The sequence below is a fragment of the Leptosomus discolor genome, chromosome 5 (assembly GCF_034619465.1).
Source record: "Leptosomus discolor isolate bLepDis1 chromosome 5, bLepDis1.hap2, whole genome shotgun sequence".
Classification (NCBI taxonomy): Eukaryota; Metazoa; Chordata; class Aves; order Leptosomiformes; family Leptosomidae; genus Leptosomus; species Leptosomus discolor.
Window position 1 is genome coordinate 7,959,454 of NC_141395.1, and position 115,682 is coordinate 8,075,135.

Below are 115,682 nucleotides of genomic sequence, written 5' to 3' on the forward strand. Positions count from 1 at the left end.
AAACGCAGAGTATATCACTTCTCATATGAGGACATGTTTGAAAGCACTGAAGAGAGTCATTTAAGAGAAACTACAATACCCTTTGCAACCCTCATATTCTTTGCTATAGCCTGAACACTATTGCATTTATACAAATAGAGACAGCTGCAGCCGCTGCCAGACAGTTTTATGTAAGAACTGCAATTGAGAGCAACTAAAAAAAAAAAAAAAAGAAAAAGGAACATATTAAAGTTTAAAACTTGGGGCTTGGTGTTCCTATTTCCTATTTTCCTCCAAATCATTTGGAAACCTACCCCTTTCACCTCCTTTTAGAGAAACGGAATTAAGAATCTCCAGGCACTTTCCTCTTGGGTTGGTTTCTGGAAGTTAGAAGAATATCAAAGTAGCTTAGAGAGACTTACAGAGAGGAGGTAGTGTTCAATGAGAGTCAAATTTTCATTTATGCAAGGAATAAGAAAGTTCCTACTGGAATGGATCAGATATGGACTTATCTCCCTAGAAGAGGAAGGATCCTGCAATAATTTCATTAGGGAGGGTTATATCCGTTGCAGCAATTTCAACGGACCCTTCATGGCTTGTACTGGATGCACTCTGCATGGAAGAGTGTCTCCCCAAACTCACTCACCAAAGGTTTCTATATCCCTTTCGCCCAAATGATTTCGCCCCAGTCCCTTGTCTCTGATCACATTACATAAAAGGTTCTACTCATGTAAGGATTCCTACTTTACAAACACATTTTAAGTGATAGAGAGACAACCTATTATTTATGGCAAGTAACAAAAGGTAAGTCTTTCCTACTTTTCATTATCTCTCACATGCCTACACATACAGATTTTCTCTTGCAGGTTCAAGGTCACCAGAGCTTAATCAACAGCCCATAAAGAAAAAAACCACAGTTACCACTTTACTAGTTTCTAACCCCTCCCAACTCAGCCCAACCCCAAAAAACAACACTTCCCTCAAAAGAGCTCACTTGTGTTAGCTTATGCACATGAGAACCTCTTCTGACATTAACATCAAATAGTCACTTTGTAATTTAGTGTCCATTACATTAGGTAAAAGAAAATAATTTTGACATTGCTTGTATTCATATTAATGCCGATCCAACCAGAAGAGCAAGAGCTCTGGGATCACAAAGCAAGGTACAACAGCTAAGGGTGAAGATGGAATTTAGGCGAGAGGCATGAAGACTTCAAAAAAATTTCATATGGCAAGTACAGTAGACTACACACAAAGAAATCATAAGATGAGGTAAAAAGAAAATACCAGTCCCCCATACCACAATAGCCATCTCCATTCCACAAGGTTGCCCGAATGTCAATCAGTTTCTAAATATTTTATATCACTTACCTTAACATTTATGTACATTTACTTTTTCAAATAACGTTTTAAAATCCAGCAGAAAAGATTTTGAAGAGTAGCATACAGCATTAAGAGGCATTTTGGTAGTAATGTTTTACTAACCATTCCCAAATACAGGTATTACTAAACTACTGCAAAACTTTTTTAAAGGCTGACATCAGCAAGATTCTGACAGCTTATAAAATCATGTCCCTATACTGGTGTAAATATTAATTGCCTGCTGTGCTTTCTATACTCCCCAAATCTGATAATTTCTCAAAAGAGAAGGGCAACCCGATCTTCATATAACTTCGGTGGCTATTATATTGATACATATTAGCTGAAGACCTGGGCTGCATCGTCTAATTGTCTTCTGATATTTTCCTAGACTCAAGTCAAAACACGATGTAGTTTCAAAATTTATCTGCATGCTGGTAAGCATGCAACTGGGAGACTGTGCTAGCACAGAAAATGCTTGTTTATTTGCACTTCTCTCTAGTCATTAGAAACCAGCAGAGAAGAAGGAAACAGTTCTGGCACAGATGTATTAGCAAAAATTTCATTTTTTTTTACATTTCCATTCTCCTAAGGTTTTAGTTTTTTCCTGCATTCTTCTGCAGCCCTAGGGATGGCAGGTGAGGACCCGAGAATGGCCCTGAATGCCAGCCAGTCTCCAGGTCTAACCCCATGCTTCAGCATGAGACTGCTGTATGTTCTAGGGCAGTTTTTAGGCTAATACTGGTAAAACCAATGATCAGTGTAACAAGACGTCAACGCTGGGGGGTCTGAGAGGTGCTTATGTGTGCTGATTTCGGCTCTGAACCTGAAAAAGGGCTACGGCGGATGGGGAACGAGCAAAACCCCCGGCAAAGGGGAGCGCCGAGTGTCACCAGTGTGAGGGGAGGGGAAGCGGACGGGGCCTCGCACCACAGGGCCCGGGCCCGCACCCGCAGCCCTCGGCGGCGGCGTCAGGCGTTACCTCCCAGCCTGCTGCGCCAAGGCTCCGGGTTCGGACAGGCACTGGACAACTCTTGCCCTGAGAGAGTCGGTAGCTGGAGGAGGACGGCAGAGCCCGCCATGGCGAGGGGGAGCTGACAGGACTCCGGCCTCCTCAGCCAGCCCCGGGGACGTACCTTAAGCCTGAGGCCCTGCCGCACCTCTCGCAGGTGCCTGCGGGCTCTCGAGGGCGAGGAGTCCCTCAGGGCGACTCACCAGAGCCCTTCCCGCCACCTCTCTTACCCCCGCAATCCCCTCACACGCCGCTCCGCACGGGGGCGAGCGGCCGCCTGGCCCCGGTCCCGGCTCCGGCCCCGGCTCCCGCCCCCGCCCCGCCGCGGAGCCGGGCGCCGCTCCCGCCGCCGGAGGTGCTCCCCGGGGCGGGGAGGGGAAGGGCAGCGCGGGGAGGCGGCACCGCTCTCCCACCTGCCCCCCCCCCCCCCCCCCCCCCCTTTCCGCCGCCGGCGAGGTTAGTGATGAGGCGGCCGCGGGGAGCGGCTGGCGGGGAGCAGCCGGAGGAGTTTGTTTGCTGCCTGTCCCCATCTCCCTGATGCTCTGAGCCGGAGTCTCCTCCTCTCCCCGGGCTCGCACCCGGGCTGGATGCTCCGCTCGCTCCTCGCTTCCCTGCCACAGTCGCTAGCCGCTTCCCGCCGCCCCGCAAGAAATGGAGCCGTCCGCCGCTCCCCTGGACACCACTCCGGACCCCGCCATCGTACAGCCCCCCGGGGCGAGCCCGCCGGTGCCCCCCCGGGAGCAGCAGCAGGAGCAGCTGCGGATCGGGGAGAGCGGGCAGTTCAGCGAAGGGCTGGAGGACAGAGGTGAGCACCCGCCCGTCCCTCACCCCGCACCCGCCTTCCTGCACGCTGCCCTTCTCTGTGGCATGCCCCATCACCTCCCTTCCGTCCCGAGACGCCTAACACCCACTCCCGACAGCTTCTCCTACACCCTCCCTGCAGCACCCTCACGCCTCGCCCTCCTGGACCCCACGCTCTCCTCCTCATCCTGCCACAGCAGCCCTTCCCGCCCCCTCTTCTTCAGCCCTGGCAGCCCCACACCGGCTCCTGCCCTCTCAACTGCCCCCACCAGCCGCGCTCTGCTCGCAGCTTCCCGCCGTGCTTCTCAGCGACCCGGTTTCCTCCGGACCCCCCTGCTCTTCCCTCCTGACCCTGCGCCTCGCCGCAGCCCCGGCCGCCCGCGGTGTGAGGGCCTGCGGGCCCTACTCCCGCTCTGCCCCTGCACCCGCCTCAGCGCCCCCGGCCGCCTCCCCTCAGCCCGCCGCTGGCACTCGCTTAACACCCCCTCCCGCCCGCGCCGCCCTCAGAGCTTTTCCCCTTTTTAGTTCTCGTGCGAGCACCCCGCGACAGCTTTAACGTATTTTTATAAACTCTATTCGCGGCTGTTCCCACCTCGCCCGAAAACTTGCCTGCCTGGCGGGGGAGCGGGTGCCGGCGGGCGGCGGCACATGGCGCCTCTCCCGCTCCACGGGCGAGGGGGAGAGCCGGGGCCGAGGGGCTCAGGTGGCGGCGGGGCCCAGGGGGCTCCCGGGAGGGGCAGGCAGTGCCAGGCAGCGCCGGGGGTTTTCTCGCCTCGGAGGAGAGGGAGGCCGCTAAGGTTACCTGCCGGCGGGGCTTGTGGCAGCCGCCTTCCGAGCAGGGGCACAACGGGGCATTTCTGTGGTGGTCCGCTACAGCCCCGGCTGGGTGGCGAAGTCAAGGCGCTTACCTTACTCCTTGTCTCCCTTCCCCTACCATATCATGCGCTTCCACATAACCCGTTTTTTATTATTCGCCTACGTATCTGACCAGGGATGGAAAGCTGCCTGCTTCCAAACCGTGCTAGTGTTTAATGTGAAGCACGCCTGTTCTGGACATCTGTTAACGGTGTGTGAGGCACTCGCTTACCTGCTGCCCATAAAGGCAGCTGCCATTTTAACCACCCCTCTTGCCCTATCCTCCACAACGCCTCCAGGCTCCTTTTCTACGCAATTTGTCTCCGTTTTTGATTTCAAGTATAGGCTTTCCTTAGCCTCTCTGTTGCCTTTTCTTCCTTTCTCTTTTTGCTTTCAGCATCCTGCAGTCCCTTTTGTGTTCTTGGTCTTCATCCCATCCTACATGTAACCTCTGTATCTCCCGTTCCTTCCCCAGCTTTCCAAATGCCCATGCCTGCTCACAAATGCTAGACATGAAGTAGAGAAGTAAGGGGGAAGAGCAGTCACCATCTTCCCTGTCCGATTTCTGTCCTGTCGGGGCTGAGGACAGCCCTTTTTCCAGGGCTACCCTCACTGTCACCGCCTGTGGCAGAGGACACACGTTGTGACTGAGGGCAATTGGAGGCTTCAGTTCCATTTTAAATAATGGGAATCAGGAATTTTGATTATGGTTCAAACATGGAAGTTTGATTACAGAAATTTTTAATTTGTGCCTGGTGTGATAGAGGGGGAGTGTCTGTTGTACCTAACCTTATTTCTTTGTAAGAAGGAGGTGAGACCAAAGCTACTAATTTTATTTCCTTCTCTGCCTTCATGCTCTTTCTATGGCCCTTGCAGTAGCTTGCTTTCAGCCTTTCCTGTAGTCACTGATTCCATCTACCAGGATAGTTCCCAGTCATTGCAGAGGAAAATCTGGTATGCTTTTTCAGGTTGTCCCTGTTGAAATTGTTACAGTCTGTCCTTTTAGATTGTACTTTTTCTTATGATCCTTTCCAATGAATCATAGCAGATCCAGTTATAGAGATGATACTTCCATGTTTGCTAAAAATAAAAACTAATCCTAAATTTTCGAACAAGATATCTGCTCTTTAAAAGCCAGATCCAAAATCAGTGATAATTTTGTGGATGGGGTCCTTGAATTAACATCTTAGGTGAACAATTTTTCTATTAGCCTTATCTCTTCCACAAATTCTAACTTGACATTTTAAAATGATCCCTTAGCCAAATAGAAAAGTACTTCTGGTAAGTCAGCATATGGCAAAGAATATCCTAGAATCACTTCACAAATATGCCAAGCTTGTGTTCTGCAACTGTTAGGCAGGTTTTTTCTCCTTCTGATTTTTTTATGGAAGAAAATCTGTTAATATATGAAGGTACTGAAAGATAAAGTAAAAATCCAGTAGATTTAACCAGCTTGTCATCTTTTGTTTACTTCAAGGTTATCTATGTGTTAAATCAATTAATAGTAATAAAATTACTCTGTGTTAATTTCAGGGTGGAGGAATTTTATCAATAGATACTAGCTTTTTGTTTTTGTAGCAATGCAGGTCATACTGAAAGATTATCTTTCAGCCTCCTGTGGATGCTTAAGACTTGTTTTGTTATGGTCAGCGGAAAAAATATGGAGGTTTACCTTGTGAATTGTGTTGTTGCGTGTAAATTGGTGAGCTGTTGTTGCTTCTAAATGATTTTCACACCATGGTCTTGGCAGTCATGTGAATGAGTTTGTATTTTTGTATGCCATCCCCTAGGACCCTCGTAAGAATAATATGATCGTTCTCAGGGGTGAAAATTGTAAATACAGAAAATTTATTTGAATTATTTTGGGAAGGAAGGAATCACATCTCTGTCAGAATACGCCAGCCATTTTGAGAGAGAGAGAGGGAGAGAGAGAGAGACACACACACACGGCAGAAGTGCTTCAGTTTTATAAGGATTGCAGTTTCTGTCATACTGGACACGTGCTTGACATGTGAATAGTAATCAGCAGCGCTGCACTAGCTGTGGGGCTTATTATTAATTTCTCAATTTAATTAGAATATTATTTGATTCCTAAGTATCAACCGTGTATGTTGGACTTCGCAGGTGCTAGTGAACTGTAGCCATGAATTATAGGATGTCTTTAAAGAAAGATACAGGTGAGGATGTCTGTCATTCTGATCTGTGTTTATTTGAGGTTTGAAATATTGAGAATCAAAATTGGCTAAGAAAACCTACTTTGCTTTCATTCCAACAATATTTGAACCATCATTTAAAATCTTTAATTTGAGGAGGGTGCAGGAGGGACAAACACAGAAAACATGAGAAGATGTGTTTTCTCTCTGGTTGTATTTCAGATGTATTGTTAAATTACCTCATATCAGACAGGAATTAAATTGTGTATCATTATATGTAGTGGCAGAAGATAGGCTGAACATTGGGAAAAAAATTAAAATATTTCTTCACACAAATGAAAGCGGTCTATGTGAGAAATAGCTGTGCAGGACTATCAGTGAGAGACTCAAATCTTTCAGAGTTGTCATCTGGTAGTTTTCATGTATTAAACAGACAAAGAAAGCACATAATAAGAAACAGACATCATTTCGATATAGGGCCTAGTAATTCCTCCTGCACGCGAGTTTGCAAATTCTTTTCCATTCATAAAGAGGAGAGTGTGTAGTACGAAAGTGAGGTAATATTTTAAATTTTGTAAAAACACAGAACAAGCATGAAATTCTCACAATGGCTTTCTGAACTACCATAAAGAAACTCTCTCTGCTTTATTGTAATTGAGGTGAAAAAAGCAAAAAGAATTTTTCCAAGGCAGCATGAATCCCACCAATTACGCTGGGATTAGAACCAGTAATTTTGACAGACTTCGAGTGGCAGAATAAAATCTGGTGGCTTGAATTGTTACCACCCCTGGATGCCTGCCCCTCTGCTGACACATTGCTGCCCCTGAGGCAGAGATGTCTGATTCGCTTCTGAATTGATTCCAAAAGCATTGCAGTTTTCAGCCAGTTTATTACAGCCAGTTGACATTAATATCTGTTAATGTTAATAAACTTGGTTAAACACAGTGTGATTCAGGAGTACACTGATAACCAGATCAGGTGTCCCTGCCTTTGCAAGTGGCAATAGCCATCAGAGAGAAAACTGGGGAAGGTGAGGACAGCAACAGCTTCAGCTGTTAAATCTGCTGCTGAGTCTGCCAGGGCCCCTGTTCTCAGCCCTTTGTCTAAGACATTAGACAAGCTACTGAAAGGTTGTGCTGTTAAACCAGTGCCCCAGTTCAATGCATTCTGTGCAGGCAAGTCCCTCTGAAAAGTGATCATCATCTAAGAGGAACCACCCACATTTTCTGAAGTAATTAATTAAGAAAGTTAAAAGCTATCAGGCATTCTCTCCAGTGAAGCAGATTTGAGCTGGAACTTGCTGGTGAAAAAGTATGTATGTTTCAAATTAGATGAATATATTGAGCACAAAAGAACCTGGATGGGATATACAGAAGGCAAAGATGTTAAATTCTGAATGCATTTTAGAAGTGGCTTAAGACTCAGACTGAGAGAATAAAACCCCCAAAATGTTGTTATTTTCTTTATTTTTAACTTGAATTCTTCTCTGTAATTTGAGTGGATGAAAGACTTCCATAGATTGAAAGCACCAAAAAAGAGAGAAAGCAATCCCATTCCCTTGTGTTCAAAGACTTCCATGCTGATTGCAATAAGGAAAGAATTGGTTCTTCAGTTAGTTCTAGATGGGAATGTATTCTTATCTCACATGAAGGACATTATCCTTCAAGAGGTTTTTTCAACTGCTGTTAGCTTTGATTCTAAAGTCTGCCTCCTCCTCCTTCTACGCTCAATATGTGCAGTATATTCCTGTGCATCGGTAGGTTATTTCTCAGAGACTGGTGAGCACCAGTTTTTCTCCTATGTTAATTACGTTTAGGATCCTGAAGTTCTGAAACAATTTTTCATGTGAGTATAGGACCGAGCCCTTTCTTGTGTAGATGTACAAGTGGAAAACATAAGTGATGTGATTTCTGTTCCTGCCCTACAGTTGCAGTGCTCTTTTTAAATGACTGATGTGTGGGTCTTTCTATGTGAAATCAACTTGTGTGCGCTCTCCTTGCTTACTCATATGTTTCTGGTGGCTTTATTCACTTCACCTTAATAATGTGAGCAGGATTTGATTCTGTATTGATTCTATACGTAATGTAGTATGCAAATATGTGATCTAGGTCTGAACTAACACAGCTGTGTTTTTAAAAGGAACAATGTATTGTTCACACCCTCTTTGCTTATTGCTTATCAGGTTTACTAGAAAGCAGTACAAGGCTAAAACCTCATGAAGCTCAAAGCTACAGAAAGAAGGCATTGTGGGTTTCCTGGGTCTCCATTATTGTCACACTGGCTCTTGCAGTGGCTGCTTTCAGTGAGTATTGGGAATATTTTAAATCTTCACACCGCTTCCTTTCTATTATCTTTTTGGCTCTCTGAATATCTCTCTTTGTGGAATCTTTCTCATGTTTTTTCTTCACAACTGCTAAAGAGGTTTCTCTCTAGACTGCCTGTGTCTGCATGGTGCTTATAAATTAGTAAAACTGTTGGTTTTTTTCTGCAGAGGATAGGGTTGTTGAAGGTCGGAGAAAGAAACAGGAGATGTTGATTCCTGCTAGCATTTGTGCATGTGAAACTGTTCATTTTACAGAATAGTGTAAAAATCATTATGCAGTGAATTGCCTTTAACCAAAGAGGTCAAATATGACAAGCCTTAATCCTTCTGGGATTTGTGGTGGGAACACTATAATAAAGAATAGTGAGTTGTAAGGGAGAAATATATAATTTATCTGTATTACACTGACAGATATCCTAACACAACACTAATCTGGAGGAGAAGTACCAGTTTCTTTTTAAGCCACTGTTTTTCTTTAAGTTTCAAGACATTTCTCTAGTTTACCTTTACAAAAAGAATTTGAAAAAAAAACCCAAACCCAAACCAAAGCACATTTATACAGAAGAAATTAAATATATTTCTTTTATTTCAAAACAGGAAAAAATGCTACATTGTGTGAATAAAGATATATTTTAGTTCAATGCAGATTTGTAAAATACCAGTTTTCTGTCTTGGCCAAATAAGTAACACTGCGTTACTGTAAGAATAAAAAAAAAAGAAACGGAATCTGGAACAAAATCCTTGCAATGGCACATTCTCTGTTTAAAAGAAGGAAGAAGCATAAGTGACTGGATTTACATGTTTATATAAACAAAAGGAAAGCTCTGTCTAGAAGACATCTAAGATGTCTCGAACATCATTCTTCAGCTTGATAAAGACAGACTTGCGTTATTTTTCTTTTTTTTTTTGGGAAGCCACGGCAGCATGTGTTTTATTATTCTAATCTGCAGTGTACGACCGGCTGCTGGAAGTTGGTGTCAGCTCCCAGGAGAGATTATTAGAATCTGACCAAATGATCTCTGAAAACTCAACATACGTTACTCAGAGCGATTTCTATAGAAACACAGGTACAAGAACTTGATTCAAAAAGAAGAGAAAAGAGAAGGAACACTTAAAAGCAGAATCTAACACTGTAAAGAATGTGAATGTTAACAAGTATCCGAGTTTCCATTTTGTTCTGCATCATGAAAATAGAATAGTCTGTCTTTGCTACTGAAGTAGTAAGTAACAAAGTAAATACTGTGTTACAAAATAATTTTGTTACCCATTAACAACACAATTTTAGGGAATATTGAGAAATGGCTTAATCCTATTTTACATCTTTGTTTGTCAGAGTTGCAAGACATAAACATAACATGGATAACTAAACCACTCCATTTCTTTTAAAAGCATCTTTTAAAACATTTTATAAGATTAGTTAGGCTATCTGGAAGCTTTTATTTTCAGTTTTCCTTATTTGTGGCATTCTGGTAGTGTTTAGAAGCCCTACCAAAATAAACAGCAAAGAAGGTAGTCCCTGCCTGGCTATACTGTGACTGCATACTCAGCTGGAGTGGATAGGCACTGAAAGACTGAAATCAGCTGTTAGTCGTTGATTAGTTACATGTTTTTGGAATGTATCTTTCCTCATGGTTTGAAGAGGCTAAATTTATGAAGAATAAAAGAGGATGCAGCACACAAATACATATTAAATCCCTATAGGCAGACTCTTAATAGACAGTTCACAGTTAAATTACATGCCACAAAAGCATTGCCAGGGCTTTTGATATGCTTAGTGTTAAAACTTCTAAATCTTTGAGGAAAATATAGTGATTCTTCTGGAATCCCTTTGCTCCCCCATGTAATTTCAGCAGTTCTGCTTAGTTTATCATCTCACTTTGGCTTCTCTCTTCCTCTGTGCTGTCCTTTTAGCAGGTTCTGCTAGCCAATCCACGAGTTGGGAGACATGCCAGGTGACCAGAGTTTGCTGCCTGTTTGATATAAATGACTAGTTGTCACTTTGGGGTTTCTGACACTGCCAGTTCTTTGCAAACACCTGCTATTTAAAGCATCCTGTTTCCATTTTACCTCTTGTCTGTAATGGTAAAGTGTTAGCAATACAGCCCTGATGTTCCATTTCAGTGAAAAATGGAAACCTGCTGTGCTAATTGTCGGGCTATGCTGACTGTATTCTCACTACTCTTTCTGATTCCTGTGTAAATTCTTCCTGTAAATTTCTGGTTTATCCTCTCAAAGGCTTCAAAATACTCGCTTGCAAATGTATCTTATGGTGCTGCTTTTGCAGCAGCGCATGGGATAGTAAAGATACTAGGCCAGGGAACTGACATTACTTGATAACTGTAGTTGAAGAAACGGAGGATGTGGAAGGTAAGAAAAATACTAAGGGGAGCAATACCTGTGTGCATGGTCTGTGTGGAGAGTGGGGAAGTGATTCAGGAGACTCCTTTTCCAACCAAGTGTTGTAACTAGACTTCTTTTCCTTTCTTATGGTTTGCCCTCTCCCTTGAGTGCTGCAGCTTGCTCACCATCCTTCCTTTCAAGACTAGTCTAGTTGCTTCCAATGCTATATTTTTCCAGCATTGGAGTAAGTTGGAATGGTTTGTCTTGACTGGTATGAAATGCTTTCTTTTGGTGGGATTATGATGATGCCCCAGCTGAACTCTGATCTTCTTTCACTTGGTAATTTTGAAAGAGCTTTATCAATACATAGTTTCCTTATTAGGTAATGATCTGTGGCACGTGAGGCATGACATCCATTAATCTGAACTCTGTGTGTTATACTTAATAGTTCACAGGTTATTTGTAGTAGTATTATAGAGGTGTATAAATTCAAATTATGATATACCTATATACATGTCATATATTTGCTACATAACAGGTATGTGGTATGTATTCTCTCTGGGATGGGCTGTTTTGTGGCCTGAAATACTGGAACACAGAAGATGAAATGCTGACACGTGTCAAAATGTGTTTGGTCTCTAGGTCTGGGAATCTAAACTAGGCTAGGCTGGATATGGAGCAGAATGGCTGCTTAAGAGAAAATGAAATTGTCATATTTCATTCACTAATATTGAGAAGTAGGACTTACACAGACCATAAAATTGCCTTTTTCCTTTAGCTGTAAGATCAGATCTCTTACTGTTGGGTACTTAATATACTTAGTTTTACTACAGAAATGCTGTACTAGTAAAAGACCACATGGATGTTTCAGCTGCTATCTCTAAATACAGCTCCTGCACTGTGTGGTAATCATCGTGGTCTCATTGGCTTTGAGTGCTGTTGAGGGTGGTGCTCTCCAGCATGTAGTCGCACAAAGCATCAGTAAAATCTTTATAGACTTATATTTGTAAGATCCCTGAGGTCAGTGGAGCCCTATGGTATCAACTTTAGTGGCTGAAAGTTAGGCTGTCTTAGAATCAGTTATGTGTATTCTGACATTTGTGGTTTTGTGCAATACTTTTATGGTCAGATACTGAGCAATGCCTGATGAATAAGTTCATTTCACTTTGCGTTTTGATGCTGCCTGAAATATGCATTGCTTGTAGAATTCTCATCAAGACTGGATTTACATTTTTATAAATATATAGTCATAAGCTGAGCCTGGGCATGATAAAAATTACTAAAATGAACATTAATTTACTCCTCAGCACCCCAAGTAAGTACTGGAATAATAATTAATATAATTGTTTCTGGTTTACAATAATATAAGAAAAGAATGATAACATAATATGAACTTTTTTTTTTTTTTGGCAATACATGTATGTGTAGTATAAGGCTGCGGTGTAAATAATTTTATAATAACAACTATAACTTCTTTCTGTAGCTGCAGCACTGTAGGTTCATACTAAGCCTAGTTTCAGAATCATAATAGAGAATGAGGGACTATTACAGGTAGAATGGAACTTTGGTGATTTGAAACTCATTAGTCTTAATTTCTTGACATTTATGTTACTAAAACACAATTTTGAAAAATATACAAATATAGCTTTTGCTGTTGTAGTTTAATTTCTGTTCAAGCAGCTAATCTCTGATAATATCGTCAAAGCAGAAAACAGACTTTCATTCTATCTGGTATTTCTTCTTCAGTGTAGACTTGTGATTCACAGAAAGTAGCCTGTTCATTCATCTTTCTGATTTGATTAGCTAAACTTGTTTCAAAGTGAATGGAGTAGTCATATCAATATATCAAAACAATGTATAGGCCAAATTCTGCACTAAAAGCTCTCTTTGTAGTCAGAGACTGAGTAAAGATTTAGCATGTATGCCTTTGTAAATGTAAGCTTTGTTAAGGGCTTTCATGAGGCAGCCGTCGAGATGGAACTTGCAGACAGCCTGTCCCAGTGTGGTCAGAGCACGCCTGAATAGGCTCTGCATGCTAATGCATCATGGGAAGAATGGATCACGCTGGGCTATTTGCAAAATGCTGGGGAAATAGCAGGCAGGTTGTGAAATCGCTCCTCATGGTTGCTTTAGAGATCACTCCTTTTAGATCACCACAGACATATTTAGGGGTTTAGTTTTATGGAAATAACTGAAAACCTGAGTGCATCCAATAAGTCCATGATTTGAGGTCTTATCCTGCTAAGTGTTTAGTTTGGTGTAGTAAATATGCACTGTTATTTTGAGAAGTTGAATTTTCTTCACTACAAGAAAGATACTGAGTTGCTGGAGTGTGTCCAGAGAAGGGCAACGAAGCTGGTGGAGGGTCTGCAGAACAGGTCTTGTGAGGAGTGGCTGAGGGAACTGGGGTTGTTTAGTCTGGAGAAGAGGAGGCTGAGGGGAGACTGTATCACTCTTTGCAACTACCTGAAAGGAGGTTTTAGTGAGATGGGGGTCGGACTCTTCTCCCCAGTAACAAGCGATAGGATGAGAGGAAATGGCCTCAAGTTGCGCCAGGGGAGGTTTAGATTGGATATTGGGAAAAAATTTCTTCACGGAAAGGGTTGTCAAGCACTGGAACAGGCTGCCCAGGGAATGGGTTGAGTCCGCATCCCTGGAGGTGTTGAAAAGACATGTAGATGTGGTGCTTGGGGACATGGTTTAGTGGTGGACTTGACAGTGCTGGGTTAACAGTTGGACTTGATGATCTTGAAGGTCTTTTCCAACCTAAATGGTGCTCTAATACTATTAATCTGTATAGTATCTCAGATGGAAACTTGGTAGATAGAATTCCATAAGTGAGAGTGTTTTATAGGATTAGCTATTGGCCCACGAATAAGATACTACAAGTAAAGTCAAAGAAACCACCGTTCTGATTTTGTGTACAAAATCATCTGTGTTTCAAAATAAATTACTGAAAAATGGTTAAAGTTAGCTTCCACATACTGGGATTAGAGAGGTGTTTTTTGAAATGCATGGTCCATACGCTTAGGAATTTCAGGGTAGAGTTTGCTTTTAGATTAAAGCTTCATCCCAGTTCAGACTGTAACAGACAGATTCAAATGCCAACAAGCCTTAGAAAGTATGGATCCAGGTCCACTTTCTGCAATGGAATGACTGAGTTGAGCCATAAAATCTCATTTTGGTTAGCTGTAGGACATAACTGTTGATTCTTCTCCCGTATTAGCTACTCTGGTGCACTGCAAATGGAGCGATATGGGACAAACATTGAGCAATTGAAGGTGTCCTCTGGATGCTTGGATGTGGACGTATTGATGTAATCTGTCACTCCTCATCTCAGGCAAACTATTCGGGTAACTGAGTTGGAGAATGACTATATTAATTTATTGATGAATATATCATTTCCCCAGTGACCCATTCCTGTTCTTGCTTGAAAAATTAAATGTATGTGGGCTTTCCCTTATGTTTCCCTAGTATACCCTGGGCGCAGCTGTGAATAATAATACTACTACTGCTGCTAAAGAATATAGGTGAAGGGTCATGGTTCAGAAGCTCTTTAGTTTGGATACCCAATTGAACATCCTTTAAAGGTCATTGAATTTCAGACAAATGATGGCCATTCAGAACTCAGGCCTGGTTTAGAGTGTCTCAGCTGGGTACCTAAACAGAATTCTCCAGGATTACTGTCCAGATGAAAAGTCTTGGTCTTTGTGTTTTCTATTGCAGGAGCTATACAGAATTGCATTTCTCAATCTAAAGACCTGAGAGGTTTTGCCTTTTCTTTTTTTTTTTTTTTTTTTCCAATAGAGAACATTACATTTATTTGAAAGTTCCATTCCAAGTCACAACATCCAGACCCTTAAAACCAAGTAATGGCTAAATACAGAACAGAACTGCTGTGTGATGGTATGCAGATCCGTCATTTTGCATATTTCTCAGGGCATTTAATTATATTGGTTACAAAGAGACAGATGCTTCAAGGCTGTAGTCTCACAGAACTGTTAATGAAATATAGAACTTAAATTCCCAAGGTAGAGTTCTGATATTGATGACACTTGTGCAACCCTATCGTCCTCGTTATAGCTGCACCACTACAGTCAAAACCAGAGTTTGGCCCTAAACGGGTTGTACATAAGAGATAAAGGACAAAAAAAATGCATTGTCTGTGCAGCATTGGCAAAAGATAGCCTTTTGTAAGGTCAGTTTGTACTTAGGAACAGCAAAATGCAATTTTCATTCACTGAAAATGAAATGAGAGGCCAGTAAGGGCCTTTCTTTTTTTAGGCATATGAAACTAAGTGACTTTCCTAGGAGGAGAAAATAGCATATGGATGTCAAGTTCAAGACTGATAGCTGTTGAACAGAAGTATAGGTCTAAAATCTGCAATGCTTCACACATCATGAAATCTTTTCCTTAGTTGGCAGGCAAGATGATGACAGAAGTCTGTGAAATCTAGAACAGGCTATATAATGATCTCTGTCTACGTATTTGAACAGTAAACAATTTAAAAAATTTTTGGTGTGGTGGAAGTTTATTAAAACAACTGAGTTTGTGTTTAAATGGTAACCTTTAAATCATATGAGCCTGTTGTATTTTTGCATTAGAAAATTGCAATTTAATCATTCCTTGTGAATGTGTCCGGTACTGATTCCTTTCTCATGTGAGAAGATCACCCCAAAGAATTTTGAAATTAAAACAGGATACTGATATTGAGGGAAATCTAGAACTATAACATCATTTCATGAAGAATGAGGAATATGCAGGTATGTTAAGTCTAGGCCATTTAGTGTGAAGACCATAATCATAATTCTTTCCTCTGTTGTTTTATTTTTCCTTTCTGAGATTGTGGGTTTTTTTTGTGAAAAAGTCTGAGATAAGACTGTGCCATATCTAGTCCAATAAGAACAGTAATGTCCTTTAAATGAATTAACATCTGTATTATATAGTGTAATTTATACCATGTAAAATATATATCATATAGATATTCTAATATATATTCTATTTATTTTATAGCAGGATTTTTTTAGACACTCAAAATTTGGTATTCAGTTTTGCCATCAGATCTCTACCAGGATTCCATTAAAGGCAACTTTGGGTTTGATGATTCAGAGGTTCCAACTGTGAGAATACAGTTGTGTAGCAAGGGAAGTATACAGATAAGTAAGGTAATTAACTAGGCAGTGCTAAGTAATTGGGCTGGCGTCATGGAGGCTACTCATGTCCCTGAGAGAGTTGTACTGTGCCATTGGAGATAGATGTAGGTAGAGGGTGAATTTTGCACGTGGGAAAAGAAGAACTGAACACTTAATGAGGAGAGGTTTAGGCACACCGCTCGGTGATAACTGGATGGTGTGGGAATGATGTGCCCTACAGTCTGTAGTGGATGAAAGGTGTATCTTGGCTAAAAGTAAACAAAAATAGTTAGAAAATGAAGGAATATTAGGTTTATTGTGTGTGATTGTTATTAATAACTGTTGTCCGTAAGAAACTGCTGGACTTTTTCTGTATAAAGTCGAATTTAAATGATCCTCTAGTACAAATCCCGGTTGCTGCTCTTGCTTTATTTGATATGTCACGTAGCTAAGTGGTTGTACATCTCTCCTTTGAATGAACATCACTGCAGTCTTAAAAGTGAAATGTATTTTCAAACAGTCGCTGTAGTATCAGTTCCACAAAGTAGTACCTCGTCTGCTGCAGGCTTACCTCTTGTGCAAAGGCATGAATATGTTAACAGATTTCATTATGCATGCCTGATATAGTAGTAGAATTTGATTTTCATAGATCATGAGATATTTTCCCTGCTCTCCCAATTTAAAAATGCACTTCTTTGCTTATTGGTAAAGATGAACTTGTAATTCTTTGTATTTGGAGCTGAAAAACAAGATTAATGAGAGAAAATGGACGTTTAATATTTGTTGTACATCATCACTTCATTGTTCCAAGTTTGTGAAATTGTAAAGCACTACGGAATTAAAACAAACTTCTCGGGCAGCAGTGAAAGTGATGAAAATCAGACCACAATTTTCTTTTCCTTAGGTTTTCTTTACTTCTGCCAGAAATTTTAAATTATTCATGTGTTTTAACTTAGACAACAAGTGTAAACTTGGACCTAACTTAAATTTTTTGATAGTATTTATAACTTTTGCTTTACTGTGGAGGTTGATGGTGCTTGGTGTTTACTTGGTGTGCTTGGTGTGCATTTCTGGCGCATCGTAACATGATGCGCGTATGTGGTTTGATCAGTCTGTTACTGTGCCTTACTGAAAATAATACACAAATATTAGTCTAAAATAAAAATAGGTTAAAATACAGTGTGGTTGGGTTGTTTAGTGGTTTTGATTTTTTTTTTTTTTTTTTTTTCATTGAGGGGATGGTACTTGAATGATAAGGGTCTACACTTGTTCTGATCTGTATTTTGCATTCATAGATTTTAATAGCCTGTCAAGCAACTGTAGTGTCAGTTGGTCAAGTCTTTCAGGTTGAGAGACTGTAAAACTTTGATACAGCATATTAAAAAGGTGGTACAACCTGGTCAAATTAGTTTCATTCAAATAAGGATTAGCATAAGTCTTTGGTAAAGACTAAAACCAAAAGTCTGGAGACTGGGGAAGGCAAGATAACTTTTAATAGATGCTAACCTGCATCTGCAAACAAGTCTTCTCCAGAAAACCCATGAAGAGCACTAAGTATCTCTTCTGACTTTTGTGTGTGACCCATTACTGTTCTTTTTTCTCTGCATGTGCAGAGAAAGGGACAGATAAGCTTAGCTTCGGTTAGAAGCAGCAATTAGTCAGTGCTTAGTCAAAGGACAGTGACCAGAAATAACCAGCTGGTATTTTTGCTAGACAGAAAAACTGCAGAGGAAGGGGGATAGTCTGACAAATACCATAAAAATAGCTAGACAAGAGGCATCTGCCTTCCAAGAACTGCTGCAGAATAAGTGGTACTTGCACCAGAAACTCTGCCTTTCTGGAGGCATCTCTGGGCCATTTTCATGCTAGGTGTGATGCTGAGAACATAAGTAAGATCTGCTGCAGAATAGAATCCTCAGCTGAATCCTAAATGAAGATTTCTCACCAGATATGAAGACTATTTATCTTCTGCTATTAAAGATTATGCGTCAAGGAACTGTTAAGTGTAATGTATCTTTTCAATATGTCAAGGTGAAGAAAATATACCTCTAAGTGCATTGTCCTTAGATCACATTTTTTAATGAAACATTTCAATGGCCAAACACTGACAGGATTTACCCAGGCTCTGAAAAGAAAAATCTCAAATTCTAGAGGAAAGATTTATTATTGTTCAGTGGGGGATTTAATAGAATGGAAATGCAGCCTGCAGTGTCAGCTAGGATGTGTAGCTGGGGAAAATAAAAGTAGCTCCATGCATTCCCTTTCTGGTAGGGCCGCTAGACAACTGAGAGACAGGTTAAGGTATACCTGAAGTGCTGAAGCCCAACTTAGAAAGAAGTTCCTTAGAAATAGTATTTTGTGGAGACAACATAACTTATTTTACCTTGACTGAAAGAATGATTTGTGAGCCCTCCATGATAAGAATGCTCTTTCAAAGCAACATATGGCTTCAGATACTGAATAACAGATTTGTGATGTTTGGAACAGTTAAATTCACATTTAGTGTGAATTCAGTTAATCCCAGAAAAATGTGTCTAACAGTTCCATGGAAAGCATAGGGCAGAGCCAAGTAACCAACGTCAGACCTGGCTAGCGTTGTGGAAGCTAGTGACAAAACTGCTAGTGATTGCGGTGGTGGTGGGTCACTTCCTAACTACATGGCTAAGGAGTTACCAGAAAACTGCTAAACAGCACAAGAAAAAGTAAGACAGCCCTTACTAGCATTGCTTTATATTGATCAGTTTGTATGTGTCGTAGCTTGTTGTTTTGTAAGAGAACGAACGAGGGCTCTATGTATGCCTGGAGGGTTATTGTCAACCTCCCGCCTTGATAGACGTGGTTGTTCTCAGACTTGCTGCTGCAGCTAACATATATCAGGCTATAATGTCTAACTATGTGGAACTAATCGTGCCCGAAAGAGCTAATTCGTTTGCTCATCTTTGTGGCACATTAGAAAGTAGTAATAAACTCTGTCTCCTTTTCATTTATCATGACATGATATTTCTGTGTGTAATTAACTGCAACAAGAAAAGGAGAGATTGTTTAACAATTCTCTCCAGCCACGAAAAAACAGGTCAGCAGATTAATTTGTACAGATCGTTAGTTAAGGGAGTAAGATTCATAGTTATGTACCTTTTACCATGTGAGCTCTGATTGTGGGGAAACCCGCAGTTAATGCTTGTGCATGTGTTTAAAAAAGGAAAAAAAAGAAAGGCAAAACCAAACCAAACCAAAAAAAAAACAACCCCTTGAACATCTCATATTGAGATGTGGGCAGCAAAATGATCCGATTTTGTTATTTTGAATCCTGGTGAACACTGGAGCACACCCTGCTCAAAGGGAGATTTCCTGCTAGTCTCCCACTAAGAGATACTCATTGGGTTGTCTGTGTACATTTCCCTGCTGAGAGGCATCTGGTGGATGAAAACAAGACTTGAATTTAAGGGACTAATGTTGCAAGTAATGTTTAATGGATTATGGAATCTTTAGTCTTGACATCTCCTAAATATACTTAAAGTAATTTATAAGGACAGATCTTCATCTGGAGTACATGCATTTGTTGACTTCCATGAGTTTATTTCAATTTGAAACAGGTAAACATCTGGCCCTAAAGCTTATGGCAAATGATAGGATGAACTTACATGAAGTGTCTGGAAACACCTCGTGTAGTGTATCTCCTTTTGGCGTTTTCTTGGTTTTTTTGACAATAACTCTTGTTTTGTCTCTCCTTTTTGTGAAATAATATTTGCTTAAGGCAGCCTGTTTAAACTTTCACAAGCATTTTTAAATGCCGAGGAAAAAAGGTGAATTAATGCTAACTCAGATCCTGCTAGGTTTACAGAGACTGGGCCAAGAATTTACTCCAGGGACTAGTCTAATCCTGGATATAGCCCAAGCTTTCTTTGTAGCCTTGGGAAAATGATTTTACTGCCATAAGCTTGTTCTCCATCTGCACACATCAGGTTTTGATACATCAAAAAGCAACTGAATTTTCTGCCAAAAATTGGAGTGTTTTGCTATATAGTAGTTGACATGTTTATGTGTCCTGTGTCTTCCATAGTGACAACATCCTCTGAATTTTGTATGTACAGTTCTAGGCAGGTATTGCAGGCTGCTAAGTCTCAGCACTAGACCGCCTGATTTGTGGGATAATTTCCATCATTTGTTGTGGTTTGCCTTGTGAAAACTATTTCAAAGTTACAGAATTTTTAACGCTGTAACACTTGTGAATGTGTTTAGATTTATTTGACTTCTTGTTGCCTGGGCAGTAGTAATTTTACACTTGAGTGATGTGTTTTGGGTTGGTGGGTTTTAAGGAACGTGGTGGTATTCTTGTTTGTATTTTGGTGAAGTTGTTAGCCCACTTGTTGCTGAACTGGAACAGAATAAAGGCCTTGGTAGACAATTAAGGGGACAGGATTGTGCAGTTGTATATGGCAGTGGCTGTTGGTGGAATAGCTTCACATTGTGCAGTGCCTCTCTAGATTCATGAAGCTAAGTACGTGGGGACATGGACCTTTTTCTTCTCTTTTTACTTTTCGTTTCTCCCTTTGGTAGATTGTCAATAAAGGTAAATACTGTTAACAACTGTTTTTCAGTGCTGGGAAACCTGTGTCTCTTCTTTTCTTTGAGTAACCATTTTCATTGGTCAGATAGATTTTGGAAAGAACTTTTTACAGTGTAAAACTGCTGTAAAATGAGTAGCATTGAGAAATAAAAGGAGAGGAGAACGCTAGGAAATAACCTGTCTTGAATTCTAAATGCATGAAGTTTTTGAGATCAAGGAAGAGATCCTTATGGAGGTTGGCAGTATAAAAAAATCTTAGTCTCTTTGAGCAGCAAGTAAGTTGGTTTTAACCATTGACAGTTGTCAGGAACATATTAGTGAGGCCTTGACTTACAAGAAAGAACCTATTTTTTTAGCTGTACGTTTGACCTGATGTTCAGAGTAACTTTTCATGTCAGCACAAGTCTGATGTTATTTTTTGCAGGGCTGTGCTAGGTTTGTTGCATGTACTTTTACTGAGGTTTTGAGAATAGGAGGTTTTTGTGACAAAGCTCAGCACTCCACAGTTCAAAAGTAAGGTTTTAAAGCTGCATCAAAAACGCAGTTGGATTTCATGAGGTTACCAAATGTTTTTTTCCTATATTCTTTTCTTCTTCATTTTTTTGCCAGGAGTTGAACAGGCATTTGGGGTTTGGCTGGCTCAGGTGTGGCCTTCTAAAGCTAGGTAAGTTACAACTTTCGCAGAATATATAGACAGATTGATCACTGCATTTACTACTCTGTAAGAATCTGCTGACAATTTGTAACTGAGCTGTGAATATCTTTTGGGGCATGACACAGGGAAGTGAAATGGTAGCCTAATGGGTCAGAGTAGCAAAAAGTGTATGTCCCTGAAGATTGTTACGGTGTTGGAGGATGTCCTCCTAATCCTTGTAGCTGAAAAACTAAGCAAGAATCCATTTATGAAGGCTAAGGAAGTCTACCAACGTGAACATTGCTACTGTGAACCAGAATGGTGTGCCTGATGGTGGCTGAAAGTTTGTGTCCACGTATTTTAGAATGGAGAAGACAGTCTTACCACATTGTCTTAGAATCATAATAAACAACCTCCTGCATATAAAATTTCACTTTATATCTCCTCGTGGTATGCCTAGAGTTCACTGTGAAATAAATGCTCTTTTGTAGCAACTGTTAGGCACACTGGAATTTAGTGATTTGTTGCTGTTGCTATGTACTATATGCATTTTCTGCATAGGCTTTGTGCTGCAATGCAGTTTGCTGAGCAGAAAAAAACCTTGCTAAATTTTGCTCTTACGACAAGCAAGCCAAAATAATATGCAAAATTCTGTAGTATGTGAAAAAAGGTTTGCCAAATATGGTATTGATTTAAAACAAAATAAAAAAAGCACCCTGAATACTGTGTTAAGTTCATTTAAAAATTAAGACAGACAGTGCTTATCACTGGATGACATCCATTTTTCATGACCAAATGCACATAGTTTATTGAGGGTACAAGCTACATGTGTCTGTGATGATGTGGGTTTTTTTGAGCCTGTTACGCTTGTCATTTCAATGCCTGGCATGGAGAGGAACTTCAGGTAGATGATTTGAGGAAGAGCTACAAAAGAATTGTTGTCTTGCCCAAACTTTACAGCTATTGCAACCTCGTGTGGCATAGTCAGCATTTGAGGATGTAGATGGGAATTAGGGAAGATTACGTGCTAGCAGTGAATCTGCTGGGTCTACAGGTCAGTCCTGAGAAGGTTTTGAGTCTTGTGTGTCACAAGTTGTGGTTGTCAAGTCTTTGAAACAGACTTTATTTACAGAGCTGCTTTCAGTCCCAGTGTCTTCACTGTTCTCGTGCACACTGGCAATGCTCGGTGTCCCTGGAATGAGGAAAAGCCAAAGGCTTGTCTGATCATTATATGGGCAGATGACTTGAGTACTTTTAAAGATGGGAGTTTTTTGATTTTTGCTTTCCCCTTGGGTATTCCTGGTTTTACTGTGGTATTGTATAGAGGTCAGCACACTCAGCCTTTCTTTTAATGACAGTCTTAAAAATGTAGGTGGACCTCAGGATTTCCATGACTTTCACATAATTCAAGAAAGCAGACGTGTTTCCAGTTGGAAAGGAGGGATGAAATCCTGTGATGTCAATGCTAAACATCTATAGAAACGCACTCTTAAGTGGATCATCCAGGGTAAAACCCACCAAACTTGGCAGCACACTACTTTATAAACAAGGAGGTGATATTCAGTCATCCTGTCCTACGTAATAGAGGGCACATGGGAAAACAAATTGCACAACTGGGTTGCAAAGAAGCTGCAGGACTAATAAATTGGTTTGGAAATCTAACGTGAACGTATAAACCTAAGTGTGCAGATAGTGTTATTTAAAGGAAGAGCACAAACTATGTGGTATCTTGCTAAGTACTGTGTGATAAGGAATTACATTGCGTGGATGCAGTGTTTCTAAAAATACATTCTGTTTCAGATGAAGTAAGCTCTCAAGAGACTTGAGGCAGCTAAGGGACAAGGGTTATAAAACCAGGCTTGTGCTCTTGTGCACTACAGTCAGTTCCCTTGCTGCTTGGCACAGTGGGCAAGGTTGCTCGTGGCAGATAATGATACAAAACTGATTTAACTCAGAAGAAGAGTGTCCCAGACTGTCAGTTTTTGAAATACTCAGAAATCTTTGGAGAAAAGGCACTTGTGAAGGTAAAGAATTGTGTTTGCTGATGCTCATGGTGTTCAGCTATATCTTAGTTTTGTTGGTTTTTTTCCCCACCAGAATTTCTCATGCAAGTATAAATAGGTTATTCATCAAAAGTAGAGGACACATGAGGACCTGACCTTTACTTGTAATGAATCTATTTAACTATCATCCAAGTGATGCATTTCACAGTTAACTGTAGTTTAAGCAGTGATATTGCTACCTGTGGGTTACAGGCAGTTTCACAGTTATACAGCACTGTTCTGAAAAGCAGGAGATTTGATCCTCAGTTTGAATGTGTCCGTCTCTGGAGTCCAATTAGGAATGAATGCAAATGGTGTGCTTTTCCTTTCCTGCTAGCCTGGGCTTCACATTTGCAGTGAGCTGGAACTGCAAAAAGTATTAGTTACTACATGGTGCAAGAACACCTTTTAGACCTAAACATTTACAATCTGTTTTCTACGTTCTGATTTTTTGCATGTGTATACAATGATCTCACTAGGAGGTTAGGTAAGATGCAGGGAAATTAATAAAATGTATCCCATTGATGATGATACATAGCTCTCCTACTCACAGTAATGTATCTGCCTTGATTTCACTCACATAACTTTAATCAGAGTTAATTTTTACATTCATGTGCTATGGTACGTGTCTTGTGATACTGAAAAAAATAAGATAAGAAAAGTCAACCTCTTGGGTCAGCAGAAGATGTTGATAAAGGGATTCTGTTTAGGAGATACTTTGTATTCATTATCTTCACTGCTATCAATAGAAATCCTTTGATGTAAGGTGAGATCAGTAGCTGGGAAGATTTGACTGCAAAAAAGTGCATGAAACGCAAAGAATAAAATTATATAAAAGAGCTAGTTAGGTTATGTTTTCCAGATCACTCTTGCATAGATGCCACAAAATAAAATGAAACCAATAAGCATGCAGGGTAAACCAAGCACTATGCCTGCAGCACTGGAGCTGTTTGGAAACAGCAGACTAATGAATCTAAGAATCAGTCTACTTCAAAGACAGACGTTCCCGTTATGAAGGTACTTCCAGTGAGCACTTGCTCATGCTGTAGAGGTGGGATTTTCGCTGAAGCAATCAAGCTCTGTAAATCTTGCTACTGTGGTTTAAGAAGTTATCTGTAAACTGTCCTCAAATGTCTCCTCTGTCCCTTTGTCTTTAGATACTGTCCCTAGAATGGAGCTGGCAGGACGGAGTGTATTTGTTTACTATCTGTGCTTCGTTTGTTATGTTGTAAAGTCTGGATTTTTTTCTTCATGTAAGTTAATTGTTTTAGCTTAGGCAAATGATAGGTTCTAGAAAATCTGAATTCACTTTCCGTTCTGGTAGGTTGCTTAATTTTTGTGTCACCATGTTGCACTTGGATTTTGAGGGCAGTACTCAGTACTCAGTTCTAGTCATTCTAATTTAGGATGAAGAATTAGAAATTAAACAGAAATTAGAACCTTAAATGACTGATGTAATTGTTTGTTTTGTTTTCATTGAGATTGTTTGCATTGTATTCACAAGTCTTAGTAAGATCATGGTGTTAAGCTTTGAGATTTTCGGGAAAGAGTGTCTTTTTCTAAGTGTTGGTATAGATAGTGTAAGTGCTAGTATAGAATTCTAACAGTTTTAGGTAAAAATGGCAGTGCTAGGACAGTTACAGAAATCACAGAAAAACAGAAGGTACTTAGGTCTTTGAAGGAGGCTTTAAGGTAGTGCATATGGTTTTGTTGAATTCCTTTCTCTTGGCTCAATCTGTTAAAAAAAGAAATTAAGATAGTTCAGAATTCTAATATTGTCTTTTTAGATCATCTTCAGTCCCTCTACTGAGGTTGGGTGGGATGGGATCAAAACTTCGTGCTCCCATGTCACCCATAGGTATAACACTGTAAAATTTGAAGTGGGGATGAGAACCCTGCCCTCAGTGGAGCTTTTGTAGGATTTTTCCTTTCTTCAACAGGTCCGGAATGTCATTTGCCAACAGTATTAAGAATTCTAAGCAGTATTTGTTTTTCCCCATTAAAAACATTCCACTTGGCTTGTAAGGCCTTTTGGAATGTTTTCAGCCTTTGGTTGCTATGATGAAATCTATAACTTGAATATAATTTTCTGTTCATGAATAATTTGTTAATCTTGCTGTGTTCAGATTCAGTGGTGGTGTTCAACTCACAGTGGAAGAATAAAACCTAACCCTTTGTGTCCCACAGTTATATTTAACAGTGCTTTATGTCTCTGTTGCCTCATCTATTCCTGTTCTTATTTTAGGAGAAATCTAATGGCTACGTAGAAAAAACATCGCTCTTTTTGCTCTCTGGAAGGACGAAAGTTTAGAGCAAAGAAGGATCGTACGTTAGTAGGAGCAATTCTATTGTGTCATAGTCTCTGGAAAAAAGGGTTTTAAAAAAGTGAAAAAAAACAAATTCAGACTCCAAAATTGGAGTGAATTCCTGTGGTTTATAATGGGCTGTGATTTTATGGAATGTCTTAAAAATTAAATTTATATAATTTTTTCGAGGACGTGCTAATGATACAGAGTGGAACGCTGCCTATGAGGTAGTGGGGGCTGATCAGAAATTGATGAGAAAAATGCCTTTTGACTTTAGGTTCTAGGATTTTTAAGTGCAATTTTAGGTCCCTTTTGAAAGGCTTATAATCTTTAAGATATAACGGTGCTCATTGAGAACCAGAGAAGACAGAGTAGCCACTGTTGAAAACGTAGCTCTTCAGTTTTAAATTTTTTTTACATAGAGAGTAATAAAAGCATACCCTTTTATTTTTTGTACATAGTAAGACTGACTTTCTTACCTATAGCAAGAAGCATCATGTTTCAATTCTGTGTCGTGCGCTGGCATGCTTGCTTTCTAGGCCAAGGTTTTATACCCTCTGTTGCCTTTTTGCAGTAGTAGATGGAAATAATAACATTTTATTTCTGTTTCAGAAAGATTAACTTACTAAACCCAATTAGCACTGCCCAGTAAGGAAAGGGCTTCAGATCACAGGCCAAGGGAGAAGGCTACGTTGCTGTACAGCTCATTTTGTCTTTGCTCCTGCCCCCAACACTACAGCCATTCAGGCATATCGGCGATAAAATACCATAAGGTGGTGTGGATCGGTGCAAGTAAAATGCTGGAAGAAGAGACTAGCCCAACCCAGACTGCAGTTACTGTTCAGGTGACATCTCTGACATGTTAGCTTTCTCTGAGGACTGCTTGTTCTGGGGGGCCGTGCTGAGAATGAAGCAGGTGGTCTGTTTTGCTATGTGTGCCCTGTGCGTGGTACAAAACTTTCCCTGAAAAATTAAATTTAAGGTTAATGTTTTCAAAGGTGTATTCATCCTGGAAAAAGTATGCCATTCTGGAATTTAACTTCTTTTTAGGAAACTAATCGTATTATTCTGATTAACAAACATGAGCTCTGTTTGTCTTCAGTATTTTTTAATAACTTTCAAAGCTTTAGTTATTGTTTTGTGGTAGTAGAAAATCTGACACGATATAGGCATTTTTATGTTAGTATTATTTATTCTATTTCCCATATGAAAATAGTTACTTCGGAGTACAATATCTTTATATGAATTTAAATACGCACATGAAGGAAATTGCAATGCTTTGGTTATAGCATTTACTAGTACACGAGTATTTAGGGGTATACTGGACGTATCCTTTACGCTCCCCAGATCTGTTTACATGGGCTGTTTGAAAATCTAAGCCTAAAAACACTGCCGGATGCTGTTTTCAGTGGCTAACAGGAATACAGGGGTGTGGCAATCCTGATTTCCTCCTTACTCCATACAGAGACAAACTTCTGTCTACTTGGCAGATGGAAAGATGGCAAAGTTTGGTCGCTGACAGTTATTAATCGTCTCAATTTTTCATTCACTTTGGCAGAGGCTACTGTACTCTGTATTTTATTTCATGTAGGCTGTGATCCTGAATCACACTTAAAAGCTCATACATGGTGTCTGCCTCTAGTGCCATGCCCACTTCCACAGATATCGGTGAAAGATCCAGAACGTCATGTTACTTTTCTGTTTTGTGAAATGATGATTAAATCTGAGCTGGTTTAGAAAATTATACAGTGATTCATAACGCTGCACATAGCGCATGTTGAATTCTGAGATTAGTAAAAATAGCAGGAGTAGCTGCTTTGAACAACTGTCAAGTTTGGAAGTCCAAAATTAATCGACAATTTCTTTTCTTTCTCCGCTGATTTGTTTGGGTTATAGTAAGGCAGAATTTGGCTTTAAGGGGTGATTTGAAAGCAGCAGGACCTAGAGATGTGAATTCTTTATGCATTTCCACTCTTTATCTATGAGATGAAACCCTTTTTCAAATCAGAAAAGTTTCTTAGCATTTTTTTAAATGGAAAGATAGATGATGTATCTAACAGATTAAGAATATTAAGCAACCTCCTGTCTTCTGTGCTCACCGTATGAGTAATAGTGTGGTCTTTCTGATATTTCATGATACAAGTCTGTTTTGCTGACGTATTTCATGTGGTTAATTGCCTTTAGCTGGAGTTAGGTCAGCCTTGTATGTAGTGAACTTCAAAGCAGTTGACATTTGTTTGAATAGTTTTCAGTCTCTAGCAACTGAATAACTTGTCATCTTAAAAAATTAAATTAGATTTTCCAGAAGAACTTGAGAAACCAATTGTTTTGTAATTGAGGTTTAAAATTCAAAATGAAAGGTTGAAGAAGGAGAAGCAATCTTATTCTGGAAAAGAATGTTACCCTAAATGCTATTTAGTGAGAGGTTGACAGTCCAAAGACAGACGGGAATTGTGTTTGCCTGTACTGCAACCTCTGGAGGAGTAAAAAAATAGCATGCTTCTGCTCTTTTCTCCCAGCTGGAGAGAATGTGGAAACACTGTTCTTAAAGATGTAACAAATTCAGAGTCAGGTCTGCTGAATGTGGTGGGTTGTTGGGATACAAATCAATGGATAATTTTTCCCCACTGATCATTATTCTTTTATTGATTTTTTATTTTTTTTAAAAATTTTTTTCTGTGGGTATAAACCTTCCAAAAAATAAGGGAAAATCTTTCTCTTCTGAATAAATAGCCTCTAGAATAAAAATTCCATTAGAATTAAATTACATGCTTAATAATTTAAAGCTACTATTTTAGAAGTTACAGAACTTAAAAGAACTGCGTATTGCCTTTCTCTTCCACTTGCCTCCCTTTTCTCCCTATCCTTGTTTTTTTGGTGGTTTTTTTTTTTCAAGTGCCCATTTGTTTTGATTCTCAAGCTATGCTTTGTTCAAGTGCTTAACCAGCACATTTTAAACCACTGTAATCACTGAACACTGTACTTCTTACCACATTTTTATCATTCCTAGGTGAAAGTCTGCTGTGTAGAGTATATATACAGTGATTATTGACTTCAGGGTAGGTACCTGTTCTTAGACTGTTACCTGGCTTTAAATAAGGTTACCATTGATAACCTTGCCATGTGGTTTCAAGGGCATTTTAACCAGGTCCTCTTTGTTTCTGTGGTTTCTGTGGGCCTAGCTCTGCTGTTGTCTTGATTATGTCTCAAAGCTACAGATTCAGATCCTGAATCTGTACTATGTTGCAGTATTTTATGGTTTTGGTTTATTATTTATCACTAGCAACTAAATGCCTGTGAATCGAAGCATATTTACTATTCTGTGCCACTGGGAAGGTTACACTGAAGAAGAATCATTTGAATACTGATTTCAGAGGCCTAACTTTGACTCTCAGTATCTCAGATGGCCTCTTTGAATGTTCTCCCACTGGATAGTTTTGCATTACATGATGTTTTTCTTAAACTGTTTACGATGAGTTGTTACAGAAATATTGCAACTTTTTTCCATACCTTCTTCGTTTTGAGGGAAGTTTATCTGTAAAATTTTCAAAATCATGTTTATGTTTATTAATTCCAAAGGACTCAGGCCAGCACACTGGTCTTCCATCAGGTTCTTTCTAACCCATCACATGCTGGGGATTGACAACTCAGGATTTCAAAACAGTGAAGTTTAACATTCTGTTTGTCATGGTGTGCCCTGTGTTAACAGGAAGTTTTTGAAATTTATGAAGTCAGATTTTGAAGTGTATGAAGTTCTGAAGTTGGAGTCAGTGCTCAGTAAGCATTCAGAGTTTCAGTAGGAAGCCTGTGAGCGTTAATGAAAAGATTGTTTAATAACCGTTTGTGAGGCGTGTGTTTGCAACAAATATCTTTGGGAAACGCAAAATGCTAGTTGAAGCACATTTCATCAGAATCAAAGATGAAAAGCTTGTTGGGTAGCTGAGAAGCATATTAAGGAATTACTAACAAATATTTATGTATAGTCAGCATCTGACCTGCACTGTGATTTGGGCATGTGTTGATTTTCCATGTGTAACAACACTATAATTATCAGAAAGAAAGCAGAGGGTGGTAATAGTCGTCATGGGTACTTCCAATAATAAATATAATTGAGTTCACTGAATAGTAGTCCTAAATGTGCATTGATTTTTGAAAAGAGGAAAAAACAGCAAAATTATTTCCAATGAAATATTTATTTTATTAGTGCAAGGGTTCAAAAGGAATCTTATAAAATTACAGCTCTGCTTTGAAGCAAGCTACTGGGGGAAATTGTAATTTTAAAAGTTACACTATGAGTTAAATTTATACCAACTCAAAACACCAAGCTATTTTAACAAGCTGTGTGCTGTATAAATGAATAGATTAAAGCTATGTTTGTGTTAGAACCTGAAGATGCTACCACTGTGGAGTTGTACACCATCAGCTTTCGCACGTCACGTCAGCCTGGTAGGAAGCATTGCTATTAAAACATCAAGACTATCAAAGGAAGTGCCTTTGAGGTGTCTGATCTATTTCATCTGATAATTAATCGGTAATTATGCAATGAATCATTCATGTGAAAAGGTTTGGTTAAGACAATGTTGGAAATGAGGAGCTTATGTAGAAATAGAGGCTTCTTTAGAGGTACTGTGTGCTTTCTTGATCCTTAAAATTATGTGTATCAACAAATAGGTGTTCATGAACCTAGAATAAGAAAGACCACTGAAAGAAATGGTGTAGAAATTTCCAAAGTGGCATGAAAGTGTGAGAGTGTTATAAGAAACTTAAAACTGTCATGCTGTCATCAGTGGTTCAAATGCCTGGCATAGGACTTTCTGCTAGAAACTTTCGTTTAAAAAATCCATTCTTTAAAACATCTCCTTGCTTTAGAGAAGTGGTGGGTTTTTTTGAGCTAAATCAGAAGCATACTGTGCAATCCTGTACCAAGTAAAGTGGTCTTCCCAGCAGAAATATTGGACTTAGGGGATCTAATGTGCAAGGACTGAAAGCCCTCCTTATTAAACAGTGTTTTATAAACTTTATACTGGTTGGATACTGTGTAAAATCTATGTATGCAAGAATAGACCCTATTTCCTCTACTGCAATATGAGAGTGTTTCCCTCTGTAATGAATTCTGTCTGTTTTGTCTCCCAGACGCAGTGTTTTTACTGGATAATTTGATAATTTTAAGTTAGCCCAAGTTTTTCATATGTTTGTTTCCTAATACTGCCTTTTTATCTTCATATATATATATATATATATATATATATATATGTCTGTGTGTGCATATATATAGTCTTTTAAGACCAATTAAATACTTGGGAACGGTTGGATTCTGTGCTTTGCTGCACTAGTGACTTCACAGTATGAGCTTTTCTGGTTCTGATTTTGTAAGTTGAAAACATTTGGAGGAACTTGAAAATCTCACTTTTATTTTTGGTAGCTAATATTTTGCCTAAAGGGAACAGTTCCTTCCAACTTATGCAGTGATTATTTCCTATCCTGGAATAGTGCCTTCTGATGTCTTAGCATTTGGAAGTACAAGTGATACTTGATATAAATTATTCAGTGTTCTTGAAATATCATTTATCACATAATACTGTGTAGTCTTACTGGTGGCTGCAAGATATACGTGGCCTGTGGGCTTACTTTGTTACTGGACCAAAAGTACTAAGAGAGCAATGAAACAGCAAATGGCATGGGAAGTGGTGCTTCCTTGCTGCCCAGATACCATGCAAGTATGCTCTGGTTTCCTGCTTATTTTGACGCTTTGGGCATTCACCACCCACTCTTATTAAAATAGTGGTCCTTCTGTCAGCTAGGTGGCTGTGTATAAGCTATGGCAGTTGACCTGATCAACCTGCAAAGGAGAAGGTTCAAAGCTTCATTGCGAAAAGAAACTTTTTCAGTGGATCTGTTGAGTTGGTTGCATTTTTTTTTAGGTTTATGAGCAGATGCATTTCAACTCTTTGACATGTGTTTGCTTGTGCAGGTCTCAGTATACATGCAAAGAAAGAGGTGTTTGACTCATTTTGTGTATCTTTAAGTAGTCTTACTGTAGTTTAATCTCAAGGATCTGTTAGGACAGCACTGGTTCTCCAGACATGTCCAGCAAAACCCAGAAATTAATAAGTGTCAATATCTAAAGCTCTTGTCTTTTACAGAATAATGTTCTCCTTTGAAGAAAGAAACATATTTAAGTTGTTGATCAGTGTGTTTGCCATTTCTGAAGTACTTATGAATTAAAACTTAGGCTATGGACTTAGATGTCTGATATGAATCGAGCTGGCAAGAGGAACCTGATTACTTCTCAGTAATTGCTCTTCTTGTGCATTTAAATCCTTAAAAATCTGATGGAGTTTCATAAGCAGCCCTTAGATTGTCAGTATACAGTTTAAGGATCACAACCGTCAAACATTTTTTGATAGCTGGGCTTTATATTTTTGCTAATGGGATAGTACTGGTTAATGCATGTATATTGAATTGCCCCATTATCATTAGCGGGCTCTGCAGAGGAATAAAAAAGCCACAAATACAAAACATAAATACGTCAATGGAATCATTTTAGTGAGGCTCATTTAACCTTATTTAATATTAGAGGGATCACTTATAAAAGGTAATGGGATATTTAATTTATGGTTTGGTGTTTTGACTTTTTCTTGGAAGAGGCTGCTCTTTGGAAATATAAACACGTTTTCTGCTTTAAAAATGTTTAAAGCTAACCAATAATTGCGACATCACCATTTGCTAACACTCAAATGACAGAATATAGCAGAGGATTTTGTAGGGCTTCGCTGGTGTCTACTTGAACTGCGCGCAAGTTCCTGGACTTAGGACACCGCAAAAATGGTGGCCTAAAGCATTTTCTCTCTTGCTTCCCTCCCCATCCCAATTTTAGTATCCTTGTGATAGTTGTGAGTGCTCTGGCATAACTAGAAGTCACTGTAGGGCTTGCTAATGTATGCCGTCTACTAATGTCTCCAAAAAGCAGAGAACTGGAGTGTCTTTTCCTAGCAGAAGAGAAGATGGCTGTTGTAGGGTCCGCTGCCTTTCCTCCCTCCTGCTAAGGATTTTCTTTTGCATCAGGATGAGTCCCTGAGAAGCATGTAGTATATACCTCATTTGCTCAGATTCATCAGTGGTATGACACAAAATGGCATATCATCGTCTGGTTGACAGACTTCATGCTGTTGCTTATTAGAAGCTTCCTTTTAGCTTTTTAATTAGCTCTTTACCCTAACGGTATTTTAAATGTTGCATTTTAATGTGACACACCTGAGTGATCAATATCATTAAAATGCATTTTAAGGAAAAGCTATTGAATGATTTATTCAGAAAATGCAGAGCATGGACAGGAGGTTGTTGTCACTTGCCTGTGTAAAACTCACATTCTAACCATTATGTCTAATGACAATAAGAAATCCCAGACTTTGCAGTTGTTGCTGTTCATCTTTCTTAATGAAAGGGGTTTTATACCTTAGTTATGTAAAAACCATTTTCAGATAGATTCTGAATTATTCATGTTGCAGTCATGCATCAACACGTATATGGATCCCTTGAGAAACCAGTGCTGTGTATTCTACTGTTTGTTATTTTTGGGTTTGTTTTGTCAATATTTTGTGCGGAGACTGGCAATTAGTAACCCAGTGTAACTGAAAAATGCTCTCATAATGGCAGACATGGAAAAGTAGTAATTTGATCCGCTGGAAAGGATGACGTTTAAAATGTATTTGGATTTTTTTCTACCTTTTTTTTTATCTCTCTGCTAATTTATTTCTTGTTATCTTTTAAATAAAATCAGCTATAACAGGCTTACAGATCCATTGAATTGCATTTCTGCAGCCTCTGCACAGAATGGCTGTTGCTATGTGAAGCAATATTGTTTTAAACTGAGGAGATCCCAAAGATTCTTGGTGGTACATTGTACTTAAAAAGCGCTTTATCCCAACTGCAACAAAGGTTAGTTTATATTTATCAGAGTGTGGGCTCTCTCCCAACCATTGCAAAGCATTCTATGAATAGAGCACAGAAATACAAAAAACTTCAAATAGTTTGCATGCATAATGACATACAGCAATACAATGGTAGCCTGGTTTTACATGTGTGTGGAGCTATGGTGTATCTGGAGAGCACTGCTGCTCTGACTGGACGTGCTGTCTGCCCCGGGGCTCTCCATATACATTGTGGCCCAGCAAAGAGTTCTTTATTTGGGGACATCCAGGTAGTCATTTAGGCAATAGTGACTTTTGGATTTCTTCCTGCAGTGGCACTCAATTTTTGAATGCTGCTTGCAGGGACAAACTGCTCAGTTAACATAGATTAAATCAAACAAGGATCAAGGTGGTTAATTGATTTATTAATGACATGTAATTAACTGGTAATCAGTAAATTGTACATTGAGGATCAGTATCAGCAACACAATGGGTAAACCACAATATTAGACACTTATAAAATATTTGTATGCAACAGCAAATTTCTAAATACTCTTTTATAACTAATCCTAATCCCCCCAAGGTTATATATATATTACAGAAAGGAAGGGTTATGAGAACACGTTCTTCTCTGAGCATATACTGAGCCTGTTGCACACCCCTGCAGTTGGAGATGTGAGTGTCTTTACATTGTGTGTCCTCTAACCCACACCCTTGGGCACCCTGCAAGGTCATATGCAGGCAAGGTCCCTACCTGTTGTACTCCTACTGTCACGCCGCAGCTTAAACTGCCGACTTCTCATGGGGTCTGCCAAGGAGGCTCTCTGTAGCTCCAAGCAGAGCATGTAAAGCTGGTGGGGTGACTTCTGGTAGTGCCAGACCTGGTTTGGCTTGTTCATGTTTCCACCACTGCTTCCCTGCTGTTGTTCCAGATGTTTGTTTCTTTGTTTCAAAGGTTTCTTCGGGCATCCCCTTATGTCATCATCTTTAGCTAGTCGGTTTTGGGCAGACACTTTGTAGACAGATTCTTGTGTGTTTCTTCCACTCATAGTTTTTACACTTGCACCCATATCTTGACAGCCATTCTTAAGGCCATTTTGCCAAGATGTGGGCCAGGCAGACCCTCTGCAAATGTTTAAAATACTTGGGGTCCTGAAACTATGAAGCAGTTAAAGCCTGGAGGGTCCTGCTGTTGACAGCTCTAGGTCTGACCTTTTCCCCCCAACACCTATTTGTTCTGTGTAGCCCAAGAAACCTTTGCAGTGCCTAAAGATGCTATACCATCAGAACTGAAACGGATCTATTTAGATTTAGTAATGGCTTCCTCTATGCCTTTATGGCCCTACACATTAAAAGGCTTTTGCTGAACAAAATTGAATCCCTGTGTACCTATTCCATATGCCTTCACCCAGCAGCCTGATGTACTTTGTTTCTACCTACCTTCTCACCAAGCTGATCCTGTAGCCATTACTTGAATCCTGACATTTTGTTCTCTCAGACAAGGCATGCTGAAGGTTTGTCCCCTTTTAAGTAAGCGTTTCAAAGACAGATGGATGTTTCTTATTCTCTCTGTTATGAACTCGTAAAGGCAGACCAAAACTTACCAAGGTGGTTGGGCCCTACAGGGATATTTACATTTTACATTTTGTGTCGCACTCTCTGAAATCACAGAATTGGTCAGTAGCAGAGCTGGAAGTGGAACCCCAGAGATCAGACTGTCAACTCCTGGCTTAAGTGATAGTCAGAGGCACCTTTGCCTTCTTGCTCTGGAATTCCTACCTACTCCAGCCTGCTTAAGTTTTTCTGAAGTTCAAGCTATGATAAGTATTGAAGTAATGAAAATAATAGATATTATGTATGCATACGTATTTCTTCTTTGCATTAAATTCTCCAAGCAGTTTTTTCCTTTCAGTAGTGCGTGGAAGCTTAATAGGTTCCATGTGGATATCTGTATGATGAGGGACCTGTGAAAATATGATTGTAGAAAGAGAATTGTTCCTGGGCTTTGGTTCTTTGTGTTGAGGAGTAAGAATTGCAGCCTTCAGCATTTCTGGAAACCCTGGGAGGTGTAAGCGTTGGCTTAGCTAAAAAGCTGAGTAATTCACTCAGAAAACAGTGAACAGTCTGCAGAGTGGGGTGTTGTGTTTTTTTTTTTTTTTCCTCTGAGCTCTGCCAATGTATGTTATGGAAAAATGGCTAAATGAGGAAACTCATGAAAACATTTCCTCAATTCGCACCTCCCACTCAACTGACAGTTCAAAAACTGAGTCAGAAGGGCTAAGAATTGCTCAAAAGTACTGTTGGAATTTGGCATGGACTTTGGAGCCAAGATTTCATCTTCAATTTGTAGTACAATATGTACTGCTGTCATCAGCTGCCATGAGTCTTGACCAGTAAAGGTCCTTCAGTGAAGATTAATGGTTCCAACTCAATTATTTTTTTCTCACCTCTTATTCCAATTTTTGATATTGGGAATCCTTTGTGCCTCTGTTTTGGCAGAGGAGTAGCAAACGGCTGTTGTGTTAAATGCAACTTCCTGTGCTTGTTACATATTTTAATAGATTGTGTTTAACTGTGCTGTCCATGGCTATAGTTACCTAAAGAATAGAAATACTAAAGAATTGCCTCTGTAATGGTAAAAACTAAATGTTAACAGTGTGAGCACCGGGAGGCAGTTTTACTCTGAGATTCAGATGTTTTGTAAGGCTGATGTCTGTATGACACCCCATTCTTTAGAATCAGATGCAACAGCTATCACTTGTCAAATTCAGAATTTTGGCAGCTAAAAATCAGATGTAGGAGATTCTGAACTTTGAACCACTGCAGACGGCTTTGACTTACTATAAAACAGAGTTCAAAAATACTTAGGACTCATCTTAGGAATCATTCTTTATTATCAATTCTGTAATGCATCAGTCTGGTATAGCATAAAGGAAATTCATATAAAAACTGAGAAAAGAAGAATGCAGTTAATCAGATTCATACGGTGATCATGAAAATTAGGTATATTGGGGAAAGAAAGGGAACTTAATTCATAACAGGTTTGGTTGTTGTTTTTTTGTCTACTTAATAAATCCAAGATTTACTGGAGTATAGTCTTAGTATATCAGAAGGGTGGGAGGAAGGGGAGGTATTGGAAGAAGTGGAAGTTTCAGAATAAGCAGCAATAATATATATCTATTATTTATTTACATTTTTGTATTTGAAATTGTTTAAATTTGGATACCATTTGACATAAATGGGACTGTCTCTATGCATGTGCTAGAGTTTGAATTGAAATTGATTCATGATTTAAATCTGTTCTTATTTTCAGCCAAATTGTGTTAGTCATCTCCAGGATGACTTTAGACTGCAAGTTGTTAACTGTATGAAGGTTTTCATGCAACTCTTCAATAAGAGTTGAAAAAAGTAAGTTTCCTGTGTGCGCAGAAGCATTTTCAGCAGCAAAATTGATATTAAAATATACCAGAGCAGTATGAGTTTTGTACTCATGTGGAATTTTTACTCTGGTCTTTTGGTTTTTTTCTTTTTAATGTAAAACAAAATCTGATCTGTTTGAACATACATGGTTGCTCTTTTTGCTTGGATAAACAGAACGGACATCATGTAAGTGTAGAATTTAGTTCTAAACTCCCTATAACTTGGCTTTGATTTGAGCAACCTCTTACCATATATTGCAGTTTTGAGTCTTGATTTTGGGAAAGGACTGACTACAATAATACAGTGCTTCTAAAAATACTAGAACATCCCATATTTGTTGGAGAGACTGCAATGAGTCTTTAAAAAACCCCCTATTTACAAGGTGAGTATTTCTATAATGTTTTAAAATATATTATTACAGTAGAAAATAGTGGCATGGTTTCTGTCATTAAGTGCATCTTTTTAGCCCATGAATAGATATCAACACAAATTATTTTTGTTATTGACATTAATATTTGTGTTTCAGAGTCTGCATTTGTAATAGGATGTTTGCTGGGGGAAATGAAGTAATCTGTTCCAGGGCTGCTTATTATAAATATGAAACTTTGTACCTGTTGTTTTATTCTAGCTATTTTAAAAATAGAAATCAAACAGATTTTTTTTCTTTTAATATGCATATTGGATCTGATGCAAGGCCTTTTAGATTGCATTGCAGACAACTGGAAAGGGAAAATAGAAATGCAAATGCTTCTGCTCTTTAAGTTTTAATGCCAACAATCTTTGTGTGGTACAGCTAAGGAACTCAAAATTTTATTGCAGTTTGGTGCCAATAGAAATGCAATAATTATGTGTAGGTACACACTAGATGCAGTCCTTTACACTGTCCAGAAGTGAGCCTGAAGCATCACTACATTTGGAGTCTCAGTGAACAAGTATAACAGGAGCCAATTTTGGCAGCAAATGCATGTGCCAGAGAATTTCAATTAAAAATGATTCTCATAATGGTAACGCAGAAACTAGTGATGTATTCTCCTCCTTGACCTTAGCTGTACTGGGAGAAGAATAGCTGAACCCTTAGTTGCACATGTATTAATGTGGGACACTGTTTTGCTTAAATGTGCTGTCCAGATGGCTTTGTTTTGAATATCCCTTTCCTTGTTCTCTTTGCTTGCACTGGGAATTCTGAGAATATGACAGTATGCTGACCACATCTGTAACATCTACAGAATACCCACCATATTTACTCATGGACCTTTCATTTATATGCCACAAACAGTGTTAGAGTTTCATATTATGTAGTATAACTTTTCCTTTTCTCAACAAAATGTGTTTGCCTTCCTTGGAAGGCATTAGGTGAGTTGGACAATGAACGTTGTGTCCTGCTTTCAGATCATATGCATGACAAGATGGTTAGATAAATGTAAAATTATTTACTGAAGAAAGAGCAATTGACAAGCTTTGAAGTTGGGCCACCAGACGTGTATTAAATACATGTGATGGTGAATATTCTTCCTTTCTCAAAGACTGAATTCCTTACCCTTTTGTGCGTGTGAATAAGAGTATCTGTGCTCAGAAATCTTCAATGGGGTATAGTGACAATAATCTATTTACAACACCTTTATAGCCATGAAGTTTGTAACAAAAAAAAAATACGCCTTAGATTTCTAAATGTTATCACAAGGATCGATGTGCATATATGACTTTTCAGTGGTGGGCTGGAAAATAGTAGATAACTTTGAAAACAAGACTTCAAAGTAGAACACATTTTGACAGTCATTACTTCTTCGGTAATTAAAAGAATGCAAGACTGGAGTGTCTTTTATTTCATTATTTTAACTTCAAAACTTAGGTGCCTTATTTCTTTACAAAACCCTCAAGGAACTATAGGCAGTGCTGTGAGGTGCACGTTTAATCCAGATGCTTCTAAAGTGCTGTAAGAAAGCAGTCTTTACTGTAAACTGTCAGCCCTTGTTGGGCAGTTTTTACGTTTTTTTCTTTCCTTTCTGTCAAACTAAAAAAATATTCTTGTTATCTCAGCAGGAGAATGTTGTATACCAGTGCTACAGGACAGTAATACTTATTTTCTTGAGTATACCCCATCTACAGTAACTCCAGACATCAGCACATTACACCAGCAATATAGCATAAGACTATGTCTTATGGCCCATTATAGGTATATGGACCTATAAGTTTATTATAGGTAATGATTTTTACCTTTCCTTTAAATCACCAAAAAAGGCAGATGCTTTTTCCATGTATAGACATGTACACAACATTTTAAAATTTTTTTTATTCTTTTAAAAAATATTTCTGACATATACCCAAGGCACCCAAGTTCTATGATGCTTGACTTTCACTGAATGGCTTTCTTGACTTTGGTGACCAAAATTCACATCCAGTACTTACTTGGAGGATAGATGATGTCTTCATTAGGATTTTTGTGAGACTAGAGTTGCTGGCAGGATGCTTCCACACTGCTGAAACTTAAACACACTTGGCTGTGTCTCCTGTTGTCAAATGTGCTGCAAATGCTTGACTCAGCAGCAACAAGACTGTGATTTGCAGCTGCCAGCATTGATCCGTCATTTTTCTGGTTGCTGGATCGTTGGCTGTGGTATCATTTTGCTTATCCCAGTTGCACAAAGTCATGTGACTCCACATTGCTGCTCAGATTTTGGGTGTAGGAGATCCTGGAACAGAACTGGCATTGCTGTGCCTTGGAAATAATCGGGGAGGATATGGCAGCAGCAAGTCGGAACAGTCAAAGACAGTAGCAGCCAAAACTCCGTGCCATATTTTGGTTAGCTGGGAGGAGGTGAAGGAATAAAACTCTGTTACTGCTACAATAAGTCTGACAGCTCTCCCTGTTTCATCCTTTCTTGTTTGGGAGAGATTTACTGGTTATAGATGCACTGTCTGTAGCATTCAGTGGACATGCAGTAACTCAAAACCTAGAACGAGACAGGCTTTATGTCACATGGTCACATGAGTATCGGGCAACCATGGTTTAACTTTGTAAAGGAAAGTGAAAGACTGTGAAAGAAAGTCTGTAAAGCATGGATAGTTATAATAGCAAGGCTGAAAAAAGAAAGTTTCTTCAAGCACATAGTCTCTGATTGTGCTTGTTCATTCCCACATGTTCAGCTCTAATGGAAGCAGCAATTCAATGTTTCTTGTTTAGCGCATTTGACCAATATATTAAGTCATCTTAATGCCTCTATTTATGAAGTATTGCAAAAAAGCATAGAGGCAGCAAGAGTGCATAGAAACTCATACTGTCCAAATCCTGGAAATTGTGATAGGGTTGTAACCTTGCCCAAATATATCAGAATCCTCAAATTTGAATTCATCCATCACAGATAGTTTTGATCATAAGCAAACAGTAAGGTGCACTTCTTAGTGTCACTAACATTGTTGTGTGAGAAGTGATTCTCAAAATACATATTATGTACCAAGACTTAAGCTGTTCTGCCAGAATGAATCATGTTTGCATCATGTGAATATGTTATTAATAAACCACATGTTAATACTTTTAAGTCTGGCAGAAGGGGCTGCCTGTTTCAAAAGCACCATCGTTTAGCTAAAAGTAGGACTGCCACAAATGGTATTTCATTAGTAAGGAAGCTGCAAATATTTCTTGATTCAATTTGCTGTCAGAATTAAACATTACAGGAAACCCTGAGAAATGAAGGAGTTCTTAGTAGGGAGCTTTACAAGGGAAGCTCACCCAAGCAAGCATTTCTGTTTGTGAAGAGACTGCTTGGAAAACTTGCTGCATCTAAGAATTGGTCCTTGGTCATCAGAAGTGCAAAAATCCCTCCTGTGTCTGTCTTCAGCTCTGCTGGCAGAATGAAAAAGAAAGAAATTCCTATAGCTGATAAATAACACATAGCTATTGGATATCACACGTATTTTTTGTTCCTGTTTCCAAAGCTCTCAAGTAATTGCTTAAACATGCTTTTTACTGAAATAATGTTATTTTAAAGTCCTGCCTGGTGTTGGATGATTTTGAAGTGTAATAGGCCCTGAGTACTCTGTTGCTGAGGAGCAGTTAACACAACCAGGTTGTTGTACCTGGAATGTCATAGTTGAAGGATCGCCAAGCATCTGTCGGGTACGCCTGTACTGCGCTCCATAGAGCATGCCAGGTTTCTTAGAGAAGCGTCTCTTTGTGGTTTTTTTACTGTGTATTTTTTCATATGCTGTAATCCTACTGAGGATAATTAGCAAATAATCCTCTGAAAGATTATCTAATTAATGGGAAATTGGAGTCATACAACTTGGCTCTAGAGATGAAAGGAACCTGTGTCTGCATGCAACAATGGCCCTGTGTTATCTTTCCTTAATGTATCTCAGGGATATAAAGTGACAGGTCAGGAAGGCTCCAAATCTTTTCATAATTAACCTATAATCTATTAAAATAATGAGAGAGAGAGAGAGTTACTTATTGGAACTTGGGTAATCTTACCAGTTTAAATGAGATATTAAACAATGCCGAAGTTGCCAATTTCTGTGGGAGTTTACGTAAACAGGACTACTGTTTGATACTTACTTATTGATGACATTCATAAGGATCCTTTCTTTAATGCATATTATGATTAATGACTTATCTATTGCTATCACCTTTTAAAGCAGCACACCATCTCTTGTGCCAGGAAATGCTATATAATATAGTTAATATTAATATAATTAACTTCATCAGAAAAAAAGGATAATATTGTGATTCAAAATTTTATTAATTTGCTTAATAAAATCTTTATCCCAGTGATGATAATTAATGTGCTTATATAGAGTAAGAGTCCTAGCAGAGTAAATTTAAATCTGCCTTCCCACCAGCAGCTCCAGCCCTGCGCACGCCTTCTTTTAAACTTGCACGTTTGCAGTAGGTACAGGTTTTCAGATGTAAATTAGATAATTCTCATTAGATGAAAATTGGGCGTTGCAATACAGTTTTAGAATAACCCTATGCCCTTTTCCCCTCAATCTAAATCATATTATGGCATAGACAGAGACTGCCACACTATTCAAACTGTAGACAAGGGCTAAATCTGATGCAAAGGCACATCCTCTTTATTCCAGAAGGAGCAAGTGTTGATTGAACACATTTGCTGAACGTCCCTTGAGCCATGCAGCTCTGCTCATAGTACTTGCCTTTGCTCTGGAGGGAAATGATTAACTCTATTTAAATGCTACAGCAGCCACGAAAAGTGAGCCTCAAAGAAAAATGAGAAGATGAAATATCTGTCTATCTACCTGCCTGTCTATAAAGAAAATACAGGGAGTGATTAAAGATGAGTCTGATCTTATTTAATGCATTTCCTTATAGATCATTACAGCATTGCTGTGTATTTGCAAACAAAAATACCCTGCTACCCAGTGTCATCCTGGTCTGGAATATCTGTATATAAGTAACAGAAAATCTCCATATATGTTATGAGACATTAGTAGAAGCTCCGTATTTTCTGTATGAAAAGAAGGGCACAGCATATAGTGCTCACACAAGAGGCTGGTTTCCATTGTGGGCAAAGGAACTGAAGGATGTAGATTTATTAGGGTAGTCAAAACACACTGTCTCTAATGTTAACAGTGTGGTGCGGTATGTGCACTTCCAATCCTGTGGGCTACATTTAGACCTAGGTAAACTCATCCAGGTTTTGTACTAGTTTGGATGGAAATTATCAGCTCTGCCTGCAAAGGCATAGTTCCACCCCCTAAAAGACGACCCCAGTAAAACAACCAACCAGTATCAAAAGCAGTGATGTAAAGTGATAACAGCATATGATCTAGCTGCCAGTTTTACGTTGTTATACCTATGTGAACGTCTTCATAGGCCTTTACTGTGGAAAAGTACTTTTTTTTTTTTTTTAAAAAAAAAGAGCTGGCTGGTTTTTTTTTCTTTGTGTATTTGTTCTAAAATGAATTTAATCAAATAGAAAACTAGGAAGATCTAATTTATTTCTAGGTTTATGGCAAATGCATTTATGAATGTGGAATTGAAAGTATCGGAATCACTGTTACAAGTTTACATGGACATGATAATAGAAGCTGTACCCTGTCTATATGGGGTTTTTGCTGATTTTTAAGTGTAGAATGCCCTGAGAGAAAGCATGGCATCATGTTTGTGCTTTGAAACTCAGCTGGAGACAGATGGGAGTTATCCTTCTTGTTATCCTAAGAAATTTTTCAATTTTTAGGAATAATATCCAAAAGAAATTCAAAATTAGAATATCAAAAACTGTTAATTGGAAAACTCCACAAAATGTTCACTTAGAATACTGAAACATTTAAAAAAAATTCTTTTACTTGAGCTACCTTAAGCTTCTACATGGAAAACAAGTTATTGTGGAGGTCTCATTTTCTGACACACCTGCATTTTTCTGGGCAAAAGATTTGTGAAAATTGTCCTTTCCTGTGCAAAATACAGAGAGCCTTACTATACTGCTTTTCATAAAATACACTAACATTATGCTGGGTTGGACTGTTGAAATTCTTTTAATGTGAATAACAATATGACTGATCTGTATATTTCTTCTAAAAAAACTGAGAAGAGGAATACTGCCCCCATTTACAAACAAAAGCTGCATGAGCTATATGAAAGATTTATGTTCATTTATACAATATTTAAACTAAGTGCACTTCGCAGCATGGGGACATGTCAGCGTTGTCATGGCAACAGCTGAAGATGTGTCATAAATGGATGAAGCGGAAGTCTTAGGCTTGCCCAAGCTGAAGCCAACACCTCACTATTGTTTTGAACCTGCAACCTAACCAGCTGGATGCTGCTTCTCTCATTTGGCTTTGGCAGCATATATTGTATTAGATAGGAAAAGGAGTAGCTGTCTTTGCGTGGTTGAGTTTTAAGATTTTGTTTTAAGCCTGTATAAAATTCCTTTTGCTTTCCCCCGTTTGAAGCATTTTCTGCTGATAATGCAAGGCTAGAACCTGAGGAGGGGTCGGCTGGTGGTGGATCTTGACACATGTGACTATTCTTTCCTGATCTTTGATAAACTCTACTTCTTCCAGCTTATCCCACAGACTAGCTCAGTATTAGCACCATTCTGTGTTTCTACAAATGTAGTACATTGCCACAGCTGTCAGCTCAGTTCGGTTTACTTTCTCTTCTCTCAGCGTGTTTGTGCCTACACGTACATGGAAAACACATGGAAGCATATTTCTGAACATCACACAGTGTTAAAGGCCTAGCTATTCTGGTGTGACTAATGTCAGATCCAAAACTGCAAATATTCAAAATTATAGTAAACGTTTAACCTTTTCTTAAGGCTTAAAAATCAGAATTTGTGTATTGCTGAATGCTAGTTCAGACTCCTGTCCGAGTCTGACAAAGTAATTGTATCAATAAGTGAAAAAGACTGTGTATTTTAGACAGATGGAAGCTGAATTATAAAGGGAAACTGGATTGGCACATTCAGACAGTTTGAATTAACTTTAAATATTTAATTTTGCCGAGTATTTTATAAAATTGATTTGTTACAAGCATATATTCTTCTAGCTGTCTCAATGAACTTTGCTGCTGTTTTTTGTGGTACCTGTTGTGAAATTAATCATCTGGTCTGTGTTCAGTACTACAGTTCCCAAATGCCAACACCTGTTTTTACAATTTTTCCAGTAGAACGTCAGAATTCGTTGATTCCACTTGGGCCAATATAAAGCTGCAAACTTTTAATCCAGAATTTATTAAACAACATCAAAGATATGGATCAAATAATCACTGCTGCCTGTTGTTCCATGACATGGAATAATAGCAGAAACAATTGAGAAAATTGTTGCCATTGAGTAATGTACAGCATCAACAAAAATAATTCAGATTTTATTTAACGTTCTTGCTATCATGTTTGTTTACTAATCCCTGATAAGCACCTTCTACTCCTTGATTGTATTTGCTGTTGAGTAAACACCTCATTTTCAACAAAAGCAATAATTTGTCGCAAGTAATTACATAGTTATTAATGAAATGGCTTGTTCTGGACCCTAGTTTACCAGTATGCATACTCCCATAAGGCATTATCTATTAAGACTCTTATATTGAAAATATTTTAAATTAAATTAATGTTAATGAAAGTGTTTATAAATGACACGCGAGCCAGTCGTTATCAGATCTCCGTACAAAAATAACCTGTGCGGTCCCAGTATTGGGCTGGCGCTCTATCATGGTGAGATGAGAGATGGGGCACTGTGAGTGGGCCAGTCCACCATTGAGGAACTCGCTTTGGTCAGTGTGGGTGCAAGCCACAGTCATGGGGAGGATGAGGGGTTTAAGCTAATGGTCAAAATTAAGTCAAAAGTACAAGAAGTGAACACAGGTATTACTTCTAGTCTGGAAATTCGAAGAATATTAAAAGCCATGCCAGTGAGCAAGTGTGTAATTTAGATTGTAAGGTTTGAAACTTGTTGATCTATTTAAACTGAGGCATATGCCCTATAGTGCAGCAGAGTGTGAATCAGGATTGGGTTTATTGTATGTCCAGGCAGCAGTTTGTCGTTTTGTTTCTGTTATGGCTTACGACAAAGGAAATTCCAAAAAAGTCCTTTATACAAAAGAACAGGTGGTTTTGTAATATGTTCCTAGGAAGACAACGCATGTGAAGAAAACAAATGCAAAAAAGCAAAAAAGTTTCTTTAGCGTTTATGATTTAGGCTTTTATCCTTTCCTCCCTCCGAATTTTCCCCGTTGCAATTGAGATCTTGCATGGTTTTGATTACCTCAGTTTGGAGTGCCTGTAGGAAATGTACTATCATTCCAAGAGGTAGTTCATATGCCAGACTTTTGGATAACATGGCTGGGAGTGGGATCCCTCTTGGATCTTTTGTACAGTCTTGTGGCTGGTAACTCATTGTGCAGTGTAGTACTATGTGCCATGGCAGAGAAAGTGGGCTTGTTGTAGTCTAGCCGATGACTGATCTTGAACCATAACTCTTATTTTTCTGTTGTGTATTTATAAAAGATGCTAAGGAGGCTAGAAATAAATAATTATTTTCTTTGAAAATATGAGCCTATAAATGTATGTATAGCATAAAGACTGGCTTCTGTACCATAAGAGCTTTCTGGCACAGAGGAAATTTTATTTGCCTTAACCTATTGCAAATCCATTTTACAAATATTATTAGGGCTCACTGTCTATAATATATATGCACAGAATGATCACTTCCTTTCGTGCACAAAGATACACTCACTCCTTGCTGCAGAAGAAATGTCAGAGTTGTTCTGAAGCCCTTTCAAGACTTGCTGTGTGTACTGTGACTAATCTCATGGTTTCCATCTAAAGCAGCCATGCCATTCCTACATCCTACCCCAGAGGACCCTCAGCTCTAGCTCTGGATTAGTCTTTTTTCCCTGGCTGTTCATTTCAATTGCCTTTTTTTTTTTTTCATTCTTTGGTAGAATGAAGAAGTATTTGGCAGGCTATATTTTAAAAGATAGTGTACAAAAGGAAGTTAGGTTATTAAGATATTTGAGAAGCTGTTACAAATTCTCGTTTGAAGAAAGGTTATTGTCTTTCCAGCATTTAAAAAATATATTTGCAAAATAATGTTTTCAATTGTAAGTATTCTTTTATTCAGCAGCATCATTGATCAAGTTATCTCAATAACTTCCACGGAAATTTTTGGACTTCTTTACTGCACTCTGTTCAAAATGGGAAATTTGTAAATTTAGGCTGTTCCGAATACAGTCAATTATATGAAGGCTAGATAATCAAGTGGTATGAATAAATAAGTGTGTCTGAAGAATGTGGTGTAAACTTACATAGTCTGAGACTCTGGACTCTTACATCCTATGTATGCAGTCAAGTTACTTTGAAATATACTGCGAGGTGAATTTATCGTGAACTCATGGTAATTGTCTTTGCACAGTCAATAAAAAGTTGCTTGCTCTTTCCACTTTCCAAATGTAAGCTACTCTTCTCATACCATATTATTTAATGTAGTAATATAGTCTACTTGTTTGAATGTTGCAATAATATCTTCTGACTTGAGAGCTGACCTGCTTGGAAGTAGAGTGAGAATACTTGTTCTACTCTTCTATAACACTGAACACCGCTACAAAGATGTCTGAAGTTTATGCTTGTACACATTAATTTCAGATAATTTACTTTAGTTTTACACTGCTGATTTTATTCTTGATTTTCTCTTAAAGTGGCTGAATGAACTTGCTGAAATTTCTTTTTTCTTTGCTGTGAAGCATACCTGACATCGTAATGTGGCTCTGACCACTAGGCAGCTGGAAAGAAACGATGAGTAAGAGCAGTTCAGGGAAAACAACACAATAACTTGTAAATTTTAGAGGGTGTCTTCCCTGGAAGGAAGGCTGAGAAGTCATCGAAAGCAGTGAATAAATTAACATAATTAGAGCTGTAATTGAATATGAAACACCTATTTTGGCTTGGAAGGCTTTGTAAAAGGAACATCTTTTCTTCAGTAGGCAGCAGGCAGCTGAAATCACTGGGGGCAGCAGTGTTTGCGTCATTGAGGGACTCAAGCTGATGCTGTATTGGTGCATCAGGCCAAGAAAGTTCAAAGCCTTTCCTCACCAAGGAAGGAAAGCAGGAAGTCCAGCACAGCGGGAATAACGAGCAAGACATCTTTGGCCGGTATGAAATGCTACAGTAGTGTTACAGTTCTCAGTCATCACAAAACCTACTGCTTCTAGTAAGTTAATCTCAGATTCAAGGATCAGGATGGGGGACTACAAATTCAGACCACTGGATTTTTTAAACACAAGTCCAGCATTCTGGTGTGAGTAATTCTAGGTTTCTGCTTTTATAAATAAGCAAGTATTCTAAACATGATTTACAAATGAAAAAAAAAAACCAACAAAAACACACACACACGCAAAAATCATCACTTCATGGATGGAACCAGAGACTTGCTAGGTGCTAGCTGATCTCTAAAAGCAGGGCAGACGAGGATCTAAGAATGATAAAAATGTGTGTGTTTGGATTTTTACTTTCAAAATTTTTAAAACTGTTGGCATCATGATTGTGTAAGACATGTTAATCCTTTTAAAGTTAGCTCCATTTTCAGGAGTGCTACTGGCAGAAAACTTGAGACTGGATTTTCAGAGACTATACGTATCATTTTAGAAAAATTTAGTCAGGGTATTTTAGATATCTATGGATTTTTGGTGCTTAGGGTCTTCCACTGAAAAGTAATTTTGATTGCAAGTCAGGTACATGTCAGCTCTGCTTTAAACATTCCCTGTATACTGAAACAGAAGATTTCTTCTTAGTTTTGAAGCTGTTTCATGCTCATAATAAGCCTCCATAACGGAAAAAAAGAAAAAACCAAATAGAGCAGCAGCCCTTTGTATGTTAAAAGAAGAGGTGTATGCTGCTTGACATACAGGTTTTATCCTGGGAATATGTTTCTAACACTTTTTTCAAGAGCTTGCTTGGAGTAGTTGTGCTTGGAACACAAAAAATTAATTGATGTAGTTTGAGTTTTATTGACATGATGACATGTTGTAAATAGCAATGTAAAACTTTGTAATATCCTCCTGTCTTATCATCACATTTTTTCTGGTGTTCCCTGGACTATTTTTTGTCCAAACAAATTAAGCTCATCTCGTAGAGACAGGATTGGAAGTTTTCTGTTACTTTGATCAGAATTAGCAGTAGATATGTCAAGCCAATTACTCTAAAATTGGACAGAGGCAAACTAGTGTGGTATGTCAATCATTTGCTGTTTTTTCTTTTAGTTTTAGAATGCTGCATCCTTCAGGGAAGCTGTTACAATCTTCCTGGTCTTGTGAATCACTGGGTAGGGTTTCTTGCTGCTACCCATTGTCAAGGCTGTGCAACTGGAAGAAAACTGTAACAGTTTTTAAATGTTTTTATTAGAAAATCAGCATTACATATTTCCAAGAAGGTTTATCTAGAATTATTGCATTAAAAACCTATTACCAAAGCTTAATTAAAAAGCACAGAACAAGGGAAATTTGTTACTAAGACTCACATTTTGTTGGAATTTTGGCTTAATGACTTAGAGTCTACAGCTAACTTAATATATTGGGTTTGCTTTTGACTTGTTTACTAAGCCTGACTGCAGTGCTATTTTATGTGTACAGTGTGTCTGTGTCATCTCCATATTACAACACTGAAGTAGGATTGATGACAGGCTTCTTTATTGCAGCCCTTAGCAGTAGATTGTTAAGATTAGCACATTGTCTGAAGAAGAGATTTGTCCAAAGGGCTTGCAATTTCTTCCTGCAGTAAAGTTCAACAGGGAGCTATCAGACAGCTGCTTTCCTCCCTGGAAGATTTGTTTATATTTCAGCCTAGAAAGATAAAAAGATAACACAGAAGATTTCCTTTTATGTTTTATTTTTTTTTTCTTCTTTCTGACTTTTGATTTATTTAGCAGAGTTGTCTGTGTTCAGAACTTGGATGTTTAATTAAATTTGCATGAGTGGATTTTTATTGCTTGGTGATCCATGTTAAAGGAACATTAATAATCCTGTTGCCTACATTTAGCCCATATCTGAGCCTATACTATAACAGTTGCTCTATCACCCAATGACCCCTCACCAGTCAGGAGGAGGAATCAGGAAAAGGAGAGGAGACCTGCAGGTCGAAGTGAAAACAGATGTAATGAAACAGCACTAATACCAACAAAGGTACACAGTCATACTTGGCCAAATGAACACACAGCAGTCACAGTCAACAGGAGAGCAGTCCTCAGGAGCAGGGAGAAACCAGAGGAGGAACAGGAAGAGCAGGAACCCCCCAGGAGCTCCTTCTCCTCAGCAAACCTTCCCCCTTTACAATGCCCATGCCATGATGGGATGGGCTACCCCTGTAGCTCACTCAGGTCAGCTGCCCTGGCTGACTCAAACTGCTAACGGCCTGCCCAGCATGGCTGGGCTGGGATTCTGTCCCAGCCAAACCGGGACACCAGTTCAGACTTTAAGATTACTTCACAGTCTAGCAGCTGTATGAGAAGCAAGAGTCTGCTATCTTTTAGTTGTTGAGCCGAAATCCTGCTAACAAAAGATGCAAAATATTTCTTAGTTGAAAAAGCATGGGCAAAGAAGGTCTAGCAAAGTAAGAGTCTTCTGGACTTGTGCACTTTAAAGTGTGTTTGGGAATAGCAAAAATAAAATTATTATTCAAGAATGAACCAAGATGCCTTCCATTGAAGACAATGCTAAAATGAAACTAAGAGTGGATAGCTTTTGTAGACTAAGAGTGGAAGGGAGTGCCTATCTTAAAGATTTATACTTGTATGGCTTCCTACCCTCTCTTTTGGGCTTGCAAAATGGCCTTTGTTAAGAAGCAGTCAGCAAATACCATTTCCTCTGTGCTTAGAGAACTCAAATAAATGGCTTCATACATATTAGATCCTAGTTTTATCACTATTTTGTGAGCAAACCTCTCTTGTCTCTCAGCCCTGCTGACTTGGGTGGAAGTCAGTATGTTCATGAGTTTGCTTGCACATAGTGAATAGCAATATATAAACTTGCAGTTTCCTCTCTTCTTTATCAGTACGTTTTACTTGCAGTTCCCTGAACTATTTACCTTATTTGTGCAAATAAAATAGTCTCTCTTAATAGAGATAGGAATGTAAGTTAAATGCCACTTTGATAGAGCCCGTAATACAATATTCTGAAACAGGTGATAAAGTCTGCCTGTTGGTCTAACGGAATAAACAACAAAGTAACATTTTCGATCCTCTCTTGCTTTCCAGCTGTCTGACCATAGAAATGAGTTCATAGTGTAAGAATCTAGGTGATAAACTGCCACAAACTATCTGAAACTACAGTAAATGTGAATAAATGTTGATAGGACGGTATTGAAATAAAATTAAATTATGAAAATACTTGCTGATTCAGAACTACCATAGCTATCTGGGCATTTGTTAGGTTTATTAGCAAAACTGAACAGTAAACTTTAGTGTAAAATTATGACAATTTACCTTCCATTCAAAAATGAATATTGCTTTATTCCAACATAATTCTTGCATATTTGAATTTTAGTGCTTTCTCAAATATGCCACATACAGGAATTCTTGAATATACAGACCAGTAAAGGGACTGCAAGTGATTTTGCATTTTAAAAACTTTTAAGAGTGTGGGGATGCCGCTGTGAGAGTTTTACAAGTTTAAGATGTTAAAGGGAAGGCACTGAGCTCTTCACTTGTTAGAACTGAAGACTGAATGGAAGGATGCAATGGGGTGGGAATTAGCTCATTTCCTGTCTAGTGGTGCAGAGGGGTGTCCTGAGCATGACCGCTCTGCGCCTCACGTTCACCTCTGGAACAGCCTTCAGGCTCCTACGCACTAAAACGGGCTGTGTGTCCACAGCTGGAGAAGTTTACTTGGATCTCCTCTCCCACAGTCAGCTGAGGTATCCAAAACTTTTTACACCAAAAGGCACCTTTAAATTGGAATTCTGTTTTTAAAATGTGTATGTAAGGCCAGGTTTTAAAGTTTCTCCCCTAATTCACTGTGGTGTCTGGGATGGTTTGCATTCTTAGTCTCACTTTCTAAAAGCAAAATCTCTGAAATATTGCTCTGTATTCTGGCAGCTTGCTTAATTGTATTTGGCAGCTTGTTTTGGTTCTGGAGCAGCTCAGTAGCCATCTAATTAAAATGGGGGGTACTGTGACGTGTGTATTGTCTCTGAAATTGATAGGGATGATGAAAAAGGCTGTGTAAATAATCAATTTTCAACAACCAAAGCTTTTCAGTTCAAATCTTTGCTAGTTTTCCTATTTCTAAGGTCATTAAAATGCTCAGAGAACAAACATTTAATATGAGACTAAATGTCATGAGGGTCAATTTCTTCTGGTCTTGTCTTCACACACTGTGTTCCATTCTTTGCATATTCAGGAAAGCCATGCACAGAGAAATTAACATAAGCCTCCAGTTTTCTCTCTCTGTTTTTTTTTTTTTTTTTTTTTCCATATGATACAGAAAAGCTGTCAATCTTTGCATTATTACGTTCCTCTCTTGTGTTGTTCCCACTGCTGGCACAGGGACATAGTTGTGCCGTTAGTCATTGCCTGGTGTCGGAAGTGCTGGGGAAGGCACCGACCCATGTCTAGAGAACAGCTGGTTCCAGAGAAGCAGCCTGCTGTACCACTGCGTGGGGAGACCTGCGATGGGTCATGCTCTGTGCCCTCCGGCTTCCAGGTTACAGTGGCCACTCCTTGTCCCAGGATCCATTGAACCAGGGTCAGGCGTGGATGTGCTCCAGCCATGGTAGCCATCTTAGATTTCTAAGTCACAAATGTGTATATGCAGAGAATTTATTCTAATTCTGTTTATCTTCCTCAAGAACAGAACTGCAGGACTTAACCACCTGTTAGTTGAGGGAGGAACCAGACAAAAATACCAAGGAAAGTGACAAGCAAATATCTTCTGTTGTTACCTTCATTCCTTCTGACAGATTTCCTGTTGCGTTTGTGTGATTTTGCAAAAAAAAAAAAAAAAAAGGACACAGATACATCGTTATACTAGAAGTTCTTTAAAAAACCCACAACTATCAGCCTGTCTATATGTTCTCATTCACCTGAGTTTGAATGTAACTTTTAATAGCTCTTTCTCAGAATTACTTTGGGTGTCATCATTATTGAGTGTCCAACTGACAATTTTGTGTGGACTTATTTTTATGTGTTCCAAATTCAGAACATTTCAAAGGTATCTCAAACAAAGCATGCTCAAAATAGTCAACTTTTGCTGTATGGGTCTCAATGCATTTGTGTTCTAGAGATTTCAGCAGGACAAAAATGAGCTTGTAATAACCCGTTGATGGGGTGCACTAGTCACCTCAGTTTCAATAATTATAATTGCATTACACTAATGCAATTTAAAGGGAAATACAAAATTATTTTCAATATTAATATTTTTTCAGCATTTGATACGCTTTTGAAGTATGTCTGTGTTTTTGTATAAAAGAAAGTCTGCTTGGATTTTCAGAAGTCTGTTGAAATACTTCAAGTATAAAAATAGAGTATCTTACAACTGTTAAGCTGTGGGAATGCCATAAAGATCATGCAGATCAATTCTAATTGGGTTACCATTTTCTGTAGTTCCAGTTTGCGTTTCTAAAAGTTAAGGCAATGCTTTGAGAATGTGAAATATCATAAAAGGCAGATCACAGTACTAACCAGCTTATTCAAATAGATAAGATATTCATGGTGCCTGCTGTCACTCTTTGCAGAATTACTAGATGCTTCCATATGGTAAAATCATTTTCCCTGTGTATAAAATCCTGAAGCATGGAAGCACTTTTGTCCCATTTTATAGATAAGAACCCTATAAAAGGGAGTGTTTAAGGATTTTGTGCAAGTGGCTTAGTAAGACAGTGTGATGTGTGAGACTGTGCCAACCACCCGGACCTAGCTGCCTTTTCAAGCAGTTAGACTCTCTCTTCAGAGTCCAGTTGTTCTCGCTATAAACTTATTCTGGATCTCTGATCTTCATATGTCTCCTAAGATCCCTGATCCAGTTCTGTTTCCTTATTTCTACAATAGGGAGACTACTGTAATTGGTTGGTTTGATTTCTTTTTTGAGGTAACTGTAAGTATAGTTATGTGTCTATAATGACCTAAAAAAAATATAACTCTCTCTCCATACATACTGTTTGAAAAAGTTAAAATCCATAAAGAAAATAAATTCTAATTTATTTGGAAAACTTTCTATGGTAAATACAAAATTTTGCAGTTCATTGCTGCATCCATTGAGCTGCTTAAAATTTTACTGAAATTCTATGAGAAAAAAAGGCCTTTGATCAAAAATTTGGATGTTGATGTTCACATTAACTCCAGTGAAAATAATATTATCTGGCAGGTCTGTGTTTGTTTATAACTAGAAACTTCACCTCTGTTGTATTGTGGATAGCAGATACTAAGAAAGTGTTCTTACAGTTAACGTGGAAAACTGCGCATTTAGCCAGTGCTTTCGTGCTGGTTTTAAATGCTTATTATGGCTAAAATGTGTTTCTTTTCTCTAATTTTTAATAACACCAGGAAGAATCCAGCTTGAGTAGACTTAAACCACAGATAGATTTTTTTTTTTTCTTATCTTATTCAAAAACTATATTTAAGGTCTGGGATAGTTGGAATACTTCTAGAAAGAAATATGATATGTGGCAAAGCTAACTAAATCCTCTCTTGATCTAAATCCTCCATGTTGCACTTCAGTCAGCCAATTTATATAAAGCAGAGGTTATACTGTAGTACGATTCCAGGTATTTAAAGCTGTGTTATGTTTGTCTGCCAGTGTGAGGATTTTTGAACCTGAAATATAAACCAATGAAATACTATTTGTGTGCATCATAAGGCTGGTGGTTTGAATCTTCGCAGCATGCCGAGAATTAGGTTTTACTATGTTGGGCAATTATTTATGTTCCTTAGAAGTGCTTTGAAACTGGACTTGCTTGTCTTTTTAGCAGCAGCATTGATAATTTGTTTTAGTGCTCTTAATGTCTGATACACCACAACTCTTGAAAATACGATTCACAATCAAGTCAAGTTTAAAATAGTAGCATAAAAATAAGGAAAAAATAAATGAAAAGAGATGCTGAATCTGGAGTTTGGCATTTGGACATTTCTGATATGTTTTATTTAGTCTACATTTGGCAAACTTCCAAGTTAAGCATCTTTTTAAAATTAAACCACCATACTGCTTCTTTAGAGTGGAGACAAATAACCTTGTCCAGGGTGGGGGGGATGCAGTTCTCACTGGTTATGTTCTTTTAAATGTACTTGTGTTCTTAAAAAAAAAAAAAAAAAAAAAAAGCCGCTAATTAACAACCATTTTTTTATATAGACACCAATACATAGTAGAATACATTGCACAACTGATATTCCTATATTCATTGTTGGTTGTGCTGCTGTTAGCCTGAATCCTTGCCTGTAAATTCTGCCTTAATACATGTGAGCTGTAGCTTGCGTACGGTATCATTCTTTAATTGTCTTTTTCAAAGGATCTCTCCATCTTCCTAATGTGACCACAGGACAGGAACTTACAAGAACCTGAGAACAGTGGCAGTATTTCAGCTCTTTTATTAACAATTGAAAACCTTCAGTGACTGGTAAAATTTAGCTTATGTCCAAGCTGTTACAGGTTTGGGGATACATGTATAAAATACAGTTTGCTGGATCTCTATGAAGCTTCCAGAAACCCATTTGAGTCAGATAAGCATTTACAAACATTCACCTCAGTCTTCTGGCGTATTCTGTTAACTGAAGTAAAACCTGCTTTAAAGCAACTGGCCAGACTCCCAAGAATAAATTATTTATGCTGTGTAGAACCTGGATACTTCTCTGTGAGCTTTGCCTCCAGTCAGTAAAGCACAAAAGGTGGGAGAAATTTTGCCTTTGGAGAGTCTCCTAGGTCATTAAATCTAGATAACCTTCATTTGGATACAGCGAGTTACAAATCTTGGCTGCAGGGCTTGAGAAACAACTGTTGAGTGTGTCTGGTATCACTCAATGTTTCTGGTCATTTGTGGCTTTTTTAGCCAAGATACCACACATTCCTTGTCCCTCTCCAGGGCCAAACTGCTTCCTTTGGTTTTGGAAGCTAGTTTCAGGCTAGAAATTGCAAAGCCTGTTGACTGTAGATATAAGCCGCGAAAGCTTCCCTGGTAAATGTGCAGTTAACAGGCATTTGCAACATTCTAGACCGTTTCAGTTGTCATATTTGGAGTTGGGGCATCAATAATACATAGTTTCATGAAAAGACAATGTGTTTTAATGTCATTGCACTGAGTTATTTTGGGTGATTCAAGTGACCCGATTTGAAATATAACAGATTAAACTATGCATCTGTATATTCAATTGCAGAGAGTTTGCACCATGCACCCAAAACATAAACCTTCAAGCTTTGTTACTCTTTTTCTTAAATGCAAACGTATGCATTTAGTATCCCGATAAAGCTCCACTGGAGCTGTAACATATGGGCCCTCTTTTAGTTCCTGCCCCCTGGAAAGCCAAAACTAAACAAAAATATCACTCCTTTTCTCCGATTTATTTCTGTTCTTTTTTTTTTGAGCTGATCTTCTTTGGAACCAGAAGGTTGGCAACTGAGAAAGGAAGCACGAGCGTGTGTGAAGCAGTGGGATGCTGGACAGGAGGGGTTCTGCTTTCTCCCAGAGCAGCAGTGCAGCGCACTGCTCTGCCCGGTGCTTACGCATACTGTAATGTTACCCCTGCATGGACTTTGGAGCAACCCTGGAAATCACTGTTAACTCTGCCCTATTGGAGTTCCCTGCTTTCTGGTTTTACAAAAAAACCTTTCCCTAAATAAATGTTTTCTCGTATTCATCTCCAGCTATGCTGGAAGGAGCGACATACAAAATGGGCTGCTTTGGTATATTTGACTGACCATTTTTTAGTGTTACCCTCACTGAGGGGTGGCAGTGAAGGCTTGTTGTATATAGAAGATATTTCAGCAGCTGTTAAAGAGAGCTCAGGCATTTTTTTTTTTCTGAAATGATGAACAGATTTACCTTCAGGGTGTGTGTGTTTCTATCACTCAGTGTTTGCTTGTTTTTTATATTACTGGTATGCTCTTGGGGACTGTCTATTGTGTGTTGTAGAGAAAGCTGGTTCACTGTTTTCTCCACGTGGATTACTTCATCATTCAATAAATTTTACCTTATTTTTTGTAGTAGGATTGTTCCTTAGTTCAGGATTGTTCAGAACTTGGTTGCCTGCTCTGTTCTAGTCATTTGTGGGACGTACCAATGGAGGCATGGGTGCTCTTTCGGCAGTAAATGGGAAGATGAAAGCAAATTAAACAGGAGTGAATCAGGAGATGAAATAAGTTTTAGGACTGGACTGCTTTGCTGTGCTTTGAGATTGCTACTGTTGGTGAGCACCATGGTATGATGAATAGTCAGTCTGGGAAAACTACATACATGCTGCCTTCATGAAAGCCAATACTCTGAATATTTAACTCCTGAAATGAAGGTCTTCTGATCTTTTACTGTGAGGCACTGGTGCAGCCACAAGACAAATAAAATCAGAAAACATGTAACAAGGGAATTAAGGGAGAATAGAAGCTTAATTCTCTGTAAGAACCACAAAAAAAAAAAAGTTTTTAAAAAATTCAGAAATTGAAACATTGAAAAATGGATGATTTAAGACAGGAAATCCTGAAGTCAGAGATGATAATAATGATAAAATTTTTTTTGCTAACCAGTCAGCAAACTGTAAAGAATTGTTTGGAAAACTTTTGCACGGAGCCCTGAAATTCTATTGTTTCTGCAATAAGAAATAAGGAAAATCTTCAACTAGATACATGCTGTTGTAATTCACTGAAGTAAATGAGGTTATGGAATTTTGCAGCTGTTAAATATTTGACCACTGTAATAGATGAAAACAAACAAACAAAAAATATTAACTAAGTAATAGGCAAGGAAAGAAAGATATTCTTGGAAAGCTTTACCACAAAAAATAGCAGAATTTGTTACTAGACTGAATCTGCAAAGATTTATAGGATACCTTGAGGATATTTTTTTTGTTATGGAAAAAGTAAAGTAAATTGTTATTAAGTAGTAGAGTCACTTGTTTATGTCAAGGATCTTAGTCCTTTATAAAAATGAAGTAAAAGGTAAAGCTGGTTAATAATTTTAGTGGGTTTGACTTCCTTTTTGAAGGAAGGGAGCAGCAAATCCTAGTTTCCTTAGCCTTGTTGCTTTTGCACACTTTTGGAAACTCCAGCCCTGCCTGTAGTCCAGGGGATAGCAGAGAAAGACTGGAAGATACAGTCGCTGCTCTGAAGTGCGTAGAATTTGTACAGAAAACAAATTCAGAAATTGGAAAAACAAACAGCTCAAGAAGAGTAGTTTCTTGACCTAAAAGTCATGCCCCAGGCAGTGGCAGGGCTGAGGACCTGCTGTCTGGTGCCGTTAGAGCCCTGCTCACTAAGTCACGTCCCACAGCTGAGGCTTCTGCAAGCACAGAAGTGTCCTGGTACTCTGCTGCAGTTCATGCTGCACTTTGTCACTGTGACACCTTTCAGGCAGGTGGGAAAATGAACTCTCTTAGGGACTTCTTTACAAATTGGTCATAAATCTGAATGAGATCAAGATCCAGGTTTAATGTACATTAAATTTATGCTTCCACTTGGTAGGTAGATACATACATAACAGTAGAATGGTATTGCCCAGAAATAAGAATCTTTACCATGTTGATGCAATTATAAACTGGGAAAATGAGCTGAAGATTTTATATAGATAGGGTTGGTACAGTTTTGCCAATGACTTTGGGGTGGAAGTATGGGTGTAGGAGCATGACAGCACTGATGGATAGCACTGGATCTGCCCGTGTAGATTAGATGTCTGGCAGACTTGTATCTGAGGTATAGGATGTGTAGCAGCCATTTGTAACTACTCTGCTGACTGCAGAAATTTAGGGCATGTGCATAAAAATCCTTAAATCTTGCTCTACCAGAATGTCAGGGAGGGGAGAAGGTGCCTGGGGAAATGTACGTGTACCTTTTGGTCCTGGCCGCGAGTGTTTTTTACAAGTATTAACAGTGTCAAAATCATGTCGTCTTTGCCTTCAGTTGTTGTGAGGGAATTTTAGAAAGTATTACTCATTTGGTTTTCTCAGCTTGGAGTGGATTTATTTTGAAATATTTATTGTAATATTAGTTTTTGATGTTTTACCAACACTGGGCAATGAAAACAGATTATATTTCAGTTTCACTTCTGATTCAGCACAACTTCCAGTTCCTCTTGCTTCTGACTTTGTACAACCTGCAAGATATGCATGGTAATGTATATAGAAATAAACCACTTTCAGTGATGTTCGAATTGCCTACCTGATTTCTGCTAAGTGCAGGTCATGTGCTTCGAAGCCATGGTATTTTATGTGCTGGCATCCAGGTGTGTCTTTCAAAAAGACTAATTTCAGAGGAGATATGATGGAATGAAGCTGCAGAGGAGCTTCCTAAAAATAGTTTTCCCCTCTGAGCAGGTAAGAGGAGACTTTTATGACAGATGGAGGAGCTGTTTGTACGTACCATCTCTTGTTTGTAGCCAGGTTCATCCCAAAGAATTCTGTTTGGGAGAACTGGAGGCAGAGTTGATTTCCTGTCCTATTTCTTGCCTCCTGTGTTTGTTCAAAGAGGTACCAGGCTGCTCTCCCAATGCAGAGAGGCAATGAGAGGCCCAGGGTCGTGGTGAGGTCCTGCCTCTCCAGGAACGTGTTTTAGGTGGATTAAACCTGGCAAAGGCTGGTGGGAGACGAGGTGGTTGAAGAGTTAAATTGGAATGATTTTGTAGGCTTAGGGCCCTAATCATACGATTTTTCTGAGGCACATGGAAATGAATAAACCCCTTATTTTGTTGAGAGTAGAATGTGTGTGGGAAATGGGGTATTCTTCTTTATTTGGAATCACTTTGGAAAGAGTGAAGGAATTACAGCAAAATCTGACCTATGGGTTGGCAGACTTCACAAACTGATGTTGCTGTGCAGGTGGAGGCAGTGGTAGATTTGTGGCTTACTGTGCTGGCTCTATTTTTAGTTTCTGACTGCTTGCAAGTTCCGTTTACAAATGTCAGGAAAATGCATTAGGATTATCTGCTTTATTGTAGAGGTAATAAAATGCTGTCCAATTTAGCCAGTAAAAGAACTAAAAGCAGGCTCCCACTGTCATGGCAGTGTAGCTGCTAAATGTATAGAGTGGCTCCACAGGATTTTGAAGCTGCCTGCTCTGTTCTTTCCTCATTGTTTGTTTCCCACCATTGTATTGATTCAATATGGAGATTAGGAATCGCTGGGTTGTTTTTTTTTCTTACATCAGAGGCTCATCTGGGAATAACTGAAAATGTGTGTTGAGAAGGAAGGTGAGGGTTCAGCAGAAGCTCCATTCCTGCAGTGTCATACATTGCTCCTGGAGCACAGCGGTGATACTGAAGGCATAAGGACCACTGGTTATTCCTTTGCCCAGGGGTCTCAAGTTCTTGGATGCTAAGAAGTACTTCCCTAAAAGTCCTTTCAAGCTTCAGTGCCTAGGATGGGAACCAGTCATTGTCTTTAGAGGATGTGGTCAGTCTGTGGCAACCTGTGTTGGTAGATACCCTGTAAGCCAGTATTACCGTTGCTTTCTCTGCCATAGAGCCTAGGTCATGGACAAACATCCCATTTAAGCTGAGGTGACTTGCTGGTGAGCTCTATGACTGTGCTTACCAGCTAGAAGTATTAATGTGCTTAAGTCAGGGCTGAAGGTGCTTTCAGATTGATTGCTATTGAAAGAAAGATAAGTGGGTTGTTTTTCCCATTAGAAGACCAGTATGTAAATAAATAATATAAAAATGTATCTTTCCAGTGCTTAAATGGTCATTACTGCTCTTACTATGGCCTTTTACCACTACAAGTTAGTATTATATGGTACCAGTCCTTGAAAAGTCTTTCCTCCAGTTGTATTCACTAGCCAGCAAAAAGTTTTAAGCAGACTTGTGACACTGTTAGTTAATATTTGGTTTTCATTGCTGTTTTAGACAGCTCAGGCCAAACAAATTGTGTGTTAGGGCTGTGGATATTCACTGTGGTAGAATACATAAAATTGAAGACAGTTCTCATGCTAAAGACTTATGCTTAAAAATACACCAAATATGTCCCCTAAAGCATTCTTAAGGTGTGGCTATTTGTATGCACTCATCAAAATTCTGTATTAATTTTTAAGGGAACCATAGAGTTAATTTGTTTTAAGTCTGGTTTAGAGTTGGGAAAAAAGCTGGTAATTTAGTAAAAATCGAGGGGCTAATTCCACTACAGAGGCAGGCTAGAAATAGAAGTAAGAGTAAAAGTGTGGCTTTGAATTGCATGATATGAAAGCAGTAATGACAGGAACATTGCCAGTTTATGTGTACCTGTGAATGCCCTTTTTTTTTTTTTTTAATGAAACTTCTGCAGGTTTAGAAACTAAGAAGGCATACAACGAAAATTTGATAGGTAATATATTATTATGAAGTGAAGCACTCAAATTTGCAGCTGGATCACTGCAAGCTTGTGTCAGATTATCAAGTGTAGCTCTTGCCTGGCAAGTCTGACCAAGAAATATAGCCTCTTTTTTCACCTAGGAGATGAAGTATGGGAAATCGTGATTTAACAATGAGAGGGAGATGTAAATCTGTACTAACTGTTTCAATATTCTTCAACTGTTGAGAAAATGGGAATCTGGAAATGAACTTGATTACTTTTCCTTGTGTTTTGGCCAACTGTAATGATAAAGTCCAAACATTTGTGATATCTGGCATGCTCGTGGCCACAGCTAGGTCTTAGACCAGTAAGAAAAGGGTTATTTTTTCCAAGATTTTAATTTCTGTTTATCCAGATAAGTGCCACAGAACTGCAGCTTGCTGTTACAGAAAAGAACAGTCAAACCATAGCGGCTCTGTTCTGCCAAGCTGTTCTAATGAATACTGGAATACTGAAAATTAGATATTGTGTTTGTCAGCTTAAGATTGATGAAATCGTTGATGAGTCTGTTTTTTTTTTCTAGTTTTAGTATTTTTACAAAAGTGTATTCTTCTTAGTCAGTTAGCTGATATCTGCTCATAAAAGAGTAGTAAAATTATTTCTTTTAAGCTTTATTCCAAGCCCTCTTAATATTGGAACTAGAGTGCTGTGCATTTTCTCCAGGGAGCACAGGTTTGGTTAGTCCTGTTCTCACTTGACAGTCTACAAAACACAGCAAGAAGGCTAGAGCTGCTCAGTGCTCGAGAGCTTGACATAGCCGTAGTGTTGCTGTTAGCCAGTGGGAGTTGCAGTTTGATGATGTCCCATCTCGAGGTGATGGCCTCTTCTGTTACTGCCTACTTCTTCCCTCGTGTTCCTCTGGGCTACTGAAAGGTGTTTTTCCTTGCACAGTACCTCCTAGAATTGGGAAATGTGAGATGACAGGATTAGGATACATGGAGTAAAACTATAAAAATGATGGTTTTTTCCTAGATGTTAGCCCATTTTTAAAGCCTTGTTTATGTTTTAGAAGTAGTTTGCAGTCAATATGAAAGCTGGTCAAAATTTTTCCTGCTAATGCTTTTTCCACTGGAAATCACTGATCTGATGGAATTTGAAGCATTTCTTGGGGCTGTGTGTTACCCTTAGGCTTTTTGTCAAAAAGCTGGCAGTCAAAAAGTGTGGATGGGCCTGCAGTTTCCTGTCAGCCAGTTCAGGTGGACTTTTGTGCCCAGTGGGAGCAAAGAGCACTTTCAGACATGTAGTTTTCTGTGAGTTTGAAGTTGTGATTTCAACATGTTTTTACTCAAAACTGCATCTGAAACGCAGCATGTTTCATAAACAGACTGTTTCTGAATGCTGCACTAAGGTCTGCCCCATTATGGTTTTGGAAGAAAGCAAAGCATCCCTCGAGCGAGCTAACCATTTCCTGCAGCACCAGGCCTTTCTTGCAGACTTTTTTTAAGTGTCGGTTGGGTTGTGCTAGTGGAAACTGGGTGAAACTAAGCTCATGTGTTGAAACTAGTTTTGTAGCTCTCGGACAAGACAAAAAGAAAGGCTATAAAAAAGATTTAAAGTGATTCTAAATAATATTTTCTTTCCTTTAGCTGTCTCCGTAATGAGATACAGTGCATCATCATTTGGATTTGCTGTAAGTAGAGATACAATTTAAATGTTCTCTACCATTTTTACCATGGCCTTTTTCTGAACATGAATTACTGTGTTTTTTTCTGATTGTAAGTTCGTTGCAAGGTGTGCAAAGTCAATGATAGATCAGAAAAAATATTGTTGAAATTGTACCTTGGAAATGTTAGTAAAGATACTTTGATTAAATTTCCTCAGTTTCTGACTACTGACTCTTATATTTGAGTTAATATCAATACTTATATCTCATCATTGATAGATATTATCTACCAGATATGGTTTTCTTCTACAAAATCTCTCAGCTTAATCAGGTCTGTTGTTGAACTTGAGCCAAATTCTGAAGTTCTCTTCTGAAACTTTGCGTGACCCTTTTCATATTGAAGTCTAAGGTAACACTCTGATTGGCTTTGGGGTGATCGCTTTCCTCTCTAGTAGCTGCCATGACTTTTCTGATTAGTGGCAGAGCAAAACCTTCCTAATGGCAAGCAAAATGACTCATTTAAAATAATTTGTCTTCTGCTTTCAAATTTGAAAGTTCGATTGACTTCACAGAAAGTTTGACTTAAGGATGAAAGTTCTTGCAGTGGGACAAGACTGGGTTTTGATGTTACCTGACATCACGTCTTCATTAACTGGAAATACAAACATGGCAATTTTGCTGATGAAACAGAATAATATGAAATCTAGATACAATGGAATTTCAAAAAACCTCAGCCTTCTACTGCAGAAAATTAGTGACTTTGCAGGAAAAAGGAATGCTTGATAGGCATTTTCAAACACTTCCTTTTTTTTTTTTTTTTTTTTTAGATTCTTTGCATAAGAATCATATTAGTATTTTAACTCTCGTGTTGCCACAGTGACAGATTGTGCTGTTTTGTTAGTTTTTTTCACTTAACTTCTCCACATGTAATGCACTACAAATAAAAAGTTTTTAATCCCTTGATTGACTTCCTGAGCTCTGAAGTGTATCATTGTGCAATAACACATGGCAAAAATGTGAATATCAATCCAGTAAATATAAATCCTGCTTTCATTAAAATGATTTATTTGAAGCTGCTTTGTGCCTGTGCAGTGGGATAGTAAATGCATTACTGGTAGTACAGAGCACATTTAATGGCCCACAAAACAGGTGACTTTGTATCTCTTTCAGTTTGATGCTACCCTGGATGTTTTGTCATCAGCGATAGTTTTGTGGCGTTACAGCAACGCAGCTGCTGTGCATTCTGCACACAGGGAGTACATGTAAGTACACTTAATTACTTTTGGCTTTGGTAGAAACCTGCAGAGCTTTTGCTGTCAAACTGTGATGCTACAGATTCCAGAGCTTTGACAAAACCCATTTCATCACGTCAGCAAGTATTCTTTCCTTCTGCCAACTTACTGTTTGGTCCCAAACACGCAGCCTTTCCTTCGGCAAACCTCCCTGTGATTGTGATTTTCAGTTTCCTTTTACCCAAGATAGGAAGTGTTAGGGCTATGTGAATTTTTTTTCCTTACAGCATCTGTATCAAATGAACTGTATTTGCAATCTGTAATGGATTTGTAAATCTTTTATTTTGCATCTTATTCCATTATTCTTAGTAGAGTGTGTTTTTAAAATTGATGCTTGTATTATATTTGTGCTTCCCTTAACAAGATTGGTATATGAACCCCTTCTCTTTGAATGTAAATCATTTTAACTGCTAGTGATATTATGAGAAGTTGAGATTATGGGACAAGAAAAGATTGATAAGATTGAGCCTGTATTAGTGATGTGATAGTAGGGTGACACAGTTTATTATAACTGCTGTACGAAGAGAGAGAGACACACCCTTTTTATTACAGAACTGTCACTGTTTTGGTAAGTAACAGTATTGAATACTTCCATGTCTTCTTTATGGAAAAAGTATATGCTTGCAAAGTAAGAATATTTAGTTCTTGCTATATAGATCCTATGGAAAGACAGTCTTTAATTTGCAGTGCAGTATTGCTCATAGTGGAAATTATATTCTGCATTGTTGTGCAGCATTTCTGTTGGCAATGCGTCTGGTAGCTGAGAAGATCAGGTGGAGACTGGCTCACGAATTGTTCCAGCTAGTGCATAAAGATGGCTTTAACCTCCTACTCAAATTTTGGGTACATCTAGGTCGAGAATTGCAGCAGCACGTTTATCTGCTTTGGTTTTGTTCTGTGCTGCGATTGCTAGCAGTATCCCATCTGGCCTGTTTGAAGACAGTTGAACTGTCCCCCGGAGTGGACTACAATTTTACAATAAAGGGGGATAAGGTAGGTTCTCTTCTGAAACACCTCTAATGGAGTCCCTTCTACAAGAAAGGAAGCCTAATGAAACTGAGGTTTTACATAACTGGTAGGATCAAGTCAACAAAACCAAAGCCACACAGAGGAGACTATAACATAGTGCTTTCCTAAAAACTAAGACAACATTAAGCAGTATTTTTACATGCATTAACTTGGGTTCATGCAACATCTTGCCAGCACTGTGAGTTCCTTTCTGGCAGGGCTCCATACATAACAGTTTGGAATAAAAGGCCATAGAAGATTGATAAGTCATTGATTCATAAAAATATATCTAGAAATATGTGATTAAAATTAGTCTTCCTGCACAAATTTGGAGATCTTAACAGACATTTCCACAAAAGCAAGTGGGCGTCCACAGAGATTCCTGTCAACATTCAATTAACATATTTTTTGGAATCTCCTTCTGTTGAGCTTTTTCAAGTGAACTTTGTAAAGTACTTTATAGAGAAAATAAATCCCAATACAAAAGAAGAATCAACATATCCCTATGGCTAAGCCAGTAAAGTGAACAGGCAAAGTAACAAACATATTTTTCTGCTTTTCATGCTCATTTTTAATTTGCTTTCATATAATCCCTTTGCTTTACATAAGGCTAAATTAAATCAATGAATTACTTGCTGTGCCCTGTAGTTGAAGACAGCTAAGGTTACATGATGAGATCGGTACTGGGTGAAAGAATGTTACCATATGCTGGGAATATGAATCACTGGATAGGCAGTCTGGTTATCCCTCCATTTCTAGAATTGACAGAAGAATCATCATAGTACAGACAAGCGAAGGGATGGTTATGTCTCTTAAGGCAATTCTTACTGTGTCAGATTTTTGAGGGAGGAACATTTCTAATTTCCTGTAGTGTTTAATCAATCTCTTGCTTGAAAGACTGCATGTAATTATTTTTCCTCTACAGTGAGAAAACGTTGCATGACTCCTCCTGCCTGCTTGCTTACCTGGTAAATTATCTTTGTATCATATACGCCTATAACTACACCTGGTCTTTCATGGTCCTTGTTTTCTGTGTGCCACTGCGTCAGTGGGGGAGTCTGCTCTCAGACTCCTGGGCAGTTCAGTGCAGAGTCGTGCAGGTGCTTAGGTCATGCTGTGTGTAATTCTGTTTCTGTGTGCCTAGTCATACTTTGCCTCAGTGCAGGAGACTGTGCAAAACTCTGGGCTTCTGCAAAAGCATTACCACTCTTTGCTGGAGTAAGGTGTGCCAGAGTGACTTCAGGTTACTTTATTTATAGGTCTGTCTTTTATTGATATAAGTATTACGTTTGTCTGTGTATCCTAACATATCTGAAAATAACCTGAGCTCCTTGACAAGAGCCAAGTGGAATTGCCAAGTAATTATGTATTGCAAATTTATAAAACTCCCTGTTTCGTAAACTTGACAGCAAGAGATTGATCCAAAATTTATTGAAACCAGTGGAAAGCCTGTCATGGAAGGGCACCATTAGATCCAGTCCTAACTGTTGGATGTCATTGGAAGAGAACATAAAGATAGAATGCAAAACAAAACCCCGGAAAAAGACACAGAGAATACAGTCTGACTCATGAAGTGCTGTGAATTAAATACTTAGAATGAAATGCTAAGATGTAAAAGAACTGCGTAATCTTACTTAACATGTAGCCATATGGAAGTTAGAAATGCAACATTTCATGGGCTGATACTCAGAGTGAACAGTACAAAAACTATTTGCTGTGCCAAGATCTGCTAAGCCGAGCCAATGCATTTCCATTTGACTTCAGGGGAATTGTAGTGCTGAAGCTATCACGAAAATTTGTCCTGCTGAGTTTAACTCAGTTTAATGGGTTTCATTTTCACTAGATTGTTTGATTTCTCTCATCTTCTGGTACAAGACGAGAAGGTACTTTTTCAGTATACATGTGACCAAAGTTATACAATGTGCCTCTTTGTTGATTCTCATGGTGGTTCCCATGTAGTGACTGCAAAATTATTTCAACTTACCTCTGCGATTTGCCCTTCTTGAAAATTCTTTGATAATGATGGCCTGAGAAGCTAAAGGTGGCAGGCTTTTCACGACTCTTACAGATGAGAATTTTTCTTGTCATTGTGAAAAAATGTATCTGGTTATATTCAAGGTATGTTTTCAATTACAAAGAAAATTTTATGCTTTATTTTTAAATATACAAAGAGGCTTTGAAAGTGTAATGAATATTCACCAAGATCGGGTATAAACCACTGTAAGGTTGTAGGCCCTATGAGACACTGCTTGATTCTGCCTAGCTGGCTCATTAATGAAAGAGTATGTAGGAGTGGGATGAATATTCGATGTGTTTGTTACTGGAACTTTTGGATAGTTTCACACTTCACTGTCTTTCTGTTTTGGTAGTCACATAAAAGAGGGTAAAACCAGGCTACTGCATTTTCATGTATTTTAGAAGAGTGGTTGAAAGAATTGTAGGTCTTGAGGCAATGCAAGAATTGTGGAGGACTGCAGGTATCTGGGAAGAGAATCAGCATATATGGTTCATGAGTACTTGATTTGCTCAGTGTGATCTGCTGGGTTGCAAGTCAACGTGCAGTAAACTTTGAGGTGCTGACCAAATCATCAACAAAGCAGTGATCAAGAAATACAAGACAGAAAAGGGTGCTGAAATAACCTGAGAAGTAATTTTGAATCTCAACAAAAGATGAAAATTTACGACCAAAATAAAATTCTTGCAATTCCCTATTTTGCTTCATAAGAGGAGAAACTAAGAGGAAGGAATATACTCTGATGTAGCTGATACACCAGAGACTGTAAAAATATAGTAAACCCACTACCTGCACTTTGGGCAAGGCACAGCTTATTACTTCATGGTAAGAATTTTGTGCAGTGCTACGCCGTGGAACAGCTGGGGTTGGCAGGCACCTTTGGAGGTCATCAGTCCAACTCCGTGCTCAAAGCAGGGTCGATTAGAGCAGATTGTCACGTTAAAGGTCTGAATCCAATCTTCTGTTTTCTGATTTGAACATTGAATGATTGCTGAGCCATTCAAGATGTGCAAAGAAAGCTGAATGGTCCCGCTTCCTGCTCTCCATAACTGGCGTACAATTATTCTTGAATATTCTGCCCTTTAGTAAATCTTTAGCAACATAATAGCTTATTGGGCTGCTGAAGGAAATTAAATTCTGTGGAAGGCAGAAATTCATTGAAATTGATGTGGTAACAATGGTTTTTCATGTGCATAAATAAACCCAGTAAATAGCAGTAGAAGTAATTTCTTAATAGAAGACTGAAGCGTTAGGGACCTGGGAGAGATTGAACTAGTAACTAGCTATACACCCAAAGGGCAGCTCTTTGATCTGTTAAATTCAGGAATGAAGGGCTAGGATTGGAGTGCTGGAACTGTGTGAGAGAAGAAAGTGAGAAATACCACTAAAAAAAAGGAAAGATCGAGAAAACAAAATAACAAACTTCAGGCACACAGCCTTGTGAAAAAGCTGTAAAAGATGGAGTTTTTTATATACAGTTGGTTGGAAAGATCTCAAAACTTTGAACAAAGGAAACGTCTCTTGTTTGATTCCCTCTGCTCAGGAAAACAGGACTTTGCTTATGGTGAGTCACTAGAGTTAGCTGGCAGCCTGCTCAGGTCCAGTGGAGTAAATGAAGTAGTGCTCCTGTGAGGCTCTAAAGCCATAGCCCTACTGGTACGATACAGAGCTGCAGCCTTGCATTTCCGTACAATGCAGCGCAGGACTGAGTACCTGCTTGTGCCTGTAGGATCCATGGCTCCTAGCATTTTTTTGGCAACTGGGTTTTGTTTGAGCTTGTGTGTTCAGTACTGTAAAAACTAGCTCGGTACAGCATATTTAACACAGTGATTCTTGACAGTTGCAGCTGGTGTTTATTATATATTATTTTGTTGATGGTACCAAGTTAAATTCTGTGTTTCCCAAGAACCAGTCTGTCAACATCTTTCTTAACCCAGTGCCAGAGTAAATAGGAAACCTTACTCATAATGAGCATTCTGGATTATGCCAGGAGCAGAAAGATCACATTTCTTTCACTTTTTTTTTTTTTTTGACTGCGTATGTCAGACTCCAGCTATTCTTTCCTTTATTACTGTAATAAGAAAATTAAATTGTGTCACAGGCAAATAATTTATAATTTCTGATGAACTCATGGTGCTCTATGTTGCCATGACATAATACATAATGAAGGCAGATATCTTTTTTTTTTTTTTTTCCTTGTGTTGGTGAAGCTGTCATCGCAAACTTTGGCAGTCGTATTAAAACAACAAGAATTAGATGGGGTCGACTGTGAGGCAGGTAAGGGTGCAGGTATCTGTCATACCTCCACCTGCTGCTGAGAAACTTTTTGCCAGGCATTCCTATCCTCGGTGGGGCAGCGTATGGTTCTGGAGTGCTCTTTCTTTGCAGGTAAAATGACTCTCTACCTGGAACAGAGGTGGCTTAATTATCTCTGCTCATGTATTTATTTTGCCTATCTTTTCTCACCTTATGCTGGGTTTAAAAATAATGGATCAAGAATTGGGAAGGTCTTGTAGTCTTTGCAGCTTTGCAATTAGACATTATCTAAAAACTTTGCTGTGTGTCTGTAACTAACTTTTACCTATTATACCTCAGCTGTGGCAGCTGGATTTGATATTGTCAGAATGCTGAACCCATTGGCCTGGTCAAAAACGCCTGCCCTGAGGATTTGATTCTTAATAGGTTCTTAAATTATGGGAAGAATGAACCAGTATTCTCATCTATTTTGATATCTGGAAAAGCACAACTGTGAGAGCTTAATCCAAGAATGTCTGACTTAGTTTGAGCTAAAAGCAATCTCTAAGAAAGGTATTTGATGACTCCTCAGGGATGGAGTAAATAGGAAACCTGACTCACAATTAGGATGCTGGATGCAACAGTTAGAAATATCTCTTGCATCCTTCACTACCCTACCCCTATGTTTAACTACGCGCAATGATATAAATGCACATCTCATTTCTAATCTGTGTGCATACATGTAGCTTCAGTTTATAAGTGCTCAGCGTTGTTGTGCCTTTTTTCTGTCTGATGAAACAAGAACCTGGTGGTGGTTTGCTGGGGTTTTCAGCTGTCAGACAACTCTAGGAATCCACACTGTGGATATCTCTATGTACGGATTATCCGTTACATAGGGATATGTAATGAAGAGAGAAAGGAAACAAAGATGTTCTGAACCTTTCCTAGGACTTCATACACTAGGGGTGAAACTTACGGGTATGTAGCAGTATGATATGGGAATTAGGATATTTAAAAACATTATAGGAAGCATATTTATAATATCAACAGCCTTTTTTATAATACCCAATGACTAGAACATTACCAGTGTACAAGTCCCTTTCCTTGGTGGCTTGATAGCCTCCTGGGTACATACTCTCTGTCAGTTATCTTTTCACAGAGTACACCTTGCATTCGGTTTTTGATTGTAAGTAGCTGCTTCAGGTAGATGGGGCAGTGCAGCAATTGGTGTTTCAAATACTGCCGCAAATTGGTGAATGTTTATCAAGCAGTAGGATAGAGCTTTGAACAGTTTTTCTTTTATACCCTTGCTTCTTCTTAGGCATGTGACCTTTGGAAAAGCCTAGTCAAGTGATTAGAAACCCTTACCAGTTGCTTAGTTACCTTCTCTCTGGAATTTAGACTTAAGTAAACAGCAATAATAAAATCATCTGTACAACTCTTGTGTATGGTAAGTAGACGCCCACTCTGAATTGAATATACTCAAAGGAACTGTCCTTTGCTGTGGTGTTCCCTTTGTCTGCATGGGTATCTTATGGATAAACGTTCCTTTGACACCTTGCTCTCCTGCTCCTTACTTTCTGGTGCAATTCATTTTTTGAAAGACAGGAGAAATCAGATATGTATGTGGTATCCTTGTTCAGATGCTAGGGAAAAGGGCTGTGTGGTTTCATGAAATGATACCTTACTGCTTTGCATTACATTATCTCTTTGAATTGTAAATCTACTTTTGCTCTATAGTCTCTTGTCCAGTTGCTTATGGTCTAGTCCAAGGCACTCGTGAGGCTTTCATCCTGCCAGTGATTTTTGCTTTGAGGGTGATCGCTGGAATGGCACTTTATTACTGCCCTGTGCAGATTCTGTAAACAGCCATCACCATTGCTGCCTCCTGCAGAGCCACGTCTGCTGGTAAAGGACATGGGCACATCTGTGTGGCTGCTGGGCAAATGTGGAGAGTTAGTGGCTGGTGAATTTGTGTGAAGACTTCTTTCTTACCGAGAAAACCTGATGGCAGGTGGGACCCTAAGGTGGAGTGAGCCTCTTCTTCCAAAGTAATTGTAACCCTTTTTTCTCTCTTGCTTGTGTTCAGATGACACCACTCGAGAACATTTACCCCAAGGCTTCGTCATGGGGAGCCTTACGGAAGTTATATTGAGTATATGTGTATTACATTTAGGCATGTGCTATGGGGACCATGACATATCCTGCTCTTGCACCAAAAGAATTAGAAACCACCTTTTATGAGAGGAAATGGCTGTCATACAGCCAAGCTGGATCTGGCTCTTCTTTCTTTTCCTCTGATTCAAATCAGAGAGCACACTGATCCTGTATGGTTGCAGGGTATATTGTCTCTTAGTTCACAGAATTAAAAAAACCTAGTTTTCAGTATTAGTACTGTATTTAAACTTTCGTATATGGATTGGCTCAGCTGTACTGGTTAGCCTGACTAAATGAGCACTGTCTATTTAGGTAGTGTTGAATGAAAATAATCCTCTCAATTCAGACCCAACATATCAGTCACATTGAAAAAACTGTGGATAATTTTATCTGTGCCATACATATGAAAGAGGCTTCAAGCACAGATGGCAAAATCCACACCTACCCACAGTTCAGGGCAAACCTCTGTGGCTGGAGGAAAAACTCTTTTGTGATGAGTGAATGGAATAGCTAAGTGATCTGGAAAAATGTCAGATGTGTGGAGATAGCCTACAAACTGCAAATAGCTGAGAACCTACAGCTCTGCAGCTCTCTCAGCTACTCTAAGTTGGTCCTCACATGGCACATGCATGTCTCTCCTACCCACTGGAGCACAGTGCAGCATCTGCGAAATAAGTATTCACCTATGCTTGGATATCTGCTTTACAGGAGCAGAAATACAGTTTCTTTTTAACCACACTGAACATTTCTGAACCATTCTTTCTTCTGAAATACTTAGCTGAAATACTACATCCAGGTACAGGACTAGATGCAAGTTTTAGAGGTGCTTCATTAGGTTGACTTATTAAACCGCATAATTTCTCCATAAAGCCATTATCCCACATTCAGGCAAAAGTAAAGCAATCATAAACTTTGCTCTTATCCAGGCGGAAATGCCTGTATGCATACATTTATGAATGCACACACACAAAATCCTCACACGTAGAATTTATATTAAATATGAAATAGCAAATGTATATATTTATACGTTCTAAAATCTGTTTCTAAAAGTGTGGCATCTGTAGACTTGGCAATGATTTTACTGCAGCTAGATCCAAAATTGATTTAATTTATGAAAGCCTTTCCTTTTACTTCACTAGTAGTTGATTAGGCAGTATTTGTGTATATTGTCTAGCATTTAGACATGGATATGTACATTTAAAATCAGGGATATGGTGGTCTGTACTGGAATTTGATAATTGCCATAAAAATGAATGTTACAGAAATTCTCAGAAGGTTTTAATTTCCAGCTTCAGGGGAAAAACAGAATCTCCAGTCACCTGCTACAAGGCTAGGAGTAGTGATCAGCTCTTCACAAGCTGGGAGGGTGGTTATAAGGCAGGTGTACCATAAGTGCAACTGCAGAGTCTGTGCAGACCAGGAACTAGAAAATAGGTCCTGAGAGTTTTCAAAATCTCTGAGTTGCAGAAATGTCTGTTAGCTTTTATTGGCAGATATTTAATACCTGGAGAATCAAATTATTTATGGAACTGTTGCCCTGGTTCAGCTGCATGATTTTAAAGGATGTAAATACCCTGTTCTGCAGTGACTAGTCGAACTCCTGAGGAAAATAAAAGTTTTAGAAAGCCTATAACATCTTCAGTATGAAATGGATCCCTGGCATAGCTAACCTGAGTCTCAGCTATAAACAGCATTTCCCCTCCATGTTCTTTAAGAAGAGGTTAGACCATGTGATAACACAGCGTATTTTTTAATATAATAATTAAGATTTCGATTATTACTTGAATTCTCTTTATTTTGTAATCTGTGGTTTTGGGTTTTTTTTAATGGTGAGAAAAAAGAGTAGGTGTAAAGATGCTGATCTGGATTCTGGCAGTTGGAGGTGGATTATGGAACCTGTGCGATGGACAGCAAGCCCTCTTCGTTCCTTTTAAAGTGCATCTTAAAGTGACTCTTTTCCCTCTTCACCCAGCAACAGGCAGGTGTAAATACTCTGAACAGCTGTGATTCTGTACAGTTTGGTGTCCGAGCCCTCCTCACTAACCAAATGTGGTAATAGGTAAGCTACGCTGCAAACATAAACAAGCAATATAACTGTTTAATTGGACACAAAGAAGCTTGAGATTAGCAGCAGAGCATGACCAAGAAGCAGGAATCTCAAGACTGAGGCTGATATTGCATCTCTTGCCTGTGTATTACAGTAATATGCACTGTGGCTAGTAATTGCTTTTTTGGGGGCAAGCCCTTTAATGGGTTTACGAGGCAGATTTTACAGTCTTCACAGTTCTGGATGTCACCCTAATGAAAAATGTGGTCAGAATTATCTCAGCAATATTGCAGAATAGGTAGCAAGGAACAAATGTTAGTGAACAGTTGCACTGTAATTTTTAATGACTTTTTAAAATAATGGGCTGGTGGCATAGTGTGAAGTAGACTGAACAGGCCCTTTCCTGCCGTAGGGATGAGGAACCCAGCCACATAGATTTTGTTGCAACCTGCCTCTGTTGTGTCTGAGGTGTGTGCAGGGGTGGCTACTGCTGCACCGGCAGACATTTCTAGCATGGCTGCTTAGACCTCTCCTCTGCTTCTTTACACACTGTTTCTTGGTGGCAGGAATGGTCCCTGCTCATTTCCTCCTATTCCTCGCTTGTGTGACAGCAGATCAGGATGTGTAGATAGCAAACAGAGGCTGCTGTGGAGGAGAAGGTCACCATGAGGAGAAGAAAAGCCGTGGGTTTTGGAAGGACATGGATTGCAGTTGAGATCAAGGGAAGAGAAAGCAGAGAGGCCCACAACTGAAACATCCCCAGCTGTCCCTTGATGCTCCAGGTGACTGCAAACCAGAACAAACACTCTTGGTCCCTTCTATCAGAAACATCATCTGACTTTTTCCCTTTCTGTATTCTTTGTCCGCTGACTTAGTTCTGAATCCTCTTCCATTTTCTCTACCATGCCCCACTTCATCCCCATCAGCCAGGACCCACTGGTTTGCCACCAGAAAAATCATTTATTGGTGATTGAGCTTTTTCCTCCTGAGTTCTCACCCTTTGAGTACTGGCATTCAATTTTGCCTACGCTTGAGAAATCTTGGGCTGGCTGTGAATGGGATTTTATACTTGGCTATTGTAATCAGAATCTAAGAGCTGCCATTGTTACAAATACTATATGAAAGTAGGTCTAGCTTTGTTTAAACAGGCTGACTGCCTCTCATCTAGAAGAAATGTGGTGCAGGTTATTACAAGTTCCAAGTTACTAAGGGAGGAGCATTCACCGAATGTAATTTGTATTTAGTTATGGAAAGAAAGAATGAAAACAAGAGTACCAGCAAAGCGAAGAGGTACAAAAGGGTTCCTGTCATGTGGCTAGACACAGAAGACAATTGAGAAAAATATAGACAGAGGTACAGAATTAGAAAGGGAATGAATACTGTGTGCTCAAAAATATCTAACTCCATAAACCTCTTGGGCAATTGCCTTGCGTGTGTGCCCTATGACTTCCCCTGAATGATTCCATACATGATATTCACTCTGTCACCCTCTAATACTAAAATCCTTTCAAATCATACGGAAACAGGAGTCAGCGCATTTATGGTTTAATTACTTTTATCGTTTAAATTTTTTCTTATTTAAACTCCAGAGGTTTCTCTAGTGGGTTTGTTCAGAGATTAAATCCCGTATCCATCATAAAACTGATTTGCTCAGCTTTGCTGAAAAAGCTCACATTACTCCTGGGCTTAGAGCTCATATTGCGCTGCTTGGCCTGCAGCTCATTTTAATGCTAAGTTACAGTTCCTTGCAAAGTAATAGTTTTAACACTACCTCTTCACTCCAGCGGTGAAAACAGCCTGTAGAGATTTTAACATTTCCTTTTCTGTGGGCTATTAGGAGCCATTAGTGCTGAAAGATCTTGACAGAGCCTGCAGAGATAAAGATTTCATGAATAAAAATTCATAGGATCATAGCATAATTCAGGTCGGAAGGGGCCTCAGGATGTGTCTAGCCCCGGCTCTTGCTCAAAGCAGAGTCAGCTGTGAGATCAGTATATGTTATTCAGAACTTTATCCAGTTAGGTCTTGAAAACTTCCAAGGATGGAGACTCTGCAACCTCTCTGGGCAAACTGTTCCACTATTCCTATGGTGGAAAACTCATTTCTCTTAGAAAAATATATCATGTTAAGATTCTTAACAGCCAAGAAAATACAGAATTAAAATAAACTAGAGTAAATGGCTCTTGATAGGTAACAGAATTGTATTTAGGAAGTAGGAGTATTATTTTTTATTTATAGTATTATATCTGCCAGAGAATTGGATGAGGAACTGAAACTTGTTTTGATGGCAGCTTTCCAAATGTGAGAGTACAGTTTCTAGCTCAAGAATATTAATATAAACGCCAGGGTTCATAATGACTTTTCTCATAGTTCTCTTTGTCACATTTACTGCTGTAGCTCTGCTGAAATTATTGAAATGTTATCCATGAATAAGGTAAGCAATGTTTTCAATGAATGAGGTAAGTAATCTTAACACAAGAAAGAAATTTTTTTACAGTGAGAAAAATCAATCACTGGAACAACCTTCCCAGGGACATGGTAGAGTCCTCATTGCAGGAGGTTTTCAAGATGCACTTGGACAGGGTGCTAGATAATCTCATCTAGGCTCCCCCTCCCATGAAAAGTTGAACCAGATGATTTTTTTTTTTTTTGAGGTCCCTTCCAACCTGGGCTGTTCTGTGGTTCTGCGACATTCTTTACACTGGTGAAAGTAATAAAAACCCAAATAACCCATGTAATCAAAAAAGATAAATAATCTGAGATACAGCAATGAGTATGAGATACATACTCTCTCAGCAATGAGATCCATCCATGAGTCCTGAGAGAACTAGCAGATCAAGTTGCTAGGCCACTTTCCATCATACTTGAGAAGTCATGGCAGTCTGGTGAAGTGCCCACTGACTGGAAAAGGGGAAACATCACCCCCATTTTCAAAAAGGGAAAAAAGGAAGACCCAGGCACCTATGGGCTGGTCAGCCTCACCTCTGTGCCTGGCAAGATCATGGAGCAGATCCTACTGAAGGCTCTGCTATGGCACATGGAAAAGGTGGAGGTGATTGATGGCAATCAACATGGCTTCACCAAGGGAAAATCCTGCCTGACAAATCTGGTGGCCTTTTATGATGGAGTTACAACATCAATTGACAAGGGAAGAGCAACTGATGTCATCTCTCTGGACTCGTGCAAAACCTTTGGCTGTTTTCGTCAGTCCTGCACGACATCCTGGTCTCAAATTGGAGAGACATGGATTTGATGGATGGGCCACTCTGTGGATACGGAATTGGCTGGAAGGTTGCACTCAGAGTTGTGATCAATGGCTTGGTGTCTGAGTGGAGACCAGTGACAAGTGGTGTTCCTCAGGGATCAGTACTGGGACCTGTGCTATTTAAAATCTTTGTTGGTGACAGGGACAGCGGCATTGAGTGCACCCTCAGCAAGTTTGCCAGTGACACCAAGTTGTGTGGCGAGGTTGACACACTGGAGGGAAGGGAGGCCATCCAGAGGGACCTCAACAGGCTGGAGAGGTGGGCCCAGGCCAACCTCATGAAGTTCAACAAGGCCAAGTGCAAGGTCCTGCACCTGGGTTGGGGCAATCCCAAGCACAGATACAGGCTGGGCGTTGAGTGGATTGAGAGCAGCCCTGGGGAGAAGGACTTGGGCATGGTGGTGGATGATGGGATGAACATGAGCCAACAGTGTGCGCTTGCAGCCCAGAAAGCCAACTGTATCCTGGGCTGCATCAGAAGATGTGTGGCCAGCAAGTCGAGGGAGGTGATTCTGCCCCTCTACTCTGCTCTGGTGAGTCCCCACCGGGAATACAGTGTCCAGCTCTGGAGCCCCCAACACAAGACAGACATGGAGCTGTTGGAGCGAGTCCAGAGGATGGCTGCCAAGATGGTCAGAGGGTTGGAACACCTTTTGTGTGAGGACAGGCTAACAGAGTTGGGCTTGTTCAGCCCGGAAAAGAGAAGCCTCTGGGGAGACCTTCTAGCGGCCTTCCAGTACCTGAAGGGGGCCTGCGAGAAGGCTGGGGAGGGACTTTTTACAAGGCCCTGCAGTGACAGGATGAGCGGTAATGTCCGGAAGCTGGGAGAGGGCAGGTTTAGATATGAGGAAGAAGTTCTTCACCCTGAGGGTGGTGAGGTTGCCTAAGGAAGCTGTGGATGCTCCATCTGTGGAAGTGTTCAAGACCAGGTTGGACGGAGCCTTGAGCAACCTGGTCTAGTGGAAGGTGTCCCTGCCATGGCAAGGGGGTTGGAACTAGATGATCTTTGGGGTCCCTTCCAACCCAACCCATTCTATGATTCTATGAATAAAAAAGGCGGGATAATAACACAGTATTTTGATAAGAAAGTTTAAGTTTTTAACATTGTGTTTTAGTTGTATCCTATGTCAACAAAACTGGGAAGTAATTAGACTGCTACTGGCAAAACTGTGTTTTATTCCACACAGTGTCATCACATTTCGGAGACTATTTTAATGAACTTGAAGTCTGGTGGTAAAATGGTTCTGGGATGTAACAGACATACTACCAAGTGCGTGAGACTCCTTTCCCTCTCCACTGTGCCAAAACAACTATCTCTGTGAGCTGCTAAGGGAAAGTTAACACATTTTTGCAGATTGTATTCATATGCATCACTAATTTTTTCTGAATTCTTAAATCTGCTGCACCACCTTTGCTGCATATGGGGGCAGATTGACTTGAGAGGAGTAATTACCAAAAGCTTCATTACAAACCCGCATTGGTGCTGTGTTCCTGTATTCCATTTGCCAGAAAGATAGCAGGATGGTGGTTAAGAAGGGAAGCCTCTTGCAGTGGCTGTTTTATAGCAGCCAACAGATACAAGGAAAACTCTGTTATTCACCCTTGTGTAGCTTACTGCAGATTACTGCAGATCTCTTTTGAGGTACTATATAGCAGAGCTTGTCATTGGGGTTGTATTCGTAACTTTATTATTATTATTATTATTATCTATTTATTTTTTGCAAAACGTTACAAAACAAGTAGCTGAGAGTCTAAATCTGCAGTCTTACTTCAGGCTGACTGCTGCTTACACGGAAGAGCAGGTCCCTTTGGCTGGAATGGGTCAATTCACGTAAAGAGTAATCAGTGTTGTAAGAGCCATGCTAGAGGTAAAATTGCTTCGTTACGTTGAAGATTAATCACCATAGAGATCTGAGTGAGATTAGTCTTTAGTGCTGTGATGGAAATACTACAGAATTTTAGTCTTATCACTACCTGTAGGGAATTATAACAAATAATTGCAAATACAAGACAGTATTAAGGATAAATCCATTAATTAGAAGGCTGTTTTGCTGTATCTGCTAGATGCAAATGAATTGAATAGTTAGACTTTTTCTGCTTAGGAAATTAATTTTGAGATAAAAAGAAGAAAAAAAAAAAGTTGACTTACTAATAGCAACTTGAAAATTGACAGTTTGTGGAGCTGGAACGCCCTGAATCTCAGTACTTTTCCTAGCTGCTTGCTTAAAAGCCATTAACATATGCAAAGTAACACATTTTTGATTAAGGGAAAGACTGTCAGGTGCTTACAGTGACAGATTTCCTTTTCTGGTTTCCTTATGAGTTGTGAGAATTTGTCATCAAAATCGAGAACTGTGTCTATTAGAGCTCCATACAAGGGATGTGTTAAAGAAAAGATGAGGTAGCAGCTGTATGTGATGTAATACAGCTACACTGATTTTCTTTTGATGGGTATGAGTGTAAATATCCAGGACTGGTTTAATGCAAACTAGATATTTATAGGGGCATATAAATATAAATGCGCTGTATATGGGTTGTAGTACTGCTTTCAGAAGAATGTCTTTTGGAAATTGTCAGGTTGTAGCACACCCAGAACCAAGCTTTAGATTGGAGTCCTGTGTTTAGTTTTTAGGATTTAGACATCATCATGTTTCTGCGTTCCACTAAAGTGAGCTATCAGTTACTGAAGCTGGAAAGCTGTATAAAGTCTTTGGCAGTTTTGAAAGTCCAAATAATTTCATTCTCAATGCCTGAGGCTGCAGTACAACTGATTTAACAGTATGTTTCATCTGTGACAAATTTATATTGAAAAGTTGACAAAATTGATGAGTTCATTTTTTTGATATGATGAATTATACTTTATATTATCTTCTGGATTTTCAGATAGACATACTGCATCAAAAACACATCAAGAAGTATCTCTGGCAGATCACAATATGCTACCAAGACCTTTAGAAAATTAAAGAAGACTTGGCGGTTTCACTGTTAAAATTGTAATATTAAATTCTCTCTACCAACTTAATTATTCAGTTTTAATTACTGTTGCGTTCCAAGTGCTATTTCTCTAAGAAAAAAAAACTTTTGGAAGTTTGAGCTTTAGTTGACTTGAAAGTTGATTCTTGCCTGGGTATCCGAGAGATTCCCTCACCTTGTTCTTTCTGAATTACTCTATTCTTCAAACAGTACTGCATCCAGAAAGATTCCAGAAAGCTTATTGTTTCTGAAAAACAAATCAGGGTTTTCTATTATGTTTTAAATGTTTTGATGAAATAGTCTCTGTTCCTCTTTCTTTTTAGATGCAATATATTACATGGAACTGAGGAGATATCAGATTCATGCATTCTTTATTAGATCTTTTCTATTGCCTGTCAAGCCTGTAGTTATCAATCATTTTGTGTTAAAGATCAATTATATCTCTAATGATGTAGTAGATATTTAGTGGGAAGCTCTTGCACTGTGTAGAAATGGCTGTAAAATAACTATGCGATTTCCAATAGCTTCTGGACGTGTAAGCAAGTGGTACTCGTGGCATACGGTACGTGTCTGTCATGGCTGTTGCTGGTCAGAGAGTACCCTCATGCCTTAGCAAGAAGATACCAATGTTCTGGAATATGAGGGCATTAGGTGGACCACCAGTTGCTCCAGTGTCTGAACTGCTGACGGTGATCACGGGGGACCTGGACGTTGGGGACCATTTATTACACTATGGTGATTCCAAGCCAGGGTTATCTGTAAAATCTTCACTAGATTTTCAGTCAAACCTCACTTCTGTGTATCTCCTCTTTCGTTAATTTTTATGGGTATTTCTGAGTTGACTTGAACTTGTTTAGGAAAAGCAGTTGGCTCATCTAATTTAATTGAATGTTATTAATGAAATTGCATTTGCCAACAACCTTGGCACTAACACCCTTGGAAACACTATTTAGTTACAAAGCAGTTGAGTAATTGTTAGCAGATGGAAGTTAGCAGGCTTGTATTAAAGTTTTCGTTGTCTAATGGCTTCAAAATAAAGCAACAATAACCAATTACGGTTTGTTTATTATGTACTAAAGTTAAAATTTGAGATTAATTTTTGGAGGTTTCTTATTTTGTACATTTGTAGTTGAGTTTTGCATGATTTGCAGTCTAGATCAAAATTATCTTTCTGGCAAATGAGATGGAAAGAAGACACTATGCAGTATTTTGTTCTAGTGGTTTTGCAGTTAAATTGATGCACTCAAGAAGGCGAGATACGTGTATTTTTGCACTTAAAGTACTATGCCATTTCTCATTAATTTTGCATTGCTCTGGATTCCAAAAGCCAGCATATGAAGGAGAAGCTAGGCTTGCTAAATGTGATGACTGAATGCTGATTGAAACCTCAGACAGCATTTCTGTCTGCTATTAATACGCTTGTCACTGTTATTAGCATCTTCCTTTTTTCTTTCTACTTTTAGCTATTTCTGGTTAAGTGGGTGTACGGGAATTCTTTTGACACAGTAAAACTGATCTGGGGAATAAGAGAAGCAGGTCAAGATTGCTGAAGTCATTATTTATTGCGGGCATAGGCAAAGATGCAAAACATTTCCTGTTAGGCTTGGGTGGTTGGAGAATTTACAGAGATAACCCCAAACTCTCCAACATATGTGAGAACTGAATCCAGTCAGTGGTCAGGGTGAGTGCTGGTTCCCTGACACATTAGACTTGTACCAGCAAGGCTTCTGTCAGGCCCTTAGGGAATGTTTGCCTGTCTTCCTCAGGAGATGCGTGCAGGGAATAGAAGATGCGCTAAGGGAAAGTGATGATGCTTCACTGTCTTGTGTTGCCCATGCCCTTGGCATTCAACAATACGTATTGGCACAAGGAAGTTTAATCCATTGTTCCCAAATCACAGGTTTGTGGCTATGTTGGTTTAAGCCTGCTGGGAATGATGGAAAAGCTTTTCTTCCAGTGTTGCTTTCAGATGAAATGTCAGCACATTCTTGCATAAAGTGTATGTATCTTATGTCAACCTGTCACTGGCTCAGCAAATGGCCTTAGGCAAGTCAGCCAAATTTTGAGGACCAGTTCTGTGTTCAAGTTGCCTAATGCCTGCATTTGTCCCAGGTGAACGAGCAGAACTTTTAGTATATGTTTCTGTACCTCATCCAAAAATATAAAATAATTGTTACAACAGAATCTATTGTGAAGGATTGTGCAGTACAAGCTTCTTAGTTATGGCAGTGCTAAATGTTACAGAAGTAATACATAAGGTGGTACTGAAAAGTTTTGAGTTTGACAAAAATAGGTGAAGAGGCTCCGGACAGATCTCTCTGTGGTGATCCATTCAGATAGAGAGAAACTACAAGTCTGTGAAAAGTATCTGTGGCAGAACAGGGACTTGCTTGCAAATATGCAATGAAAATGGAAAGCCCAATAATTTTCAGTTTTACTCATTCTTTTTGGGAGATGAACTTTCCTCCCATCCATATTACCATTTAATGATCACCTCTCGCTGCAGGATTGCAGAGAATCCATCCTGTGAGTGTCTTCCTCTATCACAGATGTTGGGACAGGTATTTGTTCTTGTGTTTGAGTCTAGGGGAAGGACTCTAGTGAAATCAAACTGTCACAAGCCTTTTCTGCCTACTATTTACCACAGGTTATGTTTAACAAGAATGAGGGCTGTGTTGCCATTTACTACAAAGGAGTTAAACATCTCTCTTAAAATCAGTGTATCAGAGTTTTTCCTACCTGAGATGAGTAACTCATCCAGCATACCACCCCCTTGCTAGGCAGGGTGCTGGCCTCTACATTGTCTGTATTCCTCTGTAGAAAGGCAGCCCCTTTACTGAGGACTTGTCCGCAGGATTATGTGGGTTGTCCACAGCGTGGTTCCGTGTTGCTTGTGTTGGGAAATAAAACGATCAGCTCAACTGCCAGTTCAACTGCAGGCTCTAGATTGAGCTTGATGTGAACATTACATGTGCTGCCAACCACCAGATGGCCTGATGTCTGATCTGTTGAAAATAGTAGCATGCTACTGGAATAATTATAGCATCCGTAAACTGAGCTAACAGATAGGTACCAGATAATGAATAACAGACAAAGGAAATACAATTTTCAAAGAAAAAAACCATACATATAGATATAACTTCTTAACTATTTCATGCTTTAAACATTAAAATTGCTCTTACTTTATCTACAGTAATAGAATGTTATATGAATAGCTATTAGTAAAATAGAGTTATGGATATATCAATACTGTACTAGACTGGCTATTTTTTGTGTAGAGGAAATTAAAGCCTTATATGCTGCAGTATTTAATGGCAAGAGGAACTCCATCTCAGAGTAGAATTGGTCTGGATGTTTGAACAAAAGCCAGGTTTTTCTTTTTTACTGTGAAATTCTGGGTGTGCACTGTAAGCCTCAGTGTGCCTGTGTCCTATACAAAACTTAATTATTCTCTGTTACTTTATCTTTTCTACCTTAACCTATTTGTTTGTTTTTTGTAAGACTGGTTTGTAAGCTCTGCAGAGCAGGAATAGAGAGTCTAATTCTGCACAGCACCTAGTCTGGTGAGGCTCTGATCCCTGTTTAGGTATTGAGAGACCCTTGGACAGCCTACAAAGTGATGGACCTAACCTGCTGATTTTTTTTTTTTTAAAATAAATTCACTTAAAATCTTTTTTCTTTGAGATTTGGGGAGGAAACAGATGTTTCACGTTCTGTTATGCTACTGACCAGATTTACCAAACATCTGGCCTGGATTGGTAAAGAGAATGAAGTTCCCTTGATTATTTCTAACTTGAGATCTATCAAAAAACCAAAGAGAAACAGACCTCTAGAGGACTCTACGATAAATCCTCAGGAGCAGAAGAGACATGTCTTTCTTTCTCACTTTGAAACATCATCTGGTCTGCTCTGTCTTCTCACATACAATTCTGGTTTTAAAACTGGAGAGGAACTGGACATTTCTTTTTCATTCTCTTCTTTAATTCAAGTCTCTCTCTTCAACTACTTGAGATATTTTTATTATTGATATTCTGTTGTGTATTATCATTGCAGTGGGACAGTTGACAACTCCAGATATGTTCTTAACATTCCTTTTTATTTTTCTCGTTTGTTCCCAGAGCTTGTGTTATCTTGGGTGTCATATTCCTCCTGTCATCTATATGTATCGTGATCAAAGCTATCCACGATCTTGCGAAGAAGGTGCTTCCCGAAGTGGTAAGGTGATTCGTGTTCTTGAAAATGTTCTCTTTATTCCCCACACTGCCAGTGAGACTGAGAAGGGCCAGCGTCTCCTTTCAGCAAGCCTCGTTGATCTCAGTGAAGCTGTAGCAGGTGCATTTCCTGGCTGCCTGCACATACTGGTCCTAGTCTTCAAGCAGTGCTTTTTCCTTATATGATGGTGTCTGGTCTTTATGAGTTTGCATTGGCTTGACCCCATCTCTTCTTCTCCACGGTTACCTTTATGGGAAAAATCTTTCTCAGCACAATCACTTAAAGCTTTTACATAGGGCTGTAGGAGTTCACTTACAGAGAGGAGGTCTCTCAGGGTTTAATGAAAGTGGTAGAATTTTATGAGGAGAATGTTTCCACCGTTTACTACTCTAATGGCTTCAGTATTTTATTTTGAATGTGGAAAAAATGTATTTTTGGATTGTATTTTTTTGTTTTCCAGCTCTTGCCTCCTATTCCAGAGCCATGTACGAGTAGCAGGAATGAAACAGGTGAGGGGAGCATGCTGGGTGAAAGAGCTGGCTTTTCAACTGGCTCACCATGGAGCATCACAAAGGGCTTTTCTCCTGCTCTCTGCTTTCTTTTGGTTATGAAAGCCAGCCCCTACTTGGCCTGTAGAGCAGCTCTCCCCAGCAGCCTTTCTCTCAGCTCTGCTCTGTCCTGTCCTGCTTGCATCCTTTCAGTACTGGATATTAACTTCCCTGAGCTCTACTCATCCAAACCAGCTACTCACTGTCAGAGCCATTTGGCAATGGTTCCACTCCCAGAAGAATCTTGCTAATGCGCTCAAAGGCAATGAGGCTTCAGTTCGGGTGGTGTATATACGGCCTGACTTGGACCTTTTGACTCCAGCCTTCATGAAGTTTGGGCTGTTCGTAAGTGTTCGCAGACTTTTGCATTGGGGCTTCACCCTGCCAAGTACCATTCTCAACACATCACTAGAGAGAAACCTCGCTTTCAGCCAGGAGACGGAGGCAGAGCTGGAAAAAAAGCAGAACGGAATTTCAATTTGTTACCCACCGTTAGCAGTGCAGATGACCTACTGGGTCCTGGGCTCTCATGGAAACTTCAAGAAGCTGGGCAACTACAGAAACTTTTTTACAGTATTTTAGCAAAATTTGGGCAAAGATGAGTAGCATAGCAAAAGCCTGTGAACTAATGCATTACTGAATTGCAGCCAGGTGCATTGTTTGACCGCAGGTGATTCATGTTCTCTTTGCATTTTACTTTTTCTCTTTTCTGGTCTTCATAGTTTACTGCCTCCTCAGCTCTGCCAGCATAACATCACGCGTAGTTGTTCACCAGCCTGGTTCTGTCAAAATGATATAGGTTAGCTTAGACACTTTCAATAGGCAGTTCGTAAACTCAACCAAAACATTTTGTTGGAACTGGGTTAGGGAGTGAGCATGGATGCCTTTGTGCCAGTAAGGCTGAAGGAGATTCCAGTAAGGGTGAGGGGAGACCCTGCAATGATGGCCAGCTGAAGGTCCACCTCTTAACTTGGCTGTAGCCAAACAGTGCATCTGCCTACAGTTTGAATCCTGTTCAGTGAGAAAATGAAATATATTGTCTTGACTCTGTGAAGCAGAAGTAAAGTATAATAATTAAAACACTCATTTAGTGAATTTATGGTAGCGTGGATCAGATTAATTTGGATGTCTCAGTCTAATTCATTGTGGGCAAACACCCTAATAATTCCAGCAGTAGGAACAAAAGTTGAAAAGGTGTCATCTCACTCTTCCATCGTTACAGGCACTGTCTCCAGGTGTGGGCTCTGTTTCTTATGTGGGGAGAAATGTCTCCTGTTTGCACCTTTGAAACTATTTATGACTTGCAGATGTGTGGTACTTCATAATTTTTAATTTTTAATTTTCAAAATGCACTTACAGCAGGAAAAAAAATATGTAATCAGAGCTACAGAAAGGTATCCCTGAAGAGCAGATCCCGTTACATTTCAAGTGCCCTGTAAGAATAATTTCTACAGATCCCTTTTGTCACAGACTGCCCTGGATTCAGACTTTGGTGCACTAAAACTGTGTCAAGTAGGTAAAAGTTAGGGCGGATACTGCTTACGTTTGACACAGTGTCAGGGTGAATAGATAATTTTGTTCCTGTGACATCACGCTGACTGTTCTCACTCATTTAGGCACTCAAGTACTATCAGCAATTTGAAAGATGTATCTGGCAGGGCACGGACTGTGGCTGACTAGTGGCAGAGTAAAAGCCACACATATGCACACACATAAAGGGTTTTCATACATTGCAGTTCTGACTGGAAAGTAGGTTAGGACAAGGGATGAAAAAAGATGGTACTTCTGTTCAGTGTCTCTTAAATGACATAGCAAGGATTCTCATTTCAAAGTCTTTCAGTACACGTCACTGTGGGAAACTGGTTCAGTGAGGGTTGCATAGCAGGTGCAATATCTCTCTGTAAACTAAGAATAACACTGAAAAACGGGGAGACCGAGAGAACAGCGTTACTGCTGCAAGACATGGCCAGTGAGGTATTATGCCTAAGAGTTGCTACGTTAAAAATAGCTGAGGGAAAAGGATGGCGCTTAATAGAAACCTTTTCAATTGCTCTAGTTGTGCCTGAACCTGATGCTGGTTTTCTGTTTGCATGGTGCTCCCTTAGCTGCTCTCGGCAGAAATAGTCATTCTCCCTGGTTGTTTGGGCCTTTGCTGATCGGGTATGTTCTCAGCTAATTTGCAGCTGCCCAGGCCATGTCGTTAGCATCTTAGCAGAGTGGAAATCTGCTCAAATCAAATCAGTAAGGGGCAGAAGTTTCTTCCTCTACTCTTTTATCTAGGGTGCTGTATTCCACTTCTTGGACCACCAATGAACTAATTGCTAATGATACTAATTTCTGTAAAATCTTAAAATGTAATTTAGCTATAACGTATGAACACATATGGAAAAATAATAGAACAGCATTTTCTGCTAATGGCTTTTTGCATAGCAGTGAAGTAACCAGTTCTGCATCAAAATAGTAACTTGAAATATTTTCTGATGATGATTTCTGTATTGCTGGGATTTTGAATGAATGTAATACTCTGATGCCAGGGAAGTGTCCTCATGGTGTGAGCAAGAACAGAACATTAAAACGAAGGAAAGGTAGTGTAACTCCACTGGTGTCCCAAACTGGTATAAAACTAGGGTGAAGAGCTCTGCACTAGACTAAAGGGACGTGTGCTTCAACATACGTTTCACTTGCGAGTCGTAGTCATGTGATTTTTTTTGGGTACAATTTACATCTTTATTAGTCTTTTTTGAAGCAAAGGTTGTTGAAGATGTGGGTAACTTTTCAAAGTGTCTTGTGAAATTTTAGATGTGTGACTTCAATTTTAGGGGAGATGATGTGGCTAAAACCCAACTGGAAAATGTTTCTCTTGGTGTTCAGATGCTTGTCAGTCTCAAAGACAGAACTGGTCTGGAATGCATTGCTCTACTGTTTGTGGGGGATTCAAGATTAACATTGTGTTAGTGCAGAGCGACAGGACTGACTGCATCATTCTCAGAGCTATGAAGTCTCTCTTTACATCTTAATTTGTGGTAAACTTTGTCAGAGTAGAACACTGGGAGCCGTTATAATTTCTCTGAATTCATTTTAATTTGTGTAAGTTTTGGAGAAAATAGTATGATACGGATGAGTTTAAGAAATGAAACAGATTAAGCAATTAAGTATCTGCTTGCTAATTGTAAGGTGCTATGATTAAAATCCTAGAAGTATAGTCAGTCCCTTCTGAATAATTCTGGATCAATTACACAAAGTTCATTGTATTTCTTGTTGCATATAGGGTACATATCTGTCAGTTCTTAATATGCATGTAGCAAACAAGATATTTCCTTGGAAAGAGTTTATGAGATCTTTAATGTAGAGATTCTGTTGTCCCTGAATTGGATCAGAAGTGTTGCTTTCATAAAAATACTGCTGATAAGAAAGGATATAAAATTCACATGACTAAGAAATCATTTGAAATGCTTTTTCAAACGTTTTGAACATGGATTTTCTTTTACCTATGTGGACACTTAGAAACAGGAGTCTTCAGTATTGTTGTCATTTCATACGGTAATTTCAGCCACAGGCCTGACGGTCCTCACCAGGCTTGGGAGAACCAAAAGGAGAATGACAGGTTTACATGCAATGGCATTTCCAGCTCGACTAACCCATCCTGTAAGGGCCTTAAATGTCCACAGTTTCTTGTTAGACTGCAGAGAGGAGCTACTTAATTTACAGGAGAGGAGCTCAGGTTTAGCTCAGTCAGGCATTTTTCAGTCACCTATTTGAATTCTCTTTTATTCCAATGCCGAATGTAATTTTGTTGAAACACTGTGAATGACAGCGATCCTGATCTGCACTGGCAGAGGAGAGAGGACAGTTGGAGCTCCTGACTTTCTGCATTTCTTAATACCACTTCTGCCTTTCTTTTCTGCGTTTTATTTGTTTTACCTCCTACTCTGTGTTAAGTAAAAATAAATAGTAGGTAGTGTATGTCACTGCATGTGCTTTCAGCAGGCAATGTTTTTTGTAATTGTTTCGAACGCTTCAAAACCTTGGGAAACACAGAAATGGTGTGTTTCTCCTTTTGGTGCCCTTGTTTGATATGCCAAGGACAGTAGTTAACTTTGAAATAGCCTATAGGGCAGGATATGAATGACTAGGTAGATTATTTGGTTTAAAATACAGATGATTTTGATGATAACTGTTTGGAATTTTGACTCCTGGTAGTGTGTGCGTTTTCTATATGCAACAGCAACTGTGGCCATACTGGGTCAGGCTAAAGGCCCATCTTTGGTTGCCACCGATTTTCTTCGTACCTTTCTTTTGAGTTTTATCTCCATTTTTAGATGTGGAGGCCTGGAGAGTCCACAGGTTTCAAGGTATAGGGGTCACCAGGGTTTTATACAAATGTTAATTTTTACAAATGGCTGCTGAGCCCTGAATTGATACTTTTACAAAACTTTAACTGTAGATTCCATCTCCAAGTTCAGAAATGGTAACTATTAGGTTAACGTAGGGTTTTCCCTGTGCATCATAATTAAAAAGAAGCTTGCCCTGAAAAATGATATTCTGTGTCAGGAGAGTTGGTCAATGAGTTAATTACACTCTTACTCTATAATTCTGTGTTAGTATTAATCATAGACTTCTTACTATCATGGGGAAAATTTCCTTTTCAAGTAGTTGAGATGTATATTAATCCTCAGGGTTCAAAATACAGTCCCTTGTGCTAGTGTTTTCAACATTTGCGATGTGGAGCTGTGTTTTCTAGCAACTGTTCCATAGAATTGTATTGCTTATTGTGCTCTTAAATTAATTAATTCATGAAGTCATGAATTACAGTGTTGATGATAAGGTAGATGTAGGAGAAATAGTGCAACTGAGGGGATCTTGAAACCTCCAATATTGAATATATGCAGTGAAAAATGTAATGGATGTTTATTCTCCCACATTTTTGAAGCTTTTGGACATTACTTTTAGTGAGCATCAGATAATGTATTGTGGGTCTGTGATTTTTGGACAGAGATGTAGATGGTGAGAATAAAGTTTTCATATCCCTCCCAGAGAGGGTCTTGTCTGTCCATTACCTGGAGTTTGCAGAGATGCTCCATTTTCCTTTGGAGGCCAATTTGTGCGGCGGTGTGTACGTAGAGGCAGTGTCTGCATGCATCATCACACACGCGCGAGTCACTTTCCTCGTCAAGCTGTGACCTCCATTCTCATGTGCCTGCAAATAATTTTAATTAAAGCTTTCTTGTTTTATGAATTTAGAGATGCGATGACATTTTCCACTTGTCTTGGAACATGTTGGTTTTGAAGGAAATCTTACTGTTTCTCTCCGATTCTTATCATATAGCTAGAACGCTCAGATATTTGGTGAAGATTTCCTGTAAAAAGTAGGTGTACCTGTGCTGATAGAACCCTTACAGTGCCCCCAGCCCTTCCCAGGATTTTTAAGTGACACTGTCGCTGACTTCCTATGCATATGCTTTACAGTGGATCTGCCCAAACACTGTGCATGCGTTTGCAATGAGGCGTAGCTGTGAACATGCTATTGTACACCTGGAAATCTTGCGAAAAAAAATATGGAAAGGTCACAAAATCCAAAGAAAACAATTTTTTTTACAGAGGTGTGTGTTTTACAGAGGTGTATACAGAGGAAAGAGGTGTGCCACTAATGCGCGGGAACCTTACAGCTACAAATTGCACTGCTTTCTGTGTTCTTTTTTCTTTTATTCAGCTGTGAATTTCTCACATAGCTGTGAATCTTTATTCTTTGAGGGTCTGCTTCAACATGACATACTGCAGTTATTATTTCAATTTCATATCATTGACCCCTAAGGAAATATTTTTCACTGATCAGATCTTTCTCTTCTTCCACTCCCCGCCCCCTCCCCCCCCCTTCCCACCCTTTTTCTTTGTTCCTAATACACTTGCTGGAAGTGTTAGAAGAAGTAGGCCAGCTGCCCTTCTTTCTGGGGTGTTTGGAATTGAGATTTCTGATAATTTTAGCTGTTGTTCAATACACCCGACTTAGAGAGCTAATCGGTATTTGACATTTGGAATATAAAGCCTTCATTCTGTTTACCCTTCCACTTAATTTTAAATGAAGATCATGTAATCTAAGGTTTGGGTTTTTTTTTTTTCCACAGCGTTGAGTATTGACCTAAAATAGAATCATTTCTTGTTGGCTCAGAAATAATTTGCTATAGTTTTTTTTCCCCCTAGCTATCAGATTCAAAATTCAGAATATTTCCCCTATTGTTACTCATAGCATTTGTTCTCCAACCTATGTTAGCCGTAATAAGATAATTCCCACCAGGAAAAGGAATTACCATTCCTTTATTGATGTTTCAGAGAGCTGTATCCACAGCCAGTACTGACCCTGAGGATTTAGCACTCTCATATTTCATTACAAAAAAGGAGGAACAGTGATATTGCATATTGTTGACGACATCATGCTTGGATTTCTGTGTAAATTTTAGCGATATTTTGGATGTTTTGTTAATATATTGAGAAAAGAGTTTAAAACTCAGATTAAGTGTAAGTCTTGAGCATTGGTTTGCGTTTGCTAGTGTTAGTGCTTGCCATCTCCCTGACTAAAATCCTTTTTCTTTGCCCCTTCACCTTCTTCGTGTCAACTATTCAATATTCTTGGATAGTATAAATATAATTTAAGAACAAATGGTGTATTTTATTTTAAATGTTGCCACAAAGAATTTGCAAACCTTTTCTTGTTTACTAAAGAAGGCTAAAAAAGCCCAGCCCAGCCACGCTGAGAATGACTGTTTTAATTTCACCTGGGGTTGTAAATCAATATCCATTTACTATTCAGTTACTGCTTGCATTTCCCTAGGTAATAGTATAACACATGTAGTGTCAATGCAGTTTGGCATTTGTCCTCATTAGTATGGCAAAGGACACTTTTTTGCAAGAGTAAGCATGCATCATGCCATATTTCTGACATTTCCTGCAGAACAAAGAAGGAAAAATACAATCAGTTTGTGTACAAAACACGTGCAGCACATCTGATGTGGCGCCTCCAATGCTTTTATAAAGGAAATCACTTGGAAGATTAGGCTGCGTGTACTCCTATACTATTGGTTACAGCTGAAGTGGGAAGTTAGGGGTGCCACAGTGTAGCTTTAAGAGTTTTAATTTGTTTACTAATTTAATAGTTTATAATAAATCTATCATAAATATATTTAACAACATCAACTGTTGAATTATAGGTCAATAACAATATAGTAAATAATACCTGTGATCTGTACACATAATATATGTCCTTATACATACTTCCCTATACATTTCTAGTCTCTCATATATATATATATATATATATAATTTATTGCTTACCATTTCAAATCAAAGTACCTTATACATTAATTATACATTAGAATCCTGTTTTATAATTGTTACCAATTATGTATGGTTTGGTGTTTGGCCTTAAACAATTAATTTAACTTTAAAATACATGTGCTTCTTACCAGTTGGTGACAATGTTGCACTAGCTAGCAAGCCAGGGGTAGGGCTATGAAGATGATGACAGGGCTGGAGCATCTCTCGTATGAGGAAAGGCTGAGAGACCTGGGGCTCTTTAGCCTGGAGAAGACTGAGAGGGGCCCTTATCGATGCTTATAAATTTCTAAAGGGTGGGTGTCAAGAGGATGGGGCCAGGCTCTTTTCAGTGGTGCCCAGTGACAGGACAAGGGGCAACGGGCACAAACTGGAGCACAGGAAGTTCTGCCTCAACATGAGGAAAAACTTCTTTACTCTGAGGGTGACAGAGGACTGGAACAGACTGCCCAGGGAGGCCGTGGAGTCTCCTTCCCTGGAGAGATTCAAAACCCACCTGGGTGCAGTCCTGTGTGATCTGCTGTAGGTGAACCTGCTTTAGCAGGGCTTTGGACTAGATGATCTCCAGAGGTCCCTTCCAACCCCTGTCAGCCTGTGATTCTGGAAAAATTTAATTTTAGGAAAAACATATTAGCTACACTTCACTCTTTGTTCAAGTGATTGGTGGCGAGTCTTGTTTTCAGACTTTACCACACGGTGATAAGAAATAAAGGTTGGCAACTGTTGGCCACTTGGCAGGTTAGGTGAAATGTATTGCTGGTCTCAGTCCCCTGCTAACTGCAGAAATGCCAGTCTCACTAGAGAGACACTTCTGAGGGTGGATAAATACCATTTAAAATGATGTTTTCTAACTGTTTGATGCTAAAACCATGTAGATGAATTCCGGGAGAATGGGAGGTGCGAGTGATCGCAGAGTTTCACGCAAACCCTTTGCAGGAGTCCTAAGGTCACCTCAGATAGTTCTCCAGAGTTCATAGCCCCTTGGTTCCTGGCCCTGGTGCCCCCATCGCAGCATTCAGCACACCCTGTTTTTGTTAGCGCTTTCCTGAAGAAGTGCTCTGTGCTGTGGAACTGCTTTGTCACAGCGCCTCAGCACCAAAGATACAAGTTTAAACATTCATAAGATTATTTTTTTTTTTTTTGGTACTAATAATAGATCTTTATATCTCCATGTGAAGCGACTGTCTCCTACTTGAGTCAGACACTGGGCTGTCGGTTTGTTTTCTGACAGCAAAGTGCAATTAAAACTGTTGTCCCTTTTGAAGTTAGCTGGTGAGAGAGACCCTCCAGCCTTCCAGAAGCTCCCTCTAGACTGATTACATAAACTATTTATTACTTGGGAGAAACTGCGATAGAGACTTGGACTTTTTTTTTTTTTTTTTCAGTGTTTGTATTAGAAACGTGTCTGTTACTATCTATATAAACAGAATCCTTCAGGGGAAGAGGAGGGAAGCCGGTCCTTTTTGATTAGGTAACACGCTCCGCAGAGGGGTGTTCAGCAATCCTGCAGCTGGTGTGCCCAGCTGACGTGAGAGCCGCTCACGCGGAGGAGCGGGAGGCAGTGGAAAGCATGTGAAGGAGGGCTGGGGAGCAGGGTGGCAGCAGGCCCTGATGAGCGCTGGGGAGGACGGTGACCATTCGCCTGCGCTGAAGGAGGGTCGCTGTTGGGACCCGTGAGACAGATGGTGAGTTGCAGAGATGGGCAAAATTAATATTTAACAACGCAAACTCAGCTCAGTTTGGGCTAGCCATGACAGCGCTCCTGCCAACAGCATCTGTAGCCTTCCAGAAACGCAGCCCTACCTCCTCAGCCAAGATGAGCAAGGCTTGGCAGGGAAGAGGCACAACACCGCGAGACACCAGCTTCTCCAGGAAGGGAAAAAATGGCATGAAAAATGTGGTACCAGTAATGCCCAGCTCCTGCAGGAGTGGGGAGGTGGTTCGGCCTTTGGCTAGTTCAGAGAGGAGGCTGAGGGCAGAAGAGGGGAAAGAAACCTACAGCTGTTGGGGGGTGGAGAAGCTTGTTGGGGGTCGCACTAGAATGAGCTACCAAGGAGGGCCAGAGAGGAGGATCACAGGCAGATTTTAGTCATAATATTGTGTGTGTTGGGAGGAACACTGAACCCGCCTTCTTCCTCCGGTACTGACGATACCTTTTTACTCAACGCTGTACTCTTCAGGTGAAATGAGAACATTTTTACATCCCAGAACTGGAAGGACTGTAATTTAAGGAGAGGGGGCGGAGGGGAGTTGGTAGAAATAATATGTGAAATCAGGGCAAAGTTTTAGGGTCAGAACTAGTGAGATGCATTCTAGGAAAAGATTAGGAGCACAAATCAGCTGAAATTTAGTTACTAGGCTGGGAATTGGGTTAAAATATCTCTACCTAATAAGCCAAGCACTGAAGCATCCCCTGTGGGCTTTTTTTAGTTTCCACAATAGGTTCAGAAAGAGATCAAAGTCATAACATCATCATCAACAAATTTTCCTTAAGCTTTAAGATTCCTGCTGCTTTTGGTGAAATCCTTGAAAGCGGGGACAGAACCGTTGTCCCATTTTTGAAGGCCCCTCTTCTCAGCTGCACCGGTGGGGCCAAGGTGTTTAGACAAAGTGGAGGAAAGCTGCCTGCTGACTTCTATTATTCCTTTCCCAGGACCAAAAAAAGAGCATCCTAAGGAAGCTTTCTTTTGGGAAACTGTCACAGCATAAAATCTTGCATAAAATAAATCTTAAATAGGGACATTGTAGCTACTAGAGAGCTGTGTGATGAGATGGCAGTCCAGGATGGGCACCTTGCTTTATGTATGTGCTGTTTTATACATGAAGCCAGCCATCTAATAAGATATGTGTGTCCTTTAATTAAGGTCTCATGTACAGTGTAGTAGTAATGAGGGAATGTGATGAAAAGAAATGGAAAAGGAAAGAAGAGCTTTATTTACCATGCTGAGAAGCCTTTATCATATGGAAATGATCAGAATTTAAATTTTTCTCATCTGTCACAATTTGCTGCTGCTGCTTTAATTAAAATAACACCAAGGATGTGTACAGTGAGTCTGGCTAGATGTGCTTCGTGTTTTTAATGACTGTCAGATGGGAAGGCAAGGGGTACGGAGAGGGCAGGACTGCGGGAAGATCCGGAGGGAGATGGTGCCAGATGGCCAGGCTTATTTTATTAATTTAGATCTCCATTATGGCTTCTCTTTTCTGTATTTCTCCAAAGGATGAGTTAGTTTAATGGGAATCATTTCACAGCCACAGTATGACGTGTTTAACCCTTTGGAGCCCATAGCACTGCAGGACCGTGCACGTGTCCGGTCGGCCGGCCGCCTCGCCGAGGGTCCAGCTCCAGCCCCGGTGCGTAGCCCACAGCAGCTCTCCCCAGGTCACCTCTTGGATCCCTCTGAGGCGCTTCCTACCACGTCGTCCAGGCTCGCTGGCGTACCAGTGCAGCCAGCCGCTGCCCTAAACTGGTTCCAGCTACTGGTCATCGCAGCCAAGTAGCGCCAAGGCAGCGTTTTGAGCCAACTCTCTCCTGGTACCACCTTGCCTGCTCAGGCAACGCGCCGCAGGGGCTGTCCATGCTGCTGGGCTTCCCCACGTACTGTGGGCTGATCTCTTGCATCTGCAGAACCTTCTCCTTAGTAGCAAATAGCCTCATCGTCTTCTTCCAGCTCTTGGGTGCCTGGACGCCCAGAAAGCATAGCAAAGTACTGAGGACAGTGAATAGAAAAGGTTTTTTTTTCCTCTTCGGTTTTGTCTTCGTGCATCTTGCGCTGTTACTGAGGTATCTGCCGCCTCCCCGTGGCTGATAGGAAAAGCTGCACACAACCGGTGAGAAAATAGGTATTCCATTCAGGGGTTTAGAGATTAAAAAAGGCATATCATCTTCTGAAAATCCGTTTGGCACCGTCTAAAGCAGGAGAACGCTGAGGCGTTTGCATTGAGAGCAGGGTACTTTAATTTCTTCCCTTTCTGTGTCCACCGTGTTAACAAAGGAGCTTTGATTTGCCAGGTCTTCTGCATGGTCAATGGTGGTTGGATTAGTATTAGCAACAAAATGTGCTTGTCTTCTGTGATTCAACTAAAAAAACCACCGAACTTATAAAGAATTTCTAATTCCTGAATCCTCTGTAAAAGGCCTGTTCACTAATTCACTTTGAGTCGATTCAGAAATCTGTATCGCATTTAAGTCATTCTCAGATTCCAGTAAAGCAGCTAGACTAATTTTGATCACAACCATATAGTCGAAACAAAAGGCAAGATGCATTTTCACATACTGTGAGTTTAGTGACACATGTAGGAAAAAAACCTGAATTCACCCCAAAAATCTCTGGCGTGTGCCAAATCTCTGGAAAAAGCCAAACCAGCTCAAAATAATGTGCCGTGCAGAGGACAAAACCTTGCACCATAATACAGGGAATAAGGCATAACATTTGCAAGCTTTTGAATTAATAATTGGACTTTTGAACATCTGTATGTTCAGAATCTCTTGTATTGGAATTTGTTGTTTTTTCCAAACTATGAGGATTTGTAGTTGTTTGAGGGTCCACCCCCAAAAATTTCATTGGTGTGGGAACGCTGCATTTTGTCAGCCCAAGGCTGACAGTAACGTCACTTTTGATAGCAAAGCAATTCATGCTGTCACCTCCACTGGGTCTACAACGTTCAGTTCTGTGCTAACGACAAAGCTTGCGCTTTGCGGAGGAGGAAGACGAAGACAAGGGGTAGCTACGCCTGGGAGCCGTCAACAAATGCTGGGGGAGTCTGGCGTGGTGATGAAATAAGGGCTCTGATGTAGTCATCGAGCGTTGGCAGGTGAGACGCAAGAGAAACACGGTGTGGAACTGCCGATTGCTCCATGGAGCCCTCGCCCAACACGCGCTGCCTGCGCAGAGCTGGGGCTGCGCTGGCCCGGCCGAGGGCACTCCGAGCTTGCGCACCCTCTGCGCTGCTCTCTCCACCCGCTCCTCGCTCACCGTTTAGTGCGGGAGGGGCCTTCGTGCCCTTGAGAGCACCCCAGCAGGCTCGCCTGCCGCCCTTACTGTTCCAAATGGTTGAAGTGAAAACCAAACTGGTGCGCCTGCGGGAAGCTCACCTTCTGTACGGCCGCGTGGGAACGGTGCTCTGCCCGCTGGCTCGGCAGCTCGGGGCAGAGGTGCCCAGCCTGGTGGAGCGTATCGTTCTGCTTCAGGTTAGTCTGAAGTCTTACACGTCATCTGTGTGTTACATATTAGGTAAAACACCTAATCAAATATTAGATGAGATCAGATTAAAATCTCAAGGCCAATCAGCATTTGTCAGGCTATCAAACCAAGTCTTTGGGCATGGTAAATATACGTTTTTAAGAAAGATGTACGAAATGTAGAGGCGAGAATTTGACAAGGATCTCAAATTTCAAGTGCTTTTTGCAAAGCTTATCCAGACTTTTGGAGCTTTGTTGTCATTTCACATCTTCGGAAAGCTCCCAGCTTTCCTTGCTAGACTGACCACAAGGAAATATTCCCAGTCCCTCCTTAGTCCTTCCCTAGCACTCCAAAATTGCCGAGGTATTTTCCAGTCATTTTGTAAGAATAATTTTACAAACGCTTTTTATCCTGCCTCCACCCAGTGCTAGAGTTCTGTGTGCTCCCTGCTTGTATTTTACTCTCTTTCCCTCAGTGCATTTTGTCTTAATATTCAGTATTGTGCCAGGACCAGAGAGAATGAGCTCATGACTGAGAGTGAATGAAGTAGACTTTGAAAATTATACGACATAAAAAAATTGCGGAAAAATATATTGAATGATTTATTTAGGGATGTGAGTACATTATACCAGTAATCTAATTCCCAGAGTCTTCCTAAGCAGCTTTCAAAACCATTTTTTGATTTCTTTGGGTTTTGGCCTGCTGCTAAAATAATGAAAATGGATGGAGCTGATGATGAATCGTCATGACAGTGTTTACTATCAACAGGGATTTTTGCCAGGGTGTTTTGAGCAGCAGCGGGGTCCCAATGGCACTGGCCCACTTAGACCTGCAGATAAAAAGAAAAAAATAGCCTTGCTGTTTCCTTTATTTGCACTGATGTTGCAACAGCTTAAATGAAAGCGTCTATTAAGAGTAATAAATTAATCTCTTTCAAAGCTCTGTGGTTAGGTGGCAGGCAAGCACACTAAGAGCTCGCTTGGGTTTTTCTGCACAGCCTGTGGGCTGAGGTACCTCAGGGCGGAGAAGGCCCAGGGACCACCTTCAGGCACTTCATTGCAGTGCCGGTGTTTCCGTGCCCGGGAGTGTTTTCTCCCACCCCGAGCAAACACAAACCAGTCAGCAGAGCGCGGTAGGTGCCTCCAGACGACCTTTCAGAGCACGTGTGTTAAACAGTCATTGGTTACTCTTATTTGCCCTGCGAGAGAGGCAGCTTTCTGTCGAGGGAGCCTAGGGAGCCGTGTTGTACATTCAAATTAAGCAATGGGGATATTTCTGTAGCTGTGAAATGAAAGTCCACGAAAATTTATTTTCTAAGAAAGAGCTAAACCTGACTTTGCATATCAGTATTGAAACTCTTCTGGATGTAGCTTGGACCAGACTTTACCTTAGAAGAAGGAAACCAAACAAACCCAAAGCAAACGCAGAATCAGAAAGAATATTGAATGGTTGTTACTTCTCCCACCAAAAATCAACAAAGGGCTAGTAAGTGGGATTCTGCTTTCAGGCCTCTACCCTGCATGTGGGGGCTTCATTACTGGTGCGCTGGGCCCTCGATTCCTAGGCAGTCTGCGTTCAGCCCTGCAGGTATATAACCTCCTGGTTCTGAGGAGTTTGGGTCAATTCGAAATTTGTTGCTTGGAACCATCATTAATTATGTTTGCAAAAGCAATTACAGACAGCAGGGTAAGCAAAATAAGCACCAGCTGTTGTGAAAGTCATAACTCAGGAAATCTTTTGCTCAGGTTGTGTACTTCAGTGGCACAAATAATGGCACAATAATTAGTATTATTTGTCATTTAATATATGTGGCATGACCAGAAGATGTACTAATGTCTGGCACCTTTTCTTTCAGGACGATTTTCTGTATAGTGTCTCCGTTTTAAGTGGAATCCTTTGCACTGTCTTGGCAGTAATCAAATTTATGCTGGGAAAGGTCCTTACAAGCAGAGCGCTGATAACCGATGGTGAGTGTGAAATTGATCCTGCTGCATTTATAGACACTCCCAGGGAATGTTCTAGACACAGAGGATGCGATTGATCCCCACACGAGGGCAACTGTGAAAGAGCATTGAAATAAGAAGGCCACTGGGGAATGGAAAAAAACCCCAAACCCAGCATAGTCTGTGGTACCACTCGCCTCCTGCATCGATACCTCAGCTGAGCTGAGCGTGTCTGGTGGAAGTCAAACAGTCCATGTGCGGATAGTGAGCGATAACAGAGAGTTAGAGGTGGAGCATGCAATGAATTAGGTGTGTATTAGCCAGGGGTTGCGCTCCGGAGGGGGGACATGACCCCAGTAGATGTAACTTGGGTTAAGCCACGTCTGCCCTCACTGCCTGTGCCCGGCGCTGTCCTCCCTACAGCGAAAACGAAGCGAGTCTGTTGCAGAAAACGCCTCCCTGCCTCGAGCAGGAATCGCCACCATCATTCACGCACCTCCCCTGCAGACTCTGTTGCCCACCACGGTGCTTGCCCTGCCGCTCGGCAGAGCATCGCCCGTGCGAAACCAAGCCCTCGCCCGCCTGCTGCCCCCCGCGCCGGGCCGAGCTGGGCACGAGGGGAACCTCCTCCGCTGGCCCCGTACAGGACCTCGCTGCCACTGCGTTGGCTCAGGGGGGTAGTGCCTGACTGTTGCTGCTTTGGAAGGGATGTTTAAAGGCGTGTTGTAAAAGTAGGTCCAGATCCGCCTCTTCCTGACAAGGCTCAAGCTTGTGAACCTTCACAACGCCACGGGGATCTACTCGGCAAACCAGCGAGGCCACAGTGATGGGGGAGGTCGCACAGCGCCCCCCAGATCTCTGCCGGTTTCTGTCTGCCAGCACAGGACGGTTTGAAATACTCTGTAAACACACGCGGTAGGGCGCTACTGACTCACGGATTGTGGTGCCTAAATCGTTTTACTCTGCTAAAGATTTCACTCTAAGGAAATTCTATTTTCGGCTTACTCTAGGGATACATACAATTGCTTTATTTTAAGTAATTCAGACATACTCAAATTTTTTTTGGTGATGTGTGATAACACATATTATGAGTATTTATATTTTATACCATCCCACTTATATAAATACTTCATGAGTATTTATATTTTAAATACAAATTAAGTAAAAAGGGAATGGAAACAGCAGTGCGGGGGTGACAACTAAGCTGCTGCCTCCCTGCATTTGCGGTTCTCTCCCAACAGACCATCGTGCTGTTCTGTGATCTCATTCTTTCCTACGGACCCTGCCGCCCTAGACATTTTGAAACAAAAAGATCTCCAACCCGCAGGAAGGGTTCTGCCAGGATCCTGGGAACTACAGACCAGTGGGTCTGACTTCCTTCGCTGTCAGTGTAAGCGGGCCGTGCCGACTGGCTCAGAACCGTGTCTCTAGGCCAGGCAAATGTTTAACCCTCGCTTTAAAAAAATGAAGCTTGTTTTTGAAACAGAGCATGTTTTTCAGACAAAATATTAGCTGAAAAATTCCGGAATAACTCTAGCTCTGAATTGGTCTCCTGTACTACACAGAAATCTTCTCCCCTGTAATTACATCCTCGTGCTAATTATATTGCTTCTGAGCTGGAGATTGCTCATTCTTTGATTAAAAAATTAGGGAATAAGGTACACAATTATCTCCGCCTGGTTTTTATCTCTCTTTTCTTTCCTTCGGAACTACTTTAGGAAATGTAGGAGGCTGATCTTACCACGTGTGGTTAAATACCTTCTTTCACAAGATATATTTACATATATACTTGTTTTGTTAACCATCAGGAGGAGACAGTGTGATGCAGCAGCTGAGACAGCTTTAGCGTTCCCTTGCTTATCTTTTTTTAGTGTTTTCTGTTTCCTGCTAATTTACCTCCTGCGATCGCTGGCTGTAGACCAACAAACTGTTTTGAGTAACGAGCATACATTTTTCTTCCTGAAAAATAGGTTTATTTTCAAAACAGCAAATTCTCTCTCATACATGTCAACCTCTAGTAGCAACTTTTTAAAAGAATAATTTTGTTTTAGAGTAGGGTATATCTCTGTAAAGCCTAAATGTATGAACCCTAATAAGGCAAAATGTTATTTGTCCAGTTTATAGCAAAGCTCATGGCCTTTTGGATAACAAAACCAGCCATTCCCTATCTTGATTTTTGTAACTCCTCAGAGGACAAAGGCAGGTACATGACAGGTGGGTGGTGTCAGCCAACTTCCCAGGAGGTTTTAGATACCCGTCTCCTTCCTAGATTTAGCCACCTGTTTTTTCCTGTGCTAGCCTTATGCCAGGGACATGGTGTCTGGATGAACACCTGCAGCCATTACATGCTCTCCTGCCACGCCAGCACAGAAAGGTTTGACCGAAGGACAGTCGGGAAGAGAGCACAGTTTCCTTTGGAAGTAGCTTTTAGATCATTTGGAACCATCAGCCAACAACAGCAAGGAAATGTATTATTCCTGCCTTTTGCATGCTGATGGATTCTGACTTCAGCTGGAGCAGGAGGAACACTGGTTTGAATTTATAGTTAGTTAATTTATACTTAATATTCTTTATATATTCTTTTTATATATATATACACACACAATATTATATATTTCATCAACATGTACGCGCAGTATAAGTTATATTGCCTGGAAATACAAAAGGATCAGGATTCTTCTAGACTAGAGTGTTGACAGAGTAATTGTGTCCATATGGTTTGACTGTACTGGTACAACAATCGGGCGTTTACACACAACGGCTGTGATACCAAGTGCAGAACGCACTGCCATGCTCCAAAAAACCCCAGCCCCTTGTCTTTGCAGGGCTGGAAGCCCCAACCCTTTGTATGCCTGGTCTGCCACAGACTTGCCAAGTACCACGAGCTTTTCCCTGCCGGGGTTGCCTTTGCACTTCAGTACCTACTGCCAGGGATCTGGTGACTCTCAATCAAAATATCGATGGTTTATGCCAGTGTTCCAGCTGGAGGCATACCTAGGAGTTTTAGGTACATCTTAAAGAAAGACTTAACGGGATTTAGGCAAGGACGGGCTGAGAGAGATCTGGATCAAAGGAGACACTCAAGAGTAAGTGTCATGTGTGTGGTTGTAGGGAGTCATGGGGGACTGGAAAAAACTGGCAGAGTACTGGAAGCAGCACCTGACCAAGCAATACAGAGTATTTCGAGTTCCATTCCTCATTTGTTAACAAGGTTAAATAGTATATGTGTCTCTGTCTGCCAAATGAATGCATTATCACTGACTTTTTTTTTTTTTTTGTGTAGCCCAACAGTGATGTCTTTTGGGTTATTGAGGAAAAAAAAAATCAGAAAAAGGGAATTTGGGGAAAAAAAATGAACACAAGGAATGACTTTTAAAAACCCCAAACAAACCAATCAAACAAGAGTTCAAGGAAAAATAGTATTAATTATTCCAAAAGTTCTGGGAGAATTTTGATGGGACAATCTTGGAGATGAAAAGAAAGGTTTTAAAAAGAGAGAGGGCTCTAAAAGGATGTTCATAAAACCTGTGACCAATAGACAGGCAGCTCCTGTGAGATGTCTAAGGTGTAAATGGAAGATGTTCCTGGGATTATCCTGTAGGTCTTCCTTAATGCATCCGGCAGCATATGCTGCTCTAAGCGATAGTGTAAACATGTACATAGGTAAATAAATGTATGGAAGGGGGTAAAAGGCTTCAAGAGACCGCCTTTGAAATGTTACTGTGCAAAATCATTTGCCTTTTCATGAGCTCCTTGCGGGTACAGGGCTCCAGTTTGCTCCATTCCAGAGAACATGAGAGCTGCTGGGTACCTTACGAAGCGGCCTTTGACGCTCTAACTTAGTCTGGAACTACACAGAGAATGAAAAAACTGTGACTGACCGAACCAAGCCACAGTGAGAAGTCATTTGTGTCAGCCAGGACAAGGGACAGAGGTTTTGAACACGGGTCAGACACAAGTATCCGTGTTCAATCTGTTGAAGTGGGGCCAGGCTCAGGCCAACCACGTGAACCATCCACCTCCGCCCCAGCGCAGTGCCCGAGCGCAGAGGTGCCGCTCTGTGACCTCTCCCCAGGTCTGTGCTCCGCTCCGGTGGTGCTGGTGTAACAGTGCCTCGGCTCCCTACGGATTACCTCTTCTTAGGCGAGATGTTTCAAGTAAATTCCTTGAGATTTGGTTCTTCCTTTCATTGGGTTTTTTTTTCCCCCTTTCTAGGTTTCAACTCCCTTGTAGGTGGAATAATGGGATTTTCCATCCTTCTTAGCGCAGAAGTTTTCAAACACAATTCTTCTGTCTGGTATCTGGATGGCAGTATAGGAGTTCTAATCGGACTTACAATATTTGCCTATGGAATCAAGTGAGTATCTCCCGCTAGCAGGTGTGTCAGTACCGACAGCAGACGGGCTGTGTAACGTGGTAAGCCGCGGCGCTCAAAGGCTAACGCAACCCCAGTGAAACCAGTCACTGGAAAGTATGAGACTGGCTGCCAGGGCTAAAGCAGAGTGTGTGGAAAGGGCTAAAAGATTGTCTCACATCAGCCGGAAAGAAGCCAGGACTTAAAGACATTGGAATAATTTTTAGAAGACTTTTGTATACATGAATTTGGAAATACAGGCTTTGAAATATTTGAAAAATAACCACAAATCCTGGATAAAAATCACTCCGTGCTGGTTTTGTGGCACGTTTCTGAGCACTGTTTTTTTCCAAAGAAAGCACAGGCCAAAGGTAGGGTGCCCAAGTTTAAAGAGTGACCTTGGTCGTGCTTCCCATCCTAGCCCTGCCCTATAGCAGCTTCTGAAGTGAAGGTTAGCACTCGTGTGGCAAATGCTGTTTCTGTTGAATTTTAAGACGCTTTCTTGATTCCTGACACCAGAAATAGAATAAAATAAAATGAAACTCTGCCATGTGCATCACTGCTGCCACGATTTCCCTTGGCTGCATGGAATTTTTGCATTTTATTCCCCTTTCTGCCATAAGAGAAAGGGGGAGAAGTAGCATCTTAGTTAATTGGAATCATGCCTGTTGAGAAGCAGACCCTGGCCAGGCTGCAGTAAGCTGTCACCTGGAAGCTGTGTGGTGGGGCTTTTTTTTTTTTCTTTTTAACTTGGAAAATTAAATTAACATTTTCAGAGGGAATACCATCCTTGGAAAAATCACTATAATCACTGTTTCCCTTGTAAAACTAGCTAGTTCTGGAAAACTGCAGAGGTAAATCCACACAAAAGTATTTATTTAAACATACCAAACAGTATGTTTATCAGAAAGGTTTTGTGCAGCCACTGTAACTCCTGCTACAGACACGCCACCAGTCTGCTCAGCCCCTGTGCCACCAAGCCACCACGAAGGCTAAAGCTAAATTCTGTTTCGGCAATTTTACCCGATTTTACAGTTTGTGAATCTACTGCGGGCCTCCTCTCCTGTTCGATACCTCCCTCCAGCAGCAGGCTGGTGTGAAACAGGCTGCTGCAGCCAGCCCTTCCCCACGAGTCCCTCCATGGCGCCGTGCAGCTCGGGTTCCCACCGCCGCCCTGCAGCCAAGCGTCCTGGGGGAGCGCCCCTCTCCACACAGTTTGCCTTACGCTCCCTTTCGGGCCGAATTAATCGTGGGGTGGGATTAGTTCTGATCAGGAGAAACCAAGACCAGGCTGTTACTACATCCGAGTTCTTTTTTACTTGTAAACCAGATCGGTGTGTCTAAGTCAACAGCACACGCCGGTTCCCAGGCTGTGTCTCCGCCTCAACGCTCCTGTGCTTTCCTCTGCAGGTTGCTTATCGATATGATCCCCCGTGTCAGGCAAACGCGCCACTATGAGATGTTTGAGTGAAGAGCACCCCCCTCTCCTCTGTCAGGACTGTAGAACTACAGCATCGTACATTTTGGCAAGTGGTGCCAATAGTATTTTACTAAATATGCAGTTTGTTTCCCGTGGTCTGTTTTTGTTGAAGTTTGTTTGAATGGGAAATCTCTGTAAAACTGGCATATGTGCACACTGCTTGCAATTCAGCGCAACAGCAGCATTTTTTTTTTTTTTCCGAGTATGCTATTGATTCCTGTGACAATAGAAACATGCAGTTTGCAGTTGTAACCCAGCTGCCATGTTGTATATTCCAGAGTGAAAGTGTTCTTATTGGTGTGGTAAGCCTGTGGGTGAAGAAGTGCCAGTTCCAGATCTTGTTCTTTTTTCCCCTGGCCTGTATTTTCCCAAACATGTGCTGTAACAGAAGTCCAAGCCTTGCTAACCTCTTCGGCTACCAGAGTACCTGTGTAGAGTCTGGCCACCAAGAGCTGTGTTGCTTAAAACACTGAAGCAGCTACTTTCCCCCCCGCCCCCACTCAAACGGATGCACAGAAAGAGCAGGTACAAACCTGTCTGTGATCAGAGAGAGACTTCATTTGAATCCTAAATCAACTGAAACTATACCTCTTCAATTCAAATTCTATTTTTTCTTAACGAGACACTGTTCGTAGCTTTGCATGGACCAAACAAGCACACACAGTATTACTGTACAGACCAAAGCCAAAAATTCGTGCAGGGAAGAGGAGCTGCCTGAGGAATGGAGTTCTCATCTTCTATGATACTGTACGCCGAGGTACCAGCGTGTGACTGCGTGGTTGCTCTGTAGCCTGACGATGGCACAGCAGTGGCTCAATCTGGTGGTGAGATACAGATCTATTGATTAGATTTAGATTGTCCTGTAAAGTGTTGCTCACCTTCCATCACACATCTTATATATTACTTAATAGCAGGTTAAATTATCAAAGAATCTTGATGTATAATCAATAAAACTGGTATCTATTTTATACAGTATCTGTAAGTAACATTTGAAAACTATTTCCAGAATGTATCATAGAACAAAGTCTTCCTGTATAGCAGCCTATTAAACTGGATTCTCTGGCTACATCCATTCTCTTTATTTTATATATTCCAGGTCAGTTTTCACAACACAGAACCAGTACTGGTGCTTCTGGTTATCACAGGTGGATAAAAAATAGACAGTCCACTGTTGAGTTTGAAATAGGAGCCCGGTAAGTAGCCAGGAAGGTAGAAATGCCCCTTTCTGGCTGCACGACAGTAGGTGACAAACCAGAATAGATGTACACAGAGACTGACTGATGTACAGTGGGGACACTGATTGCTTTACTGGTGCCCGGTGATGCTAAAGCTCTATGTCCCATCATACATCACTTGGCAAGTTCTCAGCCAGATCCTTAAGGATCTTTGCTAAAAGCCAGCTCCAAATGAGATGTGTAGGGAGACCACCCCAAGGTTTCACTGACCTGACAGGGCCTGTGTGACGTGCACAATACTGGAAAGATGACGCTCAGTTCCACCTGGAATAGAAAACTCTGGCTTTTGCCAGGCATCTTCAGCATCAGAATCACAGCACCAGAGCCTGACCATACCGCGTTAGACACATCACGGGTTGGTTAGTTTTGCCAGTACTGTTTGCCCTCTTCTGCCTCTCCAGGGGCTTTATTTCTTCTCCAGTCCCATTGCTAGTGGTTGAATGCCGCTTGGGGACCACGAAAGGTGCTGCCCTGCAGCCTGTTTGCAGCAGAGGCCAGTGCCTACTGCTTCTGAAGGTAAGCAAGGACCTGTGATCACTTAACTCCTGATGTAACCTTTGCAACACCGAAGTCCTAGACCATTGAAAGTACGTAGGACATTCAAACCAACCCCCTGGTCAAACACGACCAGTTCTGTTAAAATGCCGAGGGTAAACGGGAGCGCAGGACTGCGCCCATGTGTTGGTGCATGAAGCAAAGCTGAACACTGAGTAAATGAGGTTTCACGCTTCTTGCTCCAGCTCCAGACTGCTCTGGGAGAATGGCTGTCGGCAGGCCCAGCCGCACAGCCTGCGAAAGGAGATGGGGTTACACAAGTTAATCACACTTGTCCTGACCAGGTTAGTTTAAACCAATTGCAGCAACTTTTCAGTTACCACAGGGGCTTCAAAGCATTTCTGACATTGGCAGGTAAAACCAAGAAAATAAGTGAAATACTTGTGATGATACTTGGAAGGAAAAAGACCAGGGAATGAATAATGGCACTCGGCCATGAAAGCAAACGCACACTGATGAAGCAGCTCGCAACAGGGAGACTGTGTGCGGCACACGACCACAGGAGAACGTAACGGCTCACCTGATGTCCTGAGATACTCTGCTCTAGCCAGCCACCCGCACACGTAACCGTGTCTGTGGTAGTTTCCTTTGTTACAGGTCTGTGCCAGTGGATTGTTCTAACCAGAACAAGCGTGCTTCCAGCTCAGGCAAGGGAAGGCAGACTTTTCAAACGCCGCAATAGCTCAAAAGCCCTCAGACTAATCAACTGAAACTTGGCACTGGCCACCGTAACGCTTTGCTTGGTGATCGCAGGCCACAGAAGCAGGTCGGCGCTGCCGCATCCTCTTTGTCGTGCACAGGACGTGAAGAAGGGGCTTCGGCATCCACCCAAGGAACGGCACTGGCCAGTGCAGAGACTGCCACTGACAGAAGTCCGGCCAAGCTCAGAACTGCAAATTAACCCCTGGGAGTGGAACTTGGCCCTACTGTTCGGCAGAGGAGGAAGCTACCAAAACCTCTCACTGTAAGGATTACACCAGCTGCAGCCCTGAATCCCAAGCCATGCCCTGCATCCACCAGGTAGGCATGAGGTGCATGTTAATAACGACAAATGATCGTGTTCCACTTTGAGCTGAAGGCCCGATTTTTTTAAACTCGGATCATCAAGAAATGGCCAGACTAACATCCCTTGCTGATCTAGTCCCATTTCACTTGTAGCAGCAGCAGGTAAGCCCTAAATAAGCATCATCCAACCATGGTGGAAAAACGGAGCCTCAAAAGAAGCTCCTTGCTGAAACAGTTCCTGATGTTCCAGAAACAGACCTGAGGCAAAGACCCCAGACAAGAAGCCCAGGTATACCTGCATCTGGGAACGTGCCACAGAGCTCCTCGCTGCTAACACCACCGTTTGCACTGCTGCAACCCCAGCTGCCTGGGAAAAAAGCGTAGACATTTCTGGCATCCTTTTTTGTGGGCCACGCGACCAGCTAGGGCACAAGACAAGTATGAAACCTTAATAATACACGAAGCAGAAGCGTTTGTTCTCAACCTGGCAATGCATTTTTCCTGGACAGTCAAATTTATACTCAAGAAATGTCTTCACTACCCATTTTCTTTTGAGGTCTCTGAGGATGGAGTATTCCAGAGAGCGCCACGACAGCAGCCAAGCTGCCTCAACAGCAACAGAGATCAGGAAACGCGGAAGCTACTTGTCTGGCGATTATCCCTGTGCAGCTTATCCAGAATTTGCACGTAGGAAAGTGTTTTGCTGTGCTCGCAGCACCTCTAATTTCTCACCACTGCTCCCCAGAGCCTGCCGCCAGCCCGCAGTATGTGCGCTGCCACCGAGGGGTGCTGTGCCAGAGCAGCTCCCCAGCCCGCGGCTGTGTTTATCGAGGACCTGTAACCACGCAGCAGTAGCACACAAACACACATTCCTGTGGCCTGGCCTGTTCGTCCACGTTACGCAACTGGAGAGCGTAATTAAATCAAACAGCAGACAACCCCGGGACATTTCCCCCTCCTGCTCCTCCCACGTTCAGGAGCTCATGTTTTCCTTTCAGCCACACCACCGGTATTTGAGGCAGCACTTGAATGTTACCCGGTTGGTGCTTCTGACTGCGGTGAGCACGCCTGCACCTCTGGCAGCCTCCAGCCCGCTTACCGGGAGCGTGCGAGAGCAGGTCAGAAGCCCAGCGTGCAGGTCCAGCAGGGACTGGCACCGCCACCAACAAACACTCGGCTGCAGGGAGGCTGGAAGAACGTTACCCAAAGCCTGCATGGAAGGGCTACTCTTCTCCGTTCGTTCGGCAAGTAACCACCAAACATCCCATTTGGTCAGCCAACACTGTTGCCACCGATCCCTGAACTCGCCTCTTAACAACAAGGGCCTTACAGGATTGTCACCCCTCACCTCGCCACAGAGCAAGGACTGGGGTAAAGGCAACACCTATTCTAAAATGGCTACGCAACAAGCAACAACTCCTTGGTGTTGGACAACCTCCTTCTGCTGGGGCACACCCACCAAGCAGAATCCCAGCCTGCAGCGTTGCCTTGGGCAAACGACCTCAACTCCTCCCTCCTGCAGAGGTGGGGAGGAAAGGAAAGCCACGAGGGGTCTCGAGTGATTTAGCAGCTCTCACTGCGAGGATCGCCGCACCAACCGCTTACAGTGCAACTGCTGCTACTCAGACCCCAAAGGCTCGTACCTTGGTACGTTTCCTTCAGAGATGGTATCGCCCTTTCAGCATTTTTGTCCAGCACTTTTTTTGCTTTGAAGTTTCCCTCCTCACAAACGTACCCAAGGCAGGTGCCTTCAGCCAGCCAGCGCTCCTCCGAGGTCCTGCAGCACGTCTCCTGGGAGGAGAGACCCCCCACCCCCGAGCCAAATATCCACAAGACAAAGCAGGACACAGAGTGAGACTTAACAGCCTGTTCGGTACAAATGATATTCAATGTTTTGGCAACAGAGATCTACTACCAGGGTTTCAGTTAACTGCCGTCTCCATAACCAGTAAAATGATACAATGTGCAAGCCCTGACAGGCATAAACACAAATAGGGGGCACGGCGAGGCAGTAAGCGGGGATGCGGCATCTCTCACAGACGGAGGAGGAAGCGTCGGTGGGACGTGAGGCTTTTGAGAGCGGCACCAAGTCCTGGCAAAATGTTTCCATCTGTGGTCGCTCTACCAGATGGAGTTTGACTGAAGCCAGTCTAAGTGTGTGAGAGCTGAAGTATTTAATTTAACATTTAAGCTCCCTCAATGATCTTTCCAGTACAGCTGCATGGCGTCTGTATTTTCTGTTCCAAGTTCCAATGTGCCTACTTTTTTTTTTTTTTTTTTCCATTATGTGACTGCAACACAGCCGACATCTGACTAGCTGCTCACCATTTCACAGATGTCTCCTTGTGTCAAAGCTGAACAACAATTAAGGGAATAAAACAGGAAGGAAAACATTTCCAAAAATAACCGGAACAAGGGACTGAATGAGCAGTGTCCTCCACTAGTTCATTCTGATGTCAGGAAACATTTGGGAATCATGGTATATTGAACAGCAACACGGAACCGACAAGATTTTCACCTATTTTCATCAGAGGTGAAGTATGCCACGGAAACACCCATAAAAAGGGGCAATGGGTGAAGGATATTCACACACTTCACCTCGCTGAAACAGTAACAAAAGGCTTTTGCAGAAGCACGGCCAGCAACAACTGTTCTGTATCTCGCCCTGATGCCCTGAACTCCCCAGCTCTGGCAGTGAACAGACTGTGCAACTGCACCTCCAAACCCAAGCCACAAACCCCTCTCCCAACCTGCAGGGATTTCACCCTCCCTCTTCAGCTTGACATGTTTATTTGTGCCATTGTTTACCAGGGCGTGTGTCATTACTTAGGATGGGGGAAACAATCCTAAGGAAATTAAAGGGGAAACAAAAAGGGCGCAACTGAAAGCAAGCGACGGTTCCGCAGAGGAAGTCTGGCCGTGTGGCCGTCGAGTCGTACGTCTTTTTTGAAGCATCTGCTCACGCTCCCCCGGTGAGCTGAGCGGCACCCATCGAGGCACGGAACACACACCCCGCCCCCCTAAGACACAGGGTCCCGTCTCTCATGGCAGAGACCTCCCGGGGACCCTTCAGGCGGTGGCTCCTGCAGCAGCAGCGGCGTCAGCCACTGAACCCTCAACCCGGCCGGGGGGCGATGCTGACTGAGGCAACGCGGGCGCAGAGTCCAGAGCTTCACACTTGCTCTCGTTCTGGCTGCGAGGATTCCATAGGCCATCCAAGCTCTTTGCATTTACACTCGGGGTCTTGAAAAACAACACTCTCTAAAGCTGTGCCTTTACCACCACGAAGCTTTTGTCTTTGAACTCCAGTGTATCACGCCGGTAAGTCTTGTATATCCGTGTGCCACCGCAATTCCACGGTCTTCCTTGTGTGCTGGAGACCTCTAGGAAACCAAGAGTCCCTAACTACTGCTGTGCACAACTGCTCTCCTGAAAGGAGGCTTGATTAAATCCATTATCCAACTTGGGTTTAAAACACAGCAAAGCAAAAAGGTAATGACTTGCCTGTTGTCCTTACGGCCCAGACGGGGGCAGATGGGACTGTTCATGCTGTGACTTACCTATGGGCCAGCCACAGAAATGCCCGGCTGCAGAACTGCAAGGATAAGCCACACAAATGCAATTTCGGGTAAATGGCAGCTCACAGACTTCCCATTCAAGCACAAAGTGATCATAAATCCAAATCACACAAGAAAAAGGTTTATTGAAAAATAAAGTTCTCCCTAGTTTTCTTCTACAACAGTGAAAACAAAGCATTTTTCTATGCCATTAAAGTACAGACATTTACTTTTCTTAAAAAAAAAAAAAGAAATTAAAAAAATCCCATCCCATTGAACCCCAGTAACTTGACAGTATTGTTCAGTATCGCTGTGTTCTGTTCTTTCTGAATCAAACTGCTTGAACGTAATATAGTGGAACACAAGCATTTAAATAAAACAAAGGATCAACCTTTTGAGAGAATTCAAACCAAACAGACGTAGTACCAGCCTGACCCTGAAGTTCTCATGTCCACACAGAAAGTCTCGTTGACTCCAATTATCTGTAAGAAGCAGCCACCTTTTCTTTTTACAGATTTCAGTAGGTTTTTTTTCAATTTACAGTGCTACAGGGATTATTCAGACTCTGACCCTCTTCACCCCTGGAGAGACTCCTCCAGGGAACAGTTCAGACCGGGAACCAAAGAGCTGCCCCGAACTGCCCTCTGGCGGACTCCCCACAGCGGTCAGCCTAGTGGAAGCTCAGGGGGATCACCTTCTCCGAGCCCAAATTAGCTTTGCAAATATTCCCTTATATTTTTCTTTTAGCTCTCTTTTAGAATCTTCAGGGTAATTTTTCTCATAAAATTTACTCTTTTTTTTCCTTTGGTAAAACCTGCCATTTCCTCCTCTGCTGTATTCCAAATAAATCCACGACTTCTTAAAAATGGTTCTCACTGGCACTCTACTGCAACAGACCTGTTAGCAAACGTAAGAGATGAGTTCTGGGTATAACCCTATCAGAATTACCTGCCTTCAGACAGCAGTGTATTTACGGTGTACCTGCTTGGTACTTCAGACTGCCTTGCAGCTGCTGGCGCCGGAGCCGGGGCGTGTGCATGCGCTTCGCCAAGCGCCCTGGGAAGGCCACAGCGTTATTTACGGGCTCTCCTCAAAGCCAAGGGTTCTGCTGGCTCCTGCTGGACCGAGTCTGCGCTGCGTGGCCGGAGCAGCGCTGCCCGAGGGCCAGAACCGCAGCGATCCGGGCGTACCTTCCCGCCCAGGGGAGCGGCCGCGCTACCCCTGCTGCGACACGCGAGGACAGCAGGGCCCGCAACGCTTCGCACCTGCCAGCCCTTTCGCCAGGAGACAAATCCTCTTCCCCTGCGTAGCCCACCTTAGGGCACCGGCACCTGCACTGGTCTTCCCAGCAGAGAGAAGGGTGTTACTCACTGGGTTACAACTGGCTTTCTTTAAAGCAGTTTCTGTGTGTGGAAGGTGGAGTTATTACTCATTTTATCACAACTCTGAGGACCTGATTTTATTTACCCATTTAACAGGTGGCTTAGTGCTGTTGAGAGAGGTCTGCTGAATTAAAACATACCGGTGTACATGGATATGTACAGGTTACATCCATAAAAGCCAGACACTTTGGCAAGGGTTGCACTTCGTTATTTTGCCCTGGAAGAAAGAACATGAACGCCGCCTCACATCGGAGGCATTCTGGGGTTCAGCCTCTGCTATTTTCAACACGTTCCTACAGTAAACATCTTACACGTGATACACGGAGTTTGCTGTTTACACATTCCATTTAAATATAATATTTGGAAATTACAAACTATTTAAAAAACAAACTATAGAGATGCTTAAAAATATGAAGACGAGATTTAAGTCACTGCCCATAAAACAATGCTTTGATGTTACATTTACAGCAATATTAATAAGCATATCTCAATGAAATATCTGTCCCTGGCCTTTTCAGCGTGAAGAAAAGGATACATCTGTCAGTGCATTATTCTCCTCGAATTTACAGCAGTCCCTAAATCGATGGGACCAAAGGAGAACTACGAATGGAAAGAGATCGCAAGTCAGAAGTGGAAGGCATAGCAGCTGTAGGGTAAGCCACAAAGAAATAGTCATGCCAAAATGGTAGCACCCCTGGAAAAAAAGGCTCTGAAACTGGAAACTGGTAACTAATAGTCTCTCTGAAAGTACAAACAACAGAACAACGAACGCCCCACCCCTCCAACTCCAACCTGCCGACTCAACAGCTGTTGAACCAAGTTTTCAACTGGTACTTTAATAATAAGTAACATCAACTGAAGTCAGACATGATCCCTGCTGTAGCAGCAAGCAAAACGGGCTGCTGCTAGTGTTTGGTCTTTATCCTGTAAGATACAGTGCTTTGTATTTATCAAAAAGGGAGAGCTGCTTTTTTAATTTGAAGGAAAATTGCTGGGGGAGTTCTGCTATCGCTGAAGCCAGTGGGAGTCATGAAGTCACTTAGACTTGAGCGAGACTGTATCCGGCCTGATTTGTCCCATTTAATTTGTTTTACTAGCAAAATCTGGGCCTGAAATGCACTATGAGCAAAACACACACCAGAGAAAGCAATCTGGGTTTTGTTTATGGGAGAAGTGCTGCAAACTCGTAAATTATCTTTGTCCTTTAGACAGGCCACTCATTTTTGAGAGGGGAGGGCATGTCTTTCATATCAAGGATAAACCAAGGACCTCGACTAGGATTTGAAAGGACAGTAGTACGACATGATGAAGCGAGGAGAGAAGATACTAAGGACCTGATTTGCGGCTGATACCACCAGCAACTTCCAGCAACTCTGAAAGCTTCTCAGTAAGCGGCAAACGCCGGTACAAGCAGTTGGGAGCAGAGCTGGGCAGGGAAGACGCAGAGTCCTGGCCCTGTCCGCAACCCCCTTCTGCGATCTCCACCTGAAGCCCGACCGGCAGCTCTTTTGCAAAGCACTCTTCTTGCGGAGCAGCAGTAGCATTAAAAAGAAAAATATGTGCCATAAACCGAATATCCAGAGCTCCCTCCCCACGGAGAACTGTAAATTTGGGTATCATGAAAGGGCTGTATTCTCCTACTAGCACCAGGACTCGCTCCGCGCACTTCCAGGTACAGACGCCTTTATCTGAAAAGCCACATGAACTTTAACGCTGCTCTTCGGTTCTCCTGCTGATCAAATCAGACACGGCTGTTTCTGGAGGTTTTCTGTTAGCACTGTCTCCTAACGGCTTGCGTTAGCTCTCTGGTCATTAAACACACATCCCATCCCAGCAGGAGCTCTCATGTCAAATTACAGACATGCAGTAAAGGCGATTCTGCTTGCAGAAGCAATGTTTTGCAAGAATTACTAAAGTTATAGTATCTTTTATCCTAGTAACCCTTACCTTACAGTTTTAGAACAGACTTCTCCACTACTCAAAAACATTCAAAGTTCATACTGCTAAGTTGCAGAGTCACCAAGCACTATTTTTACCTGTAATTAGTGTTCCATTATACTTGTTCAGACAGTGTCCATATTCCAAACACTCATCCAAACCCCAAGGAAAGTAAAAAAGGCACATAAACATTAAATATTTGTAGGAGAAACATAATCTGATATAAACAAGCAAACACACGGCTGCAACTATAAATTACAAAAAGAAACATAGAAACTAAGCAAAAAATGCAAAAAGCAACTCTATTTATACATGTGCAAATCAACTTGCATATATGAAATAAATGAGGTTTTTATTGGCATTTTTAAACAGTGTGTATTTACCAACTTTACCTTTCAAAGGCAAGCCTTTTATGTTAATTTTAATAAATATGTAAATGCTTCTCTCAAGTTTTCTAATCTCATAGGAACAAGATTTTTGAAAAAAACTAGGTCACATACAAAAATACAAAATTTTAAAACAAAGAATGTCTTGATATGAGAGATATGTTTAAAAGCTTGTAAAGTATTTTTATACTCAACTTTTTGACATTTTTTCCCATCAATTGCTGATCAACATATTCAAATGCAAGTCAAGCAAAAACCTGATTTCTGAGGAAAGGAAGCTGCAGGCGTTACCGTCAGACTGAAAAACAGCAGCACAGTCCCATCGCTAACATCCTTGTTTAAGTGCAATAACTGGGCTGCACCTTTATCCTTGAATTAGGAAGGAAAGTAGTTATGGAACTAGGACAGAAGGCTGCCCTCTACCCTGAAACGTGGATATCCACTACACCTTTTAGTAAACCACTCAAACTTTTACATAGCCCATGTGGACTTGCCTGAGGGCTTATCTGCGGAAGGATTCACACACTTGTCAGCGCACGAACACCGCTGTGTGACGGGGGAGTGCTGTGTCGGGTTCAGTGATAACGGTTACCAAGTTTATGCACTTACAGTTCTCATGGGATAGTCTCCTTTTACGGAAATTTAGACTGAAGCTGAGTTTCATAAAAGTAATATTTCTTCTGAAAAGAGAGTTCAAAATTAATAACAGAGGCTTATCAAATTATAGGTCTTGATTCTTTTTTCTTTAAGATTTATTGAGTCTTCTCTATAGACTCCAGAGGAAATAGGATCAGACCCAACTGATCCTGAAGCCAATTTAGATGTTCTGCCCCTGGCTGAAATGCAGCGGCACTGGGGTTTGCTGTTCGTTTCTGCCAGTATGCAGGAATTCAGGTCAGCAGCCTGGGAAGAAACAGGGCTACAGCAGGGAAGAGCCAGAGCTTGTAACAGACTCTCCCTGCTGTGATAAAGGCAAACTTAGCATTGAGCAAAGCACTAGACCAGAAAAACTTATCATAACAAACACCAAAACCCTCCCAACTTTAAAGGTTTAGAGGCAAAATAAAATGCAGTATGCCATGTGGAGCATGGGGGGGAACAAGCAAATAGGTATTTACAGCAAAGAATTACACTACAGCAAAACCTACGTGGTTTGCACACGTACAGATCTTTGTTTCCGACGTAATTCTGTGAT

At 40.6% G+C, this 115,682-nt stretch overlaps 1 protein-coding gene across 2 annotated transcripts; it reads left to right on the plus strand.

Annotated features, from left to right (window-relative positions):
* Window positions 1–3,001: 3,001 nt before the first annotated feature.
* Window positions 3,002–104,420, plus strand: TMEM163 (transmembrane protein 163). 2 transcript variants are annotated; one of them, XM_086465896.1, is made up of 9 exons: window positions 3,002–3,155; window positions 8,342–8,461; window positions 62,376–62,419; window positions 63,563–63,654; window positions 83,502–83,603; window positions 84,056–84,104; window positions 98,508–98,619; window positions 102,811–102,952; window positions 104,360–104,420. In XM_086465896.1, the coding sequence occupies exons 1-9, from the start codon at window positions 3,002–3,004 to the stop codon at window positions 104,418–104,420; spliced, it is 876 nt and encodes a 291-aa protein (XP_086322022.1). The 2 variants fall into 2 exon arrangements, with proteins under 2 accessions (XP_086322022.1, XP_086322023.1); XM_086465897.1 differs by lacking the exon at window positions 84,056–84,104 and having other exon boundaries at window positions 83,502–83,598.
* Window positions 104,421–115,682: the final 11,262 nt, after the last annotated feature.

Bases quoted from the DNA above. Each gene is read 5' to 3' on its own strand.
- TMEM163 (XM_086465896.1), top strand. From the start codon at position 3,002: ATGGAGCCGTCCGCCGCTCCCCTGGACACCACTCCGGACCCCGCCATC. The intron at 63,655-83,501 runs GTAAGTACACTT...GTTTGTTCCCAG, and splicing joins TCTGCACACAGGGAGTACAT to AGCTTGTGTTATCTTGGGTG. The intron at 98,620-102,810 runs GTGAGTGTGAAA...CCCCCTTTCTAG, and splicing joins CAGAGCGCTGATAACCGATG to GTTTCAACTCCCTTGTAGGT.